The sequence below is a fragment of the Trachypithecus francoisi genome, unplaced genomic scaffold (assembly GCF_009764315.1).
Source record: "Trachypithecus francoisi isolate TF-2019V2 unplaced genomic scaffold, Tfra_2.0 Lachesis_group13, whole genome shotgun sequence".
In the NCBI taxonomy this organism is placed as follows: domain Eukaryota; kingdom Metazoa; phylum Chordata; class Mammalia; order Primates; family Cercopithecidae; genus Trachypithecus; species Trachypithecus francoisi.
Window position 1 is genome coordinate 128,969,926 of NW_022681458.1, and position 143,257 is coordinate 129,113,182.

General features: G+C 51.1%; 1 protein-coding gene and 1 pseudogene across 1 annotated transcript; both read right to left on the reverse strand.

Moving 5' to 3' along the window:
• Positions 1 to 61,768: 61,768 nt before the first annotated feature.
• On the reverse strand, positions 61,769 to 115,072 carry HS6ST1 (heparan sulfate 6-O-sulfotransferase 1). Its single transcript, XM_033231915.1, has 2 exons — positions 114,225 to 115,072; positions 61,769 to 65,101 (listed from the first exon to the last, which is right to left on the reverse strand). The coding sequence occupies exons 1-2, from the start codon at positions 114,749 to 114,751 to the stop codon at positions 64,393 to 64,395; spliced, it is 1,236 nt and encodes a 411-aa protein (XP_033087806.1). The 5' UTR covers positions 114,752 to 115,072; the 3' UTR covers positions 61,769 to 64,392.
• Positions 115,073 to 139,906: 24,834 nt separating this feature from the next.
• Positions 139,907 to 140,571, reverse strand: LOC117095181 (annotated as a pseudogene).
• Between the last annotated feature and the right edge of the window lie 2,686 nt (positions 140,572 to 143,257).

The following is a 143,257-nucleotide window of genomic DNA, read 5'->3' on the forward strand; positions in this document are numbered from 1 at the left end:
GGAAGGCCAGGGTGGGCAGATCACCTGAGGTCAGGAGTTCGAGACGAACCTGGCCAACATGGTGAACCCCCGCCCCCTGTCTCTACTAAAAATACAAAAGCTAGCCGGATGTGGTGACGGGTGCCTGTAATCCCAGCTACTTGGGAGGCTGAGGCATGAGAATCACTTGAACCCAGGAGGCACAGGTTGCAGTGAGCCAAGATCATACCACTGCACTCCAGCGAGACTCTGTCTCAGAAAAAAAAAAAAGAAAGAAAAATTAAGGCTGGATGCACTGGCTCTCGTCTGTAATTCTAGCACTTTCAGAGGCCGAAGTGGGAGAATCACTTGAGCCCAGGAGTTAGAGACCAGCCTGGGCAACATAGGAGACTCCATCTCTACAAAAAAAGTTAAAAATGAAAAAAAAAAGTTATTTTAATTAAAAAAATTCCCCTGAAACATAAAACGTGATCAACCCAATTGAAGACAGGAATGGAAGGACAGAAGAATCAGTACAGAGGAGACAAGTGACTAAATAGTAGCCATCAAACTCAAAACTAAAAAACATCAGTAATTACAAGTTAATTTTCTTAAACACTCTAAATAAAAGGCTAAGATTTTCACATTGGACTTTAAAAAGCAATTTACCAGAATTGGCTGGGCGCAGTGGCTCAAGCCTGTAATCCTAGCTCTTTGGGAGGCCGAGACGGGCGGATCACAAGGTCAGGAGATCGAGACCATCCTGGCTAACATGGTGAAACCCCGTCTCTACTAAAAAATACAAAAAACGAGCCGGGTGAGGTGGCGGGCGCCTGTAGTCCCAGCTACTCGGGAGGCTGAGGCAGGAGAATGGCGTAAACCTGGGAGACGGAGCTTGCAGTGAGCTGAGATCCGGCCACTGCACTCCAGCCTGGGCGACAGAGCGAGACTCCGTCTCAAAAAAAAAAAAAAAAAAAAATTTACCAGAATTGCACGTTAAATGAAAGTAGATGGGGTGAAAGAGATCTAGTGGGTGGTCACGGCACTGAGTCACCCATTGATCTGGCAAGATCAACTGGAAGCAACTATTCTGGTGCTCTGGAGCCTGTTCAAACACTTACAACCACCAGGGAAGCACTTCCTGTAGGAAGAGACTGCAGATTAGTGAGTAAGTGGCGTATGTGACCCACCACCATCCCCCTTCCTCAGTGCCACCTCAGCTGTAGGGATGGCTGCCTGCACTCTTGGAACATCTGACTGGTGCCAGGGTGGGCAGTGGTGACCTCCTCCTCCAAAAAAAATTGGATCTGTAAATTTTGGCTGGTCTGGTGTGCCCTGAGGAAGCAGCACAGGCACCTGCTTCAGGTTTGGCCCTCTTGGCAGTGGTGGCAGCTCCTTACCCTTCTATCAGAAGATTTAGCTTCTCGATGGGCGCCACCAACGTGGTGTCCAGGCACTGTGTGGAGGTTGGCCAAGTGGCTTACCTCTCTGGACCTCGTGCCGAAAAGCTGGTTGCGATTATAGATGTTGTTGATGAGAACAGGGCTTTGGTTGGTGGAGCTTGCACTCAGGTAAGGAGACAGGCCATGCTGTTCAAATGCATGCAGCTCACTGACTTTATCCTCAAGTTCCCACACAGTGCCTGCTCCAGAGGCATGGCCAACAAGCCTGGCAGAAGGCAACCACCAATACAAAATGGACAGCCACACAATGGGCCAAGAAGAGTGAAGCCAGAGAAGGGGAAGCCAAAATGATAGATGCTGATCATTTTAGTCATGAAGGCAAATAAAATAAGGAACAGAGTGATCAAGAATGAAATTAAGAAGCTTCAAAAGACTGCTCTCCTGAAAGCTTCTCCCCAGATAGCACCTGTTGCCCAGGCTGGAGTGCCAATGGCATGATCCTGTGTCACTGCAACCTCTGCCTCCCAGGTTCAAGCAATCCTCCCACCTCGGCCTCCCAAGTAGCTGGGACTACAGGCACGTGCCACCATGCCAGGCTAGGTTTTTTTGTTTTTTGTTTTGTATTTTTGGTAGAGATGGGATTTAGCTATGTTGGCCAGGCTGGTTTCAAACTCCTAACCTCAAGTGATCCGCTGGTCTCTGCCTCCCAAAGTGCTGGAATTATAGGCGTCAGCCACCGGACCCAGCCAAGAACAAATGTCTGTAAACATACAAACTAACAAAACTGGGACAAAAAGGACTAGAAAATCAGACTACACCCATAACAAGTAAGGAGATTGAAACAATAATCAAAAAACTCCCAATAAAGAAAATCCCAGGACCTGATAGCTTTACTGGTGAACTCTACTGAATATTTAGAGATTAATGTACCACTGTTTCTCAAACTCATCCAGAAAATCCAAGAAGGAAGAACACTTCTGAACTCATTCTATGAGGCCAGCATTACTCTGATACCAAAGCTTTGTATCTTGTAGGGTACAAAGATCTTTTTTTTTTTTTTTTTTTTTTTGAGACGGAGTCTCGCTCTAGCCCGGGCTGGAGTGCAGTGGCCAGATCTCAGCTCACTGCAAGCTCCGCCTCCCGGGTTTACGCCATTCTCCTGCCTCAGCCTCTGGAGTAGCTGGGACTACAGGCTCCCGCCACCTCGCCCGGCTAGTTTTTTGTATTTTTTAGTAGAGACGGGGTTTCACCGTGTTAGCCAGGATGGTCTCGATCTCCTGACCTCGTGATCCGCTCGTCTCGGCCTCCCAAAGTGCTGGGATTACAGGCTTGAGCCACCGCGCCCGGCCCAAAGATCTTACAAGAAAACTGGAGGCTAACCTTCCTTATGAAGAAGCAAAAATTCTCAACAAAATACTACCGAACCAAATCCAGCAGTATATTAAATTGATTATACACCATGAGCAAGTGGAATTTATCCCCAGAACAAGGGTAGTTCAACATAGAAAAAATACCACACCATATTAATAGAATGAAAGAAAAACACTAGATTCAGCCAGGGGCAGTGTCTCATGCCTGTAATCCCAGCACTTTGGGAGGCTGAGGTTGATGGATCACTTGAGGCCCAGAATTCAAGACCAGCTTGGCCAACATGGCGAAACCCCGTCTCTAGTAAAAATACAAAAATTAGCCAGGTGTGGTGGCGGACGCCTGTAATCCCAGCTACTCAGGAGGCTGAGGCAGGAGAATCGCTTGAACCTGGGAGGTGGAGGTTGCAGTGAGCCAAGACCGTGCCACTGCACTCCAGCCTGAATGACAGAGTGAGACTTCATCTAAAAAATAATAATAATAAATAAAAGATTATCTCAGTTGATTTTAAAAAATTGATTAAATTCAATACCCTTTCATGATAAAAACACTCAATAAACTAGGAATAGAAGGGAATATTCCCTGCATGATAAAGATTGTATGTGAAAAATCCATATCATACTCAGTGGTGTAAGACTAAAATCTTTCCCCCTAAGATCAGGAAAAAGACAATGATGCCCACTTTTGCCACCTCTATTCAACATAGTACTAAAAGTTGTGGCTGGAGAAATTAGGCAAGAAAAAGAATAAAAGACACCCAACTTTTTTTGTGTGTGACAGGCCTCACTCTGTCACCCAGGCTGGGGTACAGTGACATGATCCCAGCCCACCGTGGCCTCAGCCTCCTTGGCTCAGGTGATTCTCCCACCTCAGCCTCCTGAGTAGCTAAGACTACAAGCATGTGCCACCACACCTGGCTAAGTTTTGTATTTTTTATTGAGATAGGATTTTGCCATATTGCTCAGGCTGGTCTCGAACTCCTGGGCTCCCACCTCAGCCTCCCAAAGTGCTGGGGCTACAGGCATGAGCCACTGTGCCTGAATATACCCAAATTGGAAAAGAAGTTATCTCTGTTCACAGATCATACGACCTTATATATAGAAAACCCTAAGGAATCCACAAAAACTGTTAGCACTAAATAATGAATTCAGCAATGTTGTAGGATACAAAATGAACACACAAATAGTAGTATTTCTAAACACTAGCAATGAACAATCCAAAAAGAAATTCCACTTGCATATCATCAAAAAAGAGTAAAATGCTTAGGAGTAAAACACAGATGAGAAAGGCTATATACTAAACTACACAACATTAGTGAAAGAAATTGAAGTTCTAATAAATGTAAAGACAAAGTATTTACATTTATTTATCCATGCATGTGTTCATGAATTGGAAAATGTAATGTTGTTAAAATGACAATACTCTGCAAATTGATCTAAAGATTCAATATATTTTTGTCAAAATCCCATGGTTATTTTCTGCAAAAATATAAATATTCATCCTAAAATACATATAGAATTTTAGCAGACCCTGAATATTCAAGGCATTCTTGATAAAACAGAACAGTGTTGGAGGACACATACTTCCCAATTTGAAAACTTACTACAAAGCTACAGTATTCAAAACAGTATGGTATCAGCATAAGGATAAACATGTAAACAGATTGAATTGAAAGAAAAACCCTTATATATGTGGTCAATCGACTTTTGATATGGGTGTAAAAGCAATTAAATAAAGTAAGAACAGGCTGGGCGTGGTGGCTCACGCCTGTAATTCCAACACTTTGGGAGGCCAAGACGGGTGGATCATGAGGTCAGGAATTCAAGACCAGCCTGGCCAAGATGATGAAATCCTACCTCTACTAAAAATACAAAAAAATTAGCTGGGCATGGTGGTGGGCACCTGTAATCCCAGCTACTCGGGAGGCTGAGACAGAGAATTGCTTGAATCCAGGAGGCAGAGGCTGCAGTGAGCTGAGATCATGCCTCTGTACTCCAGCCTGGGCAACAGCTCGACTCCATCTCAGAGAAAATAAAACAGTAAGAACAGTCTTTTCAAAAAATAGTGCTGAGACAACTGAATAGCCACATGCAAGAGGATGAAGTTTAACTCTGCTTCGGCAATGGTTTCTTCAGTATACCACCAAAAGCACAGGTAACAGAAGAAAAAAACAGATAAATTGGAATTCATTAAAATAAAAAGTTTGTGTGCATCAAGGGTCGTCATGAGACAACCTAGGGAATAAGAATAATATTTGTACATCATACATCTGATGACAGATTAATACCAGATCATATAGGAAACTCCTACAACTAAGCAGAAAAAAAAACTAAAAAAGCAAACAAAAGACCCGCCCAGTGAAAAACTGGGTGAAGGACTTGAATAGACATTTCGCAAAGAAGAGATACAAATGAACAATAAGCTCGTGAAAAGATCTTCAATATCATTAGTCATTAAAAAACTGCAAATCAAAATCTCAATTTAAAAACTCCAACTATAATTATGCGGTAACATGGATATTTCCCTTTTAGCTGTCAATTATTCCTCCGTGTTTTTATTATTTTTAGACATGAGGTCTCCTTATGTTGCTGAGGATGGACTTGAATTCCTGGGCTCAAATGATTCCCCCACCTTAGCCTCCTGAGTAGCTGGTAGTACAGGTGCCCACCAGCATGCTTGGCTTGCACCGTGTATTTTTTTGTTGCAATTTTTATTGTGGTGCAATACATAGAACATAAAATTTACCATTTTAACCATTTTTATATGTACAGTTTAGTGGTCTTAAGTACATTCAGTGTTGTGCAACCATCACCACTATTCATTTCCAGCACTTTTTCATCATCCTATTCAGAAACTCTGTGCCCTTTAAATAATCATTCTCCCTTCTTTCCTCTCTCCAAGTCCCTAGTAACTTTTTAAATTTTATTTTATTTTATTTTTGTTTTAAGACAGGGTCTTACTCTATCGCCCAGGCTGGAGTACAGTGGCGCCATCTCTGCTCACTGCACCCTCCATCTCCCGGGTTCCAGGAGGCATGCCCCCTCGTGCCTCAGCCTCCCAAGTAGCTGAGATTACAGGTGCGTGCTACTACACCCGTCTAATTTTTGTATTTTTAGTAGAGTTGGGGTTTCACCATGTTGGCCAGGCTGGTTTTGAACTCCTGACCTCAGGTGATCCACCCGCCTCAGCCTCCCAAAGTGCTGGGATTGCAGGTGAGAGCCACTGCCCGGGGCCCAGCCCCTAGTAAATCCTGTCTGTATGAATTTGCCTATTCTGGGTACCTCATGTAGGTGGGATCACAATATTTGCTCTTTTATGCCTAGCTTAATTTCACTTAGCATAGTGTCCTCAAAGTTCATCCACTTTGTAGCATGCCTTAGTCAGCTCTGCTGCCTAACAAAATGCCACAGACTGGGTGGCTTCAAACAGTGGTCCCCAACCTTTTCGGCAGCAGGGACTGCTTTTGTGGAAGACAATTTTTCCACGGCGTGTTGCTGAGGGTATGGTTTCAGGATGAAACTGTGCCACCCTCAGATCGTCAGGCATTAGTTGTTAGTTAGATTCTGGTAAGGAGTGCGCAACCTGGATCCCCCGCATATGCAGTTCACGATAGGGTTTGCGCTCCTGTGAGAATCTAACCAGGCCGCTGATCTGAGAGGCGGAGCTCAGGCAGTGATGCTGGCTCACCCGCCTCCCCGCTCCTGCTGTGCGGCCTGCTTCCTAGCAGGCCAGAGACACCGGCTTTGGAGACCCTGGCTTAAGCAACGGAAATGTACTTCTCCACCATCTGGGAAGTGGGGAGCCCCTGTGCCCGGCTGCCAATGTCTGGGAAGTGAGGAGCGCCTCTGCCCAGCTGCCAACCGTCCGGGAAGTGAAGACCCCCTCTGCCCGGCTGCCAACCGTCCAGGAAGTGAGGAGCGCCTCTGCCCGGCTGCCACCATATCTGGGATGTCAGGAGCGCCACTGCCCAGATGCCCACCTTCTGGCAAGTGAGGACCCCCTCTGCCCGGCTGCCCACCGTCTGGGAAGTGAGGTGCCCCTCTGCCTGGCCGCCCATCTGGGAAGTGAGGTGCCCCTCTGCCCGGCCACCCCACCATCTGGCAAGTGAGGAGCACCTCTGCCTGGCCGCCCATCTGGGAAGTGAGGTGCCCTTCTGCCCGGCTGCCCACCATCTGGGAAGTGAGGTGCCCCTCTGCCCGGCCACCCCACCTTCTGGCAAGTGAGGACCCCCTCTGCCCGGCCGCCCATCTGGGAAGTGAGGTGCCCTTCTGCCCGGCTGCCCACCATCTGGGAAGTGAGGTGCCCCTCTGCCCGGCCACCCCACCATCTGGCAAGTGAGGAGCACCTCTGCCTGGCCGCCCATCTGGGAAGTGAGGTGCCCTTCTGCCCGGCTGCCCACCATCTGGGAAGTGAGGTGCCCCTCTGCCCGGCCACCCCACCATCTGGCAAGTGAGGAGCACTTCTGCCTGGCCGCCCATCTGGGAAGTGAGGTGCCCCTCTGCCCGGCCACCCCACCTTCTGGCAAGTGAGGACCCCCTCTGCCCAGCCGCCCATCTGGGAAGTGAGGTGCCCTTCTGCCCGGCTGCCCACCATCTGGGAAGTGAGGTGCCCCTCTGCCCGGCCACCCCACCATCTGGCAAGTGAGGAGCACCTCTGCCTGGCCGCCCATCTGGGAAGTGAGGTGCCCCTCTGCCCGGCCACCCCACCTTCTGGCAAGTGAGGACCCCCTCTGCCCGGCCGCCCATCTGGGAAGTGAGGTGCCCTTCTGCCCGGCTGCCCACCATCTGGGAAGTGAGGTGCCCCTCTGCCCGGCCGCCCATCTGGGAAGTGAGGAGCGCCTCTGCCCGGCCACTGCCCCCCTGTCTGGGAATTGAGGAGCGCCTTTTTTTTTTTTTTTTTGGAGACAGGAGTCTCGCGCTGTTGCCAGGCTTGAGTGCAGTGGCACAATCATCTTGGCTCACTGCAACCTCTGTCTCCTGGGTTCAAGTGATTCTCCTGCCTCAGCCTCCTGAGTAGCTGGAATTACAGGCTGTGATCCGCCCGCCTTGGCCTCCCACAGTGCTGAAATTACAGGCCTGAGCCACCGCGCCCGGCCCTCTATGTTCAACTTTTTAAGAAACCACCATACTGTTTTCCACAGCGGCTGCACCGTTTTACATTCCAACCAACAACGCTCAAGTGTTCTAATTTCTCCACATTTTCATTAACATTTTTTTTTCTTTTTCCTTCTCTTCTTCCCTTCCTTCCTACAACTATCCTATTGGGTGTGAAGTGGTATCTTACTGTGTGTGTGTGTTTTTTTTTTTGAGACAGGGTCTTGCTCTGTCACCCAGGTTGGAGTGCAGTGGTGTGATCACAGCTCACCTCAGCCTTGACCTTTTCTGGCTCAAGCGATCCTCCTACTGCAGCCTCTGGAGAAGCTGGGACCACAGGCGCACACCACCGCACCCACTAACCTTTGTATTTTTGTTGAGACAGGGTTTCACCATGTTGCCCAGGCTGGTCTGAAACTCCTGGGCTCGAGTGATCTGCCCACCTTGGCCTCCCAAAGTGCTGGGATTACAGGTGTGAGCCACCATGCCTGGCCGAGCATCTTTTCATTTGCTTTTTTACCATTTGTATGTCTTCCTTGGAAAAATTACTCAGATCTTCTGGCCATTTAAAAAAATGGGCTATTTTTCATTATTGAATGGAGAGAGTTCTATATATATTCTAGATACAAGACTCTTATCAGACACGTGCATATCTATCTATCTATGTGTATATATCTTGATGTGTCACCAAGGCTGGAGTGTTGTGGTTCAATCATGGCTCACTGCAACCTCAACATCCTAGGCCTAAGTGATCCCCTCATGTCAACCTCCCCCGTAGTTGGGACCACACGTGTGCCAGCACACCTGGCTAATTTTTGTATTTTTTTTTAACACATTTTTGTATTTTGTTGAGGATTTCTTCTGTCTCTACACATAAGAAATATTTCTCTGTAGTTTTGTGTTGTAACGTTTCTGTTTCAGTTTGTTTGATTTTTGACCTCATATTGAAGGGGAGTTAGCAGTATTTATTTTGAGAAAATAAATCCACATTTATAATGCCCTTACCAAATAATATAAAATATATTTTTATAAAACTTAAAAAGGATTAGGAGATATACCTAATGTAAATGATGAGTTAATGGGTGCAGCACACCAACATGGCACATGTATACATATGTAACAAACCTGCACATTGTGCACATGTACACTAGAACTTAAAGTATAATAATAATAATAATAAAAAGACAATCAACAAGAAAAAAAAGACAAAAAACAAAAAAAAAACTTAAAAAGGTTAATCAACAAAGCAAGGGGAGAATGTGACAAAATTATTTGGTCACACAAGTAATGCTTGTTATGTTGAAAACGTAATGAACAGAGAAAAGCAAAAAGAAAAACCTGGCCGGGCGCGGTGGCTCAAGCCTGTAATCCCAGCACTTTGGGAGGCCGAGACGGGCGGATCAGGAGGTCAGGAGATCGAGACCATCCTGGCTAACAAGGTGAAACCCCGTCTCTACTATAGAATACAAAAAACTAGTCGGGCGAGGTGGCGGGCACCTGTAGTCCCAGCTACTCGGGAGGCTGAGGCAGGAGAATGGCGTGAACCCGGGAGGTGGAGCTTGCAGTGAGCTGAGATCTGGCCACTGCACTCCAGTCTGGGCGACAGAGGGAGACTCCGTCTCAAAAAAAAGAAAAAAAGAAAAACCTGCTATCAGCGATTACTACTATTAACATTTTCACATATTTGCATCTATATCCACATATACATCTATATTAAAAGTAGGACATATTGTATCTACTACTTTTCATTTATATTTATTTATTTTTGAGACAGAGTCTTGCCCTTTTGCCCAGGCTGGAGTGCGGTGGACGATCTCAGCTCACTGCAACCTCTGCCTCCCGGGCTCAAGTGATTCTCCTGCTTCAGCCTCCCAAGTAGCTGAGACTACAGGCACCCGCCACTGCACCTAGCTAAGTTTTGTATTTTTAGTATAGACAGGGTTTCACCATGTTGGCCAGGCTGGTCTGGAACTCCTGACCTCAAATGATCCCCCTGCCTCAGCCTCCCAAAGGGCTGGGATTACAGACATGAGCCACTGCGTCTAGCCTTGTATCTACCACTTTTTAAAAGACAGTTTTACTTAGCAATTTTGTATATGAATGCAGTTGTATGTCTCTTCAGGTGCTTTAAGCTGCGTGTAAGAGAAAGCCCTGCTAGGGCTGGCACACCCACTCAGAAAATATTCTAATGCTTACACATCAGAAGCCAGAGCGAGGACGGTCTTCTGTCTGAAAGGTTCAGGTGTTCCGAGACGTCCTTAGGACTCAGGTTCTTCCTGCCTCCCTGCCCCATCATCCATAGCATCAGCTCTGTGTTAGGATGGCTGCCGGCAGCATGCGGTGCTACATGCTCCCTTGTCCGCACGGTGGGAGGACCTGGCTTCCCACAGCGATCACCCTGGATTTAGTGTCAGAAGAGACCTTTCCCGAAGATTGGGCAAGCCTCTCCTGTTCCAGAGCCAGCCACTGGGCACAAACCAAGCCTGTCCCTTGAACTGAGGCTAATTACTCAGCCTCATTACTGCTATTTCAGGTGGGCTGGGAGAGGGGTGTGGCTTTAGCATGTCCATCACAGTGTGCACCACGAAAGTTAAAAAAGTCAAGTAGTGCTTAAAAATATCAATGAGCTGGCCAGGCGCGGTGGCTCATGCCTGTAATCCCAGCACTTTGGGAGGCCAAGGTGGGTGGATCACTTGAGGTCAGGAGTTCCAGACCAGTGTGGCCAACATGGTGAAACCTCATCTCTACTAAAAATATACAATTTAGCCAGGCTTGGTGGCGTGCGCCTATAGTCCCAGCTACTTGGTAGGCTGAGGCAGGAGAATTAATTGGACCCGGGAGGCGGAGGTTGCAGTGAGCTGAGATCATGCCTTTGCACTCCAGCCTGGGCAACAAGAGCGAAACTCCATCTCAAAAAAAAAAAAAAAAAAGAAAGAAAGAAAGAAGAAAGAAAAAAAATATATATCAATGAGTCTGGGTGCTGTGGCTCACACCTGCAGTCCCAGAATTTTGGGAGGCCAGGGAGAGCAGACCACTAAAGCCCAGAAGTTTGAGACCAACCTGGGCAACATTGCAAGACCCTGTCTCTTTTTTTTAAAAGTCACATACACACACACACACACACACACCAGCAAATTGCTGACCCACTGTGTTTCATCTAGAGGCAAATATTTTTCAACTCTTTATGCTATTTTTCCCAGGATTCCCCTCCAAGTTTCTCAAGCATATCCTCCTGTCCTCCTGCGCTACCACTGCTCGGTACCTAGTGTGGAGACTGAGGACTCCCTCCACTCCCCTACAGCTGCATCTCCCACCTCCCCTCTTCCCCTCCTACGGCATCAAGCTTAGGAACCATTATGACTGGGATTGTGCCCCCTACATATGTTGAAGCCCCAAGACCCCACATGGCTGTATTCGGGGGTAGGGCTGTTAAAGAGGTAGTTACACTTAAATAAGGTCATAAGGGACCGTATGAGAGGAAGAGGCACTGGGCGTGGGTGTACACAGAGAAGGGCCACGTCAGGATACAGGGAGAAGACAGAAGACGGCCGGCTGCAAGTCAAGGAGAGCAGCCCCAGGGGAAAACAACCCTGCCAGCACGTTGATCGTGGGCCTCCAGCCTCCAGAACTGTGAGCAAGTCAATGTCTGCTGTTTAAGCCTCCCCGTCTGTGGTATTTTGTTATGGCAGTTCTAGGAGACTAATACAGTGTTAATCATTAGTAATTATCAGACAAATACAGTATCAATTTGGCTAAATCAATAGTGATTTAATAATTATAATTATGCAAATGTTGTTTGCTGCTGAAGCAAGCTGTGTACTATAACTTTTTTCCTTTCTGGAATAACTTATTTTGTTTTAACCAGAGGGTAAAATCTCTCTGTCTTTGTCTCTGTCTCTTTTGTGTCTAGTTTTTTTTTTTTCTTTTTTTTTTTTTTGAGACGGAGTTTCACTCTGTTGCCCAGGCTGGAATGCAATGGCACAATCTCAGCTCACTGCAACCTCCGCCTCCTGAGTTCAAGCGATTCTCCTGTCTCAGCCTCCCGAGGAGCTGGGATTACAGGCTCGTGCCATCATACCCAGCTAATTTTTGTATTTTTAGTAGAGACGGGGTTTCACCATGTTGGTCAGGCTGGTCTCAAACTCCTGATCTCAAGTGATCCACCTGCCTTGGACTCCCAAAGTGCTGGGATTACAGAGGTGAGCCACCACACAGGGCCTCTCGTCATTTTCTATACATCAGTTTTTCCCCCAAGAGGTCCAACAGAAAATGCCTTTCTATCTTCTTCCCAACTCCACACCTCAAATCCACGGTTTGTGCCTGCCACCCTCCATCCTCGGGTGGGCCCCATTCTGGCCGGTGGGCTCGAGGCCAGGGTTCTACTGCCCCTCCCCAGCCCGCCCTTCCATTTGCCTCTCCCCTGGTGGAGCCTGTGTTCCGGGTTCAACGGCTTCCTCTCTTTTGGCTTCCCACCTTGTTTTCCTTTGTGAACAAGAATGCACGGCAGGTGTCTTGGAGTCCTTGCACACCTGAAGATGTTTTAAGTCTCCCTGACACTTGGCTGAAAATGAAATTTGAGGCTGGGAGTTATTTTCCTACCTTATTGTTGAGGATTTTCAGTTGTTTCTACTTTTTCATATTATCAAGGCTGTGTTAGGTGCTACCAATTTCATTGTATTTTTTATTGGAAGAGACAAGGTCTGGCTCTGTAGCCCAGGCTGGAGCGCAGGTGGGGCCATCACAGCTCACTGTAATCCCTAACTCCTGGGCTCAAGTGATCCTCCTGCCTCAGCCTCCTGAAGCACAGGGACTACAGGTGCACACCATGATGCCCAGCCTAGTGCTTTAAAAAAAAAAAAAAAAAAAAAAAAAACAAAACAGCTAAACCGGCCGGGTGCGGTGGCTCAAGCCTGTAATCCCAGCACTTTGGGAGGCCGAGACGGGCGGATCACGAGGTCAGGAGATCAAGACCATGCTGGCTAACACGGTGAAACCCCGTCTCTACCAAAAATACAAAAAACTAGCCGCGTGAGGTGGCGGGCGCCTGTAGTCCCAGCTACTCGGGAGACTGAGGCAGGAGAATGGCGTAAACCTGGGGGGCGGAGCTTGCAGTGAGCTGAGATCCGGCCACTGCACTCCAGCCTGGGCGACAGAGCGAGACTCCGTCTCAAAAAAAAAAAAAAAAAACCAGCTAAACCAATTCTCTAGGATAAAGTCCTAAATGGGTCAAAGGTGGACACATTTTTAAAGGTTTAAAACAATACATGTTGCACAATGCCTTCCAGCACCATCCTATTTGAGTGCCTTTGTTTTGTGCTGTTTTTGTATTTTCATCAGACCTGAATATCAACACTTTAAAAAGTTGTTCGCCAGCTTGATGAGGAAAATGATGTTTAGAGATCTGGCTCTAGTAGGGTGGGAGGTGCCGTGAGGTATGAGGCAGGACCTGGGCCTGCTCCCACCTTCCTCGCCAGCTCCAGGAGATGAGCGCCGGCAGGCGCGTCTCTGCTGTGCTCCCAGGGCTGGCGGGAGGACGGCGCAGGGCAAGTGCTGGAGGCAGTCTCTCCCAGGGGTCCCCGGCATGCTCTGCTTCCTGTTATCCCTCTGTGCAAGTATACATACGAACATGAAGATGGGAGTAAACCTAAGCTCTACACATGACCCGAGAGGGAATGCCAGGGTGAAAATGTACCTCACCCCGCCCTGGCCATGGAACCCTGGATAAGTCATGGTGGCAGCCAGCTATTACAAATAAAGCTATCACAGACATTCATGTACAAGCCTTTGCATGGATGTGGATTTTCATTCCTCCTGGGCACATATTTAGGAATGGGAAGGTGGGATTATATGAAAGGTAAATGTTTAACTTTTTAAAAGACTGCCTAGCTGATTTCCAAAAATAATTTTACCATTTTTCATTTCCACCAGCAGAGTGTGAGGCTCGCTGTTTTGCTGCACTTTTGCTTTTACAATTTTAGCCATTCTGGGGCTGGGCATGATGGCTCATGCCTGTAATCTCAGTGCCTGGGAGGCCAAGATGGGAGAATCCTTGAGGCCAGGAGTTGGAGAACAACCTGGGCAACATAGTGACACCCTGTCTCTACAAAACAAAAATAAGTAAATAAAATAAAATGAAAAATTAGCCCACACAACTGTAGTCCTAATGAGAGGAGAAGCCAGCTGGACTTCCTGGGTTGAGTGGGGACTTGGAGAACTTTTCTGTCTTATAAGAGGATTGTAAAATGTACCAACCAGCACTCTGTAGCTAGGATCGTAAAACGCACCAATCAGTGCTCTGTAGCTAGCAAGAGGATTGTAAAATGCACCAATCAGTGCTCTGTGAAACACACCAATCAGCAGGATCCTAAAAATAGCCAATCGCAGGGAGGGATTGAAAAAAGGGCATTCTGATAGGACAGAAATGGAACATGGGTGGGGACAAATAAGAGTAAAAGCTGGCCACCCCCCAAGCCAGCAGCAGCAACCTGCTCAGGTCCCCTTCCATGTTCTTTTGCTCTTCACAATAAATCTTGCTGCTGCTCACTTTTTGGGTCCATGCCACTTTTAAGAGCTGTGCTGTAACACTCACTGCAAATACTGTGAAGATCAAATACAAGATCAAATACGCGAATACAAGAATGTAGCTTCAATCTTGAAGTCAGCAAGACCATGAACCCCCAGCGGCAGGAACCAAAGCTCCGGATACCCTAGCTCCTCTGGAAGCTGAGGCGGGAGGATCACTTGAAACCAGAAGTTACAGCTTACCCTAAGTTTCTGTCACTGCAGTCTAGCCTGGGCCACACAGTAAAACCCTGTCTCTCAAAATGAAAATTAGCCTTTCTAGTGGAGATATAGTGGTATCTTATAGAAGTTTTTGTTTTCATTGAAGTTTTAATCTGCATTTCCTTAATGATAGTGAGGTTATTTTTTCACGTCCTTATTTGTCACCTGTAGAGCATCTCTGGTGAAGTCTCTGTTCAAAACTGGCCGGGCTTGGTGGCTCACGTTTGTAATCCCAGGACTTTGGGAGGCCAAGGTGGGTGGATCACCTGAAGTCAGGAGTTTGAGACCAGCCTGGCCAACATGATGAAACCCCATCTCTACTAAAAATACAAAAATCGGCCAGGTGTGGTGACACGTACACGTAATCCCAGCTTCTTGGGGGGGCTGAGGCAGGAGAATCGCTTGAACCTGGGAGGCAAAGAGGTTGCAGTGAGCTGAATTAGCACCACTGCACTCCAGCCTGGGTAACAGAGAGAAACTCTTTCAAAAAAAAAAAAAAAAAAAATTGAACTGTTTGTCTTACTATGTTATAATAGCTGTATATATATTCTAGATACAAGTATATGTTTTGGAAATAATTTCCATTTGTGGCTTGCTTTTTCATTTTTGTAATTTTTTTTTTTTTTTTTTGAGGCGGAGTCTCGCTCTGTCGCCCAGGCTGGAGTGCAGTGGCACAATCTCTGCTCACTGCAAGCTCCGCCTCCCAGGTTCACGCCATTCTCCTGCTTCAGCCTCCCGAGTAGCTGGGACTACAGGCACCCGCCACCATGCCTGGCTAATTTTTTGTATTTTTATAGAGACGGGGTTTCACTGTATTAGCGAGGGTGGTCTCGATCTCCTGACCTTGTGATCCGCCTGCCTTGGCCTCCCAAAGTGCTGGGATTACAGGTGTGAGCCACGGCGCCCGGCCAACTAGTTGTTGGTCTGTAATCCCAGCACTTTGGGAGACTGAGGTGAATGAATCATCTGAGGTCAGGAGTTCGAGACCAGCCTGACCAACGTGGTAAAACCCCGTCTCTACTAAAAATACAAAAACTAACCAGCCATGGTGGCGCATGCCTGTAATCCCAGCTACTAGGGAGGCTGAGACAAGAGAATCGCTTGACCCTGGGAGGTGGAGGTTGCAGTGAGCTGAGATCGTGCCATAGCACTCCAGCCTGGGCAATAAGAGTGAAACTCTGTCTCAAAAAGATAAAGTAACTGTAACTTTTTCGGCTGGCACCATCTTCCAGTGATTCGCCAAAATGACTAACACGGAAGGAAAGAAGAGAGGCCCCCGATATATTTTCTCTAGGCCTTTTGGAAAACATGGAGTTGTTCCTCTGGTCACATGTGTGTGAATCTATAAGAAAGGTGATATTGTAGACATCGAGGGAAGGTACTGTTCAAAAAGGAATGCCCACAAGTGTTACCATGGCAAAACTGGAAGAGTTTACAGTGTTACCCAGCATGCTCTTGGCATTGTTGTAAACGAACACATTCGGGGCAAGATTCTTGCCAAGAGAATTAATGTGCAGCCGAGATAACTTCCTGAAATGCGTGAAGGAAAATGATCAGAAAAAGAAAGAAGCCAAAGAGAAAGGTGCCTGGGTTCAACTGAAGTGCCAGCCTGTTCTACCCAGAGAAGCACACTGTGTGAGAACCAATGGCAAGGAGCCTGAGCCGCTGGAACCTATTCCCTATGGATTCAGGGCATCATAGGTGTTAACGAAACAAAAAGACCTCTGGACTGTGAAAATGTTTCTCTTCATCGAGTCAGAGTGTGGTGTCCTTTCCCCCAAAGAAATACTTAAAGCAAATTTTAATTGGATCCTAATTCATTCTGTAATGTCTTTACTATCCAAATTTAATGTATTTCTTGCTGAAAGATGTGAGGTAGCTTATTGTGCAACAAATTACTCGACTGGTTAGAAAACGGTCAGACACCAGGCGCAGGGCACAGTGGCCCACGCCGGTAGTCCCAGCACTTTGGGAGGCTGAGGTGGGTGGACCACTGAAACCCCCATCTCTACAAAAAATACAAAATTAGCTGGGTGTGGTGGTGGGCGCCTGTAACCCCAGCTGCTTGGGAGGCTGAGGCAGGAGAATCACTTGAACTGGAGAGATGGAGGTTGCAGTGAGCTAAGACTGCACTGCAGCCTGGGTGACAGAGCAAGACTGTCTCAAAAACAAAACAAAAAAAAGAAAATGGCCAGATATTATTTATGAAACATTTTTACTGGTTTGAAGATAGTCCCTCATGGGTTCTATCATGGAAGAAATAAAGTAATTTATAAAAATAAAATAACTATAGACTCACATGAAGTTGCAAAATCAGTACATAGAGTGCCATTACCCATCCTCATCTTCCCTCAAGTATTACTACTTATGTAACTGTAGTATAATAGCTAACTCAGGAAACTGACAGGCTACCATCCTGGTAATTGGACTTCAGACCTCATTCAGCTTTCATCAGTTTTGATATGTACTCATATGTGTGTGTGGTTCTCTGTGATTTAATCTCATGTATAGAATGACCGGACCGCCGCCACAATCAATATGGAAGTATTTCATCACCATGAAGAAATTCCCTGGGCTACCCTTTATAGTTGCACTCACCTCCTGCACCCCGCCCCTGTCTCTCAGCAACTGTTAATCTGTACTTTATTTCTATAGTTTGATCATTTTCAAAATGTTATCATACAATATATGAACTATACTACAGTATGTAACCTTTTGCTACTGACTTTCTTCCTGTAAACACGGTTGCCTTGAGATCCGTCTAAGTGGATGAGTGGATCAATAGTTGCTACTTCGTATTGCTGAGTAGCATTCCACTGTATGGATGTACACTCCATCCAGAGTGTGTATCCAGAGTATCCAGGAGTGTTTTTTTTTTTTTTTTGAGAGAGGGTCTCACTCTGTTGCTCAGGCTGGAGTGCAGTGGTACGATCTTTAGGTAGGCTCACTGCAGCCTCTACCTTCAGGCTCAAGGGATCCTCCCACTTCAGCCTCCTGAGTAGCTGGGACCACAGGGGCATGCCACTGTCACAGGTAGTTAGACAGGCATGGGTGGGGCAGGAGAGGACTCTTCCCCCACCCACTAGAAATGTCAGGTGATGGTTTGACAATATTCACATTGCCTTTCTCAAAATGGTAATTCGGCAGCCGGCACCAAAAAGAGACAAGCTCCCGCTGATCCACAGCTGTTAACATTGAAGTGTGAATTGAATGCAGGCACTAGGGAGAAGCAAAAAGGGCTTCCAATGAAGTCTCAGGGATTGGGCGAGTGAGCCTGGGCATGCGTATTAAGAGACAAGATGGCTGAGTGTGATTTTCCAGGGGCTCTCCGCCAGAAAAGGGAAGAAGGCCTCAGATGGACACGCATGCAACTTGCTACTAAACCCACTGTGCGTGCTCGCCTTCCACGGGTGAGGAGGGCACTGCAGGCGGGCAGCCCACCCTGAGGGAAGAATTATGGGAAAGGAGCGCAGGATGCTGGAGGTGGGTCAGCCTATAGTCCCAGGTGCAAGGTTCAGCACGGCACTTGTTCTTCAAACTGCCTGCCTGGGTCCCTTCCAAGTGTACCTTCCTTTCTTTCCTGTTCTAAAGCCTTTTCAATAAGTTTCCACTCCTGCTCTGAAACTTGCCTCGGTCTCTTTTTCTGCCTTATGCCCCTCAGTTGAATTCTTTCTTCTGAGGAGGCAAGAATTGAGGTTGCTGCAGACCCGTCAGGATTCGCCACTGGTAACTCAGCTGCCGGTCACCGGTAGCTAATTTTTGGTACACACCAAAATTACACCTGGCTAATTTTTGGTATTTTTTTGTAGAGTTGGGGCTTTGCATATTGCCCAGGCTGGTCTCGAATCCCTGAGCTCAAGCGATCCTCCCGCCTCGGCCTCCCAAAGTGCTGGATTACAGGCATGAGCTACTGTGCCCAGCCTTATCCAGAGACTTTTAAACCATTCACCCATTGAAGGAAATTTTGGGGTTTTTTTTTTTTTGGCTTCTGAATATTATTGTTGACAAAGAAAGTCGAACTCTGTAAAGTATTGGAAGACATTTATTCTGAGCCAAATGTGAGTGACCATGGTCTGCAACACAGCCGCAGGAGATCCTGAGAACATGGTCAGGCTACAGGTTGGTTTTATACGTTTTAGGGAGACTTAAGACATCAATCAGTACGTGTAAGATGTGTAAGATGTACATTGGTTGGGAAAGACGGGACAACTGGAAGTGGAGGTGGGTGGGATGGGGTGGGGTTCTAGGTCATAGGCCGATTGAAGGATTTTCTGATTGGCAATTGGTTGACAGTTTATCTAAAGCCTTGGAATCAGTAGAAGGGAGTGACCATCCCACTTCCAGGATGGCCTGAGCCAGTGTTTCAGGTTTATTTTAGAAAGCCCTTGGCTGATAGGAGGGGTCCATTCAGTTGGTTGAGGGGCTTAGAATTTTATTTTTGGTTTACATTATGAATAAGTTTGGAAGAACAGTTGTGCACAGGTTTTTTGTTTGTTTGTTTGAGACAGGTTCTGGCTCTGTGGCCCAGACTGGAGCACAATAGCATGATCACAACTCACTGCAACCTCCGCCTCCCGGGCTCAAGCAATCCTCCCACCTCAGCCTCCTAACAGCTGGGATTACAAGTGTGTGCCATCGAGCCTGGCTAATTTTTTTTTTTTTTTGTATTTTTAGTAGAGTTGGGGTTTCACCATGTTGACCAGGCTGGTCTCAAACTCCTGAGCTCAAAGCGATCCGCCTGCCTCAGCCTCCCAAAGTGTTGGGATTACAGGTGTGAGCCAGCACACCTGGCCCTCCCTGTGCACAGGTTTTTGTGTGAGCATGAGTTTTCATTTCTTTAGGATAAATATCCAAGAGTGTTAGTGCTGGTTGTTTTATAGGTACATGTATAGTTTATAATGTAAATCAAAAATAATATTCTAAGACCCCCCAACCATGGAATAGACTTCCTCCTCAGTCAGAGTACTCTAAAATTTAATCTGAGAGACTGGTTCAGGTCGTGATAGGAAGTGGGGGTCAGACATGCTTCATTATACCTCTCTGGCATTCACATCAACACAGACCTTAAGTCTGATAAGAAACATTTACAATCTATTCTCTCTGAAGCCTGTTACCTAGAGACCTCATCTGTGTGATAAAACCTTGGTCTCCACAACTTCTTATCTCAACCCAGGCATTCTTTTCTATTGATAACTCTTTCAACCAATTGCTAATTAGAAAAATTTTAAATTTACCTATAACTTGGAATTCCACTCTTACGCTTCAATTTGTCCTGCCTTTCTGGATCGAACCAATGTTATTTCGTAAATGTATTTGATTGAAATTTCATGTCTCCCTAAAATGTATAAAACCAACCTATATCCCGACTCCCTTAGGCAACATGTTCGGGACCTCCTGAGACCCGTGTCATGGGCCATGGTCACTCATATTTGGCTCAGAATAAACCTCTTCAAATATTTTACAGTTTGACTCTTTGTCGACAATAAGAAACCGTTGAATTATTTTGCAGACTGGCTGTACCGTTTTCCATTCCAATTTATTTGCTTCTGTGCCAGCATTTGGTATTATCCCAATTTTTTATTTGAACATTCTAATAAATGTGTAGTGACATTTTATTCTGGTCCCCATTTGCATTTTTCTTTCTTTCTTTGTTTTTTGAGAAGAATTTCACTCTATCATCCAGGCTGGAGTGCAGTGATTCGATCTAGGCTCACTGCAACCTCTGCCTCCCAGGTTCAAGTGGTTGTCCTGTCTCAGCCTCCCGAGTAGCTGGGATTACAGGTATGCACCACCGTGCCTGGCTACTTTTTGTATTTTTAGTAGAGACAGGGTTTCACCATGTTGGCCAGGCTGGTCTTGAATTCCTGACCTCAGGTGATCTGCCCGCCTCTGCCTCCCAAAGTGCTGGGATTACAGGCAGGAGCCACCACGCTTGGCCCGTTTGTATTTTTCTAATGGCCAATGGTGTTGAACATCTTTTCCTGTGCTTATTTTCCATCTCTGTCTCCCACACTGCCCATTTTCTGTTGCTTTAACAGTGTAGGGGAGCCCAGGGGAAACATCCCCTTTGCCCTCTGAAGGTTTGCTGAACAATCACTGAAATGAGGCAGATTCATAGGAGAAAAGGCACACACATTTAGGAGAACAGGCATACACATTGGTGTATCCATGGGAGCCTTCAGAACGAAGACTCCACCTCCCAATAAGGTATAGAAGCTTCCATACCATCTTGCAGTTACAATAAGAAAGGGAGCTTGGATCTTGGCAAAAACAGGTCCTGGGAGGGAGAAAGGAAGCGGCCTGGCTGGCAGAGGTGGGCTTGTTATGCAGATGAAGCCTTACAGGTAGCAGAACTCGGAGAGAATAGATGGTAAATAGCTCTGTTCAGACCTTTAAAGGTGTCAGAGTGGCCGGGCGCGGTGGCTCAAGCCTGTAATCCCAGTACTTTGGGAGGCCGAGACGGGCGGATCACGAGGTCAGGAGATCGAGACCATCCTGGCTAACACGGTGAAACCCCGTCTCTACTAAAAAATACAAAAAAACTAGCCGGGCGAGGTGGCGGGCGCCTGTAGTCCCAGCTACTCGGGAGGCTGAGGCAGGAGAATGGCGTAAACCCGGGAGGCGGAGCTTGCAGTGAGCTGAGATCCGGCCACTGCACTCCAGCCCGGGCTAGAGCGAGACTCCATCTCAAAAAAAAAAAAAAAAAAAAAAAAAAAAAAAATAAAGGTGTCAGAGTGAGTTAATCTCTCCGCGATCCAGGAAAGGGCTAGAAAGGGAAGGCCTGGCATTTAGTAAGATTTTATTCTTTTCTTTCCTTTTCTTTTGAGATGGAGTTTCGCTCTTGTTGCCCAGGCTGGAGTGCAATGGCGCAAACTCGGCTCACTGCAACCTCTGCCTCCCGGGTTTAAGCGATTCTCCTATCTCAGGAGTAGCTGAGATTACAGGTGCATGCCACCACGCCTGGCTAATTTTTGTATGTTTAGTAGAGATGGGATTTTATCATATTGGTCAGACTGGTCTCGAACTCCTGACCTCAGGTGATCCGCCCACCTCGGCCTCCCAAAGTGCTGGGATTATAGGCGTGAGTCACCGCACCCGGCCTTACGGAGATTTTCTGCAGATGCAAGAGTTGCCCCCCAAAAGACAGTTTTGCAAGGCTACCTCAGCCTGCTCGCCCTGAGGGAGCCATTTCAAAATACGTCAAACAAATATATCTGGGGTAAAATATTTTGATTTCCTTCTACAGAATCCCTGAAACTGGGTAATTTATGAAGAAAAGGAACTTGTATCTTACGTTTATGGAGACTGAGAAGTCCAAGTTTGAGGGATTGCATTTGGTAAGAGTCTTCTGGCTGGTGGGGGAGTTTTGTGTCTTAGTTTATAAGATATTGGCCCATAGTTTTACTTTTATTTATTTATGTTTTAGTACTGTCTTTGTCTGTTTATGATTTCGAGGTTTCATAAAATGAGTTTGGAAGTGTTCCCAACTCTTCTGTTTTCTGGAAGAAATCATATAAAATTGGTGTTAAGTCTTTAAATGTTTTGGAGAACATTCTAGTGAAACTATCTAACTATCTGGGCATGGAGACCTTTTTTTTTTTTTTTTGGACAAGATTTTGCTCTGTCACCCAGGCTTGAGTGCTGTGGAATGATCTTGGCTCACTGCAGCCTTGACCTCCTGGGTTCAAGTGATCCTCCCTCCTCAGCCTCCCGAGTAGTTGGGACTACAGGCACATGCCATCATGTGCAGCTAATTTTTGTATTTTTTGTAGAGATGAGGTTTTGCCATGTTGCCTAGCCTAGGCTGGTCTTAGACTCTTGGGCTCAAGTGATCCACCTGCCTTGGCCTTCCAAAGTGCTGGGATTATGAGCATAAGCTCTGGTGCCCGGCCCCCTTTTCAATTTCATTGAATTCTGCTTTTTTTTTTTTTTTGAGACAGAGTCTCTCTCTGTCACTGAGGCTGGAGTACAAGGGCATTATCTTGGCTCTGCCTTGGCCTCCCAAAGTGCTGGGATTACGGGCAGGAGCCACCATGCCCCGCCTCAGCTCTTATTTTTATTTCCTTCTTTCTTCTTGCTTTGAGATTATTTTGCTCTTCTTCTCCTGGTTTCTTGAGGTCAGAGTTTAGATTATTGATATGAATCTTATCATGCTTTCTAATGTAAGCATTTAATGCTATAACTTTTCTTCTCAGCTGGGCGCAGTGGTTCATGCCTGTAATCCCAGCACTTTGGGAGGCTGAGGCAGGCGGATTGCCTGGGCTCAGGAGTTTGAAACCAGAGTGGGCAACATTCTCTACAAAAAATACAAAAAATTAGCTGGGCGTGGTGGTTGGAGCCTGTAGTCCCAGCTACTCAGAAGGCTGAGGCAGGAGAATCACTTGAACCCAACAGATGGAGGTTGCAGTGAGCCAAGATCACGCCACTGCACTCCAGCCTGGGCGACAGAGTGAGACTCCATGTAAAAAAATAAAAATGAAAATTTCTTCTCAGCTGTGCTTTAGAGGTATCCCACAAATTTTGACATGTTGTATTTTCATTTGAATTTAGCTGTATGTACTTTTTTTTTTTTTGAGACACAGTCTTGCTCTGTCACCCAGGCTGGAGTGCAATGGCATGATCTTGGCTCACTGCAACCTCTGCCTCCTGGGTTGAAGTGATTCTCCTGCCTCAGCCTCCTGAGTAGCTGGGATTACAGGGGCTGCCACCACGCCCAGCTAATTTTTGTATTTTTAGTAGAGACAGGGTTTCACCATGTTGGCCAGGCTGGTCTCCAACTCCTGACCACAGGCGATTCACCTGCCTTGGCCTCCCAAAGTGTTAGGGTTACAGGTGTGAGCTACCGCGCCTGGCTATGTGTGTTTTATTTCCTTTAAGGCTTTGTTTTTTGCTCACAAATTATTTAGAAGTGTGTTGGTTAATTCCCAAGCATTTGGAGATTTTTCCTGTTGTCTTTCTGTTATTGATTTCTAGTTTAAGTCCATTATAGTCAAGGAATATACTCTACATGATTTTAATTATTTTAAGTTTGTTAAGGTTTGCTTTATGACCCAAGATATGGTCCGTCTTGATTAATATTATATAGGCACTTGAAAAGACTGCATTCTGCTGTTGTTGGCTATAGGCTGTTTGATAAATATCAGTTAAATCCTGTTTGATAGTGTTGCTCAGTTCTTCCATGTCTGATATTGTTTGGATGTTTGTCCCCTCCAAATCTCATGCTGAAATGTAATTTCCAATGTTGGAAGTGGGATCTGGTGGGAGGTGAATTGGATCATGGGAGCAGATCCCTCATGAATGGTTTAGCACCATCCCCTTGGTGATGAGTCCTCAGTTCACATGAAATCTAGTTATTTAAAAGTTTGTGGCATTGGCTGGACATGGTGGCTCATGCCTATAATCCCAGCACTTTGGGAGGCTTGGCAGGAGGATCACTTGAGCTCAGGAGTTTGAGACCAGCCTGGGCAACATGCTGAGACCTCGTCTCCACTAGAAATCAAAAACATTTGCTGGGCGTGGTGGCGTGCGCTTATAGTCCCAGCCACTTGGGAGGCAAAGGTGGGAGAATTACTTGAGCCCAGGAGGTAGAGGCTGCAGTGATCTGTGACCACGCCAGTGCACTCCAGCCTGGGTAACAGAATGAGACCCTGTCTCAAAAAAAAAAAAAAAGAAAGAAAAAGAAAAAAACCTATGTGTCATCTCCCTCCTCTCTCTCTTGCTCCTGCTCTAGCTGTGTGATACACTGGCTCCTCCTTTGCCTTCTGCCGTGATTGGAAGCCTCCTGAGGCCCTTACCACAAGTAGATGCTGGCACCATGTTTCCTGTACAGCCTGCAGAACTGTGAGCCAATGAAACCTTTTTTCTTTATAAATTACATAGTCTCAGCTATTTCTTTATAGTGATACAAAAATGGCCTAATACAATGTCCTTACTGATTTTCTATCTAATTTCTATGTATTTCCAACTGCAACTGTGGATTTGTCTACTTCTTTCAGCTCAGTTTTTGCTTCATGAATTTTGGGGCTCTGTTGTTTGGTGCATATATATTTGGGATTGTTTTCTTCCTGGTGGATTGATTCTTTTATCATTACACAATATCCCTCTTTTTTTCTAGTAATTTTTTTCTCTGAAGTCTACTTTATGTGATATTATGATAGTGACTCCTGATTTTTAAAAAATCAATGTTTGTTTGCTATGGTGATTTGAATGTCTCCTTCAAAACTGATGTTGAAATGTAATTCCCAATGTGGCAGTATTGAGTGGCGGGACCTTTCAGAGGTGACTGGCTCATGAGGCCTCTGCCCTAGTAAATGGATCAATGAGTTAATGGATTAATGGGTTATCATGGGAGGGAAACTGATGGCTTTACAGGAAGAGGAAGAGAAGCCTAAGCAAGCACATTCGCACTTCAGCCCCTCACCTTGTAATATACTGCATTGCCTTGGGGCTCCGTAGAGTGTCCCCACCAGCCAGAACACTCTCACCAGATGAGTCCTCTTGACCTTGGGCTTCCCAGCCTCCAGAGCTATAAGAAATAAGTTTTATTTTTTATAAATTAGTCAGTTTTAGATATCCCATTATAAGCAACAGAAAATGAACCAAGACGCATATATCTTTTTTCATCCTTTTTCAACCTACCTATGTTGTTATGTTTGAAGTCAGTGTTCTGTAGATAGCACATAGTTGGTTTGTGTTTTAAAAATCCCCTTTGCCAATCTGTCTTAATTGGTGTATTTAAACTACTTACACTTAAAAAAATTACTAATATGATTTTTTTTTTTTTTTTGAGACAGAGTCTTGTTCTGTCGCCCAGGCTGGAGTGCAGTGGCACAATCTTGGCTCACTGCAACCTCCACCTCCCAGGTTCAGGCAATTCTCTTGCCTCAGCCTCCCGAGTAGCTGAGATTACAGGCGTGCACCACCACACCAAGTTAATTTTTGTATTTTTAGTAGAGAAAGGGGTTTCACCATGTTGGCCAGGGTGGTCTCAAACTCCTGACCTCAGGTGATCCACCTGCCTTGGCCTCCCAAAGTGCTGAAATTCCAACTACTTGGGAGGCTGAGGCATGATAATTGCTTGAACCCAGGATACAGAGGTTGCAGTGAGCCGAGATCATGCCACTGCACTCCAGCCTAAGCAACAAAGCCAGATTCCTTCTCAAAAAAATAAAAAATAAAAATAAATAAAGTTTAGTGGTCAAGAAGCTTGTCCCAAAAGATATTATTATGTATATATTCAGATAAGAGAGTTAGGGATCATCTATATTTCTAATATTTCAATATTTCCAATATTTTTGAGGTTTTTTTTTCCTGTTTCCTTTTCTTGCTCGCCTCTGGGCTACTTAGAGGAGTGGTCTACATTACAATTTCCCTCTTTCTTTCTTTTTTTTTTTTTTTTAAAGGAGTTTGGGAGTGGAGGTTTAATAGGCAAGAGAGAAAGAGAAAGGAAAAAGAGGGAGGGGACTTCTAAGAGGAAAGGGCCATATAGTTTTTAAATTAGCTTTCTATGTATACTTTTTGTGTATATGGTTGCTCTGGGTATGACAGTATACATATACAACTTATCACAGTCTATTGGTACTGATAGTTCACCACTGCAAGTAAAACGTGGAAAACTTATTCCCATTTAGGTCCTTTTTTCCTCCCCACTTAAAAAATATAATTGTCGGCCGGGTGCGGTGGCTCAAGCCTGTAATCCCAGCACTTTGGGAGGCCGAGACGGGTGGATCACGAGGTTAGGAGATCGAGACCATCCTGGCTAACACGGTGAAACCCCGTCTCTACTAAAAAATACAAAAAAAACTAGCCGGGCGAGGTGGCGGGCGCCTGTAGTCCCAGCTACTCGGGAGGCTGAGGCAGGAGAATGGCATAAACCCAGGAGGCGGAGCTTGCAGTGAGCTGAGATCCGGCCACTGCACTTCAGCCTGGGCGGCAGAGCGAGACTCCCTCTCAAAAAAAAAAAAAAAAAAAAAAAAAAAAAAAAATATATATATATATATATATATAATTGTCTTAGTGTCACATAATGATACTTAGGTCAACAACGGACCACATATAAGATAGCTGTCCCATAAGATTATAGTACCTCTTCTATGTTTAGATATGTTTACATAAGCAAATACTGACCATTGTGCCACAATTGCCTATAATATTCAGTATAATCACATGCCATTACACTGTACGATGTTTGCACAATGACAAAATTGCCTAATGACTCATTTCTGAGAATGTATCCCTGTCATTAAGTGACACATGACTGTGTTTCCTGTACATATATTGAGCATCACATTAGATCGTAAGTTTTGCTTCAGCCATCAAACATGATATTAAAAACTATAAGGACAGCTTATTTTACTTAACCCTATTTTTTAAACCAACTTATTTGTTCTTTCTTGTTCTTGTTCTTTTTTTTTTTTTGAGACAGGGTCTTACTCTGTCACCCAGTTTGGAGTACAGTGGTGCAATCTCGGCCCATTGTAACCTCTTGGGCTCAAGCGATCCTCCCACTTCAGCCTCCCGAGTAGCTGGGACTGACTATAGGCATGTGCCACCACGTCTGGCTAACTTTTTTTTTTTTTTTTTGGAGATGGAGTCTCGCTCTGTTGCCTAGACTGCAGTGCAGTGGCACGATCTCAGACTACAACCTCTGCCTCCCAGGTTCAAGCAATTCTCCTGCCTCAGTCTCCCATGTAGCTGGGACTACAGGTGCCGGCTACCACACATGGCTAATTTTTGTATTTTTAGTAGAGACAGGGTTTCACCATGTTGGTCAGTCTGGTCTTGAACTCCCAACCTTAGATGACCCACCCGCCTCAACCTCCCAAAGTGCTGAGATTATAGGCGTGAGCCACCACGCCCGGCTACGTCTGGCTAATTTATGTATTTTTTGTAGAGGTAGGGTTTTGCCAAATTCCCCAGTCTGGTCTCAAATTCCTGACCTCAAGTGATCTGTCAGCCTTGACTTCCCAAAGTACTGGGATTACAGGTGTGAGCCACTATGCCCCACCTTTCTTTTCTTTTTGATGTTCCAGGATTCCTTTTGTTATCACTTCCTTTTTGTTCAGGGAATAACATTTTGTTGTTGTTGTTTTGAGGTGGAGCCTTGCTCTGTCACGCAGGCTGGAGTGCAGTGGCGCAATCTTGTCTCACTGCAAGCTCCGCCTCCTGGATTCATGCCATTCTCCTGCCTCAGCCTCCCAAGTAGCTGGAACTACAGGCACTCGCCACCACACCCGGCTAATTTTTTTTTCTTTTTCTTTTTCTTTTTTTTTTTTTGAGGCGGAGTCTCGCTCTGTCGCCCGGACTGGAGTGCAGTGGCCGGATCTCAGCTCACTGCAAGCTCCGTCTCCCAGGTTTACACCATTCTCCTGCCTCAGCCTCCCGAGTAGCTGGGACTACAGGCGCCCGCCACCTCGCCTGGCTAGTTTTTGTATTTTTAGTAGAGACGGGGTTTCACCGTGTTAGCCAGGATGGTCTCGATCTCCTGACCTCATGATCCACCCGTCTCGGCCTCCCAAAGTGCTGGGATTACAGGCTTGAGCCACCGCGCCCGGCCTATTTTTTAGTAGAGACGGGGTTTCACCATGTTAGTCAGAACGGTCTCGATCTCGTGACCTCGTGATCTGCCTGCCTCGGGCCTCTCAAAGTGCTGGGATTACAGGCTTGAGCCATCACACCCGGCTTGTGATGTCTTTTTTTTTTTTGAAACGGAGTCTTGTTCTGTGGCCAGGCTGCAGTGCAGTGGCATGATCTTGGCTCACTGCCACCTCTGCCTCCCGGGTTCAAGATATTCTTCTGCCTCAGCCTCCCGAGTAGCTGGGACTACATGCGCGCGCCACCAAACCCAGCTAATTCTTGTATTTTTAATGGAGACCGGATTTCACCATATTGGCCAGGCTGGTCTCGAACTCCTAATCTAGTGATCCTCCCGCCTCAGCCTCCCTAAGTGCTGGGATTACAGGTGTGCGCCACCGCGCCCGGCCCTGTGGTGTCTTTTTAAAGAACAGAACTTGGGGCCAGGTGCGGTGGCTCACGCTTGTAATCTCAGCACTTTGTGGGGCCTGGGGCAGGAGGAGTGCTTGAGCCCAGGAGTTGGAGGCCACCCTAGGCGCTCTCACAGCTCACTGCAGCCTGGACCTCCTGGGCTCAAGCAATCCTCCCGCCACAGCGCCTCCCAAAGTGCTGGGATTGCAGGCGTGGGCCACCCGCCCGACTAAAAATCAGTCTTTTCCTTTGGCTTCTGGTCTCTTCGCTCGTTTAAGAACCCCTAGCTGCGGCCGTCTGGACTTTCCCTGGTGCTGGTGGAAGTTTCTGGGGCGCACTCCCATACTGCTGCCTGGGGAGTTTTGCACCCCACAAGTGCGCCCCTCCCCTCCCCCGTGAGGCTGCGGGGCCGGCTTGGTTGTGCAGGGGAGAGGAGGCCCGAGGGGCCGCGCCCTGTCACCCGCGCGACCACCGCGGGCCGAGGCGGGAGCGCTGCAGCGGCTGTGGTGGAGTCACCTTGCGCTCCTCCTCCCTGCTCTTCCCTTCCCCCGAGCGCCCGCTTCCTCGCCAGCGGCGGGTTCCCGGAGAGGCCGCCCCGCCCGCGCCCGCCTCGGCAGCCTCCAGCCCTCCCGGGGAGCACAGGGCGTCGCTGGGGGCTCCACTGCCTTAGGAGGTCGTTCTTGGGAGGGCCGCCCGGTTTAGAAGATGGGAAAGGTGCAGAAACAGAAGACCAGTAGACGATGTCCCCACTCGCACACAGCGCCAGGGGCCCTGCCCGCCCTGCCCTTCCCGCTCCCGCGAGGCGACGGCCACGCGACCTTTCCCGGGACGGTCTCGGGAGTGCCATGGGGTCCCTGGGGCTCGGATCCAGGCGCCCGCGCCTCCGCCAGGGGCGACCCCATAGCCAGGCTTCTGCTTCGGCACAAGACCCGCCTCGGCTGCCGGCCTCCAGCCCCCTTTCTAAATCCCCGAGGGCCTCCGGGTTCGGTGACACGGCCGGGGGACTGGGGGGCGGGGAGAGGCCAGGCGGGGTGGTGCGGCTGCGCGAGGGGTTCTGTTTGGAGGGCAGGGCGGCGCCCTCTGCTGGTCGCGGTGGGGACGGCTGGCTCCCCTGCAGTCACCAGGCACGCGACGCTGTAGCCTCGTCCTCCTTCCTCCCTGTGCAAAGGTGGGCTCAGTAGCACGTGGAAATCACCGTGGAACAGGCACCAGGTGGGTGGGTTTGAGAAGCTGCGCAGTGTCCAGCATCCTGTTAGGAAGGAATTGCAGGTATTTAAGAATGAAAGAAAAACGATTCTCTTTTCTACTTATGTGGATCACTTTCTCAAAGCCAGCTAAGTAATTAGCATATACGTGCTTGTTGGGTGGCTTGACCTAATTACTTAATAAACGCACCTGCCAGGTGTTGCCTGCCCCTAGGAGGCCGTGAACATTTTCAGATACTGAGGGCTCCATGAACTGAACTTGGGAACTGGAGGCTCCCAAATATAAAAATTAACATCTTCCTCAGGAGGGTGGCCACAGGTGTGTTTTGGCAGTTCCATTTGGTCAAGCAGGACACCAGAGGGGCCTGATGTCAGGCAGGAACTGGCAGGGGTGGATGTCTAAGCTACCCTTGCCCTGCTGAACCCTGATGGGCAGCATTTCTTTTCTGAAAGCAAAACTCAAAAGAAGAATTCAGGCGGGGTGTGAGCTCACCCCTGTAATCCTAACACTTTGGGAGGCCAATGTGGGCAGATCTTCTGAGGTCAGGAGTTCAAGACCAGCCTGGCCAACATGGTGAAACCCCATCTCTACAAAAATACAAAAATTAGCCAGGCATGATGGCGGGTGCCTGTAGTCCCAGCTACTCGGTAGGCTGTGGCGGGAGAATCACTGGAACCCAGGAAGCGGAGGTGGCAGTGAGCTGAGGCCGTGCCATTGCCCTCCAGTCTGGGCAACAGAGACTCTGTCTCAAAAAAAAAGAGAGAGAAATTCAGGTGTGCATTTTGTCTATACCCACGTGGTGTTGACCAGCCTGTGAAGTTTAGTTGGGCCTGAGAAAAATTGGAGAACCAACAGGACATGGATTTGCAGAAGGCTTCACACTGAGCTGTGTGGATTGTTTGGGGACTCCATGTGGCCAGTGATAGCCTGGCACAGCTGGAAGGCCCTGTGTCCACGGCACGAAAAAGCTTAGGTCTTCCCAGGGCTGGACATCAGGCCATGTAGAAAGCATGTTAAAATTTAACATGCCTCTGTCTTCGGGCCAGCAACCCAACTCTGAGCAACCAGATGTAGAAGTGAAGCACAAGTGGGTGGGGCTGTGTGCAGGGACATTACCATGGGGCCCCAAATTGGTAGCAAAGTGACTGCCTGTCACCCAGGGCTGGGTGAGTAAATTACAGTCACCCACAGCATGGAATATTATGCAGCCACAAAAAGGACCCAGTGAGCAGGCTGCGAGCAGTAGATTTCACAGGGATTTCTACAAGGCATCATTGACTGAGAACATCATGATACAGAAAAATGTGTGAAACAGGATGCCACTGTGTAATGAATTAACTGAATACCTCTATGGATGCACATGTGTAGAGGTATATACACATCAATATGCACACGTGTGCTTGATTATTATATATAAGGATAAAGGAAAAATACAGAGAATAGATGGAATACAAATTAGGTTATTGATATAGGGTATGTGGGTGCTAAGACAGAGATGGGAGAGGAAAGGGAAGTATACGGCCAAGAAAAGAGGGAAAAGAAGACTAATTAAAGTAAATTGAAGCAAAATTCTTGCTTATGTATTTCTATAAGGTGTTATACACATACACACTTAAATGTGTATACAGATATGTTTATGACAGAGGGAGATTACACACAGTTCTGTGGCAAGACATAGTGGCATGAGAAAAAAACCATTATTTTTGTTTCAAAATAAATGTATGATGGCCATGGAGTCTGTGGGTCAGGCACTGGGGAAAGGTTCAGCTGGAGTTTCCACTTGGAGTCAGATGCCATCTAAAGGCTCATCTGTGCTGGGGACCCCCTTTCCAAGGTGGAGCCTCACACAGCTGGCAGCGTGGTGTTAACTGCTGGCCTCTTCGTGGGGCTACTTGATGTCTTCATGGCAGTGTCGGGCAGCCGCAGGTGAACTGTGGTAAACAGATAGTAGCCATAGACAGGGCAGTCGAATGCATGTGGCTGTGGGCTGTAGTTTGCTGACCCCGGCGTAGCCTTGGAGCCATGGTTAAAGCTTTGACTTTTTCTCTGAGAGACATGGAGAGGCACTGGGAGACTTGAGCAAAGAAATAACCTAGCCTGGCTCAGTTTTTTGGTTTTTTTTTTTTTTTTGAGACAGAGTTTTACTTTTGTTGCTTAGGCTGGAGTACAATAGCGTGATCTCGACTGACTGCAAACTCTGCCTTCTGGGTTCAAGCAATTCTCCTGCCTCAGCCTCCCAAGTAGCTGGGATTACAAGCATGCACCACCATGCCTGGATAATTTTGTATTTTTAGTAGAGACAGGGTTTCTTCGTGTTGGTCAGGTTGGTCTCGAACTCCCGAGCTCAGGTGATTCACTTGCCTCAGCCTCCCAAAGTGCTGGGATTACAGGCGTGAGCCACTGCACCTAGGCCTGGCTCAGTTTTAAGAGGGGCACTCTGGCTGCTGTGTGGGAGTCACACAGAGGGGTCAAGAGGGAAGCCAGAAGACTGGAGCAGGTGTGATCTTGGGGGACAAGGGTGATGAATATGGGGTGAGAAGGGGCTCCTGGATGTACTTTGAGGGTAGACTCGGATTGGTTGATTAATTCATTCTCTCAGGAAGAAACACAAATCAAAATGCTCTGTTACAGTTGCCCCATGTGGTCATCCTGAGCTCAGCGCAGATGGCCAAGAAACTCAGGGGGTGAGTGTGAGGTGGCTGTTGGCGAGTGGGGCAGGACAGCTGCCGCCAGAGGAGATGGAGTTAGGTGGAGCAATTCTACCCAACAGGGAGGCCGGTGTCTGGAAAGAGGGCCTGGGGCCAGGCTGCCCTAGTGCTGAGGGCTGGTTTGCCAGCTGTGTGGGGTCCAAGGAGCGGGCAGCCATTCTGGCAAGGGCTGGCCATCTGTGGCCCTGGAGTGCAGTGGCAGGGCCGTCCAGCTTGGACAAGCCACAACTGGCCGATCCCTGACTCTTGGGCACTGCTCTGTACAAAGAAATATGTAGATACATAAATTAAAATGAAGCTTTTGTGATTCAAGCTGGTGATTCATATTCTGCAACTGCTGGTCAGTGCTGTGTGTAAGTAAAAATGCAGGTCCAGCATTTTTCCCCAACTTCTTATCCTGACAATTTTCTGACATGGATAAAAGTTGAGAAAATAGTTTAACACCCATACACCCACCACCTGGATTCAGCACCTAACTTTTGCCATATTTGATTCATCTGTGTATTTTTTTTTTACCCAATCCCAGATATAATGAGGAGGTTGAACAAGAACGATTGCTCAACAAATGTCAGCTTTTCTCCAGTTATCTAATAAAAAAAGTTATTGGTGAAAATAAGATGTGACATAGTTACTTTAGGATTTTGCTCTTGGTATTTATATAACAGTCTGAGGCCTTGATTCGAACCTTCCTGGTGAGAGAGTAAATGAATATACAAACAGACAATAGCCAGAGCATGTATAAAACTAGAACTCAGACCCACAGTCTGCAGCAACCAGGCCAGGAAACTGACCTGTTACCTGCAGGAACCAGCCCAGGAAGCCAGCCTGCTGCCTATATATCAGGCTGATAGAAAGTTGGCCCACCATCTCCAGCAAACAGTCCAGGAAGCTAAACAATGACACCTGTGACAATCAGCCCCAAATGTCCAGGATTAATGGCTGCCTGCCTTTGTAATTTAAATTTTTTTTTTTTTTGAGATGGAGTCTCATTCCAGCGCCCAGGCTGTAGTGTGGTGGCATGATCTTGGCTTACTGTAACCTCGACCTCCTGGGTTCAAGCAGTTTTTCTGTCTCAGCCTTCCAAGTAGCTGGGATTACAGGCACGTGCCACCACACCTGGTGAATTTTTGTATTTTTATTTTTTATTTTATTTTATTTTATTTTATTTTTTGAGACGGAGTCTCGCTCTGTCGCCCAGGCTGGAGTGCAGTGGCCGGATCTCAGCTCACTGCAAGCTCCGCCTCCCGGGTTTACGCCATTCTCCTGCCTCGGCCTCCCGAGTAGCTGGGACTACAGGTGCCCGCCACCTCGCCCAGCTAGTTTTTTTGTGTTTTTTAGTAGAGACGGGGTTTCACCATGTTAGCCAGGATGGTCTCGATCTCCTGACCTCGTGATCCGCCCGTCTCGGCCTCCCAAAGTGCTGGGATTACAGGCTTGAGCCACCGCGCCCGGCCAATTTTTGTATTTTTAATAGAGACAGGGTTTCTCCATGTTGGCCAGGCTGGTCTTGAACTCCTGACCTCAAGTGATCCGCCCATCTCGGCCTCCCAAAGTGCTGGGATTACAGGTGTGTGCCATCACACCTGGCTAATTTTTGTAGTTTTCGTAGAGACAGGGTTTTGCCATGTTGGCCAGGCTAGTCTTGAACTCCTGACCTCAAGTGATCCACCCGCCTCGGCTTCAGCCTCTGTAACTTTTGGACCAACCCTTTTAACTTAGGACCAACCAAAGAAAACCAAATATTTGCCCCTAACCAATCCCATAAAATGCTCTCTTCTAGTTAGCTGCTTCCAGTTTCTCCATGAAGGCAGCCTCCATCAGGGCACCCCTGAAGCCTCCCGTTTTCCACCATGAGGCTTCCCCTCCTCAGCCTGCCTTTGAGTCTCTGCCAAACAAAAGTGAGGATGGCCGACTCCCTTGCTAGAGCAAGCTCTCAATCAATAGCCTTGCTGTTCTCATTTGGCTGGTCTTTGTTTATTTCCACAATGGGATTATAATTTTCTTCTGCATGAAATTTTCTGAGTAAATCTACCTTTTAAAAGTAAATTTCCCTTTTAAGGCCAGGGAAAAAAACGGTGGTTTCCAAATTGGATCCAGAAGCCCGAAAGAGGAGCAGATGTTGTGGGCAGGGTGGGGTGGGAAGGAACTTGATTTGGAAGTGGGGGTTCAGGAGGGACCCCACTCTCCCAGGCCAGGGTCAGAGGGACGACCTCTCTAAGAGGAACATGGAACATAGAGCCAGGTGGGGGAGGCCGGGCCCCGTGGACGCAACACTGTCCTGCATTCCAGCCTCCCACTCCCGATCCCAGCCGTTCAGAGCAAACCTCAGACTGAGTGGACACTGAGTCTGCTCAGGCTGCCAGAACTGAGACCATAGACTGGGTGGCTTCAACAACAGGAGTTTATTTCCCCAAAGTTCTGGCGTCTGGAAGTCCAAGATCAAGGTGTGAGCAGGTTGGTTTCTCTGGAGCCCTCCTTCCTTGGCTGGTAGACAGCCATGGTCTGCTGTGTCCGCACATGCGCACACGGTCTTTTCTCTGTGCACACCCCTCCCTGCTGTCTCTTTCTCTTAAGTACATCAGTCCTGTTGAATTAGGGCCCCATCTTATGACTTCATTTAACCTTAATACCTCTTTTTTTTTTTTTTTTTTTTGAGACGGAGTCTCGCTCTGTCGCCCAGGCTGGAGTGCTGTGGCGCGATCTCAGCTCACCACAACCTCTGCCTCCCGGGTTCAAGCGTTTCTTCTGCCTCAGCCTCCCGAGTAGCTGGGATGACAGGCACCCACCACCACACCCGGCTAATTTTAATTATCTCTTTAAATGCCCTATCTTTGAATACTATTACCTTCTTTTTTTTTTTTTTTTTTTTTTTTGAGACGGAGTCTCGCTCTGTCGCCCAGGCTGGAGTGCAGTGGCCGGATCTCAGCTCACTGCAAGCTCCGCCTCCCGGGTTCACGCCATTCTTCTGCCTCAGCCTCCTGTGTAGCTGGGACTACAGGCGCCCGCCACCTCGCCTGGCTAGTTTTTCTTCGTTTTTTAGTAGAGACGGGGTTTCACCGCGTTAGCCAGGATGGTCTCGATCTCCTGACCTCGTGATCCGCCCGTCTCGGCCTCCCAAAGACTATTACCTTCTAAGATACTGTGGGATAGAGCTTCACCACAGGAATTTGGGGGAACAGAATTCAGTCCATAACAGGTGGTCAGAGGCATATGCCCAAGGTGTCCATGAGCAATCCAGTTCCTTTTTTATGTTTTATTTTGAGACAGGGTCTCACTCTGTCACTCAAGTGGAGCGCCGCGGTTCAATCAGGGCTCACAGCAGCCTTTAATTCCTGGGTTCAAGTGATCCTCTAATCTTAGTCTCCTGAGTAGCTGGGACTACAGGCACACGCCACCACACCTGGCTAATTTTCAAATTTTTTTTGTGGAGATAAGGCCTCTCTATGTTCCTCAGGCTGGTCTTGAATTCCTGGCCAAAAGTGATCCTCCCACCTTGGCCTCCCAAAGTGTCAGGATTACAAACGTGAGCTACCATGCCTAGCTAGCAGTCCCAGTTCTGAGGACTTGACACTCACGGGTTTATGCTCTGCCACCTTCTAGTTAGCAGATTGTCCCACTGTCTGGAGTGGCTGCTCTCTCTCTGGTCCTAGTGGAGTGGTATACTATAGAACCAGTGTCCGTCCTTTAGGTCCCTAGCAGGCTTCCTGACTATAGTGAACCCTAGGCTGCGGCATATTTTGTGGACAAGTGAGTCGATGCCTTTTGCACTTTTCAGGGAGAAGATGAATGACGTTCACTTTATTCTCCAAGGGAAAATTGATAAGGACCATTGCTCCAGGTGGCTGGGGCCGGTGAGTCAACATGAAACCCCGGAAGGAGTAAGGTTGTGTGTGTGGCCCTTTAGAACAGTATGTGGAGGAGGATGGAATCTCTGACATGCCTGTGGTACAGAGATGTCAGAAATGTACCTGGGCGTTATACACAAGGCACTTTAAAAAGCGTTAATTTAGGCTGGGCACAGTGGCTCACACCTGTAATCCCAGTACTTTGGTAGGCCAAGGTGGGCGGATCACTTGAGGTCAGGAGTTCAAGACCAGCCTGACCAACATGGTGAAACCTCGTCTCTACTAAAAATACAAAGATTAGCTGGGCGGGGCTGACTCAAGCCTATAGTCCCAGATACTTGGGAGGCTGAGGCTGGAGAATTGCTTGAAGCTGGGAGGTGGAGGTTGCAGTGAGGTGAGATGGTGCCATTGCACTCCAGCCTGGGTGACAAGAGCGAAACTCTGTCTCAAAAAAAAAAAAATCCATTACTTTATATGATCCTCACAACAATCCAGGGTGAGGCAGGCAGCTGTTGTTATTGATAGATCCCTGAGACCCCTATTTCAAAGGAGGAATTGGCTCGCAGAGGTTAAAATTGGCCCAGGGTCATCCCACCAGGAGCCTAGAGCTGCTGGCTCCCTATCCCGGGGCTCCACGGCCTCACACCGCCTGTGCACTCTAAGTAAGCTGTGCTTGTGTGGCTGCCTCACGCCTATATTTCAAGGCATAAGTTAGGACCCATGAGTTCAGTTCTATTTGTATTTCATAAATCTCTGTATGTTGGTTCATTTCCCACCAGAGGCCAAAGCACAGCCACCTAGACCACTGTGCTCACACTTCCATGCCAAGAGCAAAGCCTTGACTCAAAGCGCCAGTTCTCAACCTTGGTAATCCATGTAGGATCCCCTGGGGAGGCTTTGAAAACTAGGAAGCCTGGGCCTCCTCACTCAGGCCCAACCTGACTCAGGGTTTTCCCCCCATCATTTTTTTTTCTTTTTTTGAGATGGCGTTTCTCTCACAGGTGTGAGCCACTGCACCCGGCCACTTTTCCACTTTTTATAGGCTCACTAGGTAACTGTGATGGATATGGAGGATTGAGACCCACTGATCTAGAGAAAGTTTTGGAACTGAAGTGGAAACAGAAGGGTAACTAGTGAGTTTGCTAACTGATCTTTCTTTATACATCAGTTTATGATTAGGTTCAGCTGTGAAGAACAAAATCCTGAATAATAGAGGTTTACACAAGATAGAAGTTTATTCTGGAGGGGCACAGTGGCTCACACCTGTAATCCCAGCACTTTGGGAGACTGAGTCAGGCAGATCACCTGAGGTTGGGAGTTTCAGACCAGCTTGACCAATATGGTGAAACCCCGTCTCTACTAAAAATAGAAAAATTAGCCAGGCATGGTGGTGTGCACCTGTAATTCCGGCTACTCAGGAGGCTGAGGCAGGAGAATCTCTTGAACCTGGGAGGCAGAGATTGCATTGAGCTGAGATCGAGCCACTGCACTCCAGCTTGGGTGACAGAGGGAGACCTTGTCTCAAAAATAAATAAATAAATAAAATAAAAAGAAAGAAGTTTATTGTGTCCCATATAAATGAAGTCTGGAAGTAGACAGTTTCAGGGCTACAATAGCATCTTCATGATGTCTTAGGCTTCTTTGATCTTGTGACTTCTGTTCCCAAGATCACCTCATTCTCAAGGTCTAAATGGGAGCTAGTGCTCCAGTCATCACATGTGTGTTCCAGGCAGTAGGACAGGGGAAAGAAGGATGAAGGGCATGCCTTTTTTTTTTTTAAAGGAGGCTTCCTAGAAGTATTATATAACATTTATGTTTACATTTCTTCAGTCAAAAAGACACAAAAATCACTAACCACAAAACAAACAAAAATTAATAGACTATTAAAATGGAAAACTTCACTTTATCAGGAGTTCATGAAAAGAGTAGACAATCAAGTCAAAGACTAGGAGAAGACATTCAGAAAACATATATCTGACAAAGTATTCTTAATAAAAATGTTTAAAGAATTCCTACAAATGAATAAGAAAAAGCCAAATGATTCAATTTTTAAAAATGAGCAGAAGAGGAAATGGGGACTTCTAAGGAGCTTAGAAGCCACCACTCCATCCTAACAACAAGTACACAGTTGAACATACAGAAGAATCAAAGAACTCTTCTTGGATCCTTAAGAGAGGCGAGGACACAGGGTAGACCATCGTCCCCAGCACTGGAGGGACTGACAGGCAGACACAGGGAGTTGCAGCTGACTGAAGCAGAGGCTGTGGGCAGAAACCACCACAGGAGCCAATGCCGGGAGGAAACCTGAACTGCCAGTGTCCAGTTGCTGGAGGCTAGTGGGGATGAGTCTGAGAGTTCGAAACTCCAGGGCACCCATTCACAGGATGAGGGGAAGAATATTGTGAGATTTACCTCCAGGACCTTGAACAGATTTCCACAGCGGATATTGGAGAAAAATCCTGTGTTTCTAGCAGGAGGAGGGGAAAAGGAACTATTTTGAAATAAGCCATAGCATTCTGTTCTTAATAGACCTGCCCTCAGGGGAACTAGTTAGTCAGAGTCTACCTGCAGGGATAGTTTATTTTCAAATTTTTTTTGCGACAAGGTCTTGCTCTATTGTACAGGCTAGAGTGCAGTGGCATGATCATGGCTCACTGCAGCCTTGGTCTCCCAGACTCGAGCAATCCTTCCATCTCAGCCTCCCTCGTAGCTGTGACTACAGGTCACGCTTCCACACTGGACTAATTACAAAACAAATTATTGTAGAGATATGGTCTCACTGTGTTGCCCAGGCTGGTCTCAAACTCCTGTGCTCGAGCGATCCTCCTGCCTTGACTTCCCAAAGTGCTAAGATTACAGGCATGACGCACCACGCCTGGCCCTAATTTTTTCTTTTAATGATACCTTATATTTGTACATATTTAAGTGGTATATGTGATGTTTTATTACATGCATAGAATGTGTAATGATCCAGTCAGGGTATTTGGGGTGCGCATCACCTGGAATATTGATCATTTCTTTGTGTTGGGAACATTTCTAGCTGTTTTGAAATATGCAACACACTGTTGTTGACTATAATCACTCTACTCTGCTATTGAACATTGAGACTTATTCCTTCCGTGTAACTGTATGTTTGCATGCATCAATCAGCCTTTCTTCATCCCCCTCACCCCCCCGCCACACACACACCTTCACCTGCTGGAGTATTATTAGAGCTTAACTGACTTGGAGGAAGGGAGTAGCAACTCCAGCCTACAGTAGCTATTCTGCTCCACCTAAGGGGGAAGACAAGAATCTGTGAAGTTCATGGTACAGAGCGATAGGCTCACAAGAAGTCCTCATCATAGCAGGACACGTCCTCTCCCCCCAGCATTACCACATCGCTAAAGGCTGAGCAGTTCCTTTTCCTCAGCACACCATGTACACCACCAAGAAAACTATATACAAGGCATAACACAAGGCAAAAAACACAATTGGAAGAGACAGAGCATTAGAATGAGACGCGGCAGGAATGTTAGAATGATCAGACCAGGAATTTAAAACAACTGTGATTAATATGCTAAGGGCTCTAATGGATAAAGCAGACAGCGTGCAAGAACAGATGAGTAATATAAGTAGAGAGATGAAAATCCTACATAAGAACCAAAAAGAAATGCTATAGATTAAAACAAAAAACAGCCAGGCGCGGTGGCTCACGCCTGTAATCCCAGCACTTTGGGAGGCTGAGACGGGCGGATCACGAGGTCAGGAGATCGAGACCATCCTGGCTAACACGGTGAAACCCCATCTCTACTAAAAATACAAAAAAAAAAAAAAAAAAAACTAGCCCGGCGACGAGGCGGGCGCCTGTAGTCCCAGCTACTCTGGAGGCTGAGGCAGGAGAATGGCGTGAACCCGGGAGGCGGAGCTTGCAGTGAGCTGAGATCCGGCCACTGCACTCCAGCCCGGGCGACAGAGCAAGACTTCGTCTCAAAACAAAAAAACAAAAAAACAAAAAAACAAAACACCACTGTAACAGGAATGAAGAATGCCTTGATAAGCTCATTAGTAGACCGGACACAGCTGAGGGAAGAATCTCTCCGCTTAAGGATATATCAATAGAAACTTCCAAAACTGCGAAGCAAAGGGAACAGACTGAAAAAAAGAAAAAAACAAAACAAAACAAAAAACACGCCCAAAACCAAATCAGAGCAGAATATCCAAGGACTATGAGGCCAACTATAGAAAGGTGTAACCTATGTGTAATGAGAATACCAGAAAGAGAAGACAGAAGAAATATCTGAAACAATAATGACAGGATTTCCCCCAGATTAATATCAGACATCAAACCACAGATCCAGGAAGCTCCAAGAACGCCAGCCAGGATAAATGCCCCCTATACCCCCATACCTAGGCGTATCATTTAGAACCCACAGAAAATCAAAGATAGAGGAAAATTCTTGAAAGACGCCAGAGGAAAAAAGTGCCATACCTACAAGGAACAAAGATAATAATTACATCTGACTTTTCTTTAAAAACAGTGCAAGCAAGAAGAGAGTGGAGTGAAATATTTAAAATACTGGGAGAAAAAAAGCACCAACCTAGAATTCTACATGCAGTGAAATTATCCTTCAAAAGTGAAGGAAAAATGAAAACTTTCTCAGACAAACAAAAAGCCAAGGGCTATGTTGCTGGCAGAACTGCCTTGCAGAAATGTTAAAAGAAGTCTTAAGAAGAAAAATAATATAGGTCAGAAACTCAAGTTCTACATAAAGAAAGGAAGAGGGCTGGGCGCAGTGGCTCATGCCTGTAATCCCAGCACTTTGGGAGGCCGAGGCAGGCAGATCACCTGAGGTCAGGAGTTCGAGACCAGCCTGGCCAACATGGCAAAACCCAGCCTGGGTGACAGAGCGAGATTCCATCTTAAAACAAAAAACAAAAAACAAAAAAAAAGCCGGGCACGGTGGCTCAAGCCTGTAATCCCAGCACTTTGGGAGGCCGAGACGGGCGGATCACAAGGTCACAAGGAGATCGAGACCATCCTGGCTAACACGGTGAAACCCCGTCTCTACTAAAAAATACAAAAAAACTAGCCGGGCGAGGTGGCGGGTGCCTGTAGTCCCAGCTACCCGGGAGGCTGAGGCAGGAGAATGGCGTGAACCCCGGAGACAGAGCTTGCAGTGAGCCAGGATCCGGCCACTGCACTCCAGCCCAGGCGACAGAGCGAGACTCCATCTCAAAAAAAAAAAAAAAAAAAAAAACCTTTAATTTTTCTTATTCTTCATGGATCCAACAGATCAATTAATATCTAACAGATCAATACAGCTACATACTGTAAGTTTATATCCATAAGTAAAATGAATACAGCAATAAGACAAAGCACAGGAGAGAAGAGTTAGTATTATTTTGTTACAAGGTACTCATCTCATGCTGACTGTCAGGTGGTATAGTGTTATTTGAAGGCAGACTTGGAGTAGTTGTAAATGTATATTGCAAACTCTAGGGCAACAACTAAAAAAGTTTAAAAAGGAGATAACTGATATGCTAATGGTCTAGAGAAAACAGAATCATATATGATCTCTTTTTTTTTTTTTGAGATGGAGTCTCGCTCTGTTGCCCAGGCTGGAGTGCAATGGCGCAACCTTGGCTCACTGTAGCCTCTGCTTCCCGAGTTCAAGGGATTCTCCTGCCTCAGCCTCCTGAGTAGCTGGGATTACAGGCACCTGCCATCATGCCTGGCTAATTTTTGTATTTTTGTAGAGATGGGGTTTCAACATGTTGGCCAGGCTGGTCTTGAACTCCTGACCTCATGTGATCCACCCACCTTGGCCTCCCAAAGTGCTGGGATTACAGATGTGGGTCACTGCACTGGTCTACAATCTCAATTAAAACTTCAAAAGGCAGAAAAAGAGTGGAAGACAAAATAGGAATAAAGAACAAGGGCAACTAATAGAAAATAGTAAAAAAATATGGTAAATATTGGCCAGGCGCGGTGGCTCAAGCCTGTAATCCCAGCACTTTGGGAGGCCAAGACGGGCGGTCACGAGGTCAGGAGATCGAGACCATCCTGGCTAACACGGTGAAACCCCGTCTCTACTAAAAAATACAAAAACTAGCCAGGCGTGGTGGCCGGCGCCTGTAGTCCCAGCTACTTGGGAGGCTGAGGCAGGAGAATGGCGTGAACCTGGGAGGCGGAGCTTGCAGTGAGCTGAGATCCGGCCACTGTACTCCAGCCTGGGTGACAGCGAGACTCCGTCTCAAAAAAAAAAAAAAAGTAAATATTAATCTAGTTACATCAACATTCACTTTGAACATCAGTGGTTTAAATACACCAATTAAAAAAAATATATATATATATATAGAGAGAGAGAGATGGAGTTTCGCTCTTGTTGCCCAGGCTGGAGTGCAATGGCACGATCTCAGCTCACTGCAACCTTCACCTCCCAGGTTTCTCTCTCTCTCTCTCTATCTATAGCTATCTATCTATATCTATATCTATATATAGAGAGAGAAATTGTCAGAGTGGATCAAGGAACAAGGAACAGTGGATCAAGGAACAAGATCCAGCTATATGTTGTCTACAAGAAACTCACTTAAAGTATAAAGACAAATGTAGATTAAAAGTAAATAGATGAAGAGAAATATACCATGCTGACACTGATCAAAAGAGATCAGTAGTAGGTCTGTTAATCTGAGACAGAGCAGACTTCAAAGCAAGGAAAGTTATCAAGGATAAAGAAGGGCAATACATAGGCTGGGCGTGGTGGCTCACACCTGTAATCCCAGCACTTTGGGAGGCCAAGGAGGGTGGATCACGAGGTCAGGAGATCGAGACCATCCTGGCTAACACGGTGAAACCCCGTCTCTACTAAAAATACAAAAAATTAGCCGGGCATGGTGGTGGTCGCCTGTGGTCCCAGCTACTCTGGAGGCTGAGGCAGGAGAATGGCGGGAACCCGGGAGGCGAAGCTTGCAGTGAGCTGAGATTGTGCCACTGCACTCCAGCCTGGGCGGCAGAGCGAGACTCCATCTCAAAACAAAACAAAGCTCTTCAAAAGGTACTACTGGCCAGGCACAGTGCTGTAATCCCAGCACTTGGGGAGGCTGACAGGCTGAGGTAGGAGATTCCTTGAGAACCCCTGAGTTTGAGACCAGGTTGGGCAACATAGTGAGACCCCATCTCTACAAAAGAGAGATTGTGCCACTGCACTCCAGCCTGGGCGACAGAGCAAGACTCCGTCTCAAAAAAAAAAAAGAAAAAAAAAACAGAAGGGCAATACATAATGACAAAGGGGGTCATTTGTCCCTTGGTCATTATGTAATGCCCTCTTTTATCCACTGAGGTTCTCCAATCCTTAACATGTATACAACTGACAACAGAGCAAAAACGAGGCAGAAACTAATAAAACTGAAAGGAAAATTGATAAATCCATGAACATAGTTGAACACTTTAACCACATTTTATCACAAATGGTCAGATCCGGCAGGCAGAAAATCAGTAAAGGTGTAGTTGAACTCAAAACACCATCAATCATTAGATATGATTAACATCTCTAGTCCGGGCGCGGTGGCTCAAGCCTGTAATCCCAGCACTTTGGGAGGCCGAGACGGGTGGATCACGAGGTCAGGAGATTGAGACCATCCTGGCTAACACGGTGAAACCCCGTCTCTACTAAAAAAAATACAAAAACTAGCCGGGCGAGGTGGTGGGCGCCTGTAGTCCCAGCTACTCGGGAGGCTGAGGCAGGAGAATGGCATAAACCCGGGAGGCGGAGCTTGCAGTGAGCTGAGATCCGGCCACTGCACTCCAGCCTGGGCGACAGAGCCAGACTCTCTCTCAAAAAAAAAAAAAAAATCTCTAAACTACTTCCTTCAACAACAGCAAAATACTCTCAAGCTCACACAGAACATTCACCAAGATAGACCACATTTCAGGCCGTAAAGCATTCCTTCACAACTTTAAAAGAATAGAAATCATGCAGTATTTGCTTTCAGACCACAATGGGATCAAACTACAAATCTGTAACGGAAAGATAACTGGAAAATGCCAAAATACATGGAAATTAAATAAGACGCTTCCTTAGGAAAAAAACTAACAAACATGTGGATTAAAGGAGAAATCTCAAGATAAGTTTGAAAATATTTTGAGCCAAATGAAAATGAAAATACAACTTGTCTTAGCTTATTTTATGTTGCTATTGTAGAATACCACAGACTGGGTAATTTATAATGAACAGAAATGTATATGACTCACAATTCTGGAGGCTAAGAAATCCGAGAGTATGGTGATGGCATCTGGCAAAGGCCTTTGTGCTGTGTCATCCCATGGCAGAAGGTAGAAGGGCAAGAGAGGGTGAGAGCAAGAGGGGAGCGAAACTCACTTTTATGACAAACCTACTTTTGAGATAACTGCTAGCCCATGCCCGTGATCATGACATTAATCCATTAATGAGAGCAGAGCCCTCAGGACCGAATCACCTCTTATTAGGCCCCAGCTCCCAAAACTGTTACGTTGGGGACTGTTTCCGACACATGAACTTTGAGGGGTATATTCCAACCATAGCACAATTTATCCAAGATTGTGGGATGCAGCAAAAGCAGTACATAAAGGGAATTTATCGCAGTGAATGCATACATCAGAAAAGAAGAAAAATCTGAAATCGATAATCTAAATTTCCACAGTAGAAAACTAGAGAAAGAAGAGCAAATTAATTCCAAAGTAATCAGAGGAAAAGAAAGAAAATAATTAGAGCAGAAAGCAATGAAATTGAACACAGGAAATCAGTAGAGGAAATCCACAAAAGCAAAAGCAGTGCTCTGAAACGATTAATAATATCAGTAAGTCTCTAGCAGGGCTAAGAAAAAAAGAGACAATGTAAATTACTAACATCAGAAATGAAAGATACTATGGACATTGTAAGATTAATAAAGGAATACTGTGAAGAACTCTGTCCACAAATTTGATAACACAGATGAAACGAACCAATGTACTGAAAGACACAATCTGCCAAAACTCACCAAAGAAAAAAATAGACATTCTGAATAGGCCTATAGGTGTTCAAGGAATTAAATAAATAAGTAATAACCTTCTAAAAAATAAAGCACTAGGCCCAGATAAGTGCAACTTCTACCAAACTTTTTTTTTTTTTTTTTTTAAGACAGAGTCTTGCTCTGTCACCCAGGCTGGAGTGCAGTGGCATGATCTCAGTTCACTGCAACCTCCACCTCCTGGATTCAAATGATTCTCATGCCTCAGCCTCCTGCTAGCTGGGACTACAGGCTTGTGCCACCACACCTGGTTAATATTTGGAATTTTTTTTTTTAGATGGAGCTTTGCTCTTGTTGCCCAGGCTGGAGTGCCATAGTGCGATGTCGGCTCACTGCAACCTCTGCCTCCTGGGTTCAAGTGATTCTCCTGCCTCAGCCACCCAAGTAGCTGGGATTACAGGCATATGCCACCATGCCCAGCAAAGTTTGTATTTTTAGTAGAGACAGGGTTTCTCCATGTTGGTCAGGCTGGTCTCTAACTCCTGACCTCAGGTAATCCACCGCCTCAGCCTCCCAAAGTGCTAGGATTACAGGTGTGAGCCACCGTGCCTGGACTTAATATTTGTATTTTTAGTAGAGATGGGGTTCTGCTATGTTGGCCAGGTTGGTCTCAAACTCCTGGCCTCAACTGATCTGCCCACTTCAGCCACCCAAAGTACTGGGATGACAGGCGTGAGCCACCTCACCCAGCCTCACACACATTTAAGGAAGTAATTCTACAAATTGTCTACAGTGTCTTTCAAAGAGTAGAAACAGAGAGAATACTTCCTAACTCTTTCTATGAGGACAGCATTACCACAATATCAAAACCAGACAAAGATAACACAAGAAAAGAAAACTGATATCCCTCATTAGCAAAGAGGCAAAGACTCTCAACAAAATATTAGTAAATTAAATCCAGCAACGTATACAAATAATTATTTATCAAGACCCACTGAGGTTTATCCTAGGTATACAAGGCTGGTTCAACATTTGAAAATTAATTAATGTAATCCATCATATCAATAGGCTAAGAAAAAAAATTATGATCATATCTACACAGAAAAGACATTTGACAAAAGGCTGTTTGTAGTAGCTTTACCCATAATTACTAAAACTTGGAAGCAACCAAGATGTCTTTCAGTAGGTGATTGGATAACATGGTGGTTCATGTATAATAATGGAATATTATTTAGCACTAAAAAGATTTTAGCTATCAAGCCACAAAAGCACACAGAGTATCCTTTTTTTTTGAGATGGAGTCTGCCTCTGTCATTAAGGCTGGAATCTCAGCTCACTGCAACCTCTGCCTTCTAGGTTCAAGCGATTCTCCTGCCTCGGCCTCCCGAGTAGCTGCAATTATAGGCGCCCACCACCATGCTCAGCTCATTTTTGTATTATTAGTAGAGATGGGGGTTTCACCATGTTGGGCAGGCTAGTCTGGAACTCCTGACCTCAGGTGATCCACCCACCTCGGCCTCCCAAAGCGCTGGGATTACAGGCATGAGCCACCACGCCTGGCCGAGGATCCTTAAATGCATCTTACTAAGTGAAAGAAGCCAATTTGAAAAGGCTGCCTAGTGTATGATTCCAACACCCTGGAGAAGGCAGAGCCATGGAGACAGTGAAAAGAGCAGTGGTTGTCAGGCATTCGTGGGGAGGGAAGGATGAGTAGGCAGAGCAGAGAGGGTTTTTAGGGCAATGAAAATCCCCTGCGTGATGCTCTAATGGTGGATCCATGCCGTTATGCATTTGTCCAACCCATAGAATGTCCAACACCAAGAGTGAGCCCTCAGGTAAACCGTGAACTCTGGAGGATAATGATGTCACTGTAGGGTCATCAGTGGTAACAAGTGTACCACACTGTTTGGAGATGTGGATAGTGGCCAGCGTGGTGGCAGGGGTTATATGAGAAATCTCTGTACCTCCCTCTTAATTTTGCTATGATATCCAAAGATATCCAGATGGCCCACAGCATATGAAAAAGTATTCAACATCATTACTTGAGTCATAAAAATTAAAAACTAGAATGAAATTCCACTATGCAATTAGAATGACTAAAATGGAAAAGATTGGCATCAACAAAGGTTGGCAAGGATGTGGAGCAATGGAAACTCATCCGCTGTCGACACAGGTAAATCAGTTCCAACACTTTGGAAAACTGCAAATTTGGTATAAAGTTAAAATTCACTTTTAATGGCCCAGAAATTACACTCTCTGGTATTTACACAAGAGGAATAAAAAGATAGGTTTACAGAGAGAATTTAGTATCAACTTTATTTATAAATAGGTAAAAACTCAAAACAACCCTATGTCTAATAACAGGAGAATGGATAAACAAATTATGGTACATTCATATGACACATAAAAAAACAGCAAAGGCCCCTTGCCGCTAGCCAGGCCTGGCCAGGTCCAGCTAGTAGCATCAGCTGTCCTGAACCCTGAAAGGCTCTGGGCCTGGCCTAGGATCTTGTAGCAGCATCTTGGCAGGCAGAGTTGAGCCCAGAGGGAGCTCAGAGTTGGAGATGGTACAGCCTGTAGCAGCTAGTGGCACCTCTTCTAGGGAGACTGGAATTAGCCAGCTAGCGTCTGTGAGGAGTCACATGTAACACACATGGTGCCCAACATGAATAGCATGAAACATATATAGCATGTAATATATACTGCATATAACATATATAGCATGCATACATGCATAGCTTATAACACATATATGTGTGCAACACATACACAATATGCACAGCATATATAACACAAGCTGCATGACATGTAACAGACAGCATGTGTACATGTATGGCATGCAACATGCATAGCAACATGTACACTACATAACTCATACATAAAGTGCATAACACACATGCATGTTTAACATATAACACACAAGCATATATGTATAGCAAGTAATATACATACTGCATAATAGGTATACCATGTAACATATATAGCATGCACCACATGCAGCAGATACCATGTATAGCATGTCGCAGATATAGCCCGTATACATGCATGGCACCTACCATGCATAGCGTGGCATCTTGGCCTGTGGTTTGTTTTTCCATGAGGAATGTCCTCTCCCCTGGTTGGACTGGCCTGAGGGTGGGAATAGCTCTTCCCAGCAGGCATAATTAGGCTTGTTTTGCCTCACCCTTCACCCTCTACCCTTTATTTCCTTCTTGGGACATGGCCCAAATAAGCTGGGATAAAGAAGGGGCCTTTTGTAATGTGGCTGTGAGTGGAGAACAGTCCAGGAGGCTCTTTTCTGTACTGGCCCCTGGAGTCACTAGAAGAGGTCACTTGGCTGCACCAGGACTCTGGCTGCCTTGCGACCGGGCCCCCAGGCTGAGGGTGTGAAGAAGGCTGACTTCCTTCTCAGTCCCACTATGCTTCTGTCAAGGGAGAAGCAGCTTGGCAAGAGGGCTTCTGGTGACTGCCCTGAAATCAGGGTGTCTTGGTTTGTGTTTCCCCAGGAGCAGACTCAGCAAGGCTTCAGTTGCAGGTGGCTTATTCAGGAGGTCATCTCAGGAACCTCCAGTACGCAAATGGGGAAGTGAGGGAGGACAAAGCGGGCGTCTTATCACGCAGGCTCCACCGGGCAAGTGGGGTCAATCCTTACGGGGATGCTAGAGACTTATCCTTGTCTGTTGTGGAACCACCAGTTCTCAAGGAGGATCTACTCCCAGCTCTCATTTTACAGTAGAAACTTTTGACGAAAAGAGCCAAACTCGGCTGGGCGCAGTGGCTCATGCCTGTAATCTCAGCACTTTGGGAGGCCAAGGCAGGTGGATCACCTGAGGTCAGGAGTTCAAGACCAGCCTGGCCAACACGGTGAAACCTCATCTCTACTAAAAATACAAAAATTAGCCGGGCGTGGTGGCGGGCACCTGTAATCCCAGCTACTCGGGAGCCTGAGGCAGGAGAATCGCTTGAACCCAGGAGGCGGAAGTTGCAGTGAGCCAAGATCTTGCCATTGCACTCCAGCCCAAATGACAAGAGCAAAACTCCATCTCAAAAAAAAAAAAAAAAAAAAAAGAGTCAAACTGTAAAATATTTGAAGAGATTTATGCAGAGCCAAATATGAGTGACCACGGCCCATGACACAGCCCTCAGGAGGTCCTGAGAACACAGTTCTCCTTGCTGGGGAAAATCAGACATGCTCAGCATGTCAGGAGGGCCCAGCCAGACGGTGGGATGCTGCAGCCAATGGTTGCTGCACGTGCTGTCCTGAGGCAGGGTTTGTTGGCTGAAGGTGGGAGCAGCAAAGACCTGACATGGTCATTATTTATGGCCTCACAGCCACTTTCTCAGTGACCGTGAGAAAGGGCCTTTGAGTGGAGCCTCCCTGAATTGACTGAAGGAAATGTGGATGCCTGTGCTAGGGTAAGAATAACCATGTCCCAGGCTGGGTGCGTTGGCTCATGCCTATAATCCCAGCACTTTGGGAGGCTGAGGTGGGTGGATCACCTGAGGCCAAGAGTTTGAGACCAGCCTGGCCAATGTGGTAACACCCCGTCTCTACTAAAAATACAAAAAAATTAGCCAGATGCAGTAGCGCTTGCCTGTAATCCCAGCTACTTGGAGGCTGGGGCAGGAGAATCGCTTGAACCAGGGAGACAGAGGCTGCAGTGAGCTGAGATCACATTCCAGCCTGGGCAACAAGAGCGAGACTCCATCTCAAAAAAACAAAAAACAAACAAAAAAAACCCAGCCATGTCCTAAAGGTGAGTTGATTAAAATAAAAGTCTTCTAGATAGGAAACTTACACCTCTGGTAATATGGGGATGTGGAGTAGACATGCTTTTCCCTCCTCCTGCTAAGTAAAACTAAAAACTCTGTCCATCATACATATACTCTGAAAGGTGGAGAGAAGACAGACCAGCTAGGGACCTTGAGACCCAAGGAATGATGTATTGATCCATTGTCATGCTGCTAATAAAGACATACCCAAGATTTACAAAGGAAAGAGGTTTAATTGACTCAGTTCTTCAGGGCTCAGGAGGCCTCAGAAAACTTACAATCATGGCAGAAGGGGTAGCAAACACATCCTTCTTCACATAATGGCAGGAAGAAGTGCCGAGCAAAAGCGGAAAAGCCCCATATATCCATATATATATATACGTGTGTATATATGTGTGTGTGTGTGTATATATATATTATATATATATATATTTTTTGAGACGGAGTTTCACTCTTGTTGCCCAGGCTGGAGTGCAATGACGCAATCTTGGCCCACCGCAACCTCCGCCTCCCCTGTTCAAGCATTTCTCCTGCCTCAGCCACCCAAGTAGCTGGGATTACAGGCATGTGTCACCACGCCTGGTTAATTTTGTATTTTTAGTAGAGACGAGGTTTCTCCATGTTGGTCAGGCTGGTCTCGAACTCCCGACCTCAGGTGATCTGCCTGCCTAGGCCTCCCAAAGTGCTGGAATTACAGGCATGAGCCACCACGCCTGGCCAAGGAAAAGCCCCTTATATGAATAAAACCATCAGATCTCATGAGAACTCACTATCACAAGAACAGCATGATGGTAACTGCCCTCATGATTAAGTTACCTTCCACTGGGTTCCTCCCGTGACACATGGGGATTATGGGAACTACGATTCAAGGGGAGATTTGATGTGGACACAGAGTCAAATCATATCAAATGAAATAGTGGTGAGTCCCTGGGTTTATCTTTCTGGCCTCATGTGTCCCAGACTTGGAGGAGAAGCAGCTGGCAACCCAGAAATGCTCATGGACATAGGAAAAAACAAAAGCCCCAAGAAAGTCTGCTATCTTAGTCCAAAGACCAGGGAAGGTGTAGCCTACCAGAACAGAAAACTCTCAGGCAATAACCATTCTAACCCAGCTGAACACCACAGAAAAATCTGTAGTCCCCCTAACCCCCACCAGCAAAGGCCAAGGTGAGATCCTAAACTATAACAAAGCACCCCAACATCTGCTGGGATGGTGTCAGAGAAGGCCAAGTAGGGGACTGGGACTTCTATCCCCAGTGGCTGGTTATGAGCCCCTCCCAGGTTTCAGTAACATTGAGCCCCTCACCTCAGGTGTCAGGAGAGCCAAGCGAGGAACCTGCATCTACACCTGGAACTGCTGGGACAGCATCACCACCTCTCCTGTTTCACCTCCAGAGCCATGCCAGTGACTGGAAGGTGAAACAGAAGGATTCAATAAGATCCAGAGTGTTATATAGAAAAAATGTCCATATTTCAACAGAAAATCACTCATCATATCAAGAACCAGGAAAATCTCAAGCTGAATGAAAAAAGACAATCAGTAGATGCCAATACCAAGATGACAGGGATGTCAGAATTATTTGAGAAGTTTGACAATAATTCTTAAAACAGCCATGATAAAAATGCTTCAATGAATAATTATGAGCACTCTTGAAACACAGGATAAAATAGAATGTCTCAGCAAAGAAATAGAAGCTATAAAGAAGAACCAGGCTGGGTACAGTGGCTCACGTCTGTAATCCCAGTGCTTTGGGAGGCCAAGGCAGGTGGATCGCTTGAGGCCAGGAGTTCGAGACCAGCCTGGGAAATACAGCAAGACCCTGTCTCTTCTAAAAATACAAAAATGAACCAGGTGTTGTGGCACACGCCTGTAGTCCCAGCTACTTGGGAGGCATGAGAATTGCTTGAAGCTGGGAGACAGGGGTTGCAGGAGCCAAGATCATACCACTGCACTCCAGCTTGAGCAACAGAGCAAGACTGTCTTTCAAAAAGCAAAAACAAGCCAACAAACAAGAACCAAATGGAAATTTCAGAATTGAAAACACAATAACTGAAGTAACAATCTCAGCAGACGGTCTCAATAGCAAATGGAGGGGACAGAAGAAAGAACTAATGAACTGATGAACTGGAAGACAGAACAAAAGGAATTACCCAATCTGAAAACAGGGATAAAAAGCAGAGTTTTAAAAAATGAGCAGAACCTTGTGGGCCTATAACAAGATCTTACATTAATGCCATCCAACTCCTGGAAGGAGAGAAGAAAGAGGGTGGAGTTGGCAAAGTATGTGATGAAATAATGGCTGAAAACTTCTCAAATTTGGCAAGAGACATAAACTTATGTATTCAAGAAGCTGAATGAACGCCCAACAGGATAAGTTCAGAGAAATCCACTCCAAGATACATCATAATTAAACTTCTGAACACGTAAGATTAAAAAAAAAAATCTTAATAAGTAGCCAGAGAAAACAACACACTATCCCTAGAGGAAGAAAACATTGAAATGACAGTGTATTTCTCATCAGAAATCATGGAAGCCAGGAGAAAGTGGTATAATTATTTTTCAAGTGCTGAAAGAAAGGAATTGTCAACCCAAAATCTCATTACTACCCCTGCTCCCCAAATCTTTCAGGAATAAACCAAGACATTCTCAGATGAAGGAAAACCAAGAGAGGTGTCATGAGCACACCTACCCTAAAAGAGTGGCTAAAGGAAAGTCTCTAAACAGAAAGGAAACAATAAAATAAGGAACCCCGAAACACCAGGAAGGGATAAAGAACATGGTAAGCAAAAATATGGGTGACTACAATAGGCTTTTCTCTTCTTGAGTTTTCCAAATTGTGTCTGATGGTTGAAGCAAAAATTGTAACATTGATGTGGTTCTAAGTATATGCAGAAGAAGTATTTATTAAGATAATTATAAATGGGGGAGAAAAAAGGGATATGAAAAAAGGGAGGTAAGGTTTCTATACTGTATGCAAACTGGTAAAATGATGACACTAGTAGACAGTGATAAATTGTGTATACTTATGTAATACTAGAGCAACCACTAAAAAAGCTATATCTAGAGATACGCTCAAAAACACTACAGATAAATGAAAATAGAATTCTAAAGAATTGTTCAGCCAAGCCACACCAAGGCAAGAAAAAGAAAATAGAAAAATGAAAAAAGAGAACAAACAGAAAACAAAATATAAAATGTTAGACTTAAGCCCTACCTAACATATCAATACTTATATTAAGTGTAAGCAGTATAAATATACCAATTAAAAGAAAAAGGAAATGTGGATGCAAAAACATCCCCCAATTCTGTGTTGCTTACAAGAAACTAACTTCAAATAAAACAATATAAGCTGGCCGGGTGTGGTAGCTTACACCTGTAATCACCGCATTTTGGGAGGCTGAGGCAGGAGGATTGTTTGAGGCCAGGAGTTTGAGACCAGCCTGGGCAACATGGTGAAACCCCATCTCTACAAAAAATGCAAAAATTAGCCAGGTGTAGCAGCATATGCCTGTGGTCCCATGTACTTGGGAGGCTGAGGTGGGAGGATCACTTGAGCCCTGGAGGTAGAGGCTGCAGTGAGCTATGATTGTGCCACTGCACTCCAGCCTGGGTGAGGAAACAAGACCATGTCTTATTTCCAAACCAAACAAAACCAACCAAAACCAACCAACCAAACAAAAAACCCAAAAACAGCAACAACAAAACAATATAGGCAAGTTGAGAGTAAAAGGATGAAAAAAGATATATCATGTAAAGATTAATCAAAAGAAAGCAGGAGTGACAATATTAATATCAGAAGGCAAACTTCAGAGCAAAGACAATTACCAGAGATAGTGTGGGACAGTATATAATGCTAAACCGGTCAAAATCCACCAGGAAGGCATTGTAATTTTAAATGTGTATGCACCAGACAAGACAGTTATAAAATACGTGAAACAAAACTGAGAAAAGAAAAATAGTTAAATCCACAATTATAGTTAGAATCTTTAATGTCCCTCTCTCAAAAATTGATAGAACAGCTAGACAGAAATTGGCAAGGATGTAGAGGAATTCAACAACAAACAGACTTAATTGGCATTTATAAAACAACAGCAGTATATAACTTCTTTTCAAGTGTCCATGGAACATATACCAAGACAGACCATCTACTGGGTGATAAATCTCAACAAGTTTAAAAGAATTGAAATCATACAGAGCATGTTCTCTGACCACAATGGAATAAAACTAGAAATCAATAACAGAAAGATAACAGAAAAATCTCCCAATATTTGGGAACTAAACAATGTCGTTCTGAGTAATCCATGAGTTAAAGAGGAAGGTTTAAAATGAAATTTAAAATTTAAATGAAATTTAAACATTGAACTAAGAATAAAAATGTAGCAGTAAAATTTATAGAAGGCAGCTTAAGCAGTGTTGAGAGGCAAAAGTACAGCAAGAAATGTTTCCATTAGAGAAGAGGAAAAGATTCAAATCAAGAATCTAAACTCCCAGGTCAGGCGCAGTGGCTCATGCCTGTAATCCCAGCACTTTGGGAGGCCAAGGTGGGTGGATCACCTGAGGTCAGGGGTTCGAGACCAGCCTGGCCAACATAGCCAAACTTTACTAAAAATGCAAAAAAAAAAAAAAAAAAAAATTAGCTGGGCTTGGTAGCGCACCTGTAATCCCAGCTACTTGGGAGGCTGAGGCATGATAATTGCTTGAACCCAGGTGGTGGAGGTGGCAGTGAGCCGATATCACGCCACAGCACTCCAGCCTCGGGGCAGACCAAGACTCCATCTGAAAAAAATAAAAATCTTAAGAAATCCTGGGCAGTGATCTGATTGGTTCTGCTTGTGTCATGTGACCACAACACGGCAAATCCCTGTGGCTGGGAGGCACGGCCCTTTCCACCAAGGTGTCTGCCTCGGCGTTGCTGGCTCAATGGACTTCCCCTCACCCAGGCAACGCTGTGTGTGGTGGCGCTGTGGCAGCCGGTCTTGGGGGCTCTTGTGAAAGGGGCCAAAACAGGTATGTGGGGGAAGGTGGGCCCACCCTGGGGGAACCAGGACCGGTGTCACCATTGCTCTATGATTAATCCAGCAACATGATGTGCAACGGCTTAAAGCCCGTGTCCCTTGTCTCCCCTGCCTTCATGGCACCTGGCCACCCAGGAGGTGCCAACCAGCCTGGTCCTCTGTCCATGTCCTGGGAGTGCTTGGACCTGGCTGTGGGTGCCAGATCCCTTTCTGTTTCGGGAGCCGGTAGCCTGAGGTAGCCCAGGCTTCTGCACTGGCTTCACAGGCAGGCTTATCCAAAGTATGACTTTATTTTGAGACACATAACCACACAGGAAAGTCCAAAGAACAACATGTATCCTTAGTACGTATTTATGCTTTATTATATATATTTATATTGTTAATATATACTATTGTTATATAAGATATATACGTATTTATGATTCCAATATTTATACTTAATAGATTTATACATTTATAAATTTTTATGCTGGGCGCGGTGGCTCAAGCCTGTAATCCCAGCACTTTGGGAGGCCGAGACGGGCGGATCACGAGGTCAGGAGATCGAGACCATCCTGGCTAGCATGGTGAAACCCCGTCTCTACTAAAAATACAAAAAACTAGCCGGGCGAGGTGGCGGGCGCCTGTAGTCCCAGCTACTCGGGAGGCTGAGGCAGGAGAATGGCGTGAACCCGGGAGGCGGAGCTTGCAGTGAGCCGAGATTGCGCCACTGCACTCCAGTCTGGGCGACAGAGCGAGACTCCGCCTCAAAAAAAAAAAAAAAAAAAAAATTTTTATAAATGTATAAAATCACTCAGAGGTGATGATTGCTGTCCTTATTTGTCTTGTTTTCTAATGAAAATATGTAAACTGTTACAGATAAAGTTGATGTTCCCTTATTCCTCCAAACTGAGAAGTCCCCATTTTGCAATTTTGAGACAATTCCTGTCACGAATTTAGTGTTTATCTTCCCTTCCATTTTGTATTTGCTTTTATTTCCAGCTATTTATGTTTTGAATGGGTAATTCAAACATAACGTCATTGTCTTCATCTTCTCTTTCCCTCCCTCCCTCCCTTCCTTCCTTCTTTCCTTTCTTTCTTTCTCTTTCTTTCTCTCTCTCTTTTCTTTTTTTCTTTTCTTTCTCCTCCCCCTCCCCTTCCCTCCCCTCCCATTGCTTTCCCTTCCTTTCTTTTTTGTGAGACAGGGTCTCATTCTGTCGCCCAGGCTGGAATGAAGGGGCTCGATCTTGGCTCACGACAACCTCCAACTCCTCAGCTAAAGTGATCCTCCCGCCTCAGCTTCCCAAGTAGCTGGGATTACAGACATGCATCACCACTGCTGTCTAATTTTATTTTATTTTTTTGTAGAGACGAGGTCTTGCTATGTTGCCCAGGTTGGTCTGGAACTCTTGGTCTCAGCAATCCTCTCAAGCCTCCAAAAGTGCAGGGATTACAGGTGTGGGCCACTCCATCCGGCCTCATTCACGTTTCAAAAATCAAAAGGTACAAAAGGAAAAAGCTCCTTTCCCCTCTCTGGGCCTTTTAACACTTGCACATAAATGAAGCCAGGAACAGCAGCAGTGTCTTGAGTAGTTGGTGGAAAGAAGGTGTTATTACATGGGCTGCAGCCTCCAGCTATGCTCTTTGCAGGAATTTGATCTTTAGTGGCCGGACCATTGTTAGCATTAGGTTCAGCTGAGAGTGACAGAAACCCCAAGCGACACTGGCCTTAACAAGGTACACATTTCTTTCTTTCTTTCTTTTGTTTTTTCAGACAGAGTCTCACTCTGTTACCCAGGCTGGAGTGCAGTGGCATGATCTCAGTTAACTGCAACCTTTGCCTCCCGAGTTCAAGTGATTCTCCTGCCTCAGCCTCCTGAGTAGCTGGGACTACAGGTGCGTGCCACCACGCCCAGCTAATTTTTGTATTTTTAGTAGAGACGGGGTTTCACTATATTGGCCAGGCTGGTCTTGAACTCCTGACCTCAGGTGATCCACCTGCCTTGGCATCCCAAAGTGCTGGGATTACAGATGTGAGCCACCGCACCTGGCCAGAACACACATTTCTATTTTACATGGATAAAGTCTTAAGGTAGGCATCCCACAGCTATTAGGGTGGTTCCCCAATCATCAAGGACCTATCTTGTTGCTCAAGCACCCTCACCACATGGCATCTACTTCATGGTCCAACATGGCTGCTTGAGCTCCAGTCATCATATCCTCATTGTAGCCATTCAGTGGGAGCAAGGGAGGAAGTTACTTTTTTTTCAGGCTTGTCTCCCAAAGTGGCAAGGAACATTTCCTCTTGCACACTGTTGGCCACAGAGTGTAGTGACAACACAGGCCATTGTAAAGGGGGCTGGGAAGTGGAGTCTCGATCCTGGCTGGCTGTGTCACCGCTGATACGTAGTGGTTCTACTGCTAAGAAAGGAGGGAAGAACAGCTACCAAGGCACAGCTAGCAGGCTCTGCCACCATGCCTGAGTTTCAGATATTCCAGGCTGAAAACCTCTGCCTTCATGGAGTGCCCGCCAGAAAGGGACCGACTTCAGGCCACTTCCCAAGCGGCACCAGAAGTAGCAGCCAGGCTGCGCAGGGCCGCTTCCTAAGCAAACGCATGAGTCACACAAGCGGCCTTTGTTAGCTCAGCCAGCTCTCCTGGAAGTCCTTCTCCCGGAGGAGCCGAGGGCCCCTTCCAGCTCTTCCTGCGCCTGAGGCAGAGGACGCTGGCAGCAGTGAGCCCACCCGCTCAGCCCCCATGAACAACATTGCCTGGTGCTCCCCGGCCTGGGACCGGGCCTTCGCGGCTTCTGGGCTGGGCGGGCACCGCGGGGAACAAAGAAGCGTTCCTAAGCCTGAGCCACGCGGCTCCAGGCCGACTCCCTGGAGTCTTGGAGAGGCTTGTCTTGAATGCCTGGCTTTTTGTTTGAGAAAGAAAAGGGTTTTCCGAAGTCCCCAGGCTTCCTCTTGCATGGAAATCCCAGAGTTCCGAGGAGCCACAGAGTGGGGTGGGAGGACAGGGCAGTGAGGACGCCCTGTCGCAGGGGACAGTGAGGATGTGCAAGAGTTGGGGAAGTCTGGGGGCACAGGTGAAAGGGAAGACACCCCACCTCAGCCCTCCATGGCTGTGGCCTCTGCCAGGGCCGGGCGCTGGGAGGCGGGCCGTGGCACCTGCCTGGAATCCTGCGAGGGGCGTCTGGCAGGCCTGGCGGGGTGCAGTGCAGCAGACACGGCAGTGGGCGCTCAGACACGGCTGAGGTGCAAGGGGGACCTGGGGCTGAGGTGGGGGCTCAGAGCAGGGCATCAGAGGGGACAGACTGGGTCCCAGAAGGGGTCTCTGTGTCTCGCCCGAGCCAAGAGACTAGACTCTGAGTTCCGGCTGCCCTGGACACCCCTGCAGTGGAGCTGCTGAGGGCAGAGGCTGGCGGTCCTGGTGAGACCAATGACCTCTCTTCAAGGCGGGGTGAGGGGGACCGTGTGTGAACACCCTGTCCCTGCTAGGGGGATGACTGACCTAACAGGATGTAGGTAGTTTTTTTTTTTTTTGAGATGGAGTCTGGCTCTGTTGTCCAGGCTGGAGTGCAGTGGCACGATCTTGGAGGCAAACTCTTCACACCATTCTCCTGCCTCAGCCTCCCGAGTAGCTGGGACTACAGGTGCCCGCCACCACGCCCAGCTAAGTTTTTGTATTCAGTAGTGAATTTTAGTAGTGAATTCAGACCCTCCTCTGGATCTGCCCCAGGAGCCCAGGTCCTACCTGAAGCCCGAGGCCCGGGGCTGAGCTGGGAGTGTTCGTGCAGACAGAGCTGGAGGCCAGTGAGAGGCAGCAGGGAGCAGGGCTGGCAGGAGGGAAGCAGACAGGCGTCCTCTCAGCGTGGGGCTGGGAGCAGGATGGCAGGGCCAGGCAGGGTTGCATGGAAAACTGTCATGGCCCTTTCGGGGAAAGAAAGGGGAGAGAGAGGGACAGTGCGTGGGTGTGCCCACAGGAGAGGCTGGGCCCACCTGGTTTTGCTTGGCAGCTGCAAGGCAGTGGGTGGGGCCAGGATTCTGTGCTTTCAACAAGCCCCCCAGGTGGCTCATTTGTGGTCCGCATTTCGTCCGCCTTTGTGGGCAGGTGTGGGGCCAGGCCGGCTCCCCTGATGCAGCGGGATCCTCACGGCAGCCTTCCTCCTTTTTTTTTTTGAGGTGAAGTCTGTTGCCCGGCTGGAGTGCAGTGGCATGATCTTGGCTCACTGCAACCTCTGCCTCCTGGGTTCAAGTGATTCTCCTGCCTCAGTCTCCCGAGTAGTGGGTATGACAGGTGCCCGCCACCACTCTTGGCTAATTTTTTATATTTTTAATAGAGATGGGGTTTTGCCATGTTGGCCAGGCTGGTCTCAAACTCCTGGCCTCAGGTGACCCGCCGGCCTAGGCCTCCCAAAGTGCTGAGATTACAGGTGTGAGCCACTGCGCCTGGCCCAGCTTTCCCATTTCACAGAGAAGGAAATGGAGGCACAGGAGCGAACAGCAGCCAGCGGTCCACTTGGAACCCAAGACCTGATCTGACAAAGCGACTCCTGTAAGTTTCTCTGCTGCTGCCGCTACATGTCAGGGAGCCAGACCCAGGCTCTCCCTGCAGGGCTGTCCTTGGAGCCCTGAGGTGAGGCCCTCCTAGGAAGGTGTTCTCATGTCATGAATACACTGTGTGCCCCCTGAGTCCTCCTAGTCTGGAAGCTCCCCAAGTCCAGGTGTACACTCCCGGGAGAGGTCTTGGGGCTCCCACCTTTGCGAGGGTGGCCTGAGGATGGGCTCCTCTCTGTGCCACAATGAAGGGGACCAGGGGTCCCAAGCCAGGCACCTGGGAGACCACACCTAGGTAGGGGTCGTGGGGGCCCAGCTTCCCCGAGGAAGAGAACCCAGCGCTGTGTGCAGAGGTGCCCCCAGCTGAGCAGGGTGTGAGGACTGATACTGGCCTGATGGCTTTGGCATGAAGCCCAAGGGGAGCAGTGGGGAGCAGGCCCAGTAGGCCCATCCAGGGATGGGAACGTGGCTGGCCATGGCTGGAGCATCTTGTGTGAAGATGGAACGCTGGGACAGGAGGGATAAGGCATGTGGTGCTGGCCACGAGGCTGGGTGGTGGAGGAGCTGCCTTTGTCCAAACCCAGAGGCCCAGGAGCAAGGACAGATGTGGGTTTCCCTGGCAGGACAGAAGGGGGTAGGGGACCTTGGAGGATCCGGTGAGCCTGACGCTCACAGGACTGTGTGGCAGTGGGCAGGAAGTGGGGATGAGGGCTGGGCAGGGGGCAGACTCGAGCCTCCTGGGTCTTTGGCTCAGGTGGACTTCCTTTATTTATTTTTTGAGATGAAGCCTCACTCTGTTGCCCAGGCTGGAGTGCAGTGGCACGATCTCGGCTCACTGCAACCTCCACCTCCCGGGTTCAAGCGATTCTCCTGCCTCAGCCTCTCCAGTAGCTAGGATTACAGGCATGTGCCACCACGCCTGGATGATTTTCTATGTTTTTGGTAGAGACAGGGTTTTACCGTGTTGGCCAGGCTGGTCTTGAACTCCTGACCTCCAGTGATCTGCCTGCCTCAGCCTCCCAAAGTGCTGGGTGTGAGCCACTGCACCCAGCCTCCTTCTGGCTCGTTCTGACTCCCGCCCTGCTTGTGCCGTGACTCTCCCAGAAACACCCTGGTGACCTTTGTCACTGGGATGGTGGCGGGTATAAGCCTTGACCCTCCTAGAAACACCACGGTGACCTTTGTCACTGGGATGGTGGCAGATACGAGCTGGCAGGTGACCACTATGGCTGGTTTTCCCCAGGGCCCCAGCAGGGAGGCTGGACTTCCCCCATCCAGGGAACAGAGCTACAAGGCACCTGGGCTGACGGAACGTGCCTCGCCCGAGGGCCTTCCTGCCCAATGTCACCAAATCTGACCACTAGGAAACTTGCATCTGCAGACCTTTTAAGACAACTGGCCCGTATTAGTCAAATAAGTCAATCCTAAGAAAGATTGGAAAAAAGAAGGGGTGGCCGAGACTCTCTCCTCCATTCAAGGAGACAGGAGAGGCACACAGAGGATCGTGTGGTCCTGGGGCTACGAAATGCTCCGAAGACATCTCTAGAACAAGCGGAAGATCTGGATATTGGGAAATATTGTATTGTTATAAAATGTGGGGGCTGGGACAACAGGGTTGAGTTTTGTGGCAGAACATCCTTAGGAGACACGAGCTGATGGATTTAGAAGTGTGGTATTCTGATGATCACAATCTACTTTCAGATGTTTCAGAAAGGCATGCGCATGTGTGCGTGTATGAGAAAGTGTGGGCACAGGATAAAAGAAGGTGAAGAATTTAGGCTAAGAGCATGTGGGTGTCCATGAACTATTCCTCCACCCTCTTTGTCATTTGAAATCTTCCAAAATTTCAAAAGACAGGGAGGGAGGAGGTTAATGAGAATGTAACTCAGTGGCGCCTGCCTCCCTCTCAACTGGGTGTCATCTTCCCAAATACTGTCACTGATGATGAATAAATGGTTACTCTTTATGGTGATGACAAAGTCCCATTTTTTTCTTTCAGAATGCCTTAATGTGACTGTCCTCACTGAGCCCCCTGCACCTGTGCAACACACCCCACCCTTGGGACTTGGTGTGAGACCCCCACTGGGAGGAGCAGCTATGCCGCAGAGACCACAGCACGCCCACCACTCCTTGTCAGAGTTTATTTCATCGGCTAACATTCATTCTCGACCTAGACAAAAACAATTAGATGATTATGACTTGCTTTTCCATCATCAACTCATGTTTTTTTTGTATGAATAACCAAAACATTTCTTCTCAACACTTTTTTTTTTAAGAAGAAGCTATAAATAAATAAAGCTTTAAACGATCCTGGGCTCAAGTTAAACAGTTCCAGTTCCCGAAAAGTTCACAGCCTTGTTTCGTGGGCAGTTCTGCTGTTCCTGGCTTCCCCCTCCGGGAAAGGGACGTTTGCAGGTCTGGGGGTCCTGGTGACTAAGCTGTTAGCTCCACGGCCTGCCTGCTTCCGTCCTCGCAGCCCTGGGAGGGCCCTGGGTGGACAGAGTCCTTACAATTTAGGAGATGCTGCTGGCAAAGGAACCGTTGACCCAAAGCAGGTGGCCTGAACGGGAAGTGCCAGGCTGGACACTTGGGGGCTGAGGGCACTGCCAGTTGCCACCACCTCAGGATACCTCAGCCTGGCGCAGGCCCGAGAGGAGACTGCTTTCCAAATGCAGCGGAGAGACTGAGATGAGACCCGTGCTTCCATGTGAGTTGGGATGCGGGGCATAAGTTAACACATACTCCAATATGTACAAAACAACCTGCGCTCGGGCTGGAGCACCCAGGAAGCCCATGGCCAGGTGAGGCCACCTTGAGCCAGGCCTCTGGCTGGGTGTCCACCTCCTCCCAGGAGGCCAAGGTGCCCCATGTGGCTTGTGCAAGACCCCAGGCTCCCCGGAACACGCTCCTCCTCCCTCCCAGGAGTGCACCCACCCCAGTGCTGAGTGTCCCAGCAGATTCCCATTGACCCTGACCTCCCTCTGAAAGAACCACACCACCACATCCCCTTGGCACTCACTTCCTTAGTGTGATGCATCCACCCAGGGAGGTGACCCTGGCTAGCACGCTGCCCACCCTACCCTGTTGACCGCCCTGTCCTTGGACCCCAAAGTAAAATGGGGCCAGTGTAGGAGGCCTGAGGGTGGGGCCGTATACCACACCTCCAGGGGTAGCAACCTCATCTGACCACATCCTCACCTTCCTGTGCTGCAGCAGGCGCTTGCTCCCAAGCCCGTGGTAACCCATATCTCCAGCCCACAGTGGGGCAGCTGCGGGGGCTGAGTGAAAGCTGGGGCAGGAGAGAGGGCCCCTGCCAACCCCAGCCAGGCAGCTTGCAGAGCCCACTGCCCTACATCTGAGTCAGCTTGCGGCCTGAGCACACCAGTCTGCCCTCTGGGGGACCCACGGCACCTGTGAGGGCCTTCCTAGAGACACCTGGGGACAGGGCACATGCTTACAACAGATATGCAACATGGCTTTTACTAGGGCCACTGCAGCCAGTGGGGAAACCTGTGGGGCTACTGGGAACAGAGCTTGGCCAGCCTTTTGCCAGGGGGTGGGCAGCACGGGGAAATGCAAGGAGAGCCAGGGTGGGGAGGGCTGAGGATCTGGTGTCAGGGAGGGCACCTACAGCTGTTTTGTCAAGGCTAGTTGAGAATCTGAATGCTCAAGTCCTCATTCCTGGCCATCCAGAGCCACTGTGGTCCAAGGGTATGGCTCTTGGGCAGGGGCTATGGTCCCACGCTCCAGCCGATGGAAGCCTGATGAACTGAATCCACACGCTGGCGGCAGCAGTGGTATTTGAGCTCTTGAGTATGTGTCTCGGTGATGGGGCTGGGCAGCCTGCTAGCAAATCCCAGTGGGTCAGAAAGGAGAACAGAGGCAGGGGAGGGCTCGGTCCCCAGCCCTTCCAGTCTGAGCCAGGTCTGCCTGGGTCACCTCCAAAGGCCAGCCGGGGACTCAGGCACAAGTGGCAGCATCTCCGACCAAAGCCTCCCCACTCGTGGGCTGCCAGTCGGCCCACAGAAGGCCGGCAATGCAGCTTGGGCCCACTCCCCAAACCCCTCCTTGGTCTGAGGACTGTGGGGAGTGGGTGGGGCCTGAACATCAGCTTTGGCCTCCTGACCCAAAGCATGAAGCAGAACCATGGGCCAGAGCGGAGTGGGCCTCCTGGGGGCTGGACTCGAGTCTTCTCTGCCTCAGATGGGGGTGGGCCCTGACCTTGGGTGAGCTGGGGGCTCCCCAGGCCTTGGGGCTTTGGGGACAGCCAGAAGGGGAGGGCCTATGGGATGGCCTGGAACTGGGGCAGTTGCCAGAAGCTGGTCTCACTCCTAGTAGCCTGGACAGAGGAGCTAAGAGCGAGTGCCGTGTGCATAGTTGGTGAGGGACACGCTCCTGGCCTGGCAGGTCCACTTTCTGCTGTCCTTGTCTCTTGTGCAAACCTTCAGTTTTTGTGATAAATCCAAGGGGACCAGGAGAGCAGGCACAACCCCTGCTCTGGAGGCCCTGCCCTGCCCATGGCATCCTCCGAGCATGCCTTCCTCTGACCCACTGGCTGCACCTGTCCATTCCTCAAGCCCCCATCCCCACCCAGCCCTACTATGTCCCTGTTCTGTTTATTTTCAGGACACAGCTCCCTCTGGGGGGCAGGTGTGGGACACTCTCCCCGTGACAGTCTTGGGTGGACCTGTTGTCTGTCCTGTTTTAACCCCCACACCCCCCAAGAGGCCTCCCTGTGGCCACCACCGCCACTACCACTTCTCAATGATGTGGCTCATGTAGTCCTCGGTGGGCACGCGGCCCGGCTCCTCAGCGTCCTCCCGTGGCAGTGCCTCCTTGGCCCGGTGCAGCAGGCGCTCCTCGCGGCTCCTCAGGCGCTGCTCCCTGCGCTCCAGCTGCCGCTTGTACTGGTAGCGCTGCTGGAAGAGGTCCTTGGCGTAGTCATACAGCTGCATGTCCAGGTCGTTGAGCTCCTCGATGCGCCGGATGGTGTCCTCGTCCACCTCCACGCCGCCCGCCCGCGTGCTGTTGTACTGCATGAAGGGCCGGATGAACTTGAGGTTGAACGTCCGCTCGAACAGGTACTGCGTCTTGCGCTGGAACTCGGTCAGGCCGAAGAAGGCCATGCCCCGCAGGTTCTTCTTGGCGCTCTCAAGCAGCAGCTGGGCTCGCTTGCCCTCGGGGATGAACGACAGGTTGTAGCAGCCCACCAGGCTCAGGTCGGCCAGCATGCGCACCTGGCGGTTGTTGGCCAGGTTGTACGGGCAGTCCATGAACTCCTGCAGCGTGCAGCCTGACCAGTCCGTGCCCTCGTAGCAGGGCGGCAGCTCCTCGGGCGTGGGCGTGCGCCCGTCACACATGTGCAACGACGTCTTCCACGTGGCACCCCTCTGCACATGCCGCCACTCACTCAGGTAGCGGGACACGGGGTCTCGTAGCAGGGTGATGTAGTAGAACTTCCTGCAAGGAGACGGGGAGAGGAGGTGAGGGCTGTGGCAGCATGAGGGGTGCTACTAGGGCTGCTCGGAGTCAAAGTCCCCACTACAGGGCTTTGGGCTTCACCTCTGAGGCCAACCAACGCCTGCATTTAGATCTCCAACAGCCGTTTCAAAACCCGGTATCAGCGATGCCAAGGAGCATGCCACGGTCACATGGCTACCCAGGGTGATCACCACAGTGCCCTGCAGTGCCTGGCCTGGCTCCTCTGGAGGGACAACCTGACTTTTTCCTGCTGGTGGGTGAAGCCGCCAATACCTCATCCAGGGAGGTCCCAGAGCCACAGCTGCCTGAGACCAGCAGTGTTCACCAGCTGTTTATAGCCTGGGCACGGTGCCACCCAAGGAGCCACTCAGCAGGAGCAGAGGGTGGGCAGGGGTCAGGGAGGGTCACCTCCAGTCCCAGTCCCAGGGTCCTACCAAGGCCTGGTGGTTGGGCCCAGTGGACCATCCAGCCCAGGACCCCAAGGGAAGCCATGACTTATACAGTCTCCAACTCTACTTGGCAGGTTGTCCCCCAAGACGCCAACGCTTTGCACAGTACGTAAGGGTGCCTGCACAAGGGAGAAGCGACCCAAGGAAGGCTCCACCTCCCACCGTCCCCTGCACGGCAGGAGCCCAGCATGGAGCCTGAGGCTCGCGATGACGCCGGGCTGGAGGCGTCAGGACACTGGACAGGTGGGTAAAATGTGGCGGCAGCTGCAGGTGTGCCCAGTGTGTGTGTGGGGTCAGCCCTGGGGAGGCTGCAGTCATTCTTATACGGTTCCTCCTCCTGGCTCCTGCCCGTGCCGGGGTGGGTGGGCCTCAGGTCAAGGAGAACCAGGGCCGGGCTGGCAGCCTAGGAGCCCACAGGGCCCCTCACTGCCCGGGGGAGCAGCTCTAGAAGGGCCCTGACCCACCGCCAGGACTCCCCAGATGGCAACATGGAAGTTACCCACACTGCCCTGAGCCGGAAGGGGATGGGGGGGCATGGGGGGACCCCAGGGAACACAAAGCGCTTCCTGGCATCTGCTGGCAGCTGCCCTGATCTGACCGCACACCTCCCTATGGGGAGGGAGGCACAGTGCCTGGCAAGTCGTACGGTGTCACTGCAGGCCACCCCCGCCTAGGGGGACATGTCAGAAAGCCTCAGCGGGGGCAGCTCTAAAGCAGGTGGGGGTGCCAGTGATGGCTCCAGGGACAGACAGCAAGGCCAGCACTACTGCATGCAGACTGCTGAGGAAGGGACAGGCAGCTGTCATCTGCCCGGTGTTCTCTGTGGCCTGGCAGGCCCAGACCCTGCCCTTGAGGAGCTCCCAGCAGATAGGGTGGAGGGAGGACCCGGCAGGACTGAGCTGACAACCCCAGAGTCAGGCACGGCTGGTCTCCAGGGGCCAGACAAGCTGTGGTCAGCAGGGGCGAGAGCAGGCCTCAGCTTCCCTGCTCCAGGCTCCCTCTTCACACGCCCCAAGGCACACCTGGCCCTCCCCGAGCACCCTGCACCCATCGCCTGCCTGGTACCACCCTGCACCCATCGCCTGCCTGGTACCACCCTGCACCCATCGCCTGCCTGGTACCACCCATCCGTGCTGATGGCAGCAGCTCCTGGGCACTCAGGGCCTCAAGGGCCAGAGGGTGGGACCTTCTTCAGGTAGCAGGTGAGACAAATGCTTTAGAACCAAAAATGACCACGGGCCAGGGAGTAAGGGCCCGAGGGGGCCGGGGCAGGCTTCTGTCTCCCGCCTCGGGCTCACAAGGCCCTGACTGCTCAGAAAAGAGGCCATCCATGCCTTCCTAGCTGACCCTGTGTCCAGGGGAGGCATCGGGCTGCATGGACTTCCGCTCCCCACGCCTGTGGGGCCTTGACCAAATGGATGGAGACAGGCCAGTGTGAGGGTTTCTTCTGAACACAGAAAACCACAGTGTGATGCGTCAACCAACAGAAAGGCTTGCCCTCCTAGCCCCAGCCAATGACCCTGTGAGTTACGGCCACACGGACCCCTGAGGGCTTTCCCCCTCCTGGGAGGAACTCATTCCTCGGCTGCACATGGTCTGACCATACCGTGGGTCTTGGCAGCCAAGCTCAAGCAGCTGCCACTAGGGCACATAACCGCAAATGCCAGGTCAGCACCAGAGTGCGGAGGAACTGAGGTGAAGCCGGCACCATGGGAAGGGCCAGGACACGGTCGACACCAACCCCATACCCAGGTCCCCTGGGGGTTCAGATGGTCCCTGACCACTCGAAGGCAGGAGCCTGGTGGTGAGGGCAGCATGGGCCACAGGCACAGGCTCCCTTCTCTGAGTCCCTTCTCCCTGGCAGCGACCTTTCTGTATGACAGCCTCCTCGCCCCGCGAAGCTTGGGGCCTCTGCCGTGGAGAGGCTGTGGCATCCACCTGCCGCCTTCCCTATGCGGCCTGGGCCCTCCCCTCCCCAGCCCCGTCATGGTCTGCAGGTAGGAGCACACAGGTACATCACCCCTGGTCCCTGCACGGGCCATGCCCTCCGTTGGAATGCCAGTGTGAGTGACCGCCCCTTGGTCAGACCTCTCCACCTTTAAGACCCGGCTCTAAAAGATAAGCGGTTGCCAGTGGAGTGCAGAAGGAGCCCAGAGCACCCAGCGGGCACGTGTGGTGTACACAGTGGGCCGGCTCTAGTAGCCCCAGATGGCACACGACCTACTGACCATCATGGGTTAGGGTGGCAGCCAGCTCAGTTTTCACGTGTCCGACAGCGGCATCCTCTCTACAGGACACAGCTGAGGGGAACAAAGGCCTCTCTGCCTGCGCCTGCTGGGGCAGTGTCTTGAGGGGACACTGAGACCCCGGTACAACTGCGGCAGAGCTAGGGGCCAGAGACAGGGAGGAGGAGAGGAGAGGGCTCGGTTTTCTGGGTCCAGCCATTGCAATGACTTAGGTTTTTCGTGTGCAAGCCACTTAGAAGAGCCATGAGCAATTTACTCTTTGGTTTCTGAAAAAGCTGGGAGGGTGAGCTGCTGAAGACAGACACTCATTTGAAAGCCATCTAAGTCTGGGGCCCTCAGAGCACTGGAGGTGACACTTTCTCCTTTACCGCCCCAGGCCTGGCTCTCTCCTTTGCCAAGGACTTCTGTGCACAGAAGGCCCAGCAGGCACCAACAGGGGCAACGGTGGGGGCAAGGGGCACCTGAACCAGCCGAAACCCTCATGGTCCCTGGAATCACCAAGCCTGTCAGCCTCACCTGTCCTTCCTGCGTCCATTTCCCAGATAACCCTTCTGGACCAAGGCCTCCCGCTGCAGGGACAGCTGCTGGGGAACCACACCAGGGAGGCAGGTGTGTGCAGAAACATGCATGTTCTCATTAGCAGTGCCGGTCCAGCGGCTCTGCATCTTGCAACAAAATGGTGCAACGGGCACTGCGCCTGGGGGACCCTGAGGAGCTGACCGAGGCCCCCGTCCTAAGGCCCAGGGGCTTACACTGTCCCCACGGCTCCCTGTGCACCTTCCCTGCTCAGAACATCGCCATGCCCTGGGTCCCCTGGTTCTGTCCCCTAGACACGGCCTGTGGTATAAAGGGCCAGGCAGACTCTAGAAGTTGCCTGTGAGGCCAGTAGCCAAATGTGTGTGTTCCTGTCCCTTTCTGCAGAAGTGACAGCTGAGCCAGGGAGGGTAACCTGCCCTTGGCCACCATCTAGTTCCTACCTACCCCTGCCTGAACGGCATGAAAGCCCCTCCCTGGCACACCCCTCCAGAGCCGGTGGCACTCTTTAGGAGCCAGAGGCATCCAGTCCCATGCCCACCACGCAGAGCCCTCCCCTCCCCTCTGCCGAACACTGCAGGCACTGCTGGCCACAGGCACATCCTGGCTATCCTCTGCCTCGGTGCCCCAGCTCCACCTCGCCCTGTCCCACCTCCCGTGCTCTGTCTTCTTTCCTCCACTGCATGCATTGCCAGACGCATCTGCTGTTTACTCTACAGTCTGTCATCTGCCAAAAGGTGGGGTGGAGGTGTCGAACAGAAGTGGGAAGAGGGCGGGGTGTGGTGAGGTACAGAGGACTCCCCAAATGGCCCACCCCGGATCTAGTCAGCTCTCTGACATGTGCTCTCTGGAGGTGCCAGGGGGGCGACTCACAGCTCAGATGTTCGAGGAATGATCTGCACACTCAAGGTGGTCCCCAGCCTCTGCCCTCAGGAGCCCAGGCTCATCTAATCCCTGCCCTGCACCCCCTGCGGAATGGTCTGCGCCCCAGAGCAGCCTTCCCTGCACTGACACCTGGGACCCCACAAAGCAGGGGGCTTTGTGCCTACCACTATCCAGCAGGGTCTATCCATCCAAGTGCTCCAAGTGCCTGCCGGCAAGGCTTCCAGAAAGAGGGAAGAGAGAAAATAGAGGAGAGGAGATGATGAGAGAAATAACCAGAACTGGAGTACGTCATTCACTGAGACTGAAATGGCTCACCAAGTGCCGAGAAAATGAATGTGGGGACTGAACAGATGACTAAAAAGTTGACCCTTGAAGCATCTGAACAGAAAAAATACATGAAAGGCATGCTTCTCCACCGCAGTGCCGTATGGTAGAAACCAATGGAGCAAGGTCTTCAAAAGACAGAGGGAAAATGACCCATGCAGTCTCATACCCAGCCAAATTATCAATCAAGTGTGGGCAGCAGAGACATCTTCAGACATGCAAAGACTTAGGAAATTTACCTTCTGTGAATCTTATTTTAGGAAGATCCTGGAGTAGGCATCTCATTTAGCAAAAAAGGAAAAGAAACAAAACAAAACAAAACAAAAAAAGCAAACTTGGGAGCCAGGAGCTCCAACCCAGGGGGCGGTTCCAGGATGTCAGCAACACATCCCACTGGGCCTGTCACAAGCAAGGGGACAGAAGCTCTAGGTAAAAAGGGGCAAAGGCCGGGCGTGGTGGCTCCCACCTGTAATCCCAACACTTTGGGAGGCTGAGGTGGGTGGGTCACTTGAGGTCAGGAGTTCGAGACTAGCCTGGCCAATGTGGCAAAACCATGTCTCTCCTAAAAATACAAAAATTAGCTGGGTGTGGTGGCACATGTCTGTGTTCCCAGCTACTTGGGAGGTTGAGGCAGGAGAATGACTTGAATGCAGTAGGCGGAGACTACAGTGGGCCGAGATTGCACCTGGGTGACAGAGACTCAGTCTCAAAAAAGGGGGTGGGGTGGGGGGGGGGATGGACAGATGGCCTGACACAGCTGAGTAGTTGGTGGGAAAAAATGAACGGTAGGTGTGTGGCAGATTCTGGAATCATTTGGAAAAAATCCATGAAGATAGAAAATAAGGCAAGTAAAAATACAAGGCAATCATGAATTCCAGGAAAAACAAAAAGTTACATAGAAAAGAAAATGAAGTATACTACTTGCCCCAGAGGTAAATGATGGTTTTGAAGGCATCATCATGTAAACAGTGATGACTGTAACAGTGAATACTGATTTAATAAAACGTGAGCTTTAACTGTATGTGGACGATGGGCGAGGTGAGGACAGACTGTGTGAGGGTGTAAGAATGCTTCACCATCTATCCAAACAAAGTAAACAGAGAATATCTAAATCAATAAATTAAGAAATGGCACTATACGTTATTTAGAAATATGAAAGTAAACACTAGAAGTATATTGAGAAAGCTGCAAACGGTTCTCTGGAGAGGCTGGAAAGAGAAAGCAGATCTGCTGGTTTTCATCATAAGCCAATTGGAACTGTTTTTAAGTACGTATATGAATTACTTAAAAAAAATTAAAAGTAAAAGAAAATGAGGAAACTGACCAACAAAGCGTATGGAAAGAGGCTCCAGTGCGTCAGTTACCAAGGCAGTGGCACAGGAAGCCACAGGCAATACCAGCAGAGTGGTGGGAAGGCAAAGCCGGGCAGCAGCAAGAGTAGGCACGAATACAGGGCGACCCTCCTGCCATCTGCTTACGGATGTGAATGAGACAGTGAGAACAGTCATCTCCAAGTGTCTTCACTGGAAAGCAGAAGGTACATATACCCCAAGATGCAGCGAGTCCTCTCCCAGATGCACATCGCACAGAAACCTGGCTGTGTACACAGGAGGTGTGGGGGAGACTGCAGTGGCATTCTGGTAACAGCTCCAAATGCCCACCACGGTGGCGTCCTTACCTCCATGGTGGCATACTCCACTCAGCAATAAAAATGAACAAACAGCAGCTACTCACACCACCATGGGAAACGTGACGAAGAAGGCTGTGCACATCAAGACTGGATTAGGATGGTAACGTGTATTTTATCAAGTTCTCAAAAATAAATCCCCAGAAAACACTATTCAGGGATATATATATATATATATGTATGTTGAAATTATTATTATTGAGACAGTCTCGCTCTGTTGCCCAGGCTGGAGTGCGGTGGCGTGATCTGGGCTCACTGCAACCTCCGTCTCCTGGGTTCAAGCAATTCTCCTGCCTCAGCCTCCTGAGTAGTTGGGATTACAGGTGTGTGCTAATTTTTTGGTATTTTTAGTAGAGATGGGATTTCGCCATGTTGTCCAGGCTGGTCTCGAACTCCTGACCTCAGGTGTTTAGCCTGCCTCGGCCTCCCAGAGTGCTGAGATGACAGGCGTGAGCCACTGAGCCCAGTCTGTTTTTTTAAACAAGTGATGAGCTGAAACAGGAAAATTCAAGTCAGAGGCTAGCCCTGGGGTGTGGGGCTAGGGCGGCACTGGGTGCTCACAGTGCCTCACGTGGTGCCGATCATGTTCTCGCGCCTCCGTTGAGCAGCTGGGGGTACAGGTGTTCACTGTGACCATTTATTTCCTACGTACATTATGAAGTTCTTTTGTATGTCCCAAACATTTCGTGTGACTCAAAGTTTAAAGAAAGGAAGAAAGACAAAAGTGAGATCCTAGAAGGCAGCCTGAGAGGCCCAGCTGGCCTTCCAGGTGAACCAGTCTTGTCAAGCCAGAGCCTCCGTCCCCAGAGCTCCCCGCCCCGTCTCTACCCTTTGCTCTGCTTGCAACCCCCTGCTACCTCCATGCCCAGCAAATCCCAGGCGTCTTCAGCACTTCCTCTTCCCTCTCCTCTCCTCCTATAAACTACGCTGCTGTGGTGAGCAAGACAGGCTCCACAAAAGGGGTGGAGGGCCCCTGTGGTATCAGTGAAGGCGGACCACCTCAAGGGTGGCCGGGTTCCAAGGCAGTGGGGGTTGCCCTGAGGTTTAGTAACCATGCATTAATGAGTCGGAATGCTCCGTGGCCACTCTGGGAAGGAACCACAGGTCCTGCCCAGCCCAAGCATCCGGCTGGTGGTTGGTTCACCGTCCATGAGTGCCTTGGGGATGCAAACAGGGCCACTTCTCTTCTACGGGATCTCCCTCATTGCTGCCAACCTCATGCAGGAGGCTGGGGACCCTGCCCAGTGACTTTGCTGGCAAATGATGTTCTTTCAGGGTGGCAAACCTCTGGCATCTTCTGTGAGCACAGCCCTAAGCTGTGGTCCGGCTGCATGGCACTCACAGCACCCTGACCTCCAGGGCAGATCTCTGTGGACACCTGTGCATGCCATGTACTGGGACAGACCCAGGGCTCCCAGCGTTCACTCCTGAATGGGGCACACACTGGTCACTCGAGGGTGATGCGGAGACCCTGTCCGCACCGCTGGCTGCTCACTACCACCGTCCAGTCAGTGGGCAGCAGCTGTGACGTGTGGCCATCCCTGAGGCGCCACATCGGCAGCTGGGGTCACCTGTGTCTGTGCTGCCGGCCAACGTCCCTCCCTCTCACAAGGGGTGGGAGGGGCCAGCCCCTGAGACCCTCTGCGGGTAACAGGGCAGCTTCTCCGAGGCAGGTGAGGTGAGGGCATGGCCAATGAGGCTAAGGCACACAGGCAGGGCCAGACCAAGGAGGGTCTGGTTCACTCTATAGGAAAACAAGGTTGGATGAGTAATGGCCCTGAGTGCAAAACTCACATGGATTTCAAAGATGAAGCAGGAAACGTCAAAGAACTGGAAATGCACTATGAAATAATTCTAGTCTGCACAAACTGCTGCTTCTTGCGACAGAACACACAATGACCGCCTGGATCGTGCACTTTGGCATTTAATTATGCTTGGTTTAATGCCCTCTGCAACCTGAAGCTGTTCTGACATTTTTCTGGGCACTGGTTTAGTGCATCCCACAATCGGGTAAGATCTGGGCCCTGCTGTCAGGGCGTGGCGAGTTCTAAAGTCCAGAGTCTGGATTCTTACAGGATAAACTTAGACCTGGCCTGATCTGGTCTGGGACAAACACAGAGCACCCCAGGGAAAATCCTACAGGTACAGCCCATGAGCTCCGAGTGTCTTCCAGGCAGGAGGGCGGGACAGGCAGGTAACCGGTGAGGCCAGTATCAGCCAGGCCGGGCCCTGCAGCCCACGGTACCTGTCCCTCGCTCCTCCAGTGGCTCACGCCCATGGCTGCAGGGGGTTTCATTTTGTCTCCTCTGCCTTTGAGTGCTGCTCTGACCCAAACTCATGCCTGCATCTTCTTATTGCTGACTCTGCCTTCCGGAAGCTCAGGACTCCAGCCAGAAATGAGACTTCAAACCTGGTTCAGGGCATGTGGGAAGTCCAGAGCTGGGGTGGGGAAGGAGGGGCACAGGAGATTCGAGCCTGGTGAGGGGCTGGTGCAGAAACTCCACCTCTAGGAAGGTGCTGGCCCTGGAGGGAAGGGCTGAGACATGGCAGGGCCGCCTCAGAGGGTGTGCACTGGAGCGTGAGCCGTCACAGGGAGTCATGGTCATGCAGGTGGAGGCTGACGGTATGCACAGAGTGGACGGTCCTGCAGCCCACGGCGGGGGTGCCAACAAGACACGAAGACATGGACAAATGCCTGCACCAACCCCTGGAGCTGACCATGGGGTTCCACGAGCAAGGGTCTATCCCCTTCCAATGTGTAGGACAACAGCACTCTGTGGTCATGGTTTTAAGATACATACATGCTCAGAAAAAACACCACCCAGACAGGAAGGACTATTCAGTGGCTGTCTCAGCAGTGAGATAATGAATTTTTTTCAGCATTTTACTATAAAAATGTTTAAACTGATAGGAGAGTTGAGAGCTCAGTGAAAACCCGTAAGCCCAAATGTGACCATAACGTTTTCTTTATCTATTTCTATATTGTCTGTACTTAAATATTACATAAACAACCTAACAGGACATTTGGCCCAAGAAGGAATGATGTATATGAAATAATGAAGATCACAAAAGCCTCCCTGCTGCCTGGGACAGGGTGTGGGGTGCAAAGGGGCCATCACACGGGGCCAGCCGCGCCAGTCCTGCTTTGTCCAGGGTGTGCCCCTCCCCTCCCATGCCCGAAGCTGATGGGGGTGCGGGGGTGGGATCCATGAAACAAGGGTCTAACCCGCACGTTTCTAAACTCAGATCCTGAAACAATGGCCATTTTTCTACCAGTGCCAGCAGAGGGGAAGGTCCCTAATTGTGGGTGAGGACGCTGCCATTTACAGTCAGAATGACAGAACTTTTTTTTTTTTTTTCTAAGAAATATTGTTGCATTTCTTCTGACTCAGTTACTGGAAGAAAATGGTTTTCCGTGGCTCAGAGAAGAGTCCTTGGGGGGCCGGCTTCAGTGAAGCAACAAGCATGCCTGTCACATTCCAGCCCCCGAGGACAAGGACATGGTGTGGTGAGGGAAGCTCTGAGAGGGACTCCGAAAGTCCTCTCTTCCAACAGTGTGCTTGGATCTCCCAGGGACCAGGGGTCCCACGATGAGGACAGACGCCATTACCATGAAGGTCGCATCTCAATGATTAGTTTTAAAAACCCTACTCCAGGCAAGGCATGGTGGCGCGCACCTCCGGGCAGTCCGAGCTGCCTGCAGGCTGAGGTGGGAGGATCACTTGAGCCCAGGAGTTCAAGGCTGCAGTGAGCTGTGATTGCCACTGCACTCCAGCCTGGGCAACAGAGCGAGACTCTGTCTCTAAACAAAACCAAACCTGGACTCCAAGGGGCATCAGAAATTCAGAGAGACAACCTGGGAGAACATTCCTCCGAGGGCTGCGTGAGCATCTGGCGGCACTCAGCAACGGCACCTGCTACCCCAGCCTGCCCTGACTGCCAGCCTTGCCCCAGGCCCATGGGACACCACAGGGCACCAGGATGGTTCTCTCCGGAAAGCAGCCGGGCCTCCCTGAGGCCTGGGTCCTCATCACAGGAAGGAAATGACAACCTTTAGGAGGATGCCAAAACGGGGAGCTCACGGCGTAACACACCACCGTCACCCTCATCAGCACTGCCTGCTGCCAACCCCACCAGGGGCCCCTGGTGCCTATGCCCCTGACAGCACCAAACAGCCCAGCTTCTGCTCAGTTTGTTAGAAAAAGTGGAAGTCTGATTTTGGCTCCAAGTCCCACTGTGGGGTGGAAGCTGCTGAGCACCCCACGTGGGGCGGGTGGCCGCCTCCTCTTTCCTGTGGCAGGAAGGGGCCCTCAGGCGCGGCTCTCCAGGGCCACAAGGCCGGGCTGGCTGTCCATGGTGTCATTCCCTCTGAGAGGGGGCAGCTGCAGGCCCAGGAGGGTGAGGGTGGGGAGACAGCCCAGAGGAGATGACCCGCTCCCAGGAGGCACAGGCATGTGAGCCACTGCCTGAGAGGGAACGGCTTCCCCATCGCTCTGGTGTGACCCTGTGCGGGTGTGCCTGCACCTGACCCAGTGCCACAGCATAGGCCTGGCCTGGCCCGAGGGCAGGCAGCCCCTCCCCTCTGCCTGCAGAAAAACCCAGATCATCAAGTTCTGAGCTGGCAGCAGCAGGCTGGGGAGCCCCTCTCCAAATGCAGCACAGAAAATGCTGGGCTGAGGCTGTCCCTTCTTGGTAACGTCTGCAGAAGAGTAGTGAGTTTTTTTTTTCATTAACTCAATCTGCTTCCAAACATACCCAGGTCTGGAGAGCGGCCCCATGACATCACTGGTCAGGTGCTGTGTGGACACGGGGCAGTCCTTGCCCACGTGCTTCCTGGGAAGGCTGTGCTGCCCACACTCCTTCCAGAGAGCCCCCCCTCGCCTCAGGACACACACAGGGCAGGCAGAGCCTGCAGCTGATGGGATCTTCGGCAGGACACCCGGATGGACAGGCGAGGCTGACCCAACCCCAGGGAGCCCCTCACCAGTGACCTGACAGCCTGGGCGTGTCCCAGCTGGAGAGATGAGGAAGCAACACCAGAGAAGCCAAGGCCACCCAGCCCCTCAAGCGTGGGCTGGGCTTGGAGCTGGGTCAGCTGAGGTCCAGCCTCAGCCTAGTCCCTTGGCAGGAAGGGAGCAGCAGGGCTGAGGCCCATCTCTGTGCCCTGCCCCCTCTGGCAGACAGAGGCACAGGGGTCTGGACAGGACTGGCCAGCTGGTGCCCGCTGGCCTCATGACGCTGCTCCTGCCCTGCCTACCTCCAGTAAAGTGTGGCATGGGGGGGCGGGGGGCGCCTCCTTGGCTCACCCAGGGGAGCTGAATTCTTACAGATGGGTGGGAAGGGAGTCCAGGTGGTACAGGGCTCTGTGCTCACGTGGCCCTCAAGAGACAGGCTTAGAAAACTGCAGAAAGTCCCTGAGGAGGAAGACGCCCAGGAGATCACGTGCAGCCAGGTTTGGCTGTGTGACTGGCCATCACGATGTCCTTAGAGACAGCCTTGTTTGCCCTGTTTTCCTCCTGCTGACTGGAAAGCAGATGTGACTGCTGAGCACCAGCAGTCACCTCGGACCACGAAGCAGGATCCTCATTTTGCAGAGCGAAGAGAAAGAGCCTGGGTTCCTGGTGCTTCCTTAGCTTTCCACCAGCCTGGTCTGCTTATGCTGGGCTCCCTTCCAAAGGGAGGGAAATAAAAAATAAACTGCTGCCCCGTTTTGGCCTCTGAACCTAATCCATCTATTCAGGGAGATACACCAAGGACCTGAATGAGAGGAGAGGCTGGGCTCTCGGGCGAGGCCAGGGGGGCCTGGCAGCAGCCTGGGCTCAGGAGTAACTGAATTATTACTTTACTGAACTCTTGGTGCTTTACCCAGTCACCCCACAGGCATGAATTATTCTCATTTTGCAGATGAGGAAACTGAGACCTGGAGAGGTTCAGTAACTAGCCCAGGCCACATGGCTGGTCAGGGCGGCACTGGGATGGGAGCCCACACCCACCTGGACCCAGGCTATGACTGACTGAAGAGAACTATTCCCTGCCTAGCCACAGCCTCCGGGCTGGGAAGGGCAGGCTGACCTTGCCAGTTCCCGGAAGCTACGCAGATACGATGGTCCAGCAATGCTGCTCAGGACGCCCTGCTGACCAATGCCCAAACTGTGGCCAGAGTGGTGTTTTCTGACCAGGAACAAAAAACACAGCCCGTAGAGCACAGTGAATCAGTGAAGAGTCAGAGTGTTCGCATAAAGAAAAAACCGCCCTCAGCCCTGCGGTGACGACGTAGCAGGAGCGGGCCGAACCACTTTAAACAGGAGCTGCGGCTGTCTAGCGGCACCAGAGGGACAGAGCTGAAGCCCTGGACTCTGGCCCAACCTGGTGGCACCTCGCTGTGGCTCGCTGGGGGGGCCTCCCTCCGGCCTCCTGGACAGGGTCTCTCTGATCCCTCCCAGCACCCCAGCCCCCACCGGCCCGCGGCAGATGGTTGAAAACATTGCCGGTGCAGAGCTGGGCTGTGGCCTGAGGAGCTGAGGGCAGCTCAGCCAGCGTCCTAACAGCACTGCCAGCCCCTGCTGGGAAGCCAGATGGGCAGAGATCCTGAGGCAGGAGGGCATGTGAGGGGCAGGTCTGTGTGACCCCACAAGGCAGGATGTGGCAGGGCAGGGACAAGGCTGCTTGAACCCCACCTCTGTGCCTCTGCAACTGCCCTGGCCCCTTCCAACTCCCGCTAGTTGGAGGCCTGGAATCCAGGGGAGACACCTGTGCCTGCCAGGAGCTCCTACCCGGAGGAGTAGGGCACTGGGCACTGCGGAGGAGCAGAGGGCCTAGTCTGGAAGCCTGAGCGTGCCCAGGGCGCACAGCCCAGCCCTGCATGTTGGGCTCCAAGTGCTGCAGGCCACAGCTCCTAACACAGGCGGTGCTGACTGCCCCACATCTGGGGCCTCTGGACCTCAGGGGACCAGACACCCTGGGGAGGGGCTCACTGACTCCGTCCTCACTGCCAGGGGGCTCTCATCTCCACTCTGACCCACTCAGTTCCACCTCCAAAGTCACCCCTCCAGCAAATAAAAACCAGCTGTCCTATCAGATTCCAAGCACCTGGCGCCAGGCCCACAGCTGTGTGTCCTGGGCAGGCCACCCCTGTGAGCCCACTTTCCTGCAGGTGAAAAACGCCAGGACTCTACGGCTCCCCAACACAGTGCTGGGACAGTGTGCCCAGAGCCCCCGGGTGACTGCTTAGGAGCTCTGGGGCACTGCACAGGAATCCGCTCACAGCTGGGGGCACCGCAGGCCTCTGTCACCGCAGCAGCTCCCTGTCTGGACAGAAGGGGCCCTGGTAGGTTTCCAGCCCCAGGGCTTAGCAGTGCTCACATCTCTGTCTCCCCACTGGCCTAGTTCTTCCTTGGTGGCAGGGACCCCACATGATGGGGAGCAATCCCAGTGAGCCCTGGCAAAGGATGTGGTGGTTTAGGAGTTACTGTGCAGCTACGCTGTGAGACGGTCTGCTCCACTCGGAGCAGCCAGCGAGGTGTCCGTGGAGGAGGTGACCCTGGGCCAGGTCTCTCAGGCGAGGTGGTGGCCTCCAGCAGTGCCACTTACACCTGGAACTGTGTGAGAGCTGGAGGGTATTGGGCCCCACATCCTGGTCCTCACGAGCATGCCTTCTGCAGCCTCGGCCTCACCCCTCCCTCCCCCATTATAGGAGTGACAGGGGTGGGCTTTGGCCAGGCTGCCAGGGTGTGGGTCAACCCGTGTGTGTGAGGTGCCTGCTGGCAGGAAGACCTCAGCTCCTTCCTGAGGAAGATGCAGGGAGCTCTTGGTGGCTTCCTGAGTTCCAGAGCTGTCGTCACTCCTGCCGAAACACCACTCCCACTGCAGGCCTGGGTTAAAATGCAACTGACTCCCGGGACTGTGGCGATTTGGATAGAAAAATGGCAAAAACGAATGCCACAGGCTGTAAACCCCACATTCTAGGTCAAGAAATGGAGGCTGGGTGGCCCTCTCACCTGCCGAGGGACACAGGCGTGGACGGAGCTGGAGCAGGACTGAGTTAGACCCATGGGGCAGCCCCACACCCTCGCCCCACTTTCAGCGCCCTGCAGCCATCCTCCTGCCTGCCCTGTTCCTGGGGGCTTTCCTGCAAGGACGTAGGCTTCCTGGCTGGACTCTGCTCTCAGGCTCCTGCAGCCATGTCTGCAACTAAGTGCTCAGCGAGGGCAGGGGCACCCGGCTTAGGCATCTCGGCTCCACCCTCCAATGGCCTCTGTGCTCAGGTTGCCAACACAGGCACCTGGTCCCCTCATCCACAGGCAGCCCCCCACCCTAGGGGCCTTCTCTTGCCTCCCTCCCACCTGTTGCCACCTGTCCTCAGTCACACAAGGCCCCAAGTCTCTGCCATCCCTCCCACATTACGCCCATGGGCACACACCAGCCTGTGCCCCAGTTACTCATCCCTGTGCCCCAGGTGCTGTGCACACAGCAGCACCTACCACACTGTGGAGGTGCCATCCCTCTTTTTTTTGAAACGGAGTCTTACTCTGTCACCCAGGCTGGAGTGCAGTGGCGTGATCTGCCTCCCAGGCTCAAGCGATTCTCCTGCCTCAGCCTTCTGAGTAGCTGGGACTACAAGCCCGTGCCACGATACCTGGCTAGTTTTTGTATTTTTAGTAGAGATGGGGTTTTGCCACGTTGGCCCAGTTGGTCTTGAACTCCTGACTTCAGGTGATCCACCTGCCTTAGCCTCCCAAAGTGCTGGGATTACAGGCACGAGCCCCTGTGCCTGGCCCCACTGTCCCTCTTAACAATGGGGCTGACTGAGCCCCTGAGAGGTTGTGAGTTTCCCAGGGCCAGAGCCAGAAAGGGAGAGGCACCCCATGGCTGCAGTCCCCCACCCCCAACCGGTGGTTTGGGCCTAAATGCTGAGCTCAGCTTTTCCGGACCTGCCAGTGCTCCTGGTAAGCACTCCTCCCTGGAGGCGCGCGTCCAGGATGCCACCACTGCGGCCCCGCTGGCAAGCCTGGTGCCTGGGCCTCACCAGAACACCCTGTGCTGTGACCCGACCTCTGGCCTCCAGGAAACAGGCGGCATGCCAGAGAACACGCACTGATGGAGTGCCTACTGCATGCTTTAGGTCACCGACCACCAGCCAGGCCCCGGGGCCGCAGTCCCCATCTAGCCTGTTTCCTGGAGTCAGGGAGATGCGTGTTCCACGCTCTCTGGGCTCTACCCTTCTTCTTTGTGGCCTCCCGGCCAGGGGTCTGGTGGAAGTCTGACCCCTCTGTCCCATGCCCTTGAATGTGGTATGGAGGTGGGGAGAACAAGGCAGCCCCCAGGTTCTGGGTGCTCCCCACTCCCCTCACGGGCAGGGCAGGTGGCTCCCTCTCTGGCCTGCCCTGGCGGCAGGGTCCACAGACCCCACTGGGGCCCAGCAGCGTGAGGCCCTGCCTTGCCCTGCACTGGGCGCCTGTGCACCCAGTCTCCCAAGGCCTCGTCCCACCTCACAGTCAAGCTGCTAACCTGGACGCCTGCTGCTAGGGCCCAGCTCTGCTACCCTGAGGGCTCAGCTGCACTGTCCAGGGAAGGTTCCAGGACCGGGGCGGTCTTGGGGGATGGGCAGGGCTGTCTGACCAGCACCTGGGCCAGTGAGGCTCGAGGGAAGGCCCATCTGTGGCACCCCTGCCTCTGCCTCCACCCTCCCAGGCTGACTCTTGCCTGGGGGTCCATACACTGTCTCCCCACCCGTGGTGGGTGTCCCTGCCTGCCAGTTACTGCTCCCCGCCGGCTTGGGCAACCAGCCCCATGGGCCAGGGCCTTTCTCCACTGATGGGTGTGCTGGGAGCTGAGGGCCTCCACCCCACCCTCAGGCCGGCAGTGGGACAGGTGCCGTCTGCCCCAAAATAGCTCTGTCCAGCGAGGGGGCTGAGGAAGTGGATGAGACAGTCAGAGGGGACACAGGTCCCAGTGTCAGATGGAGGAACAGGTGGGATTCCTGCTCTGCCAGCTATCCCCTGTGTGGCCTGGGGATCGTCACCTGGCCCCTCTGAGCCCCAGGGACTGCCTCCATAAAACAGGTAGACAGAAACCCACTTCCCAGGCTGGCAAGGATCTGGTGTGTGGCATATGTAGAGAGCATTATAGCCTACAACACCCTGCAGGGGTGAGGGCTCATCCAGCCCAGGACAGGCGTGGGGGCCCCCAGCAGGTGCAGGTGTGAACTGTGTGACCTCACCTCGTCACAGTCCCTGCCCCCAGCAGGGGCAGCAGGTGTGAACTGTGTGACCTCACTTCATCACAGTCCCTGTCCCAGTCCCATCCCATCTGCCATTCCTACTCCTCCCTCCCAGGGGGGTCTATCACGGCCGAGGTCTGCAGGCTGGAGCCAGGGTCCTGCCCTCACAGCATCCCGGAGGGACGGGAACATGGCCACTAAAGGCCCAGGCAAGCAAGTGCCAGGGAGAGGGGGGTCAGGGGCCTCATCGGACTCCAGGTCAGGAGACTGGAGGACGAGGAGGAGCAGGCCTGGCAAGGGGGCCGGGGGGTGAATTCAGACAAACCTGCAGAGTAGCAGAGGACATGCAGGAAGCTGGGGAGGGCCCCTGGGAGCTTGCACTGCACGCCCAGGCTTTGCAGGCCATGCAAGTGCACGGGTCGGTCAGAAGAGGAAATGAGTTCACGGTTTCAAGGACAGGACCCTGCTATTAAATGGTGGGAAAAAGGAAAACTTCTGACCTTGTTTAAAAATACTGACTTGTCAAAAAAGAAAAAACAAAAGGCTGTATTAGTGTAGGTTTAGGAAATACCTTCTCAGTTCCTCCCTCACCATGTCTGCAGGCAGGTGAAAATCTGTGCAGGCTTTCCCAACAAGGTCAGCAAAGGTTTCAGAACACAGAGCAGGCTGCTGGCCACGATACGCCCTGCCCCCTGTCAAGCTGTGCCCTCCCAGATAGAGCAACCAAAGCCCCACCGGGTGGCCTGGGGAACAGCATTCCCCAAGGCAGGAGGCCCCTCTGAATGCCTCCTAAGAGCCCGAAACACCCCCATCTTCCCCTTGGGGTGGTGGACGAGCAAGTGACCAGGAAGCAGAGGCCCCACACCGGGGGAAGCCCAAAGCTTTTCCTTCAAAGCCCCCGACCTGCGTGATCTCACTGGGCCCTGAGAAGGAACCCTCTGGGGCAGGGGGAGGCTGAGCCATGAGGCGGACACACACTGTGAGGTGCTGCGCAGGCCACACCCACACACCTCCACAGAGGCACAGATGGGAAGGAAGCGCCCAATCCTCCTGGCCCCAGGAATGGTCACTGCCATTCCTGACCAGGGCAGTCCCCCTGCAAGAGCCACCTCCGTGGATACGCCCAGGGCCCAGGGCACTCCCCAGAGAAGGTGCAGGCGAGGCCTCTTCCCCTGAGACGTACTTCCCAACTATGGGCAGGGACAGCTGCCCCCCTACTCAGTGAGGGTGAACAAGACCCCAGCAGGCCCCCTGATGGGCTGCTTCTCCAACAGCACTGAAATGGGGGTGCACAGAGAACTGGGCAGAGGGCTGGGATGTGAGGCTTAGGACCGCCCCCACCTGGCAGGTGTCAGGTAAGGCTGTGACTGCTGGAGGTCCTAGAAGTCACCCCCAGCGTAAGGGCCACAAGAGGAGGTGCTGGCAACGTCCTCCCAGCAGGGCCAGCTAGAGACGCCGGGTCCAGGGGTGCTCTCCACCAGCCCTCTTCAATGAGGGGAGAACAGGCGGATGGCTTTCTGGGAGCTTGACCCCTGTCAAAAAGCCCAGCATGGCTGTGGGCAGTCTGGCCCCAGATGCTGCTGACTGGACACCGGGAATGGGGCTCTGCTGAGCTCTTCCATGAGGAGAAGGGGTGAGCCACCTCCTCACCTGTGTCCCACTGCCCTTCAGATTCTCCTGCCTGCCGCTCCAAGGCAGGGCTTCAGCAAGGGCGTGAGGGCCCTGCAGGGCTGCTCGCCGGGCATGAAGGCTGCCCATTCATATTGCACGCCTGCCCGCCTGGCACTTTCTGGCAGGCGAGATGCCCCTTTTGCCTGAACGCACACACTCATGCCTCCGGGTCCGGGGAAGGTGACGGTGCCCTGCTTCTTCCCAGGGCGCGCAGTCAAGCAGCAGGGCAGCCGGCTAGGGCGGGCTGGCTCAGCCTGAGACCTGTCTCCAGAGGTGTGGCCTCCTCTTGCCCTGGCCAAGAGCTCTGGGGCTCACTCCTCACTCCTTCTGCTTCCAGGCCTTTTGCTGAGGCTACTGCGGGGACTCACATGGCCCTTCCCCTTCCTCACAGGCTGTAACTACACACCCACCATGGCTGTTTGGGCCCAGAGAGAGAGACGCGGAGGCCCGAGACGGAGGCTGGAGGCAGTGTCAGGTCCTGCCGGGGTGTGCGGTATTCGTACCCAGCTATGAAACTGCCCCTGCCAGGTGAGAAAGTGCTCAGGGCCCTGAGACCAACCGGCACGACTTGATACCTATGCCCAGTGACTCCATGGCAGTAGAAAAGCACAGCCCTTTCCGGGGCGGGGACTCTGCATTAACACAGGAGCTCATTTCTGCACGTGCAGTGAGCAAAAGATCCACATCAAAGCTTGTGGGTACAGACTGATGCCAACTCTGGAAAACACATGAACTGCAGAGACGGAGCAGAAATGCAACCTGCGCCAGGTGTGAAGACGGCTTCTCCCTGGGCCTAGTGCCCTGGGCCATTTTTTCTTTGTCTGTATTTTTCCAGTTTTATATAACCAATCATGTATTACAAAACAAACACACAAACAAAAGGATAATGTACACGATCGAACCTGACTTTCTCACAGGAGGCAGGAGAATCAGGGAAGCCTGTGAGGCTCAGGGCCCCCAGCAGCCTCTCAGGACATCTCCAAAGCCACAGGACCATCACCAGTCATCAGCCTTTCTCGGGGTCAGGAGGGCGAGAGCTCATCTAAGGATCACTGGGGGTATCCCTGGGACCCTTCCAGGCTCCACCTCCTGCTGAGCCCACAGCTAGTGGCAGGTGCCATGCCCTACAGCAACTCATCTCAGGGTCCCAGGCAAAGCCCTCCTGGTTCTCACCCGCATGACCCCACAGAGCATCTCTGCAGGGAAGAGGGGCCGACGCCTGCCCCCTCAACCCCCGAGTCCATATAAACACAGAGGGGGCTGGGGAGAGATGGCCTTGCACACTCTTTAATGTAGACTGTTTTTCCCCAGACAGAGAAATTCAGAGCCTAAACAGCATACCGCAGAGATAAGCCATTCTGTGCCCAAGCTAACTGCAGCATCCAGCTCTACACTCCCATGGCCCTGCTGATCTGGCTCTGCTTACAGGAAGGGCGACAGCTCCGGGTGATGCACTGAGAAAGCTGTCACCTGAGTAGTGACCCTGGGGACTCGGGAATGCCAACTCTTCCAGAACCAGGACTCCCCCAGCCATTTTATGGCCCCCCATCAAGCACTTTGCTCATTTTGTTCCAGCAACCCCGGTATGGTCGCCACTATGAGATCCCCCCTGCAGACGGGCAAATGGAGACTCAGAGATCCTTCTGCAGCCAAAGTCTCCCAGATACCAGAGATGTCTGACTTCATAAGCCACAAGGCATGTCTGCTGCTCACCCACGTGCACGGTCCCTGAGATGAGCAGCACGGGGCTCCCAGGGGAACCCGGTGTGCCATTGGCAGCACCAGGAAACAGGTCTCCAGCTTGCTAAGGGATCTGCCACCCAACAGCTGTGTGGCCCTGACGAGCTCCCCAAGAAATGTATCTGGCATCTGTTTCCTCCTTGCACAAGACAAGACAATATGCCTCCTAGAGGCACAGCATGACGCCCGGTGTGAGGATGGGCCCACCCCAGCTGGCAGGGAAAGAGAGGAAGCTGCTGGAACAGACTTACCTGCTTTCACCAACCACAGGTCAGAGGCACCAGGAGAACATGTAAGAGACAGAGAGAGGATAACTGTCAAATTATTTGTGTAAAATGTCCAAATATAAATGTCACAAATAGCCCAACAGTCTCAAAAAGCAAAAATCAAAGCAGTAGTTTAAAATCTTCCTAAAATATCGAGGAAATGTCTGCAGCTTACTTTCAAATGTTTCTACTAAAATGCAAAAGCATGTATATGACTACCTACATAAATACACATGTAAAGTACACATGTATCTACAGATACACATATATGTAAACAGCAAGCGAGAGCACCCACTCACAAGCACAAATATTGCAAAATGTTAACAGGCAGTGGGTCTCCGTGAAAGGTATGAGGTTCATTTTGCTACTATTTCAATGACTTTGTAAGTCTGACATTTTTCAAGACAAAAAGTTAGGGGGAAAATTCCTACAAAGAAAATGCCAGGCTCTTTCTACCAAGTTTTAAAAGAACCAGATTTTTGTAAGCAAACCCTCCTAGACAACAGTAAAGCAGTGGACACCCCCAATTCATTCTATGAGGCCAACATAGTCCCAATACCAAAGTTGGAAAAACGCAAAAGAGAGGAAAATTGCAGCCTGGTGGACAGATCTGCTAAGCTCACTGAGTTCAAATATGATACAAAAATTCCTGAACAAAAATGTTATCAAATCCAACCCAACTGAGCACATAAAAGATATTACACTATGACCATACTTAGTAACCCCAGGTATGCAAGGATGGCTTAACAGGAGAAAATCCATACATGTGGCTCATCACAGCAACAGACTGTAGATCTCAGTAAATGTCTAAGAAGCATCTGCTAAAAACGCTATTCATAATAAAAACTCTCAGGAAACTAGGAATAGAAGTCCCTTAATTTGGCCGGGCGTGGTAGCTCACACCTGTAATCCCAGCACTTTGGGAGGCTGAGGGGGGCAGATCACTTGAGGTCAGGAGTTCGAGACCAGCCTGGCCAACATGGCGAAACACTGTTTCTACTAAAAATACAAAAAAAAAAAAAAAAAAAAAAAAAAAAAAAAAAAAATTATCCATGCATGGTGGCACGCACCTATAAAGAGGTTGAGGCACAAGAATCGCTTGAACCCAGGAGGTGGAGGTTGCAGTGAGCAGAGATCACACCACTGCACTCCAGCCCGGGCAAAAGGGTGAAACTGTCTCGAAGAAAAAAAAATTCCTTAATTTGATAAAGTATCCCCAAAACCTAGAGCAAGCAAAAGGGTGAAACTGTCTCGAAGAAAAAAAAATTCCTTAATTTGATAAAGTATCCCCAAAACCTAGAGCAAGCAAGGCCCCCATGAGGAAGAGTCAGATGCATTCCCTCTAAGATCACGAATAGGACAAAGATGTCCGCTCTCTCTGAGGCAACTCTGCAGGCACTGGGGATCTCAGCTGACACAATAAAACAAGGAGGAACTAGGGACCTAACTCCCAGTAGAGTCCCCTTGCCTGTCCTTCTTGTCTTTACTGAGTACTCCAGGAAGGCATTACTAGGTTGGGGGCTTTACACACCCTCTCAGGCAGCCGGAGTCCCGGCATGGGGGAGGGCAACTTTTCTTGCCCGCTGCCCTTGCCCTGGGTCCAGAGCATCCCATAGTTAGGGCTAAGGGTTTGCGCTCAGTCAGGTGTGAGTCCTGGAGGTTTGGGGTGGCCATGGCACCGGAGTGGCAGGAGGAAGCAGTGGCCTCCTCAGTCTGGATCCTCACTGTGTCTCCTGGGGGCTAGACCTCTGGCAGGGAGGGCCCCAGGCACTGGGTGAGCTCAGCAGGTGCGTCAGCGGGAGCTGCTGGCTTCTAAATGGGCTCAGCAGGGCCTGAAGGAGAGCCCCTGAGGGAGAGCCCCTGGCTGCAGGACCTGGCCCTCCACAGGCTGACACTCTGCCTGGGCAAGGTGGACCTCGAGGGAGCCAGGGCACAGGCTGTGTGCCTCACCTGGCATGGCCTCTCCAGCCTGGGGCTCTTGCTGCCTCATACCAGTCCTGCTGCTTTCCATCACTTGGCCCCTCCACCTTCCATGGGGAGGCCCTGGACAGACCTCATAGAGGCAACCCAGCAAGGATGTGGCTAACAGCTGTGCGGGGCGCCGGCCCTGTAGCCTGCCGGGTGTCTCTCCACAGGCTCTTCCCCAAGAGCCTACACATGCTTCCCCATAGGTGCTTCTTGCCCTCCGTTCCTTCCGTCCCACACCCTCCCTGCTCAGGGCTGGCAGGCTCCTCTGAATGTACACTCTTCTCAAGGCCCACCCAGGGGAGACCCTGACAAGCTCCTCCATCCCAGGGTTGCTGTGTGGGGAAGGGTCCGGCTCAGGAGAAAGCCCCTGGATGCCAGAAGAGGGGCCTGGATGCAGCCGGCAGGGGAGGCGGCACAGGGCAACAGTGAGGAGGCTGAATTGAGGCCGGGGGCAGGGCCCAGAGAGTGCCAGGGATTCCTGGCCCTGCCCAGCTCTAGGCCCTCCCAGTGCCAGAGACCACCTGGTGAAGGTGTGGGGAGAGGGGTGCCCAGAGGGTCCATGCCAGGCAGTCTGGGCCTACTCACACCATGTGTGCCCTTCCATGGCACCCATGCCTGGCAGGATCCCAGCCTGGAGCGGCTCTAACTGTGGCTGGGCTCCTGAGGAGGTGAGGTGGGCCCTGTGCTCCAGGCCCAGCTATCTACCCAACACCTTCTCAGGGCAGCGATGCCCACACCAGTCTGGACATAGAACAACCCAGGCCGAGACACGTACTGGAGAAGACTGTGCTCCTCACCCCGGCGCTCTGGGACCTTGCTTTGCAGAAGCTGGAAGGGACCAGCCAGGCATCCCAGCGAGGATGTGGAGGGTGGTGGAGGACCCACCCCTGCCTCGGGGAGGGTGGCCAGGCTCACAGGGAGGCCGTGGCATGCGGGCATGTGACTGGGCAGGGACAGCCCAGCAAGGGCTGCAGGAAGCAGGGAGGTCAGTGCCCCCTGCAGAGACTCCAGATTGAGGGCATTCAGTGTGCCGCAGGCCAGGGCAAATGGCACGGGGGGAACGGGGCGGAGGGGAGAGGGCATGACTCACAAGGCCACGGGGGTGGGCAGAGGAACAAGGGCAGCAGGAAGGGCAGGCGGGGGTGCTATCAGCTGACGGGCTCCTGCTGGAAAAGGCGGCTCGACTCACAGGAGGGCACCTGAGACATGGGGCATGGGGGAGGGCAGCGGGCAGGGTGAGCCCAGGCGGGCCTCCCACTTGGCCGCCTCTCCAACTCTGTTGCCACTCCTACTGCAAAAGGGCCCTGGAGATCATCCTGGGTCTGGGGTCCTTGGCATGGCTGCGGCCCCCACCTGCCCGCAGCCTGTGTGGTTCCACCCACGGACCCGGTGGAGCTGGTCCCTGCTCTGCTCCTCCACACCGGGCCTCCCTCCCAAAGGCCAGGCCTTGCTCTGCACACAGTGGGACCCAAACCAGCCAGGAATTTCAGTGCCCCGCCCGCACACCCTAAACCAGCCAGGCACTCCAGTGCCCCACCCGCACACCCTAAACCAGCCAGGCACTCCAGTGCCCCGCCCGCACACCCTGTCTCCTGCAGAAGCACACCGCTCCCAGGCACAGCCCGCTCTGAGCCACCGGCGAGTCACACAACGTGACGCTTTTCTCCTCTTCTGGCCTGGCTCCCCATTAGCCTGCCCAAGGGCCAGCCTGGGCCTGGGCAGAGCAAGGCCTGGGAATGGCTAAGGCTTTGAGGCCTGGAATGAAGCATGACCGTCACTCCCGAAAGCCAGGAGTAAAGCTAGTCTGAGGGGTGGTGGTGGCTGCCACCATCTGCTGGGCACTTTCCTTTCGAACACTGGGGTGGCTCCAGATTTCCCAGAAACCACCGTTCCTCGTACCCCAGGAGGGGAGGGGACCTCCGAAGTTGGAGGGAGAGCAGCAGCAGACCATGGTCCTGAGGGGTGCTTCCCGGGGCCACAGCCTTGGGGGACGTTTAGTAAAACCAGGGGGCTGGTGTGGATGGCGTTCAGGCCTGGGGGGCCCCGAGCCAGAGGAGGAACATGCTCCCAGACTCTTTGGGGCCCACGGGGACAGAGGGCAAAGAGAGGCCATCAGGTGGCCTCAGGTCACCAGTGCTTTCACTGGAAGGCGAGTTACATTTATACCAAGCACCTGTTCTGGGGGTCCTCTGGGGGTTGAGGAAGGTGGGATTAACCACCAGCTCAAGAGGCCAGTGCTGTGTGAGCAGGGTCTGTGGCCACATGGGATCCAGTTAGTCCTGTGGTCAGCCTCTAGGTGCGGAATGGCCATGCTGAGCCAGGCAGAAGCTGACCCAGGCCTGCTAAACATCCCAGGGCAATGGTTTGGCCACAGGTTGGGGGTCCATGCTGAGACCACACTGCAGGGACACAGACAGGGGCACCATGATGGTACTATTCCTGGGCCCTGAAGCCAGTAGGCTTGGCTCTGTGCCTCCTTGAGGGCAGGGCCCTGCCTTCTCCTCTTTGCACCTGCCCTGCTGGCCCAGACCCTCTGCTGGAAACCTGCCCCAAACTCCATGAAGCACTGTCCTTCACGTCACAGCCTCTGGGCCCATGGAACCTGAGCCTGGACTTGACAGCCTCCTTCTGAGACCCCACGTGGCTCTTCTGTCATACACGCCCTCTGCCCAGCCCTGGCACTGTGCTCTGCATGGCCTGCACCAGGCCAGTAACAACTCACTGACTCTGCTGCATCAGAGGGGGCACAGGGCGGGATGGGCTGCGACTGAGGGCCCAGGGCCCCGCTCATGAAGTGTCACAGCCCCCGAGGGAGGGGAGGGCTCTCCCTAGCTAGTGCTCAGGTCCCCCTTTGTTCTCAGCCTGTCTACTGGGTGGGTGGGACCTGCCACCTTGTATATATATATATATTTTTTTTTAGTAGAGACGGGGTTTCACCGTGTTAGCCAGGATGGTCTCGATCTCCTGACCTCGTGATCCACCCGTCTCGGCCTCCCAAAGTGCTGGGATTACAGGCTTGAGCCACTGCGCCCGGCCGGGACCTGCCACCTTTAAAAACTTGTTCACCCTGGGGCAGCCTGTTAGAGTCAACAGGCGCTGGCTGTCCTTAAGATAACACCAGTTTCAATAGGTTGGTGGCCTAGGCAGGACAGAGACACCGTCACACTCCCACCTGGGAGCTGCGGACCCTCTGAGGACAAGTGCTCTGGGGCCTGGAGAAATGGGAGAAGAGGGCGGGCTACTGGGCAGTAGAGAGGCTCCACCATGAAGAAGGGAGGCTTGTGGGTGTGCGTGTGTGTGTGTGTGCGCGCGCGCGGGTGTGTGTGTGTGGAGGGGGAGACAAAAGAGGTCTTCGGACCACCCTCCCATACTCAGGCTCTGGGATTCCCTGGCTGTGGCCCATAAGGTACAGGGGTGTCAGCCTGGGTGGGCAGGCCCTGGAGCCTTCTGCTTCCTGAAACTACTTCCTTCAGGCACATTTGTGCTGATTCTCCAAGGACACAGCCCTGGCCTCCCCAGACAGGCTCCAAGGGGAACAAGGAAAATAAGAGGCAGTTGCCAGGATACCCAAGGCTCAGTGGGCCCCATGACCTACTCCAACCTTCTTGGCTTTCCTATGTGGCAAGGCAGAAATGCAGGATTCTGAAGGCAGAGGGGTCTGGATGTGCCCAGTGAGGAACCAGCAGCCGAGTGACCATGTGCAGATTCAGTGACCTCTGGGCCCTGAGTCCCTCTGTCCTCAACGGCTACTGTGAACACCGTGAAATGTTGCCAGCTGATGGCACAGGCAGCATCCTTGCTACCTCCCCCGTCCTCATTTGGTCCTCTCCTCACTCCAGGGCAACGGGTATCATTCTTCTCTCCACTTCAGGGCAGGGGGTACCATTCCTCTCTGTTTACAGTTGAGGAATCAGGCACCGTGAGGCCTTGCTCAGGGCCACACAGCCAGGCAGCTGCCTGAGTGTCGACACCCTTGACTGCAAGGCATTGTGACTAGGCTCCCAGCACATACTGGGACCCGAGAGGCTCTCCTGGGACTACCACAAATCTTTCCCAAACTTTTCCAAAAAACTGAAGTGAAAAGAATACTTCCTAACTCATTCTATAAGATCAGCATTATCCTGATAGCACAGTCAGACAAAGACAGGACAAGAAAACTACACACCAAGGTCCCTTATAAATTCTGATGAAAACATCCTCAGTAAAATACTTGCAAATTGAATTGAACAGCATATAAAAATGATTATGCATCATGACCAAGTGAGATTTATCCCCAGAATGCAAGGATAGTTCAACATATGAAAATCAATGTAGGATGCCACAATAACAGAACGAAGGAAAAAAACCATATGATCATCTCAACTGATGCAGAAACATCATTTGACAAAATTCAATGCACCTGCATAATAAAAACTTTCAACAAACTAGAACCAGAAGAAAACTACCTCAATGTAATAAAGGCCATTGCTATGGACTGAATGTGCGTGTTCCACTGAAACTCATGTTGAAGTCCTAATCTCCAATGTGATGGCATTTGGAGGTGGGGACTCTGGGAGATAATTAGGTCATGAGGGTGGAGTCATAATGAATGGGACCGGTGGCCTCATAAGAAAAGACATGAGAGATGATTTTCTCTCTCCTGGCCATGGGAAATACAGAGGATACACAAGCCAGGAAACAAGCCCTCAACAGTTCCAAATCTTCTGGCTCCTTTATCTTGGACTTGGATCTCAAGAACTGTGAGAGGCCGGGCGCGGTGGCTCAAGCCTGTAATCCCAGCACTTTGGGAGGCCGAGACGGGCGGATCACGAGGTCAGGAGATTGAGACCATCCTGGCTAACACGGTGAAACCCCGTCTCTACTAAAAATACAAAAAACTAGCCGGGCGAGGTGGCGGGCGCCTGTGGTCCCAGCTACTCGGGAGGCTGAGGCAGGAGAATGGCGTGAACCCAGGAGGCGGAGCTTGCAGTGAGCTGAGATCCGGCCACTGCACTCCAGACCGGGCGACAGAGCAAGACTCCGTCTCAAAAAAAAAAAAGAACTGTGAGAAATAAACGCTTGCTGCTTGAGCCATTCAGGCTATAGTGTCTGTTATAGAGGCCAAACTAAGACAGCCAGATATGAAAAACGCACAGTTAACATATTCAATGGTGAAACACCGAAAGCTTTCCTCTACATTGGGAACAAGGCAAAGAAGCCTACTTTTGCCACAGCTATTCATCAGAGTACTGGAAGTTCTAGCTTGAGCAATTAGGTAAGAAAAATAAGTAAAAGGTATTTAGATTGGAAAGAAAAAAGGAAAGTTATCTCTCTTCTCAGATGACATAATCTTGTATGTAGATAACCCTAAAGAATCCACCCCCACACACAAAAACCTGTTAGAGGTAATAAACTAACTTAACAATGTTAAGAAAATAAAAATTAAAAGAAATCAATTGTATTTCTATTCACTAGCAACAAACAATACAAGAAGGAAATGAACAAAACAATTATGTTTTTGACGGCATCAAAAAGTATGAAATATTTAGGAGGAGACTTAACAAATGAAGTGAAATACTTGTATACTAAAAACTACAAAACTGATGGAAGAAATTAAAGACAACACCAATAAATGGAAAATCATCCCATGTCCATGAACTGAAAGATCCACTATCATTAAGATATAAATACTGCTCATGTAATCTATGGATTTAATGAAATCCCTATCACAACCCCAACAGTATTTGCTGCATAAATAGAATAACTTAACCTAAAATTCATATGAAATTTCAAGGGATCCTGAATAGCCAAAGTACTTGACAAAAAAGAGTGGCTCATGTCTGTAATCCCAGCACTTTGGGAGGCCGATGAGGGAGGACTGCTTGAGCCCAGGAGTTTGAGGCCAGCCTTGCAACCAGTGTGATGCTGTTTCTACAAAAAATTAAAAAATTACTCAGGCATGGTGGAGTGGCTGTAGTCCCAGCTGCTGTGGTGGCTGAAGTGGGAGGATTGCTTGAGCCCGGGAGGTCAAGGCTGCAGCGAGCCATGTTCACATCACTGCACTCCAGCCTGGATGACAAAGCGAGACCCTGTCTCAAAAACAAACAAACAAAGAAACCCCCAAACCAAAACAAATACAAAACAAAGTTGGACTCCCATTTCCTGATTTCAAAACTTAACTACAAAGCTACACTAGTCAAATCAGTGTGGTACTGTCATAAAGACAGACATATAGACCAATGGAATACAATAAAAAGCCCTCAGAAATCAACCCTTGCATATATGGTCAAATGGTGTCAAGAACATTCAATGGGGAAACACAGTCTTTCCAACAAATGGTGCTGGGGAAACTGGATTTCCACACGTAAAAGAATGAAATTGGACCCTTATCTAATAGTATACACAGAAATGAACTCAAAATGGATTAATGACTAATGATAAGACCTAAAACTGTCAACTCTTAGAACATAGGAGAAAAGCTTTATGATACTGGATTTGCCAATGATTTCTTGCATATGACAGCAAAACACAGGCAACAAAAGAAAAACTAGATTAATTGGGCTTCATCAAAATTAAAAACGTTTAGGCTGGGCGTGGTGGCTCATGCCTGTAATTCTAGCACTTTGGGAGGCTAAGGTGGGCGGATCATCTGTGGTCAGGAGTTCGAGACCAGCCTGACCAACATGGAGAAACCCCGTCTCTACTAAAAATACAAATATTAGCAGGGCATGGTGGCACATGCCTGTAACCCCAGCTACTCAGGAGGCTGAGGCAGGAGAATCGCTTGAACCTGGGAGGCGGAGGTTGCGGTGAGCTGAGACCGTGCCATTGTACTCCAGTCTGAGCAACAAGAGTGAAACTCTGTTTCAAAAAAAAAACAAAAACAAAAACAACAACAAAAAAGCAAGTTAAAAACGTTTGTGCATTAAAGGATAGTATCAACAAAGTGAAAGGCAACCCACAGAATGGAAGAAAATATTTGTAAATCATATATCTGATAAGAATTAATATCCAGAATATATAAAGAACTCCAACCCAATTAAAAAATGTGCAACAGACATTTGAGTAGACATCTCCCCAAAGACAGACCGACCAATGGCCAATAAGCACATAAAAGATGAACATTGCTAGCCATTAGGGAAATGCAAATCAATACCACAATGAGATTCCACTTCATATCCATCAGACTGGCTATTACCAAAAAAACAGGAAGAAATGTTAGCCAGGACGTAGAGAAACTGGAATCCTTCTGCAGTGCTGGTGGGAAGGTAAAAGGGTACAGCGACTGTGGAAAGCAGTATGGTGGTTTCTCAAGAGATATAGAATTACCATACGATCTAAAAGCAGGACTTAAACAGATATTTGTACACCCATGTTCCCAGTAGCATCATTCACAACAGCAAGAAGGGAGTTGCCCAAGTGTCCACCGACAGATGAAGGGATGATGAGCAAAATATGGTACATACAGACGATGGAATATTATTCAGCCCTAAAAAGGAAGGCGATTCTGACACAGGATAAAATATGGATGAACCTTAAAGACATTATGCTCAGCCAGTTGTGAAAAGACAGTATCACATAATTCCACTTAGATCTGCTATTTAGAGCAGCCAAATTCGTAGTCAGGAAGTAGGATGGAGGGCGTGAGGGGCTGGAGAGAGGGGAAGGGGAAGTTCGTGTTTAATGGGGTCAGAGCTCAGTTTGGGAAGATGAAAAAGTTCTGGAGACGGATGACGGTGATGACTGTACAGTGTGAATGTACTTCATATCACTGAACTGTACACTTAAAAATGGTTAGAATGGTAAATTTTATGTTATATATACTTCACCACAATAAAAAACAAAAAAAGCCTTTCCTACGACGAGTGTTCTCAAGAGCCAAGTCCCTGCAGCTTCTCAGGAAGGAAAAGAGCACTTCCCTGGGTGCTGCCACCCCAGGCCCACCAGTGGGGTTGGCCCAGGCCTAACCCACCCCTTACCTCCTCTCCTTCCTGCACAAGTGCGTGGGGTACTCCTCGGCTCTCGGAATGAGAGGACCAGAGGCTAAGGACGCCAGAATCGGCCTCAGACGGGGCAGAAACACACCTGGATGTGGCCCAGGGCTCAGGTGGGACCTAGCCAAGGACCCAGGTTCTACTCTTTGGAGGGACAGAGCAGGCTCCGCAAGTGCCTGCCTCCTGCCATGCAGCACGGAGCTCATAGCTCCCTCCTTGCTCTGCACCATGCCTCCCGACGCACCCCAACAGCATGGGAGGTGGTGTCCTGCTCTCCCGTCCAGAGCAAGCTGAGGCTGTGGCTGTGCCCTCGGCCGCAGGCCCACCAGCAGGAGCAAACCGTCCGCCCTGGCCGGCCCAATCTTAGCGAACTACAAGAGGTCACCACAACGCAGACTGCAAATTATGCTGCTGAGGCTCTGCTGGCCCCAGTCTCGGTGTGACATGTAGGGAGACTGAGTGGATGGCAGGCCGTGCCCTGTCCTCCAGACTCCTACCCTGGACACCCTAGGCCCAGCGAGGAAGAGCCACAACAGCAGCGGAAGGCATGCTGAGGCCCAGCCCCACGTGGTGGATGAGGAAACTGAAGCAGCTCACATGCCGGTGAGCAGCACAGTGGGGCTTGGGCTGGCTGTCTCTGTCTTTGAAGGCCACGCGTGACCTGCACCAGAGCCCTGGCAAAGAGCTGGGGCACAGAGGGTAATCACAGTGGTCCAGGCCTCCCTGGAGGGAACCCAGCTGGTGGAGAGACAGAGGCACACAGGGTAGGAAGCTGTGGCCGGGAGGCTCATAACCCCTCGCCCATCCCGGCCCTGCTAACACAGCCCATCTGCCAGGTGGAGGCTAGGGGTGCAGGTGAGCGCGGCAGACCCCTGGGCTCTGAGCAGACGGAGAAAACCCGGCTTGCAGCAGCACAAACACCCAGCAAGGTAGGGCAGAGGGCTACACCCCACCTCCAAGCTGGGGTCTTGCCAGCCCCTTCCCATCAGCACTCAGGTTGTCTTGTGAAGCCCAGGCTGGGGCAGCATGGGAGAGTCAGACCTCGGCCTGGGTAATGCTCTGCTTCTACTGCTGAATTCACCAAACCAAGGACCCCAGTGGCTTCCTCTGTAAAATGGGGGGCTTCTCCAAAGTCCCAAGCAGACTTCAAACTCCTGAAACCAGAACTACAGGCCCAGCCCCAACCCATGGCATAAGCTGAAGGCAGAGCTGGCATGGACGAGGCTGTGCAGGAGGCCCACGCGGGGAAGCCTGCCCTCCGGAAAGGGCCTGCAGCCCCAGGACCCAGCTACCATCCCTACCTGGATCCCAGCAGGCATGAGACACTGGAGAAGACGGAGGGACCACCCATCCTCTCCCAAACCAGCATCACCTTGGGCCGTGCTGGTGACCAGGTGGGGCTTCCAGGGTACGCCTGCCCCTAGCCCTGCACCTGGGCCATACCAAGGGGGCCGTGTGTTCGCGGAGGTGTCTACTTGGGGTGCTGTGTACACGGACGGGGCTTTCTCTGGGTTCTTGGTCCCTGAAGCTGAGCAGCTCCAGTCCCTCTCCCAGCAGGTAGGGAAGGACAGCTGGGAACCCCACAGGACTGTCTAGCACCTGTTGGTAACGAATCTCTTCGGCTGAGACTGAAAAAACTGAGGGCAGGGTGGGCAGGCCACCTTGAGTGACGCAGGCGGAGGACGGGGATGCCCAGGACTGGGCCCAGCTCCTGTCTGACATCATCATCTGGCCACACCCAGGGCCCCTGCCATGCCAGCTGCCCCCATAGTCAATCCGTGAGTCCCGCAAAGTGGAGGTGCCCGGCGCAGACCCTCCTCCCAGTTGCTCAGGGTGTGTCTCACCCTCCAGAGCAGCTAGTCCCACATCCGTCCTAGCCTCGGCCAGAGAGAGCTGCCACCGTGTGCTGTGTGCGGTGGGGGTGGGTGCAATGGCACGTGCCTGACAAGAAATGCGTGTCTCTGTCACTGTCATTAGCTGGGGAGGGCAAAAGAAAGGAATGGGAGCCCTGGATCACAACGTTTGAGAAGTCTGGGCTTTTGGGTGCTTGGACACACGCAGCGACAGCCTCCTGAGTGATCTATGGAAACCAGCCTCCCCTCCCTCTGTGTGGGGCAGGGGTCCCTGGGGGCTGCATGGTTCTAGCCACTCCTCTGTGTGGGGCAGGGCTGCAGGGCTCCTGCGCCCTGTGTGTCAGGCAGGGGTTCCCAGGGGCGTGTGGCTCCAGGCCACCCTTCCTGTGTCCGCAGTGACAGCAGATCTTCTTTGGAAAAGAATCTCCTTTAATATCCAAGAGCAGCCCAGCTCAGAGTGGAAAATCGCTCAGCTCTTCAAGGGACCAGTGGGAAGAATTTCAAACACGAGGAAACGTCCCCAAGTGCCAACCACTTGTAAGGAAAAGAGGAATTCTTGTTCCAGAATGTTTCTGAGTCACCACCGGCACCAAAGCATGAGCTGCTGCCGGGGGTGTGTGTACATGAGTGTGCGCGTGCGTGTGTGTGTGAGAGCATGCCTACTTTGTCAGCCCTGGGAGTCCTCCAGCCTCTCACCCTCAGGGGTACATGTGTGCTGGTTTGAAGCCTGCAGCTGATCCTGCCCGCTGGGCCCAGCCTCCACGGGGTCTCCTGCACTCATGGACATCAGGCAGCATGCGTCCCTGGGCCCCACTGGCTCACGCAGGCATCAGGGCTCCCAGGCAGTCAGGGACGCCATGCTGGCTGGTGTCTCCCTGATGGGAACAGCTCAGAGGCTCCAGCTTGGCCTGAGGGGAGGGAAGGCAGAGGACTGGGCTCTCCATGGTGCTGCCAGCTCTTCTCCCTGGATAAAGTCATACCCCAATCAGAAGATATTCCCGCCAGAGTCCTGAAGCCAGTCCCATCCCTTAGGACATCCTGAGGCAGTGGGTGTCACCACTCAGTGTGACCAGAGTGGAGGCTGTGCCTGGGGACTTCTGGCCAGGTGCTGTGCTCCGGGCTGGCGCTGCTGCCTCAGGGGGTCTGAGAGGCATAGCTAGGGGAGGACACCGGGTCTCAGGCCCCATGACTCATTGGCCACCTGCTAAACTGGGGACCCTCAGGTCAAAGAATGCCACTGGCAGCACACACGGGTCAGGCTGAGCCGGGGCTGTGCAGCCAAGGCTAGGGGCGCGTGTGTGTCTGCAAGTTTACTGATGTATGCTTGGTGTGTTCACTTGTGGGAGTGCGTGTGTGGGGCTCTCTCACTAAGCATCCAACTGAGGACACTCCCATCTGATCCACTCCCTCCCAGCCCCGGCCCTGTGACCATCTGCAGCTCCTCTAGGTGTAGGGCTAGCGGCTCCCCCAGGGTGCACCCAGTCCTCTCTTGGGGCCCAGGAATGGCTCTGCACACAGGTGCTGGTGACTGAGCGGCTCCTGGACACAGTGGATCCCTCCCCAAACCCCCTGCTACTCCTGTGCCTGGTGGTTGGCTCCCCTCCCCTCACTCCTTCAAGCTGCACATGGGATCCTCCCCACCAAGCCCCTGCCACCATTGAGCTTCAAGGCATTTCCTGATTCCTGGCCCTGGCAGCTAGCTCTCCCATTGCAACGACTCTGTGGTGGGGCCTCTTCTGCATTGGCCCCCATCTGAGTTCACCCTCCCAAGGCCTCTTCTGGGAAGACAGCTGGCCAGGTCCCTGCTCTGTACAGGGCAAGGCCTGGCCTCTCACCAGCTCCAGCCTCTTCTCCCCTGACCGCCTGCCCTTGAGGGCCTTGCTCACAGCACCTTCTGCCTGCAACACCCTCCTGTCCTCACCCCTCCCTGTGTGTTCCTCCAAAGTGCTGACCACAGGTTTCTCTAGTCCCCCACAGTCTAAACCCTGGGAGCTGGGCCCACACACGTCCGACCTGCTGCCCATTCCTGGGAGGAAATGCCAGGCTTTTCCGGGGCCTGGCCTGCCCCACCCCTGATGCTCAAGGGCGAGGCACACAGCCAGGACACCTCCACTCTCCATGTTCTCTGAAAGGACGCCCCAAGATGCAGACCAAACATGCAGCCAAGGGGTGCTTTGCAGCATCACAGAGAACAGTAAAGGCAGGGCCAGGAGGGTGTGTGAAGTGCCCAGGGACACGGGGCCATGTGGAGAAGTTGGGAGTGGGTTGACCTTGACCCTAACAGCACAGCACCCACGGGGCCGCCTGAGGGCTGGGGACAGCTCTGTGTAGTGCCTCTGTGCTGGAGAACAAGTTCCAGAATCAACATGCATTACTGTTACAGTAAGAACAAAACCGAAGAGAAGTATCTAAAACGTAGTTTCCAGGTCTAGCACCCAATCACCCCAAACCCTGAGCTTCAAGTCCCACCTGCACATGCACCTGTCTGGCCCAGATGCTCCTGCGTCCACGGTGGGGGGACACCGTTGGGCAGCCCCGTCAGGTGGGCACGTGCCACCAGCTGACCCTGCCAACGTCCTTCCGCTTCATGACATCCAGCCTGCCTGCTAAAGGGGACATCTGGGAGGTGCCTAGAAATAAACGGCTGAGGCTCCCTTGGGAGAATGCCACTGTAGCCCAGTGTGGGTGCTCAGGTCCTCACTCAAAGGCCACTGTGGTGGCTTTTAGATGTCAACTTCACTGGGTTAAGAGACACCAAGATTGCTGGTAAAGCTTTGTTTCTGGGTGTGTCTGTGACTGGCATTTGAATCGGTGGATTGAGAAAGTTTGACCGCCTTCTCCAACGTGAGCAGGGATCTTCCCACCTACCACACGCCTCAGCAGAACAGGAGGGTGGAGGAAGGGCGAATCACCTCTCTCTTCTGGAGCTGGGACACCCATCTTCTGCCCTTGGACATCAGAACTCCAGGTTCTCAGGCCTTTGGGCTCTGGGACCTAACACTGCAGCCCCCAGGTTCTCAGGCCTTTGGCCTTGGACTAAGCCTCCTTGCTGGCTTCCCTGGTTCTCCAGCTTGCAGATGGCAGATCTCGGGTCATCTTAGTCTCCCTAATTGCATAAGCCAATTCCCCTAATAAATCCTCTCTCACCTGCCTCTATATATCCTGTAAGTTCTGTCCCTCTGGAGAACCCTAATACAGCTCCCCTCCCTGACCCTTACCCCAGGGGATGCTGCCAGCCATGTTCATCCTCTGGAAGTGTGTCCGAGCCTTCAGAAGCTGGGTCTCCCCCGTGTGGGTGCTCCCCAGGGACGGAGATGGTGCGTGGTACAGGCCTGGTGAGAGGAGGGCCTCTAGCCCCTCAGGACAAGGACCACTGCCTGGGTGCTAAGTTGTCTTTGGTTAAGGGGCAGGAGGACGAAACAAGTACCTGTCACAGACTGCACGGCCCTGGCATCCCTTGGAGGCTGCCTTGCTAACGGACAGCTGCAAAGGACTCCAGAAAGGTCCCTGAGCTGGCTGGTGACCTCTGCCCGTGGGTCCCCTCGGGAGAGGAGCCCAGCACTGCAGCAATGCACATAGTCACTGCAGGCAGACACTGCCCAAAACCCCTCTGCCACTGGGAAGATATGGAGGCACCCAGGTACCAGAGGACAGTGCCAGGGACACTGTCCCATCAGAGAGCTCACAGCAGTGCTGCACAGCTGTGGCAGCCCTCACTGGGTCAGTGAGAGGACCCACCCCGGAGCACTCAGCATCTCACGACACTCAGGAGTGGCTGCCTTCCTCTCCTGCACCTGGGCCGGGCTGGGCTGCACTGCGGAGGGCGGGTGACTGAGCAGCCACACACACTTGCAGGCCATCATCCCCTGGCTCTGTGGCAAATCATGCAACGTGGTCCCCAGGGTCTTCCTGGTGGCCCAGGGCCGCACCTGTGATCTGTGTGGAATGCACAGGGTCAATGTCAGGCAGGAGGCGGCTCCCTGCTATGAGGGCCTCCTAAGCTCTCCATTCTGGGATTCTCCAGCCTGTGCTGGCCTGATCCACTGCCTGCCTGGGTCCCCATCTGACCCACTTGCTTAAGGATGGGGGTTTGCTCCTGTCCTAGAACAGCCATACCAGTCCCACTACCTGCCTTTTACCCACTGGGTGAAAGCTGACACCCCTCTACTTTATAAGAACAATGTTCTCTGCTAGGAAGGTTGCCAGCCCAGCTTCCAGGAAAGCAGAGGAACAAATCCCTCCTTGCCGGGCTTGGCTTCCCGATGGGCCTGCTTGGATGGTTAAAGCATGACTTGGGAGGCCTGTACTTTTGCAGGGTTCAGGATGTGGGCCGACAAGCAGCCCTGCCTGGACTTGCATGAGCAAAACCAACTGCTCAGACCTGCTCACCTTCCTGCCCGCCAGGAGGGAACAGAGGCAGGAGAGGAGGGGCCTGGAGCCCTGGGGGCTGCAGTGGGCAGGAAGGAAGGAGCCTGGCCCATTGGAGCCTGGCCCATTGAGGCCCTTGTTCTTCAGGCAGAGCTGGAACCCGCTCTCACTCTGGGGCCCACCTTCTCCCTGGCTTAGTGCCTGGGCAGGGCCTCTCCTTACAGGTGACATCACAACCCTCTCAACTCCCCGGGAGACCATCTGCTCTGCCTGCCCTTGATCCTCTCAGGGGAGCTGACGCATCACACCTGGTGACAGCTGCTTCCAGCAGGTGGCCACTCATTCTGCTGGACTTTGAGGAGGGTGGGCCGGCGGTCCCTTAGGACCTGCCCAGGGTCCCTGCACCATCCTGGGCTCCCTGGAGAGCCCACCACTCACAGAACAGCTGCGTTACCCTCCCAGAGGCAGGGACCGTGGTGGACATGAGCCCCATGCCTGGCTGACGCCTGGCTCCCCACTCTGGGGAGTGACCTGCCTACACCTTGTCACTGGGAGGAGTTTGGGGGAAATCCTGGAGGCACTGGCCTGTGTGTGAATCCCAGCTCTGCCACGGGTGACCTTAGGTGATGAGTTAGTTAGGCTCTTTGAGTCTCAGTTTACTCATCTGCAAAACGGGGCCTCTGACCGTGAGGCCTGAATGAGACTGGCCTGGCCTGGAGTGGGTGGCAGTCGGTCACAGCCCCTCTCTGCTCCCAGACTGCACCCTTGGGACAGGAATGCCCTCCTTTGTGCCTCCGCTCCTCAGCAGTGCCACCACACTGGCATCACCCCACAGGACAGCACCTTCCCTCCATCAGCTGTGGTCGGGCTGGAGGACGTGGCTGCACCGCTGCGAAGATTTCCCTGCCAGGGAATGTGGACCAGGATTCCAGGGAGAACGCAGCTGCACACTCCGCAGCCCGGTGGCTCCCTGCTCCAGGACGACACCCCCACCCCACCCTGGCCATGATGACGCAAACACAAAACCTCAGTGCTTACAGATCCCGATCTCCCAAGGTCATCAATGCTCCAGAGAGGTAAATATTTACACAGGAGCCTCCAAAGCTCATAACTCAGACGGGAGATGCTACCCCTGCTGCCTAAGGGCTGCAAACAGTTGTTCCTGCAAGCCCTACAGCAGAAGGCGCTTTCTAATTCTCAGGTGGACGGCGATGTGTAGGCCTTTCTGTCTGAGGCCAGTAGGGGCACGACATCAGGGGTGCCACAAATATGGGGCTGGGGCACATTCTAAGGCTGGGATGATGAGGGGGCTGCCACCTCCCCGCTCCTTTCCGAGGGGGTGCGAGAAGCTTCATCCACAGAGCAGTGTCCCACAAGGGCAGCCCTGGGTGCTCCCGCAGCAGACGGTGTCCAAGGGGCCTGGGGACTGAGGGCAGGGCCAGGCACCAGGCTGGAGGCACAGACAGCAGTGTCGTCAGTGTCATGGGGGGAGGCTGAGGCACAGGGTGTGGACATCCAGCTCCTTGGCAGGGCTGGGGGGTGACACAGGCAGGCTTCACTCTGGGAAAGGCCCACCCAGATTTTCACTGGGAGTTGGGGTGGGGTGGCCCTGTGACTTCAGAGCTGTGGGTTCCAGGCTCTGGTTTTAGTTGGGTTTCCTTCCAACTCAATCTCAAAGGGACCCCAATACATGGGGCAAAATCGCTGTGAGGGGCCCTGGCACAGGGCCTGCTTGTCTGGTCTTCCTGGGCTTGGGGCCATGCCAGGTGCCACTGTGGGCACTACTGAGGGTCTCCAGGGAAAGCCCTGGAGGGTGCGTGCTGCAGGGAGGATGCTGCACAGCTGCCATCTGTCCACCCGCTCACACTAACAAGTCCCCGGCTGAGCTCTCACCGCCAGCAGGGTCCCATGGAGTTCAGAGGTCAGCAGGCATACCTCTTCTGGGCATCTGCCTCAGCTGGAGGATGGGATGTGCCTGGGCCAGCCTGGCCTTACCTGGTGCAGGCACCGGGATGCCACAGGCCCAAGCCCACACACAGAGAAACGATGAGCAGGAGGAGAGAAGCCGGCAGCATGCTACCCATAGAAGCCGACACAGGACACATAAAGAACCCTTCCAGACCAATATGCAAAGAATAAACAACGCTGCAGGGAAAACAGGCCAAAGACGTGAACAGGTCGGTGGAGGAGACCTCAGTGGCCAGTAAACACATGGTGAGATGGCATCTCTCCGCCAGGGGGAAACATGCACTAAGACCAGAGAGGTCCCATTTCCCGGCTCCTGGCCTGGCAGAAAGGAGCCAAGTGTGCCCGCCCAAACAACAGGGAAGCACAGGCACAGCATGGTGGTGAGGAGAACCTCCCTCTGACACACTCCTAGGGACACATAAGGACGGTGAGCGAGCACCGTGGCCGCACCTAGAATGTGATAGCCAAAGCGAAACGCTCCCCGCAGCTGCATCAGAACCCAGCACAGATCCGTCTGGACTACCTTGATGTGAAGTCCAGCAGTCAATGAATTAAACATGCGTGTCAGGGACCAACAGGGATAGATCTCAAAACAAGGCTGAGGGAAGACAGCAAGGTGCAGAAGGTCAAGCAGAGTTTGATAAGGGTTCTGGAAAATTAGTAACATCAAAATGGCAGTGTGTATCGTTTAAGGAATACACACATCTACAGCGAAAGCATAAACACACGGGCAGGAAACACGTGAAACGCAGGACCGTGGTGCTGAGCGAGGCTGCGGGGAGGCAGGGGAGGGGTGGAGCACAGGGCACGGGGTCTTCACCTGCCAGCCGCACCCAGCTCTGAGGCTGCAGTGGGAACAGAGGTGAAACTCCACAGGGCTCCCCAGTTACACCCCCGGAGATGCCATGTAGGGGCGACAGCAGCTGGTGGGGTCCAGGGAAGGGAGGAACCACTGCATCTGAGGAACAAGGCCTGGGCCCTCAGCCAGGCGGGCCTCTGTGCAGGGCCAGCATCATGCGGCACCCACCCCGTCCTCCTCTTGACCCTGAGTTCCTCTTGGTTGGGTCTCGAGGTTCTCAGATGGCTGGGGGTGGGGTCGGGCTGCCACCCACAGGGTCTCACGACCTGGGCACCAGGACAGACGTGCACAGTCTCTGGATCCTGGCTGCTGGCCAGGGAGGGCCACAGCTTTCTGGAGATCCTGGTAGAGACAGCCTTTTGTCAAGTGGGCACAGTCAGGAAGGCGCTGGGTGGTCCCAAGGCCATAGCCCAAGGTAAGCAGGAGACCCCTACAGCCAAAGGACAACATGCTCCAGGTTGGGAGGCCAGTGATGATGCTTGGTGATGTCCCAGATAACAGGACCCAACCTGCACAGACTTCAGCTGCTTTGCGGGAAGCTCCCTGCAAACCAACCGATTCATGGAGTGAGAACAAGAGCTGACTTCCTAGCTGGCTCTGGAGGTCTCTTCCCTGTCTCCAGGAGAGATGGGCCACATTATAGCCTCTTACAGTACAGAGGCCACAGTGGAACTGTGGGTGCAACTCCAAGTGCCTACGTACTGCACAGGCACTATCAGTATGCCCATTTTACAGATGGGGAGCCTGAGCTGCAGAAGCCTGTGAGATGCAGAGCCAGGATTTTGCCTAGCTGGTCTGGCTGCAAGCCTGGGGCCTCTCTTTTGCTCTGCTGCCACCCCTGGTGTGGTCCCGGCGTTCCCCAGCCCCGAGGTGGGTCCTGGCCAGCCTTGCCTGCCCTCCTTGTTGCTGGGTTACCCATAGAACCTTCTGTCCCTGTTTGCTGTGGAGGGTGAAGGATGGCGTGGAGCTTACAGAGTGGACTCTCATCTCCCACCAATCCACGAGGCAGGAAAAGAAAACAAGGCTGAGTATTCCCAACTTCTCTAGGTGGGAAAGGGGCCAGAGCTAGAATGCAAACTGGGCTGGCCCCAGAGATCGGACGTTCCGATGTCCACCTGACATGACTTCCGAGCAGCGGCCTGGGCTGACCAGTGGAGAGCCACTCCTAGGGAACAACTGGGATCCTGGACAAGGACCAGGCCTGCCTCAGCAGGAGGCCCTGTCACAGGGAGATAACAGGCCCCTGCCCCTGCCGATGACCAGCGGGGACGGTCACCCACGGCCACTGACCTCTGTGGCCTTCAAGGCTTCGTAAACAATTAACTCCAGAGCTTCAATCTCTCCAGTTTATATCTTTCCAGACAATTAGTGGTTTGCTCTGATGGCCCTCCTGTTGGGCCTTTTAATGTTCTCTGTGTAAACAATCCTAGGCAGCTGCACTGGTCACGTGTGGCCTTCAAAGGCAGGCCAGGTGCAGGCCGTCGGGAGCTGTCTCTCACTGAAGCCTTGGCCCCGCGGCCAGTCTCCCCATGGCACGTGGACAGCTGCTGACGGCTCGCTCTCCAGATGAGGAACTGGGCCTGCACTAAGCTGCGGAATGCCAAAGGGTTATGAGTGGCCATGGCTCCCATAAGGCACGGACACAGTCCGGGGCTGAGGGATCATGCGGTCACAGGGGTCACGGATTAACAAATCACTGGTTCCTCTACAGAACCAAATAGCAGACTGCCACCCCCTTTTAGAGATGGGAAGACTGAGGCTCAGACAGATATCTACCTGGGTCCATGAGACCCACGGGCTCCAGCCACAAGGTAGGAGGGGCTGCCCAGGGCACTCCTCTCATCCTTGGACTCTCAGCAGAACTTTCCAGAAGAAGCCCACCCAACACACATCCCAGGGCCTGAGCAGACAGCTGAGTCCCTACGGATTCCCTGCCCTCCACCGCAGCCTCAGGGCCTGGTCTGCACAGAGAGGACCCAAGAGCTCCCGAGGTGGCCTTGTGGAACGTGGGGCATGTCACCCCACAGGCACCCTCTCCACCCCAGGGAGCCAGGCCCCAGCCCCAGCCCCGGAGCACACACTGTGTGAGTCAAGGAATCAAGAACCAATAGTGGGGTGGGTGTGACGCCCCAGAGGTCCTGCGCCCTGGAGGGAGTTCAGGGCAGGGGCACCACGGCAGCAGCAGGCCACAGGCTGGCAGGGACGGGTGCAAATCCTTAGCGCTGCTCCCAGTGCCCACAGAGCTGGCTCAGGAGCAGCTGGTGGCATGGAGGGGGAGAGCTGTCCTGGATGGTTTTCGCTCCATGGTCAAGGAAACCAGCCCCAGCTTCACACCACGGACGGGGTAGGATGTGTGTGGTCTCTGGTGACTGGACAGCCTCCCTCCACCCATCTGCTGATCCTAAATGCCCTCTGACAGCCTCTACCCTGGGCTGGGTGGTCTGGGATCAGCACTTGAATGCTCCTGCGTGGGCATGTACCTGCCATGTTTTTCCAAAACGACAGCCCTTGCAAGCTGGGGACTTGGGACAATGCCCTATCAGGAAAGAGGCACTTTCAGGAAAGGAACAGAGAGATGAGGCCACAAGTCCCACAGTCAGAAAGCAACCGGCCTGGATGTAGGGGCCTGTCTCCACTCACGCCGTCCCATCTCCACTGCCCCCTCTTGCTGTGACTGGCCGGGACTCGGATGCTGTGTCTGAAACCCAACTGTACTTTCCAAGCGCAGCTTCTATTCCACACCCCGCTCATCCTGCAAAACCCTGTGTGTGGGAGGCTTCTCCTCGCCCTCATGGTACTGCAGCCCACACCTCTTGCTGCCACCAGCTCACTGTCATTTGGGTGGAGCAACTTTATCCCCTAGGTCTAGACCTATTTTTTCAGCATAACATACCCCACCCAAACCCAAAACACACAGCAAATTTTCATAGAAAGAGCCAACTGAGTCTCTGAAAAGGCAACAGAACAATGGCCTTAAGAGATGAAAACCTTTTTGCAAACAAAATGTCACCTCACCTATAAGTGCTGCTGTGTGGAGTGGGCCTCAAGGACAGGAGAGCAGATGCCAGTGAGTGTCCAGGTGGCTGCAGAGAAGTGCCCGAAAAGCAGCTGGCAGCGGATGGCCCGAGTCTGCTTCCTGCCTGAATCATGCAGCCCTTCCAGTGGGGTTTCCCTCTGACGGGGCCCTGCATGCCACCACTCAGTAACTGCTCCCCAGAGCTCTGCTTCTCACGCTCTTCCTGCCTCAAACCCGAAAGACCCACCAGACGCTACCACCAAGTGGGAGTTGAGCCCAGTCCTGCTGCCTCCGTGACGCTCGAGGTCTGACCCAGAAACACCCCCCAGTCTTTCATAGAGGAATTCAGCCCCACAAAATGCCATGTGGGGTGGTGATGGCACCCAGAGAGGGAAGCCGAGGGGTTGGGGAGACTCCTGGGCTTCCCACCTCCTCACCCTCCAGCACCCACTGGGGCAGAGCAAGGACACAGGAGCAGAGGGATGGCCTAGACCCAACTGCACCCACACACGCTCACAGCACTGCCTCCTGCACGGCTGAGCCTCCCTGGGCTGGTGGTGGCATCGGCGGTGCAGGACCAGAGGAGTACCCGAAAAGAGCCCGATCTTACGGGGAGGTGGCAGAAGATGCTGGCCACACTGCGCCAGAAGTCAAGCACCGCCATGGGCAGTCTCTGCTGCCAGGGGGCCGACTCTCAGGCAGCCTCACCAGCACTACCTTTGCAGAGCCCAGAGCCCAGGCATGATGCCCGTCCTTCTGCTCTGAGCGAAGGCTGCCAGATGTCTTCCAGTCAACGCAACAACACAGGCCTACACGTGAAACTGCCCGTGTCTGCCCAGGTCTCAGAAGCCCCGGTGTTCTGCATCTGGCTGGCCTGGGCCGGTGGCGATCGTTCCCGCCTGCAGACAGCCTTCCACAGGCAGGCAGGGGTTGCCGGGAGCAGAGGGCTGGGTGCCCTTCTGGACAGACAGACAGACAGATGTCCACATGCTAGCTCCTGGCCCTCCAGGCTGAGGGGCTGACACGTTCTCCACCTTCTCTGGGGCCTGACTTCCTTGTGTGGAAAATGGGGACGATCTTCATATACTTGTCTTGTGGGAGTCCCGGGTCCAAAGATGACCCATTCCAAGTGCCTGTTAAGCACTCATGGGACAAGAGTCACCCTGCCAGCCTCTCTACACACCCCCATGGCTTGTCACGCCTGTTCCTCAGAGAGGCGGAATTCACTCCCACAAAATGCCACATGGGACAGTGATGGGGACCCAGAGAGGGTGCACCCCAGGCCCCTGGGAACTGCACCCCTCTCTCAGCAGGGGTGAAACTCAGTCACCTGTGAGCAGGTGAGGACATGTGGGTGACTGGGCACGGCTGCTCCCAAGCGCCCTACACAGACGGACCACCCCGAGGGTGCACTCATGGGGCAAGGCTTTGCAATAAAAACCAGAAGATTGGCACTTTTTGGTGACTGAAGAAAATAAATTAAAAAAGAAATTCACAATAGGCTAGCGCGGTGGCTCACACCTGTCATCCCAGCACTCTCACAGGCGAAGGTGGGCAGATCACCTGAGGTCCCAAGTTCGAGACTAGCCTGGCCAACATGGTGAAATCCCGTCTCTACTAAAAATATAAAAAAATTAGCCAGGTGTGGTGACGGGCACTGTAATCCCAGCTACGTGGGAGGCTGAGGCAGGACAATTGCTTGAAACCGGTAGGCAGAGGCTGTAGTGAGCTGAGATCATGCCATGGTCCAGACTGCACTGGACAGAGTGGGACTCCGTCTCAAAAAAAAATTTTCACATGCTATTCAGTCCCAATGAGCGTGTCCCTGACGTGGGTGCTCACAGACCACAGGTGGGAGCACACCGGGAGTGGGTGTTCCGAAGAGGAAGGTAACATTTCCACCGACAGCAGTAAAACATTCAGACTATTCAACTCAGAAATTCCACTCCCAGGAATCACCAAAGGAAACCAGAGCTAAGCGGAATATTCACACACAAGGAGCAGTCCTGCAGCAGTCCCCACCGAGTACAGAATGGGCAACCTGCACGCTCACCCACTGGCAGCCAGCGGTGGCACACCCAGAGCGGAGCAGCTGCAGCCACTCAAATATTAAGTTTTTAATGACAACAGACAACATTTATGCTGTAATTTATACGATGGCTTCAATTACAGTGGAAAAACCATGCATGGCGAATGGAAGATTTTCCTTTTCTTCCTCTGCCTCCTACTTGCCTCCCACTCACCTACCAAACAATCATTAGAACCACAACAAAGGGGGTGTGAAAGAAAAAGCCTCCAAGTCCTGAAAGGACGACAACACCAGGCCCTGGAGGACACCAGACTCAATGTGGCCACTCCCCCGCCATGGCAGCCAGAACTCCCGCTGAGGAAGACACCTGGATTTCCAGGCCCTGGGGACCCAGGCGGGCACTGCACTCTCTGGGACCCGGCTCTCTGACGCAGGAGCAGGAGTCCCCAGAGCTTTTATGGATGAAGTGCCTAGGACAGGAAACTCTGGCTTGAAGACCACCAGAGCAGCATGACGGAAATGATCTCTCAAGCCAGAGGACCACTGAAAATGATCCTGTCACCAGGCTGGGCGCGGTGGCTCACGCCTGTAATCCCAGCACTTTGGGAGGCTGAGGCGGGCGGATCACGAGGTCAGGAGATTGAGACCATCCTGGCTAACACGGTGAAACCCCGTCTCTACTAAAAATACAAAAACTTAGCCAGGCGTGGTGGCGGGCGCCTGTAGTCCCAGCTACTCGAGAGGCTGAGGCAGGAGAATGGCGGGAACCCGGGAGGCGGAGCTTGCAGTGAGCCGAGATCGCGCCACTGCACTCCAGCCTGGGCGATAAAGCAAGACTCCATCTCAAAAAAAAAAAAAGAAAATGATCCTGTCACCAAACCATTGGTAAGTTTGCCTTATCATGTGTCTGCTTTAAAAAAAGGACTTTTTAAAAAAAATGTTTTTAGTGAAAATCTAGGAGCATCTTAACCACAGATTCCCTTCTCATCTTAACCAAAGGACTCTCTAGGCAATGCAGGCGGCAGTGACACCCCCAGCCCGGTCCCCAGGTCCTGTTCATTGGTCCCAGTCACATGCTCTGGGTAACATCTGTCCCCATCACGGCAGATGAGGGTTTGTCCCTTGATCTCAAAGAAGAAAGGGATTATGAAGGCAGGGTGGGAACTGTCGTGTGCCACAGAAACAAAGGTTCTTATCTAAGCCCACCCCCACTGGTCTGCCTCACCAAAGAGCCCCCCAGGTTCTCCGGGAACAGCATGACACTCAAGGCTGACTCTGTGAACTTGAGTCACAGGGAAAGGGCAGGGACAGAGCCCAGATCCTGCAGAGCCCAGGAAGAAAAAACATCCTCACGGTGCCAGCAAGAGGGCAGTGCCTATTCAGCATCAGGCCACAGCAGTGCCAATGCACTGTGCAGGTGCCAGGGTGGCAGATGGGAGAGCAGTTGAGTCGCCTAAGGCAACAGGGGAGTCTAGGGACAGAAAGCCAGGGAAGGCTTCCTGGAGGAAGGGGCATCTGAGCAGAGACCGAAGGGAGGGGAGGAGCAGGCAGAGCAGTGGAAGAGGAGAGCAGGCACACCGGGTGGGGGGCACACAGGCCCAGCACCAGGCGGATTTCCGGAGTCTGAGAAGGCTTCAGGATCATGGAGGGCAGGTCAAAGGTGAGGCTACAGGCACCGAGAGGGCACATCATGAACCTGCGGGCTCCTGCGCCATCCCTCCTGCAAGGAAGCATTGTCTCTGTAGGGCAATGTCACAGAGGCTTCCAGCCCACTGAGGGCTCCAGAGAGGCCCTGGTGCAGAGAGGATGTGAGCCGGGCCTGGGACCCCGGCCAAGGTGGCCCAGACGCCACACTTGGGCTCCAGATGCCCTCCATGGCTCCAAATGAAGCCTACATGATCTCAGGGACATTTCCAGGGTGGCCCAGGCAAGACCTTGACCATGCCTCCCGCTGTGTTGCGCCTTCAGGCAGACGGGAAGAGGAAGGGGGGAGGTTCTGGCTCTGGAGCACCGTCCGGACCCTCTGAGCCTCTGAGCGACAGCAGAGCATGGGGTGCTGAGACATTCTAATCGAGCGGTCCCTAGAATGGTTGGCTATTTGGCTGCTGCCTGGGGATGGCCACACCTCTTCAAGGCCAGCCAGCAAACGTCCTTCCAGGACAGTCTTACAAGCACCCTGGCTGATGCTGGCAGATGAGGCAGCCGCCACAGTGAACACAGGACCAAAGAGGGACCCGCCAACGCTCTGCTCACACTCGTTTCTCTCTACCAAGGCAGCCAAGCACTAACAGCCACTAGAAGTTCCAAATCATATTCCAGGAAGATGTCAAAATCCTGTCCATCTCCATGTGTCACCTGAGTGTACGCCCAGCTCAGAGCAGCCCAGGCTGATGCTGAGCAATGGGGAGGCTGGCAGCCGGGAAGAGCCCCACCTCTCTTACGCGCACCACAGGCCCACTGAGGTCCTCACAAACTGCGGCAGGGGATGGGAGGGGCTTGGCGGAGAGGTTCCAGGAGCCAGCCTTGGGCAGGGAGATGGGCAGAGACAGGAGGAAAAGAGAGTCTGTTCCCAGAGAACACGGAGAGGGCAGTGCAGAGTCAGAGTGAAGACATCGCAGGAGGGCCAGGGTGACACCTGAGTCTCCTGACACCAAGCCCACTTAACACCAGGCACCCCAGCAGGGACAGGCACTGCCCCTGATAGAGAGTTGCTGGGTCCCTGGGCAGATGGGGGAAGCGCATCCCAACCGCCACAGCACAGCAGCTTAGTCTACCCTCAGCCTGGGCCAGAGGACTCAGGTGGCAGGGCAGCACTCAGCAGGTGGACCTCCGTGCAGCTCGGCCCTGCCAGCACAAAGCCAAGATTACCTTGGCCTCCTGAGGAAGCTCATTAAAAAAGCAATCTACCTAGTGCCTGCAACAGAAATGAAGGGAGTGGAGGTGGCGAAGAGGGATTCGGGGGGTAGGATGCTGTCACCTGCCTGGTAGCACAACCCACTTCCAGAGTGGGCAGCACAGTGGGCATCCTGAAGGCCCTGGAAGCCCCTCCCAACCCTGCCGCATGCTGCTGAGCTAGCAGTTTCCAGGCTGGCAGCCCACCTCCGCCAGAGGCATCTGTGTTTTCCATTCTTGCTCCACACATGCTCCCTGGGCAGGGGGAGCCGGGCTGCCCTGGTGCAGCACCTGGCACCCCATCAGCCCCACCTGGTCCTCCCACTCTCATGGACAAACTTCAGAGAAAGGAGGCCAAGGCCCTTCACCTTGGGGACCCAAAGGCATGCAGGGCTGCAGGAAGAGTGTCCTGGTTGCAATCTAGGGCTGAGGTGGCCTCTGCTGAGCAGGCTTGCTTCAAAGGCTCCGGCTTCTTGGCAGCCTGAAGCTTCCACGCACTCCTCTTAGGCTGCCGATCCAAGTCCCTCTGGCAAAGGGGGTGGCCCCCACCCTCTTACCCGCCACAGGTAGGGAGGCGCCTGTTGGTATTGGTCAGTGACCAATGCTGGAAGCCTACTGCTCCGGCTGGCAGAAAGGCGGTGGGGGCATGGCGGCAGTCCCAGGCACAGCTCAGTCTAGCATAGAGGGGCTGGACCAGGGCTGGGGGCCCTGCAGCAGGAAGGCATCCGTGCAAAGCAGACCAAGTGCTGGGCCGGAAGTAATCCTTTACGGGCCCTAGACAGGCATTTCTGTGACCACCAAGTGTAGAATGTCGCCGTAAGGGGCTCAGAACATCACCTCCCAGGCTGAGAGCTGCTGTGCGTGCGTGTGCATGTGCGTGTGTGTATACAGTGGGGGGTGGGGGGAGAAAGGAAAGTAGGAAGATGCCCCTCCAACTCTAGGACCCCCATTTCCTGACAGTCTGAGAAAGACCACAGAGCAAGGATTGAGGGCTGTGCATGGGGAGCACTGACTTGGACTCTGCTCAGCTCCAGGCTGGCCGGACCTTCCAGGCTCCCCAAGCACACCTGAGAGCCTGCAGCCTCTGGACCCAAGAGTGCCAGCCAACAGGCCTACAACCACCCAGCCTCCTACCACCAGCCTGTCTGCAAACTCAACCCTAAGGCAAATTTGGAAGAGAAACAAAAGGCAGACAAGAAGCCCTGCTCCTGGCCCTTCCCAGCCCAGACTTTGGGGAGGAAGGCCCCGAATAACCCAACTTTAACTGCTGGGACTCCAGCAGCACCCCAGGTTCCCCTACAAACGGCTTCCCAGGAGAGCTGCCCCGGCACCCCTCCCATGCCCTGTGTCCTCCCGCAGTTCAGCTCTGTGCTCCCCACCTCCCGCAGACATGGGGCTGGGGGACCTCAAGAAAGAGGTGTGGCAGCACAGTTTCCCTGGACCAGCTCAGGTACCCCCATCCCGGTGGTCCCCCATCGGCTGGCTTTTGTTCCTCTCTTCAGGCAAGCTTGTGCCTGGAAGAATTTGGCTGGAAGGCCCCACTGGGAGGACAGGCGGTACTGCCTCCTCCCCGCCCCCAGCCCCAGGTCAACAGGGCCTTTGTTCTACCTGCACACACCGGCAGGGAGGCGGGCAGAGCCAGCCCCCTTCCCTGGCAGCTCCCCCACCCTCTGAAGGCAGGCACTCCAGGCACAGGGGTGGCACCTCACTCCTCTCCCTTGCACTTTTGGGATCACAGCATCGAAGCGACACGGGGAAGCCAACACTCCAGGTGAGCCACGCACACACCCAGAAGCCCGCGTCCCCAAGTCCGGCGGGCCAGACCTCACGGCGCACAGCAGGTAAGGTGGCCGAGGGCAGCGGGCGGGGACCCTGGAGAAAACCCGGGCGCTGCGCAGCCAAGCCGGCAGTGGGGCAGCACGATGCAAGGAAAAGAGGGTGAGAACGAGGTCAGAAAGCGCGGTGACAGCCGGCCAAACCAGAGGAGCTGGGAGCCTCGGGCGCCCGGCAGGTCGGGAGGGGTGGCGGCGAGTGGGGGGCCCCAAGAGGGCAGACGCGGGTGGGGAAGGCAGGGTCGACCCAGTACTGCCCGGCGGGCATACGGCCCGGCCAAGGGGGCGCAGCTGCGCGAGGATCCCGCCGCCCCGGCGCTCACCTGGGCGTGCGCAGCGCGGCGGAGTCCCGGCGGTCCAGCACGCCGGGCACGCAGTTGGTGAGCTCGGTCCAGTCGGCGTGCAGCCCGCAGCTCCAGCCGGTGGAGAAGCGGGAGAAGAGCCAAGTCTCGCGGCGGTTGGGCCGGTAGCAGGTGCACTTCTTCTGGCCGGGCCGGCAGTCGCAGGGCACCTCGAGGCGTACGTTCTGCACGAGGTGGCGGCCGAAGGTGGTGCCGCCCGTCTTCTGGATGTGCAGGAAGACGATCACGTCGTCGCCCTTCATGTCGAAGCGCAGCGAGCGCTCCAGCTCGCGGACCGGGAAGTAGTACTTCTTCTCGTAGTGGGGATCGGGCGTGGGGAACAGGTCCAGGTCGTCGGGCGGCGCGCGGCCGCCGGGCGCGCCCAGGCTCAGTCCCGGGCCCGCGTACTGGTACAAGATGAGCATGAAGCACACCGAGCCCGCCACCACCAGCACGAACTTGCTGGCGCGCTCAACCATGGTCCTGCCGCCGGCGCGCCGCCGCCGCATGTGTCACCATCGCCGGGGCCCGGGCGCGGGGCGCGGGGCCTGGGAGGGCGGGGGGCGCGGGCGCAGCTGCCTCCGCCGCCACCCGCGCTCCGGCCCGGCCCGGCTACTCGGCGCCCAGGCCGCCCGCAGCGGCTCGGGCCCCGACCCTCCACGGCGCCATGGCTGCTCCTCGCCCGGCCCCAGCTCCTCGGGCCCGAAGCCCGACTCCGCTCCCGCTCGGCCCAGCTCCCGGCCCCGGCCCGCACGGCGCGACCCGCGCCCCCCGCACCGGCAAGCTCCCCTTCGCTCCGCGCCGAGAACGCTCTGCGCCGCCCCGCGCGCCGCCGCGTCTCCGCAGTCCGCTGCCGCCCCGCCCCGGCCCGCCCCCGGCCCGCCCCCGTGGCGTCTCTTGACGTCGCCGCCCGCGCCGATCCTCGGCCCCGCCCCCGGAGTGCCGGGGGCCGTCGCGGGTGCTGGGCGCGGGACCAGGGTCTGCTGCGGTGGCAAGGCCGCTCGCAGGCCGGCAGCTGGGGACTGGGAAGTGATTCCGCCCGCAGGGGCGTGGGGGACCAACCGGCAGCGCGGAGCCCAGGCGTGGGAGGCTCTCCTGGCTGGGGCCGCGGCGGGGGGGCGCGGCGGCTGGCGCCTCTGGAGCCTGGGTCCTGGGTCCGTACCCCTCCTCCCCGAGTCCCGGTCGCCCGCGTCCCTGCAGCCCGCACGGGAGGAAAGGCCTTGACCTTGCACTCTGGGGCGCTGAAGTTATACGCTAGCCGGCTGGGCTGCACTTCCAGGGATCAGGGCGGCGGGGGCTGCGCACCGCGGGAGCCGAGAGGGAAAGCGAGGCTTTCCTTTCCTGCCCGACCCCCTCACCCTTGCGGCTGGCTTTGGGACAGTGCCCCGCAGCCCGGCATCGAAGAGATGTTGGGCTGTCTGCCGAGGCCTGCGGACCAGCTTTATGGCTCCCTCCTTGTTTGAAAGGAATTTCAGACGCGGTGCGTTTTTCCTCTCCATGTTTATTATACTCCAATGAAGGAGTTATAAAACATTGAGCCAATTCTTAAGAATCGTGAGTGCCCACCAAAGATTCTGGTTTTCGTGGGTCGGTTGGAGAGTCCGGCGGCCCGGGCCCATCCTGGCTGTGGAGGCCTCGCTCCCCTTTGGCTCACGTGTGGCCCCGGTGGCCAGCCTGGTAAGCACGCGGCATTCGTGGGGCGGGGGTTCCCGCCAGGTACCCACTCAACGCTGCTTGGGCTTTGGCAGTACTCGGAGGCTGCAGCCCATGGGAAGCGCAGGAGCGGGGCTGGGACCTGCCAGGATCTCACAGCTGCAGGGCCGGCCCCGGTGGGCCCTAGTGTGTTGTTCAGGCCAGGCTGGGCTCCCAATGTCCACATCAAGTCCTGCCGGGGGCGGGGCAGGGGGGTGCCCTGCCTTCCGTTCTGTTAGGGGCTGGAAGCGATCATCGGGTGTCAATTATGCCTCAGTGAAGCTGTTAAACATAGACAGCATCACACCAGAAAGCCCTCCCGGAAGCAAACACAGAGAGCTGGGAAAACCAACACCCCAAACCCAGCTGGGCGGGCGGCGTGCATTTTCCAAAGGGACTGCAGGAATATCCGCTGTGGATGGGGGTGCAGTCCCCATCCCACACAGGTGGGGCCGCCCTGCAGTGTGGTTGGACCTGTCTGCTTCTGCCTGCAGCCCTTTAACACAGTCTGTGGCTGAGCCCTGGGGAGCCTTCCTGTATGGCCTAGGGGACCACAGCTGCCCCGGGTCCACCCCGGAGATGTTCTTACCCAGATAAGAATCCTCTACCAAGTGCAACATCATAATTAAGACTGCTCTTTTGGAGACCTACTGGGTGCCAGGCGCTGTAGAGGTGTCATTTCCAATTCCATCAGCAAATCTGCGAGGGTAGGCTGTGATACCCATTTACAGAAGAGAAAACCGAGGTTCAAAGGGGTTAAGACCCTGGTTCCAGGGTCAACCACTGTCATCCCATGAGAGTCAGCAGAGCTGGAATCCTGTTTCCTGCTGTGAGCCCCAGAGCCTTGCCCTTCCCCACCTCTGCACTTGCCCCAGCTCCCCAGGCCGGGAGTGAGGGCAGTGAGAGCGTCTACAGGGGCCACTCCTCAGTGCCTGGTGACTGTCCCTGCCACCAAGGAGGAATGTGGACCCAGAGTGTTCAAGGGAAAGCTGGAGCAGCTCCGAAGGCCAATGAAGCCATCGGTGCTTGGGCCATGGCCCCACCCTGTGATGATCTCACTGTCCCAAGGGGGAACTGAGGCCCAGGCAGGGAAGAAGGGCCCGTGATAAGGTCCCACCCTTGAATGGGAGCCAGAGCAGCCTGACCCATGGAGCAACATCTCCCCGAAGGAGCTATTTAGTCAAACTTCATACCTGCCACACTGGCTGATGGGGAGCACCCACATTAGCCAGGACGCCCTTTCTTTCTAGAATTCTCTTAAGAGGAGGGACATCTGCCTGGCTGGCTACAGGACTTTGCTCAGTCTTCCACTTTGATTGAAGCTCTGTGCATGCACCTGAGACCCCAAAGCTGTAGGTGAGTTTCTGGGGTCTGAAAGTCAAGTCACATGAGCCACCCATCAGTGGACACTTGAGCCGAGTGGAAGGCAGCTCGAGCCCTCGTTGGCGGGGCAGCTTGCATCACGCTACTCCCCATCACTTCTTGCTACTCCCCGCGATGAGTCCTCAGTGTCATGTCTTGGAAAATGGACAGAAACGCAGAGTCCGGTGCTGGCCTGGGATTCCAGGAGGTCAGCGGACACAGCCAGACCCTCAGGAGGTACGCTCTGCCCGCTGTTTCCTTTCTTCCCTGGGTGATCTCCTCGTTGGCCAAGGTTTGCCCCAGCCCTGAGAGGGCGTATGAACTGTTTGCCCCAGCCCTGAGAGGGCATATGAACAGCTTCTAGCCCTGACTGCTTGTGGAGTCCAGGGAAAAGCACTGGCAGCTCTTCTGCTCAGTGGCTTTGTCCCCTAAAGATCCACTTCACTAATTCTTTAATGTGTTATCTCTGACTTAATGGCAAAGAAAAGTACAAGAACACGGCTAGTGGCAGGCTGTGATGATCTCAGAAAAGGCATTAACATTCAGCTTCAGGAGTGAAGCCTCATTCCCGGCCCACCGTGCTGTCTCAGAGTCTGAGAACCACGAGATCAACCGCGGCGCCCCCTCCCGGCGCACAGTCCCGCGGGCGGCCGCGCGGGGGCAGCACGCGGCCCGGCCCCCGAGCGCCCGCGGTTGACTTTGCAAAATTGGGGGATTTTCCACACTTTCTTCCCTAGTCGTTGGTCCGGCGGCCGCCCATTGTTGTTTGCGAAGGGGTGGAGGAGGGCAGTTGCGTCTATCCTCAGAGCCTCCCCTGGGGCCGGCCCTGCTGCCCACACGGGGCAGAGAGAGGGGTTTTGTTTGGGGACAAACTTTTAGAGGGGACTCCGGCTCGCGCGGACCCGCGGGGCCCGGCTCCGGCCCCGACCCCGACCCAGCGGCAGGCCAGGGGCACCGGGCTGTGCGCCGTGGACGCCGCCTCCTCCAAGGTCGCCAATCCCCGTCCGCAACCGCCTCCTCCAGGGAGCCCCGTGGCCCCTTTGCCGCCCAGTAACCCCGTGCCGGGCTCCTCCTCCAGCCCCGCGGGGCGCCTGGGCTCCCACGCAGCCCGCAGACGCGGCGGGTCTTCCCGGGGCCGGAGGGACGCGCTCCGGCCGCTGCCCGGGGACAGCAGGGGTCCTGCGGTTCGGTTCGAGGGCCACACTGTAAGAGGCCCCGGGCTTCGGAAGGGCCGCTCCCTTCCACGCACGCCCAGGGCCTCACCGTTCCCTGTGCCCTGTCTGCAGGACCTCCAGGCCCGCTTCAGTCCTTAGGGGAAGAGGGTGGGATAAACAGAGGAGGAGAACCTGAGCAACTCGGAGGGGCAGCGTGATCCTGGGCTTGCCCACCCGCCCTGCCGGCCCAGTGACCTTCCCCTGGCTGGCCCCCTGCCCTCGCGTGTGACGTGGGGTTGTTGGCAGGTGGGGGGCTTGGCCTGCTGCCTGGCCGGGATTCCGAGTCTGTCCAGTGGAGCCCACCCTCCTCCCCAGGTAGAGGGGCTGTGGGCAGGCCGGGCAGGTTCTGCCAGCTTGGGAGGCAGGACAGGGACCTGGTCATGTTGCCCAAGGGCATCGTCCTGGTTCTTCTGCTTGAAACTTCCCAAGGGACATGTCTTTAGACGGCCAGGGCGGAGGCGGACTCACAGCCTGGATGGGGTAGGGGATGACTGCTGGCAGCTTCCAGTGGCCAGTGAGTCTCTTCCCAGATGGCTGTCATTCTCTACGCAAAGGGGTTCAGACCCAGCCGGGTCGGGGGAGCCACCAGAGAGGGCACTGAGCAGCTTGATGTTCCCTGAAGCTCCGATGGTGGGGATGTTCCCTGGGAGTGGGGTGGAGTGGATAGCGTCCCTCTTGAGGGTGAAATGGTCTAGTCCGAGAAAAGTCACTCCACCTTGGGGTGCTTGCTGCTCCCACCCCAGCTCCCTGAGCTACCAGGGGCCGGGGCATGGGTGGAAGGAGGCCTTGGTCTCGGGCCCTGATGTCCAGAAGGGCATGGTCAGTGCTCTCCAGGCAACCTTGCCTGACGGGTGGGGCTCAGGACCAGCTCCCGCTCCGCTCCGCTCTCCGTCGGCTGGACTGGCCACCCTCTGTCTGTGGAACTCACCTGGCGCCAGTGGCCTTCCTGGAGGATGATGGCTGGCCCCCATGCTCCTCAGCACCAGGTCCTGCTCTTTTTACCTCCATTCATCGCCACTGCCATTAAAGAGTCACCCTCCTGCTAGATTACAGTTGGCTTGACAAGTAAGTTGACTGTTCTGATGGAAGCTTCTTCTGGGGCAGGGCCCCAGGGCCTTGGTAGGCCCTGGGCCCTGGCTGGAGACACAGAGGTCAGACATAATAGTGGCTTTATGGAGAGGGCCCTGCCCGGCACTGTGGGGAGGGGGACTCATCTGTCCCTAGGCCAGGCCTTGGCACGGCCGTGGTAAACCTGGCAGGCCTTGGCACGGCCGTGGTAAACCTGGCAGGCCTTGGCACGGCCGTGGTAAACCTGGCAGGCCTTGGCACGGCCGTGGTAAACCTGGCAGGCCTTGGCACGGCCGTGGTAAACCTGGCTGGCCTTAGCACTTCCTGGAAGCTCTCAGTGACCGTGTTTTTTTTTGCACCGAATAGCAATTGTTCTTGCTGTTCGTTTCTCTCCCTGCCCTCCTTTAAGGAGAGTTCATGGGGATTAGACACTCAGGGTGCGGGGGGACCTCGGCCCCTGGTGGGAGGAGGCCACGTCCCTCTCTGGACCCAGGGCCTATGGGGCAGCAACAACATCTACTCTAACCTCACAGCATCCAGGGACAGGGTCACACCAGGGGCGCGCTGCGCAGCAGGCGGTCCTCCTGGCTGAAGGCCTCGGCTGGTGACGAGTGCTGTGGTGCTGTTCAGGCCAGTAGACAAGAGGGGGCACATTTCTGTCAGCAGACGGGATGGGGTGTGGCTCGCACCTGCTGGGCTGGAGGCTGCGCTCCACCCAGGGCCTCAGGCCGTGTCTGTGATGATAATAAGCACCCTGCGGTCAAGGTGTGTGTGCTGAGCCCTTGTCAGGCTGCATCTCCTATAATCCCACGGCAGCTCTGTGGGCCTCTCTTTGTAGATGGGGAGGCTGAGCTCCAGGGAGATGATGCCACTTGCCAACATCACAGAGCCAGTGGGTGCTCAGTTGAGCCTGCGAGGGTGGGAGAGGCCGCCCCTCAGGTAAGGGGGCTGGAGAAGAGAGTCCACACCATGGCCACGCATGTCTGTACTGTTGCCACTGCCATGCTGTCTTGACCAGCCTTGGACCGGTGAGGGCCTCCTGGCAAGTGTTTTGCCCTTGACTTTGGCTTTTGGGTGACTGGGGTTGGGACGCTCCTGCTACCCTCAGATTGGTCCTTGGAGGGACCACCTGGTCTGGGGGCCAAGGAGGAGGGTCTCAGCCTCAGTTGTAGGAAAACAAAGTTAGACATTATCATTAGGAGCAAAGGTGCTACGTTCACACCACAGCTCTGTCTAACCAGCTGTGTGGCCTTCAGCAAGCTACTTAACCTCTCTGAGCCTTGGTTTCCTCATCTGTAAAGTGAGGATAATAATGGGATCTACTTCACAGGGTCATGGTAAGGAATAAGCAAGCAAACGCTTGTTCCACAGCCCTGTCTGGGCCAAGGGCTAGGTATTCCTACTGTCGAGTTGTGGGAAGCACTGTATCGGCATCCGTATATTCAAAACCAGCTACGCGGCTTCTCCTGTGTGCCAGGCTCTCCTGTGCGCTGGCCTCCTCTGTGCACGATTGTCTTCGGTGCTCTCGGCTGCCCTATGGTCAGAATTCCCTCATTTCTCAGGTCAGGGAACTGAGGCTGAGCAGAGGATAGTGACTTGGCCAAGGGGACAGTGTCCCCTCCCTGGTGAGAGCCTTGGTTGAGGGTCCTCTCCACCTTCCCATTTCCCGACTGCCAGCCCTTGGGGAAGCCCAAGCCCTGGGCTCCTGGGCAGAGTCCAGCCCCCAGCCGGCCTGGACCGCGTCCTCCTGCCAGGCGGGGTTGTCAGGTGCCCTGCTGCTGGGCTGTTGTCCTGTCCTAGGGTCTCGACACGCTCCCCTTCCTCTTCCCCCTTTCCACGCCCTCCTTTGACTCTATCTCTAGTGCAATTTCCAGGGTTGTAGCTGAACTTAGAAGAGGGGAGCTGGAGAAATGGGTCTGTGCCTCCTTGTCCAGACCCGAACTCAATCACTGCTTTTTCTTTTTATCTGCTCCCATCTTCTTGAGAGCCCATCCCCCTGTGTGGCAGAGAAAACCTGTATTACTTCCATCCTGTAATCCCAGTCTGATCCGATAATTGTTAGGCTCTATTTGATTTCTTAACTTTTGTTTACGAAGAGTTTAAATTCATGCAAAGGTAAAGAGGGTAGCACAGTGAGCCAACTGCTGCCCTTCCCCGGCGTCCACGGCTGGCACTCGTGCCTGCCCCCACTGCACACTGCCCTCCCCAGCGGAGCACCGAAAGCCAACCCAGGACAACACGGGCTTTCCCCGCTAGTGCTGCCCTCTGCTCTCTATCTTCAGGTCACCCTCGGGCCCTCTCTCAAGGCTGCTTGGTCCCTACTCACACACCCCAAGAGAGTGTGTGGTCTTCCGAGATCTGAATTCTTTGGGAGTCCCAGAGGGCCCCAAAGCAAGAGCACAGGGCGAGGTTCATAGGTAGTGGCTGGCCCCCGTGTGAGCTGGCCACTGTCCAGCTAGGGAGGTTGATGGAACCTGCTTGGTGGGCCATGGGCACAGGCAGCAGGCCTGCAGCTGGCAGGACTCTGGGCCTTGCCACAACCCCTAGCCCTGGCAGTCATGGAAAAAGCCCAGCCCTGGTGGGCCATGGGGGGCAAGCCTGCCCCTGCCCGTACCTCAGTCTCGCTCTGCATCCCCATTTGAGGCACAAGAAGCCTCTGGGCTCTATCTCTGCCACAGAGAAACCCAGGACTGTTTGGGAGGACAAACTCAGCCCCTCCGCTCCACCATGCCTACCCTGCTGGGCCTGCAGAGCAGCCTACACCCAGGGGCCCCTAAGGGCAGACAGAGCCCCTCACAGACACCCCTGTGTTCCAGGACATCTACTCCTATCTTGAGATATTAAGAGATAAAAGGTTTACAGAATCCTCATCTCAACAGTCTGTCTTTCAAGCCCATAGGCCAGGTGCAAACTCAGAAAGCTTGGTTTTGGAGTTCTGAAGCCGAGTGTTCATTCTTGAGAGTCCAGGCCACCCGAGGCAAAAGGATGCCTCCTGCAGAAGGAGGAGGTGGCAGGACCAGGAGATGCAAATGAGATGGGTGTGTTCACATATTTCAAACCATGCGATCAAGTTGGACAGAACCAAACACACACACACCAATGAGAGCAAGCAGAGCTGGGGAAATCTGAACAAGATTGCTGCTGTCTCCGTGTTATAGCCTACTTAAAATACTGTGCTGTATTTCCACAGGATGTTAGCCACTTGCCATTGGGGAAAACTGGTGTAGGAACTCAACTGCATGCAAACCCACAGTTATAATAAAAAGTTTAACGTGAAGAAAGGCACATCTGGCCAGGTGCAGTGGCTCCCGCCTGTAATCCCAGCACTTTGGGAGGCCGAGGCGGGCGGATCACCTGAGGTTGGGAGTTTGAGACCCGCCTGACCAACATAGAGAAACCTTGTCTCTACTAAAAATGCAACATTATCCAGGCATGGTGGCACATTCCTGTAAGCTCAGCCACTTCGGAGGCTGAGGTAGGATAATCGCTTGAACCTGGGAGGCAGAGGTGGTGGTGAGTCAAAATTGCGCCATTGCACTCCAGCCTGGGCAACAAGAGTGAAACTCCATCTCAAAAAAAAGAAAGAAAGGAAAGTACATCTGTGTTCGGAGTGAGTGGGCGTCACGGAGCCAGTCTCCTGGCCCTGGGAGGTCCTACAGGGTGTACCCTGCTGTCCTGTGTGCCCTGCCCACCTGCCATCTGATCAGTACTCATCAAAGGCGGGTGTGAATGATGGAGGAGCAGTCCTGTCCAGGCACCTGCTCTGTTCGCCCGAGGCTCCCTGTGACTGCAGCCCAGTGCTGGCCTGCTCCTTCTGGCCTTGGCCTGGGGGGCCTGGTCTGGCTTGCTGCCTTGGCTGGGACTGCCAGTGAGAGGGACAGTCCTGCTGCCAGGTTCAGGCAGGTGGCACAGGCCCAGTCCAAGCACCCTCTGACCATCCTCTGCCGTCTCTAGCCCTCTGGTCTTTAAGCCCCTTTTACTAGGATTTTACTTCCCCAGCAGGGCTAGGCCCTGGGCAAAGAGAATCAGATGGAGAACTTTGAAATGCTGGCTTCAGGGCCAGCCAGAATCTGTAGGGGGCCTCTTGTAGGGGGCCTGGGCACCAGGTTTGAAATGCTTGTGGGTGATTGTGACGTGGAGCTAGGGCTGAGAACACCCATTCTACCTGCCCACCTGTCCCTGGAAGAGGGGTGGTGGTGGCTTGGGCCTGGCTATATGCTGGGCTGGAATCTGTAGGAACTAGGGGCCAAGCCTCCTTCCAGGAGCTAGGCTCAGGGGAGGAGAGTGGCCGTTTTATTCCTGCCCTGAGGGTGCATCACCCGCCCCCTTCAGGCACACCCATTTCCCACAGCAGCACCTGGGCCGGGGCTGGGGCAGAGCGGAATAGCAAGCTGAAGCATATTCAGTTTCTGAAATTTTTAACAAGTGGATTTTTTTTTTGGTAATTATGTTATCAACGCTGGAAAACATTTAAACTATAGGAAAGAAGAAAACTGTTGTAAGGAAACAATGCCAATCATCTATACTTTAATTATTTAGAATGAACTCCTAATCATGTTTTCATTTCTTTCTGGTCTTTTTTCTTTTGCATGTTCATGTAGCAGTTGAGAGCATGCCACATGTGTGGTGTTGAATCCTGCTTTATTTCACTTAATATTTTATCCCACGCATTTTTGTAAATGACTAAGAATAACTTCATAAACATCATATTTGACTACTCAGTATTTCCAATTTTGGACATACCATAATTTACTTCACCATTTTCTTAGTGTTGAGTCTTTAGGCTTCTTTGGTATTTCCCTTTTTTTGTTTCTGATTGTTTATTTTTTTCCTCATTTAAAAGAATGCTGTAATGAACACTCTTATGCACAAATTGTTGTCTGCATTTCAGGCTTTTTTTGGATACTTGATTAAAGGAGCATTTGCTGGACCAAATGGGGGCTGCCGGGAGGAATCATCTGAAGAGTCTGAATTCATAATGCCAAGCTCTGTTCCAGGATGGTTCAAGTCTGACCTCCCATAAGCAGTAAATGGCAGTGCTGCCTCACCCCTCTTACAGCACAGAATATTGTCATTTCTTAAAATCTTTTTGAATTTGAAAGAGCAAAAATTTTAATTTTTTTTTTTTTTTGAAACAGAGTCTCATTCTGTCGCCCTGGCTAGAATGCAGTGGTGTGATCTTGACTCACCGCAACCTCTGCCTCCTGGGTGCAAGCAATTCTCTGCCTCAGCCTCCCAAGTAGCTGGGATGATAGGCACCTGCCACCACGCCCTGCTAATTTTTTGTATTTTTAGTAGAGACGGGGTTTCACCATCTTGGCCACGCTGGTCTTGAACGCCTGACCTCGTGATCCACCCACCTCATCCTCCCAAAGTGCTGGGATTACAGGCATGAGCCACCATGCCCAGCCAAATTTAAAAATGTTTAAAAGAGTTTTCTGTTGTAGAATTCATTTTCTCAGAATCCTAATCATGGCATTTGCAGTTACTAATGTTTGTGCCAGAATAAAGGCATCCTAGAACGTGAGGCTTATAATAAGCTGTTTCTCCCTCTGCCCTACCATGGGTCTACAAAAAGAGAAACAGCAAGAAGCGGTGGATTCTACTTCTAACTCTTTTTTATAACAACAACAACAACAAAAAATCAACTAACTAATGTTCACTAATGACCATAAAATTAGGAGATTATGCCCATGCAGCTCAATCTTTCTTTCTTTCTTTCTTCTTTTTTCCTATGACAGAGTCTTGCTCTGTCACCCAGGCTGGAATCTCGGCTCACTGCAACCTCCGCCTTCTGTGTTCAAGCAGTTCTTCTGCCTCAGCCTTCCAAGTAGCTGGGATTACAGGCACATGCCACCACGTCTGGCTAATTTTTGTATTTTTAGTACAGATGGGGTTTCACCATGTTGGCCAGGCTGGTCTTGAACTCCTGACCTCGTGATCCGCCTGCCTTGGCCTTCCAAAGTACTGGGATTACAGGTGTGAGCCACCACGCCCAGCTGACTTACCTTTTAAAAACATTTTTTCCTATCATTTAAGAATGTCTCTTATTAGCAGTAGGTTAATGGACTTTGAAATAATGTTTCTAGATTATATAAATAATGTATGGTTCACTTCTTGGCCTTTTGGCTAAGATCAAGTGTAGTAAATAATACATGGTGATGGCAAGAAAATTAAGCACATAGTTTATTTAAAAGATAAAAATTACTACAATCCTACAACCCAGTAGACTCTATGATTAATATTTTGATGTTTATACTTCCAGACTTTTTCTGTCTACACAAATGTATGTGAATAAACATTTTAGCAAAAGTAGAACAATAGTACACATTCTGTATAATCAATTTTTAATTTTTTTTTTTTTTTTGAGAGAGTCTGGCTCTTGGCTCACTGCAACCTCCGCCTCTCAGGTTTAAGTGATTCTTCTGCTTCAGCCTCCTGAGTACCTAGAATTACAGGTGCCCACCACCGCACCCAGCTAATTTTTGTATTTTTAATAGAGACAGGGTTTCGCCATTTTGGCCAGGCTGGTCTTGAACTCCTGACCTCAGGTGATCCGCCCACCTTAGCCTCCCAAAATGCTGGGATTACAGGAGTAAGCCACCACTCCTGGCCTTTACTTTTTAATTTCATAACACATTGTGAGCATCTTTCCTTGTCTAGATATGCACCAGTATATCACTGTTTTTTTTTCTTTTTCTTTTTGAGACTGAGTCTTTCTCTGTTGCCCAGGCTGGAGTGCAGTGGTGCAATCTCAGTTCACTGCAAGGTCTGCCTCCCGGGTTCAAGTGATTCTCCTGCCTCAGCCTCCCAAGTAGCTGGGACTACAGGCACATGCTACTACGCCCGTCTGATATTTTTTTTTTTTTTTGGTAGTTCTAGTAGAGACAGGGTTTCACCGTGTTAGCCAAGATAGTCTCCGTCTCTTGACCTCGTGATCTGCCCACCTTGGCCTCCCAGAGTGCTGGAATTACAGGCGTGAGCCACTGCGCCTGGCCCATTGTTCTTAATGGCTATATAGAATTCCGTTTCATGACTTATACCACAATTTAAATAGTCACAGATGTTGAACATTTAGGTTGTTTCCAATTGTAAATTCCTGCTATAATGAACATTCTTGTATGTACATCTTTGTGCACTGGTTATTGCATCAGAATAAATTCAGGAAATTTGAATTTTGGAGTCAAAGAATGTGTGTGGTTTAAAGCTTTGTGTAAATAGTGTTGAGTTGTCCTTCAAAAGGGATTGCCAGTGAATATTTCCACCAGCAGTCTATGAGAGTCCTCGTTTCCAGGAATAACATAGCTCTGACTCCATTGTACATGCTCGCCAACTCTCTCAGTTTCAGCCAGGATGACTTTCCTACTGTTTCCTCAATGTGTCAGGCATGTTCTCACCTCAGCAGCCTTTGCACGTGCTAATCCCTCTGCCTGAAATATGTTTCCCAGGACATCCAAGTGGCCACACCCTCACTTTCTTCAGGTGTCTGCTCAGATACCATTTTATCAGAATTGCCTCCCCTGTTCATCCTATGTGGAAGAATAAACACCTTTTTCTCCATTCTCCCCCACTCCCTTATTATTCCTTATCTTTCTTCCTAACACCTATCACCTTGTGTCTCTCCACACTAGAAGAGAAGGTCTTTTTTTTTTGAGACGGAGTCTCGCTCTGTGGCCCGGGCTGGAGTGCAGTGGCCGGATCTCAGCTCACTGCTAGCTCCGCCTCCCGGGTTTACGCCATTCTCCTGCCTCAGCCTCCCGAGTAGCTGGGACTACAGGCGTCCACCACCTCGCCCGGCTAGTTTTTTGTATTTTTTAGTAGAGACAGGGTTTCATCATGTTAGCCAGGATGGTCTCGATCTCCTGACCTCGTGATCCGCCCGCCTTGGCCTCCCAAAGTGCTGGGATTACAGGCTTGAGCCACCGCGCCCGGCCATAAGAGAAGGTCTTAAGGGCAGACACTGTCAATTCATTTCTGGAGTCCAGTGCCCAGGGATACATATGAATCTCCCACGTAGAATGTGCCCAACAAATATTTATTGGAGTCAAATGCTCTCTCTCTCTCTCTCTCTATACATATATATATATATATATATATATTTTCTTTTTTTTTTTGAAATGGAGTTTCACTCTTGTTTCACCATGTCCAGGATGGTCTCGATCTCCTGACCTCGTGATCCGCCCACCTTGGCCTCCCAAAGTGCTGGGATTACAGGCGAAAGCCACCATGCCCTGCCAAGATAAAAATCTTAAAATCAGCTAGAGAGAAAAAACACATTATACACACAGGAATGATGATAAGAATCAATTTTCATTGATTATTTTTATTAGAATCAATGGAGGGCAGATGACAATGGGACAATATTAAATTTTGAATGAAAAAATAAAAGACAAAATTAAAAACCCTTTCCAGCAAGAAACATATATCCAGAAAAAAGTGTCTTTAAATAAAGAAAAATACAAATTTTCAAACAAAGACTGAGAGAATTAATCACAAGCAGATCTACACTTCAAGAAATGCTAAAAGAAGGTCTTCAAGCTGCAGAATAATGATGCCAGATGAAATCCCAGATCTGCAGGAAGGTACGAAGAGTATTAGAAAGATGTATGTATACCTCTAGACCTATGTCTACTTATAAATGTTGACCAAAGCAAAAACAGTAACAAGGAATTATGGGATTTATAGAATAAATAAAAATAAAATATGTGAAAACAAAAGCACAAGACTGGAGGGGGTAAATGATATATATTGCTCTAATATTTTAGGGGAAAATAGACAAATCCTTGATCATAGCTGTACATTTTAACACCACTCTCTGAGTAACAGAGAGAATTAGCAGACAAAACCAGTCAAATGTTTTATAAAAATGTGCCTTTTAATCTCTAGAGCAAGCCTGTCCACCCATGGCCACATGTATCCCAGGATGACTTTGAATGCGGCCCAACACAAATTTGTAAACTTTCTTAAAACCTTATGAGTTTTTTTTTTTTTTTTTTTTTGAGACAGAGTTGCGCTATGTCACCCAGGCTGAAGTGCAATGGCTGCTATCTTGGCTTACTGCAACCTCTGCCTCCCAGGCTCAAGTGATTCACCTGCCTCCCTCCCGAGTAGCTGGGATTACAGGCAAGTGGCATCAAGCTCAGCTAATTTTTGTATTTTTAGTAGAGACGGGGTTTCACCATGTTGGCCAGGCTGATCTTAAATCCTGGCCTCACGTGATCTGCCCATCTCGGCTTCCTAAAGTGCTGGGATTACAGGCGTGAGCCACTGTGCTCGGCACATTAGATTTTTTTGCAATTTTTTTTTTTTTTTTTTTGCTCATCAGCTAAAATGTTAGTATTAGTGTATTTTATGTTTAGCCCAAGGCAATTCTTCTTCTCCCAATGTGGCCCAGAGAAGACAGAAGATTGGACACCCCTGCCTAGAGCAACTAAAGTAAACCTCACTTAATGTTATCAGTAGGTTCTTGGAAAATGTGCCCGAGTAAATGACATATAATAAAACCATTCTTTTCATCGTTATAATGAAATAATGTTGAACACAACGACATTATTTGAGAACCTGCTGTACATTGTTTCACTTAAAGTCAGTTTCCAAGAACCTATTGATGACATTAAGTGAGAGCTTACTTTACTAAGAAACAACGTGAAGAGTTATATCTAAAAGTTCAACAGATGACATTAAAATACACAAAGAAATACTTGATTGACCCCTAAAAACGTCAAGTAAAGTGGAGCAGAGTCACAAAACAAAACACAACAAATGTGACAAATAGAAAACATACCAAGATGGTAGACTCAAACCAAAGCATAATAGTTACTACATGTGGTGTAAATAGAAAAACTCTCCAATTAAAATGCAGAGACTGCCAGGCTGGATAAAGAAGCAAGATCCAACTGTACGTTGTTTATATAATAAGAAACAACTTAAATACAAAGACAGGTTGAATGTAAAAGGGTGGAACAAGACATACCGTGAAAACCCTAACCACAAGAAAGCTGGGGTGACTATATCACTGTCAGAAGAGGTAACCTTCTAGATAAAGATATAAATGCCAAAAGGGACATTTCGGAAACATAAAAGGGAAATTCATGAAGCCATAAAAATCCCAATTATGTATTCACCTAATAACAGAGCCCCAAAATACATGAAGCAAAAGCTGACAGAATTAAAGGGGAAAATGACAAATCCATTATCATACTTAGTCACTTGAACACCACTCTCTGAGTAACTGATAGAATGAGCAGACGAAACCAGTAAGGTTACAGAATATTTGAATGACATCATCAAAACGACTTTGACATTTTGAACACTATATCCAACAATAGTAGCATACTTGTTCTTTTTGAATGCACATGGAACATTCATTGAGAAATGAAATGATGTTGGGCTGGGCGCGGTGGCTCATGCCTGTAATCTCAGTACTTTGGGAGGCCGAGGCGGGCGGATAACCTGAGGTCAGGAGTTCAAGACCAGCCTGGCCAACATGGTGAAACCCTGTCTCTACAGAGGTTGAGGCAGGAGAATTGCTTGAACATGGGATGCAGAGGTTGCAGTGAACTGAGATTGCACAATTGCACTCCAGCCTGGGTGACAAGAGTGAAACTCCATCTCAAAAAAAAAAAAAAAAGGAAATGATGTTGAACAAAATGACATTATTGGAGAACCTACTGTACATTGTTTCACTTAAAGTCACAGTTTCCAAAAACCTACTGAAGACATTAAGTGAGAGCTTACTGTACTAAAAAGCAATGTGAAGAGTTATATCTAAAAGTTCAATAGATGACATTAAAACACACAAAAAATACTTGATTGACCCCTAAAAAATGTAAAGATGCCACAAAATAAGTTTCAGTAAATTTAAATGTTTTGATTTTTATATAGAATCTGTTCTCTGACCACAACATTACTAAAACCAGAAATTAATGACAAAAGGTTATCTAGAAAATTCGTAAATATTTGGAAATTAAACAATATACTTCTAAATAACCTATGGGTCAACAGGAAATCATAAAACAACTTAGCAAATATTTTCACCTGAATAATAATGAGAAGATACTATATTAAAATTTGTGGCTGGGAATGATTGCCCCCAGCACTTTGGGAGGCCAAGGTGGGCAGATCACTTGAGCCCAGGAGTTCAATACCAGCCTAGGCAACATGGCAAGACCCTGTCTCTATAAAAACGCAAAAATTAGCCAGGTATGGTGGTATGTGCCTATAGTCCCAGCCAATTGGGAGGCAGAGGTGAGAGGATCACGTGAGCCTGGGAGGTCGAGCTTGCAGTGAGCCAAAATTGCTCCCCTGCACTCCAGCCTGGGTAACAGAGTGAGACATTGTCTCAAAAAAAAAAAAAAAAAATTGAGATGCAGTTAAAAGCAGTCTTTAGAGGAAACTTTACAGCTTTAAACACTTATATTAGGGAAAAAAAGGTTCAAATTCACTGATCTAAACTTCCACATTAAGAAGCTAAAAAACAAGAGTACATGAAACCCAAGGTAGAAAAGAGAGTGAAAAGTAATGAACTAGAAAACAGTAGAGAAAAACCTATTAAACCAATAGCTGCTTCTTTGAAAATATTAAAAAAAATGCCCTAGAAACACTAATAAAGAAAAATAGAAAAAAAATAAATTATCAATATCAGGAATTAAAGAGAGGCCACCACTTCAGATTATATAGGCATTAAAGTGATAATGAGGAGATATTATGGATGACTTCACGACAGTAAGTTCAACAACTTTGATGAAATCAACAAATTTCTTGAAAATTGCAAATTACCAAAACTTACACAAGAATAGAAAGTCTAAATAGCCCTATGTCTATTGAAGACATTAAACTTATAATAAGAAGTCTTCTTACAAAAAATCTTCAGGCTCAAATGGCTTCTCCAGAAAATTCTATCAAATTTCTAAGGAAGGAATAATACCACAAAATAATCCTACAAAACTCTGGAGGAAACAGAAGCGGAGGGAATACTTCTCAATTTATTTTATGAAGTCAACATAATCCTGATATGAAAACCTGACAAGAAAATTATGGACTAATATCCCTTAATAACATATTTGCAGAAATTCTTAATAAAATATTAGCCAATTGAATCCAGCAATACATAGAAACAATAGTATATAATGACCAAGTGCGATTTATCCCAGGCATAATGAATTACATTGATTTCTATTGGAGTAGTACATGAACAGAAAAAGCATCTGATAAAATTCAAACACGTATATGATTAAACACTTTCAACTAACTAGAAATAAAAAGGAACTTCTTCGATCTGATAAAGAAGGTATCCAAAAACCTACAAAAGTGAGATTAAAAATACATTTAAAAATAGCATTAACACCCACCGAATACCTAGGAATATGTCTGAAGAAAGATGCACAAGACCTCCATGCTGACCGCTGCACAAACATCGTTGAGAGAAATGAAATAACACCTATGTTAATGAAGAAATATACCATGATCATAGATTAGAGTTCTTGGATATTGAAAAGAGGTTGATTTTCACCAAATTGGTTTGTAGATTCAACAGTCTCAAGAAAAAATGTCAGAAGTCTTTTTGAAGAAAGCTGATTCTAAGTTTTTAAAAGTGGAGAACTTACACTAACTGCTTTTCAGATTTCCTGTAAGGCTACAGTAATCAAGATGGTATCATACTGACATAAGGATAGACAAATGGATCCATGGAACAGAACAGAGAGGCAATAAACCTCCACAATGTGGTTAATTGATTTTTCAACAAGGAATCAAATTAATTCAAAGCAGAAAAGAAAACCTTTTAAACAAATGGTGCTAAAACAAACTGGATATTTATATAAAAAATAAACTTAACCCCCACGGAAAATAATTTAAGATGAATTATTGACCTAAAATGTAAACTTAGAACCCTGAATCTTTTAGAAAAAAATGTGGCAAGATATTTGCAAATTTGGGGAATACAAAGACACCAACCAAATTAGCACAAAAATCTTTATAAATAAAAAAATAAGAATTGGACATCATCAAGATGAACATTTCTACTCATCAAAAGATACAATTAAGAAAATGAACAAGTAAGCCACAGATGAGGAAATATTCACAGTGATAAAGAATCCATATTCATGATATGGAAAGAATTACTAAAAATAATAAAAAGGCAGACAGCCCAGTTAAAATGGTAATAAGACTCATAGACACTTTACAATGCAAGATATGTAAATGGCCAATAAACACATGAAAAGATGTTCAACATTGTTATCAGGCAAAAGCAAGTGAAAATCATGATGAATTCCTGTTAGACAAATATTAGAATGACTAAAAGTAAAATAACTGACAATATCAGATATCGGTGAGAGTGTGGAGGAACTGGAACTCATACTTTGTTGGTGGGCCTGTAAAATGGGACGGTAACTTTGGAGGACTCTCTGACAGTTCCTTATAAAGCTAAAACATACACCTCCCCGTGACCCAGCAATTTGACTTCTAGGGATTCACCCAGGAATCCTTAAAAAGATCTGTACATGAATGTGCATTGCAGCTTTATTCAAATAATCATATGCTAAAAACGTCTCAGATCCATCCGTAGGTGAATGAATTACACAATTTTTGATACAGTCAAACACTGGCATACTACTTAGCAATGAAACAGAATCACTTATTGATATGCACAGCTATGTGGTTGAATCACAAAATTATTATGCTGTGTGAAAGAAACCAGACACAAAAGAGTTCAAACAGTATGTTTCCATTTATATAAATTTTTTTTTTTTTTTTTTTTTTTTTTGAGACAGAGTCTTGCTCTGTCGCCCAGGCTGGAGTGCAGTGGCGCGATCTCGGCTCACTGCAAGCTCTGCCTCCCGGGTTCGCGCCATTCTCCTGCCTCAGCCTCCTGAGTAGCTGGGACTACAGGCGCCCGCCACCGTGCCCAGCTAATTTTTTGTATTTTTAGTAGAGACGGGGTTTCACCGTGGTCTTGATCTCCTGATCTTGTGTTCCGCCTGCCTCAGCCTCCCAAAGTGCTGGGATTACAGGCGTGAGCCACCGCGCCCAGCACCATTTATATAAATTTTTAAGAGAAGCAAAACTAATCTCTGGTGATAGAAATCAGAGCAGCGGTTGATTCTGGATGTGTGTGGGGTATCAACAGCAAAAGAACATGAGGAAAGCTTCTGGGTGACAGACATATTCTAGATCTTGATTTGGCTGTTTGCAACTGTCACAGTTCATTGAACTGTGCAGTAAAGATCTACATATTTTGTTGTATGTAAGTTGTACATCAATTTATACATACAAATGAAAAAGAACAGTACTATGGAGGGAAATTTATATCTAAATATTTATTTTTATTCCTGTTATAAATAGAATACTTTTTTCTATTACCTTTTCTCACTTGTCCAAGCAATTTTATAGTCAAAGTCTGTCAAACTTTTAATAAATAATTCCCTTCAAATTTCCTTGATATCAAAATTTGATAAAGTCAGACACAAAACTGTAGACCAAGTTCATTTTTGAAAATAAATGTAAAAACATGAAATAGTAGAAAATTAAATTGGATAACATTACACCATGACAAACCAGGATTTATTCTGGGAATAGCAGGAGGAAAAGCATGTGATTATTTGAAAATATGCAAGAAAAGCTTTGGAAAAGGCTGGGACACAGGACAGGACAGACGTTCGCCGGACAAGTTGATGCTGAATGTCACACTGTGTGGGGATGTTGGTGCCTCAGGGAAGAGCCTCCCTGTGCCCCTGACCTCCCTGTGCACTATAGAGAACAGGGCCAGTGCATCCTAGATGCTCACGAGGCACTGATGGGGTAGAGGAATGAAGTCAGCAATCAGTCTCATTGGGGCCACCAGACACATGTGACCACTGCAGCCTGTCCACCCACAAACTCCTCTACACAGCCACGTGCTCCCTTGTACCTTTCTTTTTAAAAACTCTCCTGGTGGCCGGACGTGGTTGCTCACACCTGTAATCCTAGCACTCTGGCAGGCCGAGGTGGGTGGATCTCCTGAGGTCAGGAGTGCGAGACCAGCCTGGCCAGGATGGTGAAACCCTGTCTCTATTAAAAATACAAAAATTAGCTGGGCGTGGTGGCGTGCACCTGTAATTCCAGTTACTCAGGAGGTGGAGGCAGGAGAATTGCTTGAACCAGGTGTGGGGGCAGAGTTTACAGTGAGCTGAGATCGTGCTACTGCATTCCAGCCTGGGCAACAAGAGTGAAACTCTGCCTTAAAAAAATAATAACAATCAAAAATTAAAAATAAAAACTGTCCTAGCAACAGCCAACAATGCTTGAACTCTTGCTCTGGGCCAGGTCCTGCTGCCAGGGTTTTGTGTGGTTCAGCTCATGAAATCCACAGAGCTGCCTGCCTGGGGTGCTGTCCCTCTCTGGACCCCTGGCCATTGGGAAGTGGGGGTAATGTTTCTAGGGTGATGGGTGTTGTGGTCACCCACTTGGCTGCTTCCTTTTCACTGGCTGGAGGCATTTGGTGGCAACACCACTGTGCTAGGCAAGAATTCCTGGGAGCGCCCTGCTCGGAGGAACACTGGGAAAGCCTCTAAATACTTCAGATGGAGACACGGGAGGGAAGGGAGAGGAGAGGGGAATGTGCATTGACTACGCCAGCCTGGGCGGCTGCGCTGGGCAGTCCTAGGCGCATTTGCTGATGTTGTCCTCACAGCAGCTCACTAAGGTGGCACTTCTGTTTTCCTGTTTCCAGAGTCCTCCGAGTGATGGGCCCCATGCACGGCGGGTGACCAGGGTGTTGTTGCAAGGTGTTGGTCTGGGACCGTCTGTCGCGGTGGCTTTGTGCGAGGATTTGGGCTGCCGACGGTTGAAGACCTTGGTATGAGGGGAGTCAGGGAGAAATGGGTACCTGCCACTGCCCCCTTGGGGCCCTCTGCCCAGCCCCAGGGCTGGCTGCAGTGAGTGCCAGCGTTCAGGGCTCAGGATGCATGGGACCACTCACCCAGGCCTGTATGCCCCTCTGCACCCCCTGCTGGGACAGAGCCCAGAGGCAGCAGGGACACAAGCTTCCAACGTCTAAGAAGGCCCCGCCTGCACTCTGCTGACAGGGAAGGCAGCAGCCTGGTTTGACTGTTGGCCCACCCCTTATAGCTGTGTGGCCTTGAACAAATCACTCAACCTCTACCTGCCTCCGTTTCCTCCTTGGCAGTCAAGGATAACAATAATTGTGCTAGCTAACACTTTTTGAGCTTTGCATGCCCAGGTCATGTGGTAAGGAGTTACTCTACTACTTTACATATAAGGAAACAGAGGCTCAGAGAAGTCAGGTGCCTTGGCCAAGGTTACCCAGCCAAGCCACGCCAGAGCCGTCTGTGCTCCTTCTACTGCATTAACTGTCTGAGAGCCCATCCGCAGGGTGGGTGGGAGTGCAGGGAGAACAGGCTCCACGGAAAGAAGGGCAGGCTGCCTAGGGAAAGAGGGGTGGGCATGGAGACGGATGCTCTTATTCCACCTTCCATTCTCTTTTTTTTTTTTTTTTTTTTTTTGAGATGGAGTCTTGCTCTGTGGCCCAGGCTGGAGTGCTGTGGCGCGATCTTGGGTCACTGAAATCTCCGCCTGGCAGGTTCAAGCAATTCTCCCGCCTCAGCCTCTCGAGTAGCTGGGACTACTGGCACCCACCATCATGCCTGCCTATTTTTGTAGAGACAGCCTTTCACCATGTTGGCCAAGCTGGTCTTGAACTCCTGACCTCAAGTGATCTGCCCACCTCGGCCTCCCAAAGTGCTGGGATTACAGGTGTGAGCCACCACGCCTGGCCCTCCCTCCATTCTCATGGCCGTCGGGGTTACTGCACCAAGCTGCTCTTCCCAGACCAAACCCTTGAGGCCTTTGCATGATTACCTGTGCACCTGAGGGCCATATCTGAGACCCACTCCCACTCCAGGAAACAGCAGTCCCCTGTTAACCCGACACAGGTCCCTCTGTCCTTGCCGCTTCTGTTTCCCTCTGTTCACCCATCCCAGCCTCCTTCTGGGGCTGCCTCTGCATCTCTCACTCCTCCCATGGTGGGCAGGGCTCCTCTGTGCCCACCAGCCCTGGAACCACTGCAATGGAGGAAAAGCCCCAGCCTCCAAATTCCCCAGGCATCCGGACTCGTAGCCGTGGCCGTAAACAACTGGCTTTAATTGCTCCCAGTGGTGGGAAGTAAATTCAATTCATCACTACGGGGAGTATCAGGAAACTTTACATTACAAATGGAAACCGTGAGGATTTGGAATGTTAGTGGACTTCAGCATGCAAATCTGCAAGTTGTCATGTCTTTCCTCACACAGGCTTTTAGCATTTTCAGCAAGTGAATTTTTCTCCTTGAACTTCATTTGCTTTGTCCTGCCTTTGACAGAGTTTGTTCTGTGCTTTGTAAAAAAGATACAACTCCGTTGAGTGACCCAACGGCTCATGGTTTAATTCCGGGCAGGTTTTGTTCCCCTGTACACCTTGAAGTAGTCTTAGTTTCATAGTTAAATTCCACTAAGGTCTGTGGTCTGGCACAGGTTAGCATGGACAGCTCTTCCTACCACCAGGGATGCTATGGGCCAGCTTGGGGAACTTTCTCATGGTGGTTTTTATTTTTATTTTTATTTATTTATTTATTTATTTGTTTTTTTTTTTTTTTTTTGAGACGGAGTCTCGCTCTGTGGCCCAGGCTGGAGTGCAGTGGCCGGATCTCAGCTCACTGCAAGCTCCGCCTCCCGGGTTCACGCCATTCTCCTGCCTCAGCCTCCTGAGTAGCTGGGACTACAGGCGCCCGCCACCTCGCCCGGCTCGTTTTTTGTATTTTTTAGTAGAGACGGGGTTTCACCGTGTTAGCCAGGATGGTCTCGATCTCCTGACCTCATGATCCGCCCGTCTCGGCCTCCCAAAGTGCTGGGATTACAGGCTTGAGCCACCGCGCCCGGCCCATGGTGGTTTTTAATATCATCCCCAGAATCATCAAAACCTTGATTTAGACCCACTTCTAGTAAAACTGGTGACAAGTCTGAAGTCTGAACTCTTTTTTAAAAAAATGAAATCTTTTTTTTTTTCTCCTTCCAGTTTATTTGTTTTTCTCTCTAGGACCAATTTACAGTCTATCAGCCGTGCGTGAGCACCTGTTTCACCACATATACAAACCCCTCCGAGACTATAAGGATATCATTAAGCTTTACATCACTGTCAGTTAGGTGGTAAACATAGTTTTGTACATACATTGCATTTTTGTTTCTCACAAGGTTCAATGTTTTACATGGGTACGTTGTTAGAACATATTTATTCAGGATGAGGCGTTTGTCTCCTGGTGAGACGTCTTGGTCTAATGCTGACTCTGGGGACATTCGGCTGTTGACTGTGAGGTGGCTATCTACATTGGAGTGGAGGAATCCTGGCCTTGGATTGAGGAGAACAAAGTCAACTTCTCACCTCACTTGTTTCTAACTTTTGTGACCTTGGACAAGTTTAACTTTTATCTCTCCCAGTCTTAGTTTTCTTGTCTGTAAGTGACAGCAATGATGCTGTCTTGGTTGGCTTGGGCTCCCATAACAAAATACTGTAGATTGTGCAGTTGAAACAACAAAGTGTATTTTCTCACAGTTTTGGAGGCTGGAAGTCTCAGAGCAGGCTATAGCACGGCTGGGTTCTGGTGAGGGCTCTCTTGCTGGCTTGTAGAGTGCTACCTTCTCACTGTGGGCTCACGTAGCCTTTCCTCAGTATATGTGCAGAGCTCTCTCTCTTCCTCTTCTTTTTTTTTTTTTTTTTTGAGACGGAGTCTTGCTCTGCCACCCAGGCTGGAGTGCAGTGGCCAGATCTCAGCTCACTGCAAGCTCCGCCTCCCGGGTTTACGCCATTCTCCTGCCTCAGCCTCCCGAGTAGCTGGGACTACAGGCGCCCGCCTCGTCGCCCGGCTAGTTTTTTTTGTATTTTTAAGTAGAGACAGGGTTTCACCGTATTAGCTAGGATGATCTCGATCTCCTGACCTCGTGATCCGCCCGTCTCGGCCTCCCAAAGTGCTGGGATTACAGGCTTGAGCCACCGTGCCCGGCCACTTCCTCTTCTTTTTTTCTAAATAAATTATATAATTTGGAAGACCAAGTGCAGAATCTTCCTCTTCTTATAAGGCCACTATCCTATCCAGTTAGGAACCCATCCTAATGACCTCATTTAACCTTAATTACCTCTTATAAGTCCTGTCTAGGAATAGAGTCATACTGGGGTTTATGGCTTCAATATATGAGTTTGGGGGGATGGGGAGACAATTCAGTCCATAGTAAACACTTTCTCAAAGAGTAGTTACAATGTTTATAAGAGACAATGTAGGTAAAAGTAGTTTCAGATGCATGCGGCTAAATGCAGTTTAGTATGCCTTCAGAGTCCTCTGCAGAAGAGGCACCTGATAAATATTATTTATTTGGCCTTAACCTAAGGTATTATTCGTTATATAGTGCCTTCCCATGGAATGATTGATATCATGTTTATCATTTTGCAGCACAATTTATTTCTTATAGGGTCATGGCTAACAAGAAACATGGGAAAAGTGACCCTCACTAATACAGTCATTAAAATCAGGAAATGTAATTTCAATTTTTTTTTTCTTTTTGGGGGCCTATTAGGTTAACAATGCTTTTAAAAATATATTGTAAATATGAGTGCTATAAGACAGGAATTTCCATATTTATGTTGGGATTATAAACTGGCATGACCCTGAACAGCAATTTAGCAATGTGTATGTTAAGAATCTTAGAAAATGTTTTTCACTTTTGATTTAGTATTTCCACTTCATGAAGTCTATCCTTAGGAAATAATATTTGAGCAAAGATTTATGTACAAAGATGTGTGAGCTGCATGATCTATAATGCATAAAATGAAAATGGGAATCAATTGAAATAGTCAATAACGAATTACTACATAATTATCAATATATCCATACATTATACATCCATAAAATGTTTCTAGGTATATTTATCTAAATATGTATATAATCATATGACACCTAAATTTATTTTATATATGATATACGATGTGAGATATAGGTATGAATATGAATGTATGATATACATCCAAAAAGAATAGGAGATACTAGGAGCTATTTTAATTTTGTCTATTTCTCATTTCAGAAATTTCTATGAAGAACATTTTAATAGTTTTATACGTAGGAAAAAACGAGCTAATTTTTCTTAACCAGGTGTTCATTGGTCCTTCTCCGATTGTTCAAAATGCCTCCATTTATCTTCTTCTAGGATCACTCATTTTCATTGGTTTATTTGCAAGATGAAACAGTGTCCAGCACTGAAGACTCCTGGAAAAGATATGTCTAAAAGCTGTTGTCTCCCCTTGGAAAGTTTACTTGGAGCTGGCATACTTGGTGACGGCCTAGGTGCCCTCCGACACGGCGTGCTTGGCCCGCTCTCCAGGCAGCAGCAGGTGCACAGCCAGCCGTCTGGATCTGCCTGGAGGTGATGGTCCACCTGGTGGTGTAATGCGCCAGGCGGAAAGCCTCACCCGCGATGCGCTTTATGTCGACATCTTTATGCCGTTAACGAAAGAATTCATGCTGCCCATGGCCTTGGAAGAGATACTGGTGTTGGGGTGGACCTGCTTCAGCACCTTGTATGCATACACAGAGTAACTCTCCTTGCGGCTGCACTTGCGCTTCTTGCCATCTTTCTTCTGCGTCTTGGTCACCACCTTCTTGGAGCCCTTCCTGGGGGCGGGAGCAGACTTGGCTGGCTCAGGCATCTTAAAACAACAGAAATGTGTCAAAGAAAAAAATGAAATCGTATTACTTTCAAATAAGGACAGCTTCAGCTAATAGCTGACAGTGGACTTCTGACCAGAAATTTTATCATAAGATCTCTTTGATATACTAATTGAATAAATATCACACATGGTTGTTGGTGCTTTACTAGCGATTTTGAACACGATTGATGAGTGTGCTTTCTTGAGCTGGTTAAACATGACTTTCTGCTGTTTTATTTTTGTTTTTGTTTTTTTTTGTGTGTGTGTGTGTTTTTAGATGGGGTCTTGCTCTGTTGCCCAGGTTGGAGGGCAGTGGCGCGATCTCAGCTCACTGCAACCTCGGCCTCCTGGATTCAAGTGATTCTCCTGCCTCAGCCTCCCAAGTAGTTGGGACTACAGGCGCACGTTGCCACACCCGGCTATTTTTTTGTATTTTTAGTAGAGACGGGGTTTCACTGTGTTGTCCAGGCTGGTCTAGAATTCCTGAGTTCAGGCAATCCACCCGTCTTGACCTCCCAAAGTGCTGGGATTACAGGCGTGAGCCACCATGCCCAGCCTGCTGTTTTACTTTTAATAACACTTTTTTAGCAAGCCCCTTAATTCACCTTTAGTCAAAAAACTTCCTGTCAAACCCTTATTGCCACACTGGAATCTTCCAGAAAAAAGTGTCCTTGGGAGAAGAAGAGGGGTATGTATAAGAGTCAGAGGGAGTGGCCGGGCGCGGTGGCTCAAGCCTGTAATCCCAGCACTTTGGGAGGCCGAGACGGGCGGATCACGAGGTCAGGAGATCGAGACCATCCTGGCTAACCCGGTGAAACCCCGTCTCTACTAAAAAATACAAAAAATTAGCTGGGCGAGGTGGCGGGCGCCTGTAGTCCCAGCTACTCGGGAGGCTGAGGCAGGAGAATGGCGTAAACCCAGGAGGCGGAGCTTGCAGTGAGCTGAGATCCGGCCACTGCACTCCAGCCTGGGAGACAGAGCGAGACTCCGTCTCAAAAAAAAAAAAAAAAAAAAGAGTCAGAGGGAGTGAAGCATGGTGATAATGATGGTGGTGATGGTGGTGGTGGTGGTGATAGTGGTGATGATGGTGGTGGTGGAGATGATGATAGTGATGTTGATGGTGGTGGGGGTGGTAGTGATGATAGTTGTGGTGGTCCTGATGGTGGTGGTGATGGTGATGGTGGTGGTGATAGTGATGGTGGTGGTGATGGTGATGGTGGTGGTGGTGGTGGTGTGTTGGTGATGGTGATGGTGGTGGTATGGTCTTGATGGTGGTGGTGATAGTGGTGGTGGTGGTGATGGTGATGGTGGTGGTATGGTCTTGATGGTGGTGGTGATAGTGGTGGTGATGGTGATGGTGATGGTGGTGGTGATAGTGATGGTGGTGGTGATGGTGATGGTGGTGGTATGGTCTTGATGGTGGTGGTGATGGTGGTGGGGATGATGATGATGGTGATGGTGGCGATGTGGTGGTGGTGATGGTGGTGGTGGTAGTAATGGTGGTGTTGTTGGTGATGATCATCATGATGGTAGTGGTGTGGTAATGGTAGTGGAGATGATGATTATGGTGATGGTGATAGGGATAATGATGGTCTTGCTGATGGTTGTGGTGGTAGTGGTGATGGTGCTGATGGTGGATGTGATGATGGTGGTGGTGGTGGTGGTGGTGTTGGTGGTGGTGATGGTGGTGGTGGTGATGGTGATGGTGGTGGTGGTGGTGATGGTGGTGGTGGTGGATGTGATGATGGTGATGGTGGTGGTGGTGGTGTTGGTGGTGGTGATGGTGGTGGTGGTGATGGTGATGGTGGTGGATGTGATGATGGTGGTGGTGGTGATGGTGATGGTGTTGGTGGTGGTGATGGTGGTGGTGGTGATGGTGCTGGTGGTGGATGTGATGATGGTGATGGTGGTGGTGGTGGTGTTGGTGGTGGTGATGGTGGTGTGGTGATGGTGGTGGTGGTGGTGGTGATGGTGTTGGTGGTGGTGATGGTGGTGATGGTGATGGTGTTGCTGATGGTTGTGGTGGTAGTGGTGATGGTGCTGGTGGTGGATGTGATGATGGTGATGGTGGTGGTGGTGGTGGTGGTGGTGATGGTGGTGGTGGTGATGGTGATGGTGGTGGTGGTGGAAATGATGGTGCTGGTGCTGGTGGTGGTGATAGTGGTAGTAGCAGTGGTGGTAGTGGTGGTGGTGGTGGAAATAACGATGATAGTGCTGGTGATGGTGGTGTTGGTAGTGGTGGTGGTGGGGATGATGCTGGTGGTGGTGATGATGGTAGTGGTGGTAGTTTGTTATAAGCAGGGGCATATATAGCTGGTTCTTCATCCTTCACCTCTTCCCTTCCCACTTTTGCAGCTACATGGTATCTGGGGAGGCAGCAGTCATCCTGAAATCTTGAAGTAGCAAGGACAATACTAAAATATGATTTGCTAAAGGAGGCCAAGTGCAGTGGTGACAGCCTGGGCCCTAGATGGCACAGATGAATTGTTGAGCCTATGCCAACAGAAGCCCACCTCTAAACTGGTAGGTTTTGGAGAAAACCTGCTCATTTTAGACACTGTTGGTCAGTAGGTTTTCCATTACTTGCGGTCAAACACGATACTGATAGGGGCATCCTCTTGGGATGTGAGTAATGCCTGATATCTTCACGCATAGCCATGGATGTTTGCTGAGCTCCTGCTCCTCTCTTTTTTCACAACACTCTGTTCTTCTATGATTTGCATTTCTTTACTTATGTATTTCATAGTTTTAGACACGTCGTAGTACTAAATACATATCAGATAATCTCATTATGTGAAGTATTTGAAGGCCTAATTCTCTATTTGTTGTTTCTTTTGACTCCTCTCCTTATGGCTCACTTCCTCAACAGCTTTCTAATTTTGACGAGTGAGCTCATCTGCACTGAGGCTTTGTCTGTAGGACTTTCTTGTGGCCTGGATTAAGAGGATGACTATT

Coding starts and splice junctions, on each gene's coding strand:
- HS6ST1 (XM_033231915.1), bottom strand. CDS start 114,751: ATGCGGCGGCGGCGCGCCGGCGGCAGGACCATGGTTGAGCGCGCCAGC. Junction 65,102..114,224: donor GCCGCGCTGCGCACGCCCAG/GTGAGCGCCGGG, acceptor GTCTCCTTGCAG/GAAGTTCTACTACATCACCC.